Source organism: Strongylocentrotus purpuratus, unplaced genomic scaffold (genome assembly GCF_000002235.5).
Source record: "Strongylocentrotus purpuratus isolate Spur 01 unplaced genomic scaffold, Spur_5.0 spur5_scaffold_20, whole genome shotgun sequence".
Taxonomy (NCBI): domain Eukaryota; kingdom Metazoa; phylum Echinodermata; class Echinoidea; order Camarodonta; family Strongylocentrotidae; genus Strongylocentrotus; species Strongylocentrotus purpuratus.
Window position 1 is genome coordinate 32,139,376 of NW_022145606.1, and position 144,179 is coordinate 32,283,554.

The 144,179-nt window shown below is 37.7% G+C and overlaps 5 protein-coding genes and 2 long non-coding RNA genes across 7 annotated transcripts; 5 read left to right on the forward strand and 2 right to left on the reverse strand.

Annotated features, from left to right (window-relative positions):
- Positions 1 to 2,219: 2,219 nt before the first annotated feature.
- On the reverse strand, positions 2,220 to 10,620 carry LOC115927405. Its single transcript, XR_004065611.1, has 3 exons — positions 10,229 to 10,620; positions 3,331 to 3,450; positions 2,220 to 2,696 (listed from the first exon to the last, which is right to left on the reverse strand). It is a non-coding gene; the product is annotated as an uncharacterized LOC115927405 (long non-coding RNA).
- Positions 10,621 to 11,961: 1,341 nt separating this feature from the next.
- Positions 11,962 to 13,263, reverse strand: LOC115927110. Its single transcript, XR_004065417.1, has 3 exons — positions 13,152 to 13,263; positions 12,580 to 12,719; positions 11,962 to 12,024 (listed from the first exon to the last, which is right to left on the reverse strand). It is a non-coding gene; the product is annotated as an uncharacterized LOC115927110 (long non-coding RNA).
- A 3,075-nt stretch (positions 13,264 to 16,338) lies between these two features.
- LOC577767 (aromatic-L-amino-acid decarboxylase) lies at positions 16,339 to 49,584 on the forward strand. Its single transcript, XM_030993218.1, is given in 13 exon segments — positions 16,339 to 16,664; positions 36,406 to 36,685; positions 38,534 to 38,647; positions 39,286 to 39,405; positions 40,704 to 40,838; positions 42,095 to 42,110; positions 42,113 to 42,237; positions 43,561 to 43,627; positions 44,251 to 44,345; positions 44,770 to 44,928; positions 46,252 to 46,350; positions 47,770 to 47,871; positions 49,084 to 49,584. Coding segments are annotated over 12 exon segments (1,437 nt in total). The 5' UTR covers positions 16,339 to 16,664; positions 36,406 to 36,481; the 3' UTR covers positions 49,285 to 49,584.
- Positions 49,585 to 59,471: 9,887 nt separating this feature from the next.
- LOC577697 (dnaJ homolog subfamily C member 5) lies at positions 59,472 to 71,247 on the forward strand. Its single transcript, XM_030993219.1, has 6 exons — positions 59,472 to 60,032; positions 65,501 to 65,582; positions 67,617 to 67,673; positions 68,192 to 68,344; positions 69,377 to 69,517; positions 70,059 to 71,247. The coding sequence occupies exons 1-6, from the start codon at positions 59,896 to 59,898 to the stop codon at positions 70,152 to 70,154; spliced, it is 666 nt and encodes a 221-aa protein (XP_030849079.1). The 5' UTR covers positions 59,472 to 59,895; the 3' UTR covers positions 70,155 to 71,247.
- A 5,125-nt stretch (positions 71,248 to 76,372) lies between these two features.
- On the forward strand, positions 76,373 to 87,860 carry LOC105443008 (dnaJ homolog subfamily C member 5B-like). The gene is made up of 6 exons (XM_030993220.1): positions 76,373 to 76,731; positions 78,212 to 78,293; positions 79,661 to 79,717; positions 81,262 to 81,419; positions 82,001 to 82,148; positions 86,867 to 87,860. Coding segments are annotated over exons 1-5 (441 nt in total). The 5' UTR covers positions 76,373 to 76,588; the 3' UTR covers positions 82,002 to 82,148; positions 86,867 to 87,860.
- Positions 87,861 to 137,215: 49,355 nt separating this feature from the next.
- LOC589504 (probable histone-lysine N-methyltransferase PRDM7) lies at positions 137,216 to 139,419 on the forward strand (the record flags this gene model as incomplete). Its single annotated transcript, XM_030993860.1, has 4 exons — positions 137,216 to 137,368; positions 138,100 to 138,213; positions 138,621 to 138,886; positions 139,252 to 139,419. Coding segments are annotated over exons 1-4 (582 nt in total), but the record flags the coding sequence as incomplete, so codon positions are not given.
- Positions 139,420 to 139,956: 537 nt separating this feature from the next.
- LOC115927406 (zinc finger protein 724-like) lies at positions 139,957 to 142,169 on the forward strand. The gene has a single exon (XM_030993222.1). The coding sequence runs from the start codon at positions 140,100 to 140,102 to the stop codon at positions 141,165 to 141,167; it is 1,068 nt and encodes a 355-aa protein (XP_030849082.1). The 5' UTR covers positions 139,957 to 140,099; the 3' UTR covers positions 141,168 to 142,169.
- Positions 142,170 to 144,179: the final 2,010 nt, after the last annotated feature.

A 144,179-nucleotide genomic window follows, 5' to 3' on the forward strand; every position in this document is an offset into this window, starting at 1 on the left:
CCAGTGATTATAGGCGGTGAGCCGCTTCGCGGCTCACGGTTCGTAGTCTCGCCGTATCAGACGTTCTGCTTAAGGTTAGTCTAGCAGCAAAGAAAAAAGCTTGGCACTCCGCCTAGATTATAGGCTAGAGTCGGGGAGGTGGAGGGGGGGGGGGGGGGGGGGGTAATAAACTTTCAAATGGTTGTGACTTCACAAACTTCACTGTCACCAGGATCAGGATAGAAAGTACTTTGACAAAAATTAAGTTCAGTTAAAAAGCAAAAATAATGACCCCATTTCACCGTGATTACCTCAATTCATTTTTTACCTCTTTTTTGTGTGTTTTATTTTGTTCGTTTATTTACTTAAGTGATATTTTCATATTTCTAGTGTCCAAATAATGAATCATTCTCGCCTCGCCTTCAATGATCTTTCATATTGTGGCCCATCCCCAATGAAATTTCAATTTTGCCTCGTTCTTTTCATTCTTGCATTCGTCGCCACTGATTTTTTTAATAATTTGCCACCCCGGCCCCCCCCCCCCCCGACAGTAACATTTTCATTACAGGACCACTTCCAATATTGACATTTCACTAGGCTCTATTACCCTCCCTCCTCCATCCCCACCACAATTACCTATGCTGTCATTTTGGCATTGACTTATTCTTTATTTACCCCCCCCCCCACCCCATCTCTATTCTAAACCATTTTTTTATATTGCATTTATACTTAAGTCTTGCCCACTCTCTTGTTACATTTCCGCTTTTTCTCTCATTAGGAAAGATGGTTAAATCTATCTCACTGATGCCAGATCTATACAAAAAATCAAAAGGTCGAACACCATACTCAATTCTAAACAAGCCTGCATCAGCCCCCATCTCACCTCAGTCATACAGCATTATCATTACATAGTGCCTACATCATCATAATCACCAGCATCATCACATATATTTCACAAAATACTGACGTTTCCATAGGACCTACTACCCTCTCTCCTTCATACACCCCTCCCCCCCATCACCACCACCATGATCATACATGGTGTCATTTTGGAACTAAGTTATTATTCATTTAACTTCCCCCGCACCCTCCCCCCCTTCTCTATTGTAAACCATTTTTTTTATACTGCATTTATACTTTAACCTTGCCCACTCTCTTATTACATTCCCCCTTCTCTCTCATTAGAAAAGATGATTATAATCACTAGCATCATCACATAACTTCTAAAAAATAAGAAAATGAAAAGAAAAGAATTAAGCAGTATTAACTAATTTTATTAACATTTGTGAACATAATTTTTTTTATAATGATCTTTTAAAATACAACCTGAACTAAAGAAAGGTAACAAATGAACGGGGGAGGGGTGGCTGTCGTCTCTTGAACCTAAAATTGTTCAGATGTTTAATTCTACTATAGATTTAGAAAATTAGATATATTAAAATAAAATCCATATGATTTATTCAATTATCAACATGTAAAGCATGGGTATACATAGTCAAACCTGCTTTAGTGACCACCTGTCTACAAAGACCACATTTGTTTTGTTTCGTTTGAAAATGGTTTCTCATTGAAACATGTACTAAAGGAGCCTGTCTACATAGACCACTTTTTGTGTTTCCCTTGGGCGGTTGCTACGAGTACTTTTTCTTTTACATTGGACATTTTTGTTCATTGTCATCATTATTACTATCATTATTGTTATCCTCTAATTATTACTAATACTATTAGAGTACTACTATTGTACTATTCCTACATCATTTCATTTCCCCCACCTTGAATTTAGTATCCAGTTCAGCATCCCTAATAAATTGGTCAGAATTTGAATTCAGATTAAATATCAAAAAAGCTACCCGTATCTTACATGTACACACATTAAAAGAACAAAATACTTTTATGATCCTCGATATACCTCTTCTTCTTCTTCTTCTGGTAATATTCAAAGGGCTATACAGCTTATCACGAAGTGTTGGATACCGGAGTGTTGGCTCAGTCAGTAGAGCATCCGCCACACAACCGGGAGGTCGTGGGTTCGAAGCCCGGCCGCGTCATACCAAAAGACGTTAAAAGATGGGAGTTGTTGCTACCTTGTTTGGTGTTCAACAATAAGGGATAGAGCAACGTCGATCTGACGCTGCTCAGTGGCTGCCGGGCTCACGATCAATTGGGCAAAAAGAATTTCCGTTTCGGTTTAATAAAATTTGGAGTGGACTATTAGGCTATTATTATTATTATTATTATATTATTAGATGAACAAGTGAAGGGGTGTGAGGAAGACAGATGATATTTTTTTAATGGGATAAGGGCATTAGATGCCTCAGGAGTAGTCCCTTGCAGTTCGACCTGGCAGGACTGTCGGCATACATTTGCTGGAAGCCAGTTCCATTATTAAACTTTGGGACGGAGCGTTGGGCAAATACAAACGGATCTATGTCGCTTCTGGCTTGGTTCTCCCATGTTTGTGATATGTGAAGGAAAATAGGGCTTTCAAGGGAAAGGCAGAGAGACCATTGACTACCTTGTGCACAATTCCCAGTCTACATGCAGAGTGCCTTGTAGATAAGGTATGCCACTAAAATGTGCTGATCATCTCAGTCACACTGCTGGCTCTCTTGTATTTCCCATTGTGATGTAGCGTGCTGATGTAGAGATCTCAAGAGTTCTCAAGATGAGAGTGGATAGAAAGAAGCCTGGGTATCGAACCTTCTGCATGGGACAACCTGCATAATACAAACAAAAAGAGAGAAAGCAAATGAGATTAAAACTAGCTGCACCACATTAGATTTTTTTTTAATAGTTCCTTCCCACTTTTAGGTCTTACATTTTGGTTTTATTACAAAATGATAGACTTATGTTTATCTGATAGGGCCTTTTTTGAAGAATACAGTAAAGGTTTATATTCATTTCCAATTATTGAACAAGGAACTTTAAAATTGTTTTTCTTATATTATTATTATTATTTGTGAAACATTTGCTACATACAACAGGCAGTACATGTAGAGGTAGAAGTCTATTGAATAATTTTAAGTTGTTTATAAACATAGGAGTATCTACTGTTCAGTTGTCTGATTTTGTGAGAAATTTTTTGATACGGTATGTAATATTGAAGAAGAAAAAAAACCCTTTGAGTACGTATTGTAATATCATGCTGAGGGAATAAAGTGATTTGTTCATTAAGCAACACCGTAGTTTGTCACCTAAATAAAGCTAGAGAATAAATGAGAATTACAAGATATAATGCAACATTATAATTAAGATGGTAATTGGTGATTAGTCCAAGATGAGTGCGATGTTGGTATGGGCTTAGCCTTAGATTATACAGCCTGAATATTTTCGAACTTTATACAAACATACCTTGCCAGAGTTCAACTTAGGTGTCCTGTTCCTGAGATCTACACCATGACATATGATGATCAGGTACTGGTAGTGTCTGTTGCACATCTGTGGTCATTATCTGCTTTGGTTGCATAGGATCTACAATTAAAAGAAAACAGAAACTTAGTAAGGTTCGTGCAAGTAATAGTATCAAAATAAAATGCTTGCATTAGTTATCAGTTTATAACTTGGTTCATGACCTTTAGACTAGAGTTGGAAATACCCATGCCATACCAAATAAAAAGGGGGTAGCAAATAGTCCTGAAACTTTACTGTAAACAAGGTAAATATTTGGACATTACTAATACGTAAATAATATAAACCTATTTTCTCTCTAAACATGTAATTTTCCTCTAAATATTTCAAACAAGGCACAGTGCAATAACTTAGAAGTTAGAGCACAATCAAGAAAAAAGAGGGGTGGGGGTAAAATTAGGAAGCTAGGAAGGGACACCCTTTTTGTTTTGTTTTGTTGTTGTTGATATATCTAGCCTACATCCGAACTAAGCTGGACCTGGATACATAATGCCACACTAGCAATAGCATGACTAGATCTAGACTAGACCCTAGCCTAGGCCAGGGCCTTTGTCTTGCCCTTAGCCCGAATTTTCTGTCTCTTTCGTTCGTTAGCCTCTGATTTGGGTAGGGTTGGCTAAAGAGAGGAGCCGACTCTACCCAAATCAGAGGCTAACGAACGAAAGAGACAGAAAATTCAGGCTAGACTATGCTATGAATACTAGCCTAGGCTTTACAGTAACACTAAAGTGTAGCCTGTTAATATAGCCGCGCCAGCTCAGGAAACGCAGTCGCTTATTGGTGGAGTGTTACAGCCGGCTAGCACTGGCGAATTGAAATTCATAAACCGCTCCACGAAATCTCATCGGCTTGGACTAGCAATGGGTCATTTGCGCAGTCTACAAGTCTACATCTACTACCGATTACTATCGGTAATCAAGCTATGAACTGAACTTAAAATTATGAGATGTGCTGTAATGAAATAACCTACGGTAAACTCCTGATTGTTTCTAAAAATATTACCGTCGACGACTTAAATTAGATTTCATTTAATCAGTTAATATTCTTTGGTCAGAACAAAGAAAAAAAGATGGGGTAGGGGATTAACCGGGTAATACGTTGTGACAATGCGGAGAGCCCCTCACTGCAATGACGAACACATCACAATCATTTCAGATATCTTCACACAAAAATCCCGTGGGGGATGGGGGGGGGGGATATATCCCCCCAATATTTCAGGTGGGGGGGGGATGGCCTGTACAATCATTCCCCCCAATAATTCACCATCAAAACAAAACAAAAAATGAAGAGAAAAATTAAGGATAAGAGCCCGATGAGAGTAGTTAATGGTTATTACTCGCAAGATGACCATCAATATACACATTTTGCTATCTCATTTTCATAATACATACATATATACGAAGTAAATAAGACAACCGTATATAAGACAATAATAAATTGAATTCTCGCTCATACAGCTTCATCAGGAATTGATGAATTTATTCTATTTGTTCAATCAATAGCACCATAGAAATGCGGTGCCAGGTAAAATTGTGATCAATCAAATACAAATTGGCAACTCTGTGACTTATTATACGAGCTCTCCTTCATTTGCTTTGTGCATAATATTCCATAAAATCATGTTTTCTTCGTTATTGATGACGAAATATATATCTGTTCCTTGCAGGGGGAGTATAGAAACATATTTGCAATTATTATATTTAGGGTGCATGCATGGTTGAAATTTTTCTTGAGGGAAAATGAAAATTTTAGATTTTTTTAGTACTGAGCAAATGGAAGTTGAGCTCGCATGATACGTCATAGAGTTGCCAATTTGTGTTTGATTAATCACAACTTCAAAAATCCTAACTTCCTTATTTTTAATCGGAATTCGCTCAAACTTTCACTGACTTGTTTCTCTCATTTTTCTACTCCTATTAAAACTAACTTAATTTCAGGGTGGACTTCCCCTTTAAATCGGTACAAATACCCCTAAAATAAGACTTAACTAATAAAATACAATTGGAATTACTCATGAGTATTCTTATTGTATTGTATTCAGGTATTGTAGTCTTATTTTATTGTATAGCTCTTATTTTGTGCGTATTTGTACCAAGGTTGTAGAGGAATCATGTACTTTGACGAAAGCTATCAGTTGTCTGATGATCGCTTGCGAGGCGTGAAACTCGGAGTAGCAACCATGCATGTCCCATTAGTCTGCCTTATTCAATATTGATATACCGGTATATTATGCTTTTGTATAAGCAAATGGTACTGGTACACTGAGCAAACTTCTGGGGGAAAAGATTTCTAAAATCGAGAAGTTTGGCCATGTTTTATAGGCTGAGTTGTCGCTCCATGGTGTAATCATTAAATAAAAAGAAAAGTCAGTACAGCCCACAAAATAGGAACAGATATCTATGACCCCCCCCCCCACTTCTCCTTCACTTTTGAAGATTGTTGGACATTTCAACTGCGTGGCAATGACTACTATTATATGTAATTTCCAATAAATGCATATTTCCGACAATTCCACCTTCTTGTGGGCTTGGTATTTTGATACTCTGAAAGTAGGGTCCATGCTGAAACAAAGCAGAAAGCCATGTTATCAGTGCTAACCGCACCATCACATTCCCGAAGTGCTCACGTTGCAATAAAATATTGTCGATTACTATTGCGGTATAGAGTAGTCTGGGAAAAATCAATTAGCAGCTTTGTTACTCCGATACAAAGCAGCAAGCCGCCCATGTTACATCAATTAAAGAGAAGGTTGAGTTCTGGGGAAAGGTGAACAATAATGTGTGAGCGTTTGTTATCATTCTTATTATGCAAGTGTGGAAGAACATCAAAGAAAAAAGTTATTCCCTGAAAATCTATTTCATATGACTTCATATCCCAGATATGACAAGTAACAGCTTTAAAATGAGGCCCGATAATAATGTATGCCATATGTTTGTGTAGTCCCATATCAATATCTTTCTGTGTACCAAAGATTTTATCATTTTGATGACTCCAAAACCTTGCACTACACACCTATACTTACATGTTTATGGTAGATGATCAACCTTTTCTGATTGCTTCCACACCGTTTCTTTCACAATGCAATCGCAAGACCAGAACTCAACTTTATCTTTAAATGCCAACCGCACCATCACATTTTAGAGAAGCGCGCGCTTTGCAGAGGTTCGGTTTAAATTACATCGTTATTTATAATTGTCGGAGAGTTTAAAATGGGGATGAGCTTCTGAATCGAGACGGTCTTTTACTTTTTGGAGTGGGTTTTTAGTTTTCGGAGCGACTTTTTACTTTTCGGGCGACTTCTTGTTTTTTCTCATTCTTACTCCACTTCCTTTGCCGCCATGAGGTGCTAAAAGCTTTAGCAGAGTTCGGGGCGCCCAGCCCTTATATGTAACTTTTCGTGATTCCTCGTGATTATGTAACTATTTTGTACTAAATGCACTACTCACTTTAACACTTGACTTTTGTCGAGAATTTTCATTTCTTCGTTTGGTCTTTGTTCGTCTCTGGAATGTTACACGGGCTATGTTGCAGGCTGCCACCGGCCAAACCGGTCCGTTTCACAAACATTAACACATCAACCAATTCAAAATATCAAAAAATGTTAGACATTCATTATATGCAAGCCTGATCACAACAAAATAAATTTCAAAATCTATTTTCCACATTGTATTATCCTCGGGACATGTACGAAATACAACACACAGCCATTTATAAAATTTACATTATGGAAGAAAGGAATATAATAGACTAGCCCATGCAGTAGCAGTACGTCTCAACATTCTGTGTGATAAAAGTGTTGAGATATTATGACGGCACTCGTTTTTTTTGCTTGTACCTCTGACATTTTTACCTCTGACATTTTTATGCCTCCGCCACCGAAGGTGGTGCCGGAGGCATCATGTTTTCGGGTTGTCCGTCCGTACGTCCGTACGTCCGTCCGTACGTCCGTCCGTACGTCTGTACGTCCGTACGTCCGTCCCGTTTGACCGTTATCACAATATCTCAAGAACCATTTAAGATTTAAACTTAAGACTCGGGAATAGTATTTATCACCATAGGAAGACGGTCTGATTAGATTTTGGAGTACGTAGGTCAAAGGTCACAGGTCACAGAGGTCAACTTATGAAATTCCTTGTATTGAGTTTGTTAGCGCGATATCTCAAGAACCATTTGAGATTTAAACTTCAAACTTAAGGATAGTATGTATCACCATAGGAAGACGATCTGATTAGATTTTGGAGCACGTAGGTCAAAGGTCAAGGGTCACAGAGGTCAACTTATGAAATTCCATACATTGAGATTGTTATCATGATATCTCAAGAACCACTGGAGATTTAAACTTCAAACTTAGTGATAGTGTGTATCACTATAGGAAAACAATCTGATTACATTTTGGAGCACGTAGGTCAAAGGTCAAGGGTCATAGAGGTCAACTTATGAAATTCCATACATTGAGATTGTTATCATGATATCTCAAGAACCACTGGAGATGTAAAAACTTCAAACTTAAGGATAGTATGTATCACCATAGGAAGACGATCTGATTAGATTTTGGAGCACGTAGGTCAAAGGTCAAGGGTCACAGAGGTCAACTTATGAAATTCCATACATTGAGATTGTTATCATAATATCTCAAGAACCACTGGAGATTTAAACTTCAAACTTAATGATAGTGTGTATCACCATAGGAAGACAATCTGATTAGATTTCGGAGCACGTAGGTCAAAGGTCAAGGGTCACAGAGGTCAACTTATGAAATTCCATACATTGAGATCGTTATCGCGATATCTCAAGAACCACTGGAGAATTTTCACTTCAAACTTAATGATAGTATGTATCACCATATCATAATATCTCAAGAACCACTGGAGATTTAAACTTCAAACTTAATGATAGTGTGTATCACCATAGGAAGACAATCTGATTAGATTTTGGAGCACGTAGGTCAAAGGTCAAGGGTCACAGAGGTCAACTTATGAAATTCCATACATTGAGATTGTTATCATGATATCTCAAGAACCACTGGAGATTTAAACTCCAAACTTGTTTAAATTGCTCTATGGCGGAGGCATCATTTTCGACTGCGCGCAGTCAAAATTCCATCTAGTTACCTCTGACATTTTTACCTCTGACATTTTTTCCTCTGACATTTTTTCCTCTGACATTTTTTCCTCTGACATTTTTACCTCTGACATTTTTACCTCTGACATTTTTTCTTCTGACATTTTTACCTCTGACATTTTTTTCTCTGACATTTTTACCTCTGACATTTTTTCCTCTGACATTTTTACCTCTGACATTTTTACCTCTGACATTTTTACCTCTGACATTTTTACCTCTGACATTTTTTCCTCTGACATTTTTTCCTCTGACATTTTTTCCTCTGACATTTTTACACCGAGCCAGAAATGCAGTGCGCCAAATGCAAAGACGCCGCGTCAAAAAGCAACGAGCTAAATGTTAAGCGCGAAGCGCAAAAATAGCAATCTGCAATGCACATCAGACAATCCTGGACAGTGTAAACATAGATGAACTCTGTGACGATTTCGTGATGAGATCGGAGACAAGGAGAAAGATTTTCGGACATTAGTATGACTTATAAAATAGTTCTCTAGTTGTTATGTTGTTTCTATTCACCCTTTTTAAAATTCACGTCATTGTATCTTTATTTTTGTTTTTTTCACTCATTTTATTTCCTGATATTTCATAAAAGATTTTTCATTTTTGGAGAAAGATTATTATGTCACAACTTATTTGTAATACAAATTATATTCAGTGGGGAAACTGAATTCATACAAGGATTAATATAGAGAACAGTACAACGAATCGTCTTCTTTCTCTAATAATTCAGTGAGAAGGGCAAAGCTGTTAGGGGGCAACTGAATTCAGACGTGGATTAGGAGTAATAATCAAATGAAACGTCAAAGTACACGATACAACGAAGCGTCTTCTTTTACGAATAATTTAATGAAACGTAAAAGCTTCCGCGCTGAGCGCGGAATGGGCGAAAATGAATACAGACAAGGATTTAGATTAATAATTTATTGAAACGTTAAAGCTTCCGCGCTTCGCGCGGTAGGGGGAAACTGAGTTCATGAAGGACACGATACAACAAATCGTCTTCTTTCACTAATGTGAAAGCTTCCGCGCTTCGCGCAGGAATGGGCGAGAATGAATTCAGACAAGGATTAAGAGTCGAGAATGGTACATAGGATCGTCTTCTTTCTTTAATCACCTAATGAAACATCAGAGCTTTCGCGCTATGCGCGGGGCGCGGGGAAGGGGGTATTTGATTCAAACATTAAGGATTAAGAGTCGAGAATGGTACATCGAATCGTCTTCTTTCTTTAATAATCTGATGTAACGTCAGAGCTTCCGCGCTACGCGCGGAGGAAGGGGAACTTGATTCAAGCAAGGATTAAGAGTTGAGAATGGTACATCGAATCGTCTTCTGTCTTTAATAATTTAATGAAACGTCAGAGCTTCCGCGCTACGCGCGGAGGAAGGGGAACTTGATTTAAACAAGGATTGAGAGTCGAAAACGGTCCAACGAATCGTCTTCTTTCTCTCATAATTTAGTGAAACGTCAAAGCTTCCGTGCTTCGCCGGGGGGGGGGGGGGGACTCCCCCTCCCTGCACGCAACCCCCTAGGGACCGCGCTTTGCGTGCTCACTACCGCCCCTAAAATGAAATCATGGCTACGCGCTTGGGAGGGGTGCAACTTGCAACACGCTTCTACCTCTTGATTGCTTGATCCATTGCCGAAAATATTTTGGCACCTTTCATTCCCCCCCCCCCCCCCAACCACGGATACAAATCGACACCCTTGATCTTTACTTACTTTTTTGGTATCCGTATGGTATCACTTTGATGTCGATGTTCGCCTGAAGATTTTCTGCTCAACTGAGATGTATTTGACAAACTTCTATTATAATAGAAATTCACTTACAAGAAAAATGTTTCATTGTTCGTAATTGAAAAACTTCAAAGTCGCAGTTCATACAACCGCCATTTTTCGTCATTTTCTTGCTCAAATCGTAGGGAATTCTGGGAATGCAAAAAATGTTTTATGCATTACCTAATACATAAAACATTTTGTCGATGGCCAATCAACAAACAGTAGTTGGTGTATTTTTTACGTCATTGCTCATGAATATTCATTGACCCTCCAAAACCGTCGTTCAAACATCGAGGTTTGAGTTCGTTGCGTTCAAATCGGACAAAACCCCCATAATGCATCCAATGCAAAACCTATGAAATGTCAAAGGTCACGATTTTAGTTGGCCCTCTAGTCCTCCTACGGAGGACATACTGTGTATGATCGAATCTCTTTGATCAGCTGATTGGGTGCGCTACACGGAAACGGTTCAGAGGCTGGACCAGGCCCCCCAAGCTCCGCCATTTTGTCCGGATCCATTAGAAGCCAAAATAAGCCGCCATGCATAATTCATGAGTCTTATGAATTATGCATTCTGTAGGATGCTCCCCACGAAAAGTGTACTGGAATGATGTTCACTACATGGTAAAAGACAATACGCGTATCAGCGTAATTAGAGAGGTCAAATAATGTACTGTACGGAATTATGGGTAATTTATTCATCACGCTGCGCGCTAGCAACGCAAGTGATATAGCGAATCAGCGTGGATTATTCTGATGCGATCACCGTTAGGTGAAATGCGCGCTCGAACTTGAGGGTGAGTTAGTTAGGAGACCGATGTCCTTTATAATTTTATTTTTAAGAATAGTTTTCTCCTTTTGTATTAATTTTACATTGGTATACCGTTAATTTCACTGGGAAAACCACCCCCTGCCCTTACACATCAATACTGCTATTACTTCTAGCAACAGTAATTCTATAATTCAAAACGTTTTCATTTTCTAAATTCTTCTAATATAAACATATAACAAATATAATATTGTTTACACTTTTGCAACCTGTTACATGGTCCATGTAGAAACAGCACCAGGAAGAGGATAACAATTACCCCCCCCCCCCTGTTTTCTTAAGCTAGGAAGTATCAAAACATGATTCTATTAAAATTAGCAGTTTGGATACAAAAGGCAATGATGATTAGCAGTTTCCATATTAAGTGCATTTAGAGGGTTGTCTTTCAAACCTTCTTACATACAATACTTGAAGCAGCAATAATGTAATAATCTACACAACTTCAAATACAGAAGTCCATAGACTGAGGTAAATGAATTTCAACATGTATAATTATAATTAAAATATCATTGATTAATTCAATCTTTGATATAGACTGATAGATCTTTATCACTCAAATTTCAAGGAAATTTCTTTCTGCCCAGCCCTCAGTTTCATCCTATAAGATGGTAGTTGACATTGTTAAAATGTTAATGTTTATTCATTGATGATTAGTTATCTTTAATTATTTGAAAGTTGACAAGATGATAAATTCATTAGCTTTTTTTTAAATGTGGTACTCTACAAACATATAATACAAATAATAAATAAATAGTATGTAAATATTCAAGTTTAAACCCATCTCTACTGTCCTCTTTCATTATATGAGGGTGGCATCCTTAAGACGTAGTCCCATGTAGATGTCTTCTGCATTCATCAATGAAGTTGTAGGCTAGTTTTCAGAAGAAAGGGCTGTGATGATAACCCAAGTCTGTTGAACGGAAAAATGAAATAAGATACAGTGTATAAGAAAATAAACAACAACTAATAACATACACCCTGATACCTGCTCTGACAAAAAGAGGAAGGACTAATATTCACTTGGGATTCTAGTGGGCATGCAGCAACTATATTTCCTACAAGACTAGTTACTGACCACATGTTAGATTATTTCTAATGATCCCATTAAGACAATAGGCCTGATGGAGCTTAGATCAGAAAAGTATGAAATAAGTAATACCGGTACATGTACAATGTACTTGTAATGTAAACTCGTGGTCATAATTGAATAATACTCGGTTAAGAATGGGACATAAAATGACCAAACAACTTGGAACAGAGAATGTACTGGAAATAATGCTATTGAAACATACGTTATGTAGACTTATATTTCATGTATATCGACATTTTATTTTAAATCTAAATCACAATTTTGATATTCAGTCAAGTATTCTTTTACAAGTAACGGACAATGAAAAATATCTTTGTCAGATCTATAACTTTCTGCATGATATGTGTTCTACAATAGTTTATTGGGGGTACCTACATTGTATATTAGCACACTTGCTCGTATGAAGTGTAGTAGGCCCACATCTCTAGATATGATTCTGTCAATATCTGTTCTTTGTTCCTCTCCTGGGTTTGTAACCAGCATGCCTTCATCATCCACTGTAGAGAAGCATCATCCTACATAAGAGAAAACAATGTAGGTACTTCAATTAAAAAGTGATAATAATAGATACATAACAACCATAATACATCCTATAAACAGACTTTCATTAATCTTATTTTGTGTTCTTCTTCATCTTCATTGCTCAAGAAGTGAAAGGACCACTTACAAAAAAAAAGTAATGAGGGGTCCTGTGTATACCCTACATGTATGATTATTATTATTATTATTATGTAGTGCTTTTAATGTGCATTAGACATCCTTCTTCTACACACAGGACCTCCTGTAAATAAGGACAAATCCCTTTGTAAACAAAGAAAGGGAAGAACTAGAATAAAATATCCCCTCAGCTATATACACCTGCAACATAAACTTAGTTTCATTTTCTTTTGAGTGAATTAATAGGTGGTCGTTTAATATTTGTGTGCTAAATATCCAGAAAATTTTACCTGCATGGGACTTTCAGCTTCATCTTGCAAATATAAGAAATGTTGTAATGTCTACTCATCAGTTAACTCCTTCCAGCTCGATCTTCATCAGTTTCAATCTGTTGGAACAAAAGAAAACAAAATCAATATGACAATCAAGACGTCCCTTTCTCCTTAACAAAATAAAAATAGATCTAGCATAAAAGCTATTTTACATGTCATGGTTGGCCTTAATTTTAATATGGTGTGGAAATCTACATTCCAATTTAATGGACCACAGTACAAATTAAAATTAAATGGAAGATTTAACTTGTGCTTCAAAAAGTGCTTTATATGGCCTATACATATAAAGTAGTCTTAAGTAGAATTGGTTTATTAAGACAAGAAGAAGTGGACTACATAAGTAAACATAATTGTGGACTAGGGGTCTTCTCTTACACAAACAAATAGATTTATCAACATGAAATGCACAATTTGGAGAAGAAAAAAAATCTCTAATAAATTAAAAGAGTTAATAGGGGTCAGGCGCGTACGCAGGGGGGGGGGGGGGGTAACCCCCCCTTTTTGAGTGTTGATTTTTTTTTCTTCAAATTCTCAGTCGTTTTCTTTACTGGCTTCTTCACTTTCTTGGGGGCTTTTTTATTTTAAAAAATCCTAATGGATGACCTAAAAAAGATGACTCCCCCCCCCAAAAAAAAAGTCCTCTTACCCCCCCCCCCCGCTTATTCAGCGGCTGGCTGAGTCGTTGCGAAGTTTTTGTCCCGATTTCAAAATGTTAAACCCCCCCCCCCCCCCCTTGAAAAAATCCTGCGTACGCCAGAGATAGCTAGGGTCTAGATCTAGATCTAGTAGGCCTAGGTCTAGACTTTAGTATAATGACAACTTGACAAGCACGCTGGACCCACACGAAATCTAAATATTAAATAAACAAATCCTAGTGTTGATGTTTTTTAAAATATATTTTATTAATAAGTTTCAGGTTTACATCTAAATGAATAGGATTTGGAGTTGTTTGATTATCAATCATGGTCACAGATAATTTTGGTCTAGACTAAATAAAGTTGACACGCACCGCGGCCGCGTATGCAACTGAGCGAACGGATGGCACCGATATTGATAAGTAATATAGTAGCCCTGACCTACGGATCATAGGCTACTAAGTTACAATGCTTAGATGCTACAAAGGGACAAAGAACGGCACTTACCGGTATATAGCTCGGAGTATCTCTCAAGTTGTGTACCAGTCGGTGTATAGCAGTTCTCAATCTGGCGTCCCAGTGCAAGAAGACCAATGGCGCCCTCTTGTGGTAGGAGCTTGTAAGAACTTGTAAAAGCTTGTATGGGGGTGGGGGCAATTCCTACTACAGTAATTAGAGTCCACATCTAGGCCTACTAAGGATTTTAACAAGAATTAATCCACTTGGATTATCAAAACAAATCATGCTTCGTAGATTATTTTAAGGTGTAACGTTAAATCTAGATTTAAATTAAATCGGTGATTGGTGAATTAGATTCATGATGACGATCAAATTTGAAATAAAACTTGATTAGCATATTGCTCCGATTGTTTCATTTTCGCTCGCGTGAACATTGCCAGCACCGACCACTGACCTCTACCTCCTGTTCGGATCATCGCCCATTCCCATTCATTATACGTTACATACTAAAAGGCTGTATTGTCTGACCGTTCATGAATATTCATGTTTTTGCTTACCTCGGCTAAATGTTTGCTTTTACTAAATTGAAAAATTACGGTGGGGGGTTGGATGAAATGGACATACTGAAATAGGCAGAAGTGATCTATGATAATTCATGCTTTTTATGTTTCGTGTGCTCGACCTATAATCTTCAAATCGCTTGGCAAACTAAGTCAAAAGTTAGACTTGTTTCACATGTCTATTATAGGCAATGACGAGCTTGCAACCTATTTTGAAAAATTACGGTGGGTGAACTTTCAAAAGTCAATGAGACATGATGGCTCCAATGAAAGAGCTAGTGATAACGTACTTTGGGGTGGATGTGCTTTTCGTTTAAACAAAAAAATGAATTTTTAACGATTTAAAAAAAAAAAACGTCCATTGGCTAACATGTTAGGCTGCTGACCCTGACCATGCTCTGACGATAGGGGGCGTTGTGAAATGAGACTAAACGGAGCAATATGAAAGTTTGATCTTGATGCAAATGAGCACCGAAATTCCCCGGGGTGGGCCTGCCGGAAACCCGGGGCCCTTACTGGATTACTAGGGTGAAATGACGGCAAACCGCAGTCAAACTACTTCATGACGATGAAAATCAAAGTACAATTTCAAGAGCAATATTTTACTAGTCTTTTCCCCAAAAATCTGTTGAGAACTGTCTCCAAATGTAACGAAATTGCCGTACATCACGAAGACTATTGCAGCTTTTTCAAAATTGATGACTAAATTCACTTAAAGGTACTATGTCCCATTTGCAGGCCAAAAAATGAAAAAGTTAAATTCCAACTGCATTTGAAAGATAATACTAATTTAGAACTTCCCTAAAAAAGGTGGGGCTTGAAAATGTCTTCAAGTAGGAAAATAAATACTATTAGTTGTCGAATCGACTTTAGGGCTATAGAGCCCAAAAGTAATAGTCTTGATTTTCAGACAATTGTACCCAATGGTCATACGTTTTATGTTGCGCAAATATTCAATCAGTTTAATCTTGGCCATCACAAGAAGTGGGTTATTGATGTAGACAAATGCTCATGTACCCTTTACAACTCATTTTATGTATGTTATTACCAAAGAAGAAAAAAAAAGCCAGTCACTCACTCAATAGTGTCTGACAGTGAAGTCTAGCAAGTAAACAGGTTTCCTTGCATAATTTGAATATTAGGACACTGCTAAGGTTTAAATTTCACAGATAGGACATACATGACATATTCATAATTCCTGCAAAATTCTACAGAATTTGAAGTTGGCTGCAAAAGGGACAAAGTATCTTTAATCTACTCATATTTCAATCAATTACTCATCCATTCTTAATGAACTAACTCTTCTCAGTTTGTGCGAGTGTAGTAGCGTCGTGCATAAATCTGCATAATTAAAGTGACGCAATGAGGTCAAATATATTATCCGGTTTCTTTAACGATACTATCGATAAAATACATATTCATGAGGCACTTATCCAATCAAAAGCCGCCTCGGGTGCTTATTTTGTCTTCAAATGATCCAAAAGAGGCGGAGCCCAATCCCATTCGTCTGCATGGTTTCCGCGCGTGCTGCTTTCCGTCTAGTAATTATATTTAAACGTCTTTGGGCTGGACAAACTACTCACTCGTGTGGAAGGCCGAGTATACGGCATCTGCAAGAATCTTCAGTATTGAAGGAGGCAGATTATCTTGAAGAAGAAGGCAATACATAATAAGCAGCATATTATGTTCTGGCGTTCAACAGGTTGGTTGTCTATTCTGGTGTAGGGTACAGCGAAGCACGGGCTCGGATTTCTTATTTGTTTCCAAGATAAAGGCAGACAGAAGACACTGGAATCACCGGACTCATATTGCATAAGGTAACTTTATTCAGTTTCGTGATTTTATTTTGTTGGTGTTTATTATTTTCTCTCTCTCACTCTTTCTCCATCTTCATTTCTCCAATATCACTATCAGTATTTCTAAAGCATCTCTTTTCAGGACAAAAACTTGAATCTTTTATTTAAAAACGTATTATTTGTTCTACATGTATTCTAGGAGAGGGAAAGTCATCGAAGATTGGGATATTTTTTGAGCTGCGTGTAGTTATTTCAGACAGTTTTACCCCCCCAACCCCAACCCAAGAAGAAGAAAAAAAAAAGAGACTAGAAACTGATGATAACGAAAAATAATACTCCTTAATTGTATTATTGTTTCAGAGTTTTATCTCTTTATGAGTTGGAAATTAGTATTTCAAATGTGTGATCATATTGTTATCATATGAAATTATTTTATTGATTTCCGAAGGTTACATATCCTTTTATTCAAACTAATATGATGATGGTGAACAAAATGATGGTGATGGTGATGATGACGATGATGATAATGATGATGATGATGCTGATGATGATTATACTAATGATGATAATGATGATAACAATTATGATGAGATAATGATGATGAAAATGATAATAATGGTATGAATGAGAGGGATCGTGATGATGAAATACAGATGCATTGGATACTAAAGTATCGTAGTTAATTTTACCCTGGCTTAGTCGAGCTACCGTAATCTGTACGGTAGGCCTACACGAGTAATCATCCAGTGAGTCAAATTCCATCTTTATCAATGAAAGCTTGACACAACATCGTAACAAACTCTACTGGAAAGTCAAAAGAGGTCTGGAAAGTAAAGATTACAAACTCTGGACGGCAAAATTATTGTCACGAAACCGAACGGCGAAAAGGTGACTATTGTCAGAGAAAAAGACTTATCGAAACTAGGCAATAATTGTTGAAAAGCTGTGTTTCTTTGTCGAAATCTCATCTTATTTTGATTTAATGCATGTTCATTTCGTTCTCTGTGGTTTTTGGCTAGCAACGTTTATTTTCGTTATTCATTTTTTGTTTCGTTTACTATTCCATGTGAATTATTTACATGCCAATTAAGTATGCGTGTGCATGTTGCAAGAAACCAGTAAAATGCAATCAGAGAGCTCTTCTCTGTACAAACTGTAAAAATTGGGCCCATATTACGTGTGCCCGTGTATCTCTATCTCAATACAATGATAGAAAAGAACATTTTGAAAATTGGAGTTGTCCAACTTGTATCCTTCAAGACTTGCCCTTTTTTAATGAAGAGTTAGACGTAGATCGTGAACCCTGCGCCGGTAATGCGTCAAACTTAGAACGTTACACGAATCTTATTAAGAATGTAGATCAAAATTATAGTATTTATGATAAAGGATTGTCAATATCCCATCTTAATGTTAGAAGTTTACGAAATAAAAAAGAAGAAATTGAAATTTTTATAAGTAACAATTCAGTTGATTTATTCACAATGTCTGAGACCTGGATTGACGATTTTTTTTTACTTCGAACATGTTAGACATTCCAGGTTACATCTTCGAAAGAACAGATAAAGGTATTCGAGGTGGAGGAGTTGGGTGTTACATAAGAAATAATATAGGATATGTTACAAGACGTGATCTTGAAAAAGACGATTTGGAAATAATGTGGTTTGAATTGAGGGCTAGAAATCGATTACCATTTTTTGTAGGTGTCGTATATAGCAAACCTACATGTATATCCTTTTTTAAAAGCCTAGAATCAAACCTAGACCAAGTATTTTCTTTTACAAATAATGTTATAGTCCTCGGTGACTTTAACTCCAATATGCTGACTAAAAATACCCTTTCAAATAAGATGCATGAACTTTGTTCCACCTTTCAGTTAACTCAGCTTATCCGAGAACCAACAAGAATAACTCCTTTCAGCAGTACTTTAATTGACGTTATTTGTGTTTCTAGTTCAATGCTATCCAATATAAAGCAATCTGGAACAATTTCAAGTGGACTAAGTAACCACTCCCTAGTCTATTTGATCCTTGGACATAATACCCCAAAAGCTAAGCCGAAATCTTTTCATTTAGATCGTTTAGGCATTTTGTCCTTGAACATTTTTTCGAAGACCTATGTAAAATACAATGGAATGACCTATTATCGTCCGAAGAGGACGTAGAGTATTGCTGGGAGAAATTCAGTAAAGTATTCAAGGCATTAGCTGATAAACATGCTCCCCATGTTACAGTAAGAAAGAAACTGAATGGGTCTCCCTGGATTACAACTGAATACCTGGCTCTATCTAGGGGTCGTGACTTTTATAAAAGAAAGTTTGACAAACTTAACAAATCAGCAGAAGCAGGTCAGGAAATCAATGAACTTTGGAATGAATATAAATATCTCAGAAATAAAGTAAATATCTTAAATAAAAAGCTGAAAAGGGACTTTTTTCGCAACAAATTTCAACAATGTGCAAACAAATTGCAAGATTCGTGGAAAGTCCTGAACAAATTACTCTCGAAGAAAAAGGATTCAGTTAATCCGAATATTAACACAGGAACTCATATGACTTCAGATAAGGTAGAAATTGCAACGTCGTTCAATGGATTGTTTGTCAGTGTTGGAAAACGACATTCTCCTCTCAACCAACAAAGTTTAAATTCCTTGAATACATTATCAAAGGTTGGATCAACGTTTAAACTCCAAAGCATAGATTCGGAGTTTGTAAAAAGAGAACTTGGTGTTAACAAAGCTGTTGGTCTGGACGACTTACATCCAAGATTATTGAAAATCGCTGCCCCTTTTATTGCTGAACCACTTTCAATAGTCTTTAACAAATTTCTAAGCTCAGGATGCTTCCCAAGTGATTTCAAAAGAGCCAAGATTATTCCAGTACCACAAAGTAGTGAAACCAGTGACATTGGCAATTATAGGCCGATTTCTTTATTGTCCTGTCTGTCAAAGATTCTTGAAAAGGCAGTTCATGCCCAGCTTTATGAGTATCTCCAAGAATAGAAACTGCTATCTCAGCGCCAATTGGGTTTTCGCCCAAAGCATTCAACTGCAACTTGTCTAATTGAAATAACTGATTACTTGTTAAACAATATTGACTGTGGTTTGATAACAGGGGCGATATTCCTTGATCTCAAAAAGGCGTTTGATGTTATATCTCACGAAATATTGTTATTGAAAATGCCATATTATGGTATTAATTCTGTTGAATTAGACTGGTTCTCTTCATACCTAACGAATAGGCAACAATGCGTCTCATTTCAAGGTGTCCAAAGCAATTTTCTACTGCGTAAATGGTTTGAAATAAATAATATGGAAATAAATGCAAAGAAAACTAAAGTGATGGTCTTTGGAACGAAACATAAAACTAAGAACCGAATTTTGAAAATCTGTCATGGACGAGACTATCTTGAGAATGTTACCGAGATCAAATATTTAGGCGTAACCCTTGACCAAAGTCTAATTTGGACACCACACATATTGAATGTGACTTATAAGATTAATCGGGCTATTGCATGCACTAGAAGGATTAAGAGTTATTTGAACCAAAGCCTACTGAAACATCTTTATTACTCCCTCATTCTTTCACATATAGATTACTGTTCAGTTGTTTGGGGCTACTGCAAAAAGAAAGATTTACTCAAATTACAGAGGACGCAGAACAGATATGCAAGATTAGTCCTTAATGCAGACTATCTAACCCTAAAAGACATCCTTTTAAGCACTCGTCAATGGCAAAGTGTTGAACATACAATCAACTACCACTACTGCATTTTCGTCTACAAAATACTCAATAATCTAGCCCCTTATTATTTAGAACCGTTTGCTTGTAAACGTCCAGTTTACTATGTTACTCGTCATTCTACCTTAAATCCCTTATTTATCCCGAAACCCAAGACTGAATTAAAAAAACGATCTTTTTCTTTCATCGCTCCAAGCATCTATAACAATCTACTGACTCATATTCGCACGGCAAGTTCACTCCAAATGTTCAAAAAACAAATTAAATCACTCCCTCCACTTTAATGCATGCACTGGTACCTAATGTTATATCATGACTTATTACAGTTAGTTTTGTTTGTTTGTAGTTGTGTAGTCTGTAGTAGTTTTATTTCTTACCTTTTACCCTTTTAATTTTATGTCTGTTATTTATGGCATGTGTATTTGTATATGTATTTTGTTTTGTATCAATAATTTCTTTAATGTTTAATATTTCAGGCCTTATGTTAATTTTTCTTCTAGTGTATTCTTTTTTTTCTAAACCTTTGTATATACAGGGCTCTTTTGTAAAGCAGGCCTCTGGCACTGAAAAGACTACCCTATTAAAAAAAAAAAAAAACTGAATAAATAAATCAAGAATTTTTTTCCCGTCGGGTAATTATTTACCTCTCCTGGAATGGGAGAGGCAGATTGAGATGAATGCCCTGTTACTGGAATGGTAGTGCCGTGTGATCCTCTTACATACACACAATTGCCTATCATATCAGTATATGTAATTATATCATAATATTCATTGCAACAGTTTAGGCCTGAACGAACCCAATAGCTTGATCAAGACTTTGCAGTCATTGTAGTCTTACGTGATCAAATTCATGTTACCTTGGCCACATAATAGCTTGGCAAATGACCAAAGATTTAATTACTGAAAACGAGGAGACTGAATCAATACTATTTAGAATTGCCAGCGCATCGTTTATCATTTTACTTATTTGATTATCAGACATTTTGAAAACGTATAACGATGCAGAAGGAAAATATAACTTTGTTTATGCATATCACAGATATCAAGCCGACAGATAAAAAAGAAAAATGTTTTTCATATTTTCCTGAAGAAATCCATAATTATTCTGGTATCACCCCAGACCATTCATTCATTCCTCATTATGCCAATATTCCAAATATTTGAGCAATATTGTAGGCTATGACAGGCGCATATAGCTCCGTTTGGTCTCATTTGAGAACGTCTCCTATCGTCAGAATCCACCAGCCTATAAACATGTTATGGACTTATACCACAAACAAAAAAATCGTTAAGAATTCATTTTTGTTTAAACGAAAAGCACATCCACCCCGACGTTCGTTGACTAGCTCTTTCATTGGAACCCTCATGTCCCATTGACTTTTGAAAGTTCACCCACCGTAATTTAATCAAAATAGGTCGCAAGCTCGCCATTGCATATATAACGCAAGTAAAAAAACTTTGGACGCAATTTACCACGCGATTGTAAGATTATTGGTCAAGCACACGAAATATAAGAAGCATGAGTTATCATAGATCAGTTCTGCTTGGTTCATTATGTCCACTTCAGCCAACCCCCACCGTAATTGTTCCATTTAGTATATGCAAGCATTTTTCCGAGGTAAGCAAAAACATGAATATTCATGACACACCATGGACTATTCGATTATTAACAGAGGGGTGCAATTGTGCACCACATCAAACTCCCCTACTTTCAGTGAGGTATTTCATTGTATTATGTAGTTTGGTAGGTTTATTTTACTAACTGTTTAATTATCATATATCAATGATAGTTTAAAGATATGGAAAAGGTTCTTGTATTTTATATGGAAACGTCGAACCATGGATCTCGAGGATGGAAGTCAAGTGCGTTACCGATATACCCAAAAATTTCCCATAGCGATTACACGTAAACGGAAAATTGAATTCTCAAATCCTACTTTTCAAGTGAAATATGAGCATAATCCCGGCATCTGATCGAAAAATAAAAGGCACATTTGTGATAGCTTATTGTCTCAGCTAAAACATATTCGAAGCTCAGCGAAAACGAAGCTAAAACAACGGAGATTTTGCTCGCGAAAGACAGGAGTGTCGATTCCAGTTATGAGAAAAAGTCATGTCCCATAGAGAATACACGCAAAATGTGAAAAATTGACATGCCTCCTTTAATCGCAAAATACGCCATGATGCCTTTGTCAAAATGAAAAATTGAGAACATTATATTTGTAGAGAATTATCTCAGCTAAAACATTTCAAAATTTGAAAGAAAATCAATCAATTTTTACAAAGATACAATCAATTTTCCAAAAATATGCTGACGTCATAATATGCAAATTGAAATTTTTAGTTTGGAGGCCATTATGATGACGTCATGAGTTAATTATGGGTCAATTGAGACATGAAATCATATTTCCGACTCATAATCTATCTAAATATGAAAAAATATTGGGAGTTCTTATCTATTCTGAAGAGTTACAAAGAATTTTGTATATTCATGTTTTTGCTCATGTATTGTGGATAAAGATAACGCAGGTCCGCGCGCACCGTCAACTTTGACGGACGCTCATTGCGTTATTAAAAGATGAACAAGTTATCAAAATGCTTGGAAAAATGTGCCAAATATGATGATAGAGAAAGTACGGCGATTCTATGCTGCAAAATGCTAGTACGCACAAAAAACGCGCGCGCATGCGCGTGAGCGCAATTTTTTTGTCAAATGCTCCATATGGTCTGAAACGTATGCAAAAAAAAATTTGGGATGATTTAGAGCATTTTAATTTTTTTAGGCGCGCGTAAACGCGCGGACGAACGCGCACGCGCTCATTTGCGCACGTTTACTGATCTATTCCTATCTATTCTGAAGAGTTAGAATGAATTTTGTATAGGCATGTTTTTGCCCATGTATTGTGGATAAAGATAATGCAGGTCTGCGCGTGCTGTCAACTTTGACGGACGCTCATTGCGTTATTAAAAGGTGAACAAGTTATCAAAATGCTTGGAAAAATGTACCAAATATGATGACAAAAAAAATCGGCAATTCTATGTTGCGAAAACGCGCGCGCATCTGCGTGTGCGTGATTTTTTATCAAATGCTCCATATGGCCTGAAACGTATGCAATTTTTTTTTGGTATGATTTAGAACATTTTAAAATTTTGCGCGCGCATAAACGCGAAGACGAACGCGCACGCCCAAATTTGCGCACGTTTATTGACCTGAAATTGACCGGACGGATATTGATCTTAATCTTGATAATTATGAATGAGAAATACGTTTCCGTTATGAAGATATGGTCATAAGTTGATTTTCACAAAATGGCGCCTGGATGACACTAAAAAGTCACGCAGTTCTAAGTTAGACCAAGATCTATCATCAAGGCAAGTTTGATGATTAATGGCTTTATTCAGTCTTGAGATATCCTGCGAACAAATTTGAGGAAGAATAATAAATTTTAAAAAAATAGAAAAAAAATCTTGACGAAATCAATAGGTGATACGTAGACTTCGTACGTATCACCTAATAAATAATAAATAAATAAAAATCTTGACGAAATCAAGAGGTGATACGTAGACTTCGTACGTATCTCTAACACTCCCCCTGAAGTATCGGAAGTTATGGCACGCCACAGCCGTCATAATTGGTCGAGTTTACAAAAAAGCAGTCGACTTTACAAAAAAGCAATCGAGTTTACAAAAAAGCAATCGAGTTAACAAAAAAAGCAATCGAGTTTATAAAAAAAGCAAACGAGTTTACAAAAAAGCAGTCGAGTTTACAAAAAAGCAATCGAGTTTCCAAAAAAGCAGTCGAGAAAAAAAAAAAGCAGTCGAGAAAAAAAAAAAGCAGTCGAGAGAAAAAAAAAAGCAGTCGAGAAAAAAAAAAAAAAAGCAGTCGAGAAAAAAAAAAAAAGCAGTCGAGAAAAAAAAAAAAAGCAGTCGAGAAAAAAAAAAAAGCAGTCGAGAAAAAAAAAAAAAGCAGTCGAGAAAAAAAAAGCAGTCGAGAATAAAAAATAAAAAAAAGCCGTCGAGAATACGTGCCTTCACGGTTGTTTCATCGCAAAGCATGCCGGGACTGTCCTGTTGCAAACAACGGGATTCTTATCGAAGCAACATCTTAATCTTGTACATAATCCGCTATTCTGCAGTGATTTTCTTTCACTCCAGTATCATTTGTACGGTAAGAAGCCAAAGTTTGTGTTTATTCATTTTTATGACGAATAAAGCTGATAATACGACGTAATGAGAGTGGGCCGGGGTCCAACTTTAGTAAATGTAGGCCTAGATCTAGTCCCGTATGTTTAAATTTGTGTGTATTTTAAGTAGACTGATTGCCTTGTGTTTTAGGTAGAAGTAAACCAAATTTACAGTAAAATGAGACTTATGTCTCAGGAAATATGAATAGGTCTAGATCCTATAAACTATACATAATTGATATTGGAATAGGATCTACTAGAATGGCCGACAGTTAGATAGTGATGGCAATTAATAAATGTTAAAAAGTAAAAGAGACCATGAAAACGATAGATTTGTCGATCTTGATCTGAATATAATAGTCTATGTATTGATGAGCTCTACTTGAGGATCTACATGACGGGGGCGTATGAAGGATTTTTTCGAGGGGGGGGGGGGTTAACATTTGAAAATCGTGCCTAAAATTTCACATCGACTCAGCCAGCCGGTGAATGAGAGGGGGGGGGGGGGTCGGTTAGAGCACCTATTTTTTCCCGAAAATATGAACATTTGGCAGATCGATATTTCGTTCAGCTGATGGTAAGGTCACCTTTTTGGGGTCACCCTTTAGCACAAAAATGTTTCCCCATGATCTAGTGCGATAAGGGTTCTTTTGTTTTTCTTGAGGTTACAAACTTAAATTTGATTGTCTTTTTCCTTTTATTTATCAGTTGCAGCATCATCAAACACTATGGCCGATGAATCAGAAGGTGACGTAGATGCTACGAGAGAGCTCATTTCACAATGGACAACAGAAGTGATACGTGACTTTCTACAAGGAGGGGACTCAAGCTTGGAAATTGAGGAGTCATTATTTTATGGGTGTTCTCTGCCCTGACGCTGGGGGTACTGTTCAGCCATCCGAGGTAGAGAGGTAGAGAGGAACTGGATGATGGATGGGGGGGGGGGGGGGGGGAAGAAAGGCATGCAGAGATGGCCGTCTACTATGTATAGAGACATTTGTGTGCTACTGGATAAGGACCCTCCATCACTAGAGGGAAGAATAATGAGAGACTACAAAATAATAGGGGAAGGCATTTAGTTATTTTGCCAGTTTCTTGTTAGGGAGACATTTGTTTCATCTCCTGGGAGAAAGCTGTCTGAAATTCAAAATGTATTTGATACTTGAATAAATTTAGTTCATTTTCTAGACTGGTTCATGTCAAACCGTTGATTCTACTTTCTTGTGAGTATACACTGTAGTCAGAGAGATAGAGAAGTAACACGAGTAAAGAATGAAAAAGAAGCCAATATTTTAACGAGGAGGAGAAAATAGAGATTACGTTGTTGCCCATCATGTTGGAATAATTGTTCTTACCACTGTTTATTAAATGATTGTGACCATATGGTTTATTGTTTGTACATAATGGTCTTATATTATAAGAACTGTATTGATCAATCTCAGGAGTCTTATATATGTAGATTGATTAATACAGTTTTGAGATGATGATGATGATCGTGATGATGAACGAGAAGGAGAAGAGGAGGAATATATCAAGAGTTGATGAAGAAAAGATTGATAGAGGGGTTATCATTACAGAGAGAGAGAAAGAGAGATAGACTAACATAAGGAAGGGAGAGCAAGAACAAGGCTATGACATAGGGGAAGAGATAGAAATCAAAATTATATTTATACAACATTTACTAAATTAAAATAATAAATTAGAAAACAAGGCTAGAGGAAAGAATGTAAACTAAAATTAAGCAAAGACCATCACTATATCGTTCACATTATAATATAAATTAAGAAAAGGTACATGGAAACATGTACATTTGTAAAATTGAATCTCTCATTCTCTTGATCTTCCTCTTCACACCTAATTCTTGCTCTCCCTGTCTATCTCTCCCACCCCTCTCCATCTCTCTCTCTTTCTCTCCCCCTCTCTCTCTCTCTCTCCTTATTATCACTCTTTCTCTTTCATTAAGCGTCGACATCTCTCTCAATGCCTCTCTCTGTTTCTATGAATTTTCTCTTGTTAAATATTCTAAACATCAGGTCTGTCTGACCTTCCTCTCTTGAATAAATCATGAATAACTTCAACTCAGCGTCCTACATACAGTAATGATTGCTTAGTAGTCATCTACAACCCTCACTGTGTTGTTTGATTTTATTTATAAAATAAATATAACCATGAGATCAATATCAACAGGGAACGGAGGTACCGCATGCGTGTTCCCAAAATCTCTGGCTCGTAACAAAATAAAAAAAAAAATATAAAAAAACGCTACTTTTAAAGCGCTTACCACCAAAATCTCTAAGCGCTATAACAAACAAAAATAGACTGATAAACAATTACTTATTAAACAAAACAAAAAAGTGTGAATAAACCTACAAATTACAATACATATACCGTACATGTACATCAAAGTGAACAGAGCCTGGCAGCAGAGTTTTGGATTCTCTGGAGTTTTGCAAAGAAAAAGATCATGCTGCAATGATAATTTTAGGTCAGTCAAGAACTCAATGACTTTTACAATCCGATCGCCTGTCTGATTATCAAGATATTTACGATTGGAAATCGAAACCAAATTTTGTATTTGTCAAACGCTTTTCATAACACTACAAGTCTATTGGGGAAAACGAGTATGGTAAAAGAGGTCAATCAAAGATTTTTACTTTTTTGAGGCACTTCTTGATCATTTTGAAGCGCGATTTTGTTAGGGCTTCGGTATTAATACACCATATCGCAGACACTGGTAGCGCGTAGGGCCATACGTCAATCTCGAACTAAACATTGTTAAACCCCGGCCCCCCCCCCCCCCCACTCAGTGTTATTTAGGGTACGCATATGCTTGTTCCCTCTTTTTGAAGCACCCCCTATCTGAGGACTGCCAACATTTCCGAACTCCCCTTTCGCGGGCTTTTCCTGCCTTGGAGACTCCCCTAAATCATGAAAAATGCTCAATGTACCCCCCTAAATTCAGAATAATTTCTCAGGAGTCCAAAGAGATAAGAGAAAAAAAGAAAAAATACCCCCTTTTTAAAGAAATCTCCGGGTGAAAAGTTAATACACCCCTTTTTGTACAATTCTCGGGCCGGACTTTGTCACACGAAAAGTACCCCTTTACCGGACATTTTGGTAACACGCATGGGGTCCGTCTGTTCTCGGAGTGGGGGGGGGGGGGGGGCTGGTGTTAAACAATGCCTTTTACAATACCTTTACAACATACACTGTTACATGGTTTGGAAATCACATTACAGATAATAATTCTACAATTGTGAGGTTTCACCTGTCATCATTGGATACCCGAAGGAACGCTTTTTTAGGGGCTAAATCTAATTTTTTTCACAAGGCAAAATAACTATATGCCTTCCCCTCTTTGAAGTCTCTCATTATTTTTCACTCTAGTGATGGAGGGTCCTTATCCAGTATGTACATACATAGTAGGCCAGTTCTGCATTCCTACCCCCCCCCCCCGTCCTCCCCTATCCATCCATTGTCCAGTTCCTCTCAGTCTTAACCTCGGATGGCTGAAAAGCTACCCCCAGCGTCAAGGCAGCCGGCAGAGAACACCCATAAAATAATGACTCCTCGGTTTACAAGCTTGAGTCTCCTCCTTGTAGAAAGTCACGTAGCACTTCTGTTGTCCATTGTGAAATGAGCTCTCTAGTAACATCTACGTCATCTTCTGATTCATTAGTCATCATGTTCGATGATGCTGCAACTGATAAATAAAAGGAGAAAGGCAATCACATTTAAGTTTGTGACCACAAGAATAATTGTAACAAAAGAATCCTTATCACTTCTTTAACACAAGTTCATGTAGACCCATGATGCTAGTTGAGGTCATCGATATCAGACTATTATATCCAGATCCAGATCGACAAATCTATCGTTTTCATGGCCTCTTTTTTACTTTTTTTTACATTTAGGGCCTAGACTAATTCATTTGCCATCACCACAGCGTAAATATTCATAATTGAATGACAGACGCCCTTAAAACTAAAAAAAAAAAAAAAAAAAAACCATCACTATCTAACTGTCATGTCGGCCATTCTAGTAGACCCTAGATCCTATTCCAATATCAATTATGTATAGTTTATAGGATCTAGACCTATTCATATTTCCTGTGACATAAGTCTCATTTTACTGTAAATTTGGTTAACTTCTACCTAAAACACAAGGCAATCAGTCTTCTTAAAATGCACACACATTTAAACATACGGGACTAGATCTAGGCCTACATTTACTAAAGTTGGACCCCGGCCCACTCTCGTTACCTCGTATTATCAGCTTTATTCGTCATAAAAATGGATAAACACAAACTTTGGTTTCTTACCGTACAAATGATACTGGAGTGAAAGAAAATCACTGCAGAATAGCGGATTTTGTACAAGATTAAGATGTTGCTTCGATAAGAATCCCGTTGTTTGCAACGGGACAGTCCCGGCATGCTTTGCGATGAAACAACCTTGAAGGCACGTATTCTCGACGGCTTTTTTTTAATTTTTTATTCTCGACTGCTTTTTTTTTTTTCTCGACTGCTTTTTTTTTTTTTTTTCTCGACTGCTTTTTTTTTTTTCTCGACTGCTTTTTTTTTTTTTCTCGACTGCTTTTTTTTTTTTCTCGACTGCTTTTTTTTTTTTCTCGACTGCTTTTTTTTTTTTCTCGACTGCTTTTTTTTTTTTCTCGACTGCTTTTTTTTTTTCTCGACTGCTTTTTTTTTTTCTCGACTGCTTTTTTTTTTTCTCGACTCCTTTTTTTTTTTTCTCGACTGCTTTTTTTTTTCTCGACTGCTTTTTTGTAAACTCGACTGCTTTTTTGTAAACTCGTTTGCTTTTTTGTAAACTCGATTGCCTTTTTTGTTAACTCGATTGCTTTTTTGTAAACTCGATTGCTTTTTTGTAAAGTCGACTGCTTTTTTGTAAACTCGACCAATTATGACGGCTGTGGCGTGCCATAGGAAGTATCGGATTCCCTTTGGCTGCCCTCAACTTTACCAAATCCGGGTAACGAAACATTTTCTGTCTACCAGCACAAATACACATACACACTAGACTTTAATTCGTCACCTTGACGAATTAGGTGTGTTCTCTAACACTCCCCCTGAAGTATCGGAAGTATCGGATTCCCTTTGGCTGCCCTCAACTTTACCAATTCCGGGTAACGAAACATTTTCTGTCTACCAGCACAAATACACATACACACTAGACTTTAATTCGTCACCTTGACAAATAAGGTGATACGTAATTATGCTCATGTGTAGCATAAAAAAGAACGCATTTTCACGATTTCATCTTTCGTTAAAAAATACTTCTCCCATTTATGGTCTATTCATAAGTCAAGTTTCAACTGTGTAGGGCAGAGGGAGACAGAGCAATAGAATAAGAGGGAGGCAAGGCAAGAGAGAGAGAGAGGCGGAGGGTGAAAGAGTAGAGAGAGAGAGAGGGGGGAGAGGGTGAAAGAGTAGAGAGAGTGATATAGATAGATGCAGAGACAGACCCAAAAAAGGGAGAGGGGCAGATCATGAAACTAAGTAACACATCAATCCATTGCATATTAAGAAAATGAAACATCTTTAAATTGTTTTCCACCTCATTCCATATTCTGGACCCTTCAGAACATTCAAAGAAGATAGGACGATAGGTTTCTACCTCTTTTCTACAAAAAGGAACAAACATTTGACTGTGTTAATCCAAAAAGATACAGTTTATCATTACAAAATATGATGTTATGTAACAGTTTATACTGAAATTCACTGGTGACCATGGTTAAGAGTGGTATAGCGCCCCCTTCAGGTATTTGATAGAGATTTGTAGAATCAGGATTTCAGAAAAAGTCGCCTAACACGCCAACTAAGAAAATTCTGACATGTCGCCTTTAATTGAATTTTTCACTATGATGATGTCATCAAAATGATAAATAATGTACGTCATTCTTGTAGATAATTTTCTTAGCTACACCGTATCAAAATTTGGGAGAACATAAAGCACAAATGAGCTAGATAGTGCTCAAAGATCAATGTCATGTAGATTCATGATGTGAACGAAATTCACCTTACATAGGCATAACACGCAAATTGAAAAAATTCTGACATGTGGCCTTTAATTGAATTTTGTACTATGATGACATCAATGAAATAAAAAGCAATGTGTATTTATCTTGTAGGCAATTGCCTTAGCTACAAGATACCGCAATTTGGAAGAAAATCAGTCAATATTATGAGAAATACACTAAATTGTCCGTAAATATAATGACGTAATAATAAGCAATTTTGTATTTTGACTTCCAAGGCGATTATGATGACTTCAAGATGCATTTAATGGCCAAATGAGAAATGAAATCATATCTCCGATTCATACTCTATCTAAATATATTTTTATAGGCATGTTTTTGCCCATATATGCTATGTAATACAAGAGCTAGCGCGCACGGATATTTATCTTGAACGGAGGCTCATTCCGTTATTAGTAGTGATAAAGAGATTAACATGGTGTCAAAATGTTTGGAAAAATGTGTCAAACATGATGACAGAAAAATTTTGGCGATTATATGTTGCAAAATGCCAGAACGCGCAAAAAGCGCGCGCGCATGCGCGTTTGAGTGATTTTTTGTCAAATGCTCCATATGGCTTGAAACGTATGCAACAAAAATTTGGGATGATTTAGAGCATTTTAAATTTTTACGCGCACCTAAACGCGCGGACGAACGTGTACGCGCGCATTTGCGCACGTTTTTTGACCTGAAATTGACCGGACGGATATTGATCTTAATCATGATAAATATGAATGAACAATTTCTTTCCGTTATGAAGATATGATCATAAGTTGATTTTCACAAAATGGCGCCTGGATGACGTCACGATAATTCTGAGTCTTTGAAATTCACGCAGTTCTAAGTTAGACTAAGATCTATCATCATTGAAAGTTTCATGACAATGGCTTTATTCAGTCTTGAGATATCCTGCGAACAAATTCGCGGAAGAATAATAATAATAAGAAGAAAAATCTTGACGAAATCAATAGGTGATACATAGACTTCTTACGTATCACCTAATAATAATAAAAATCTTGACGAAATCAATAGGTGATACGTAGACTTCGTACGTATCACCTAATAATAATAATAAAAATCTTAACGAAATCAATAGGTGATACGTAGACTTCGTTACGTATCACCTAAATAGTGTCACAACTGGGTAAACTCAGGTGACTTTAATTCGTGATCTAGTAGTTAAAACTCTCTAATCATCTCACAGGAATATTAACACAATAAACAAAGAAATCAAATTCTGTTAAGTGTATCAAAGAATATCATCTTCTTCTTATCTTTATTACTTTACTTCTTATCACAATAGAAATACATATAAAGATATAAAGAATATATTGAACCCAACCCTGAGGTTGTAGTCTTAGCTGTCACAAAATAACGCATGGGTACAGAGTATTGACACTAAAAATGGTCGTAGGTTTATCGTACGTCTGGAGATATAAATAAAATAACCCACTTTAGTGATGCAATCAATCTCAAGATGTGATATTTAAATATTGTTCATGGGAATAAAGAAACCATAGCTGTTACTGTTGCTGGAACTTGTCCACCGTAACGAAGGGGTTCCTCTAGCTGTAATGGCACCTTCATCTCTCCTTAGTCGTTACAGGTAGAGATCCACCCATTGTGGCATGAAACTTGGATACAGGACTTGCTCTGTAAGTCCTAGCCGGAACACCATATAAAAATTAACATTAACCCAGGCTATTAATAGACTACGGAATAATACTAAATTATTCATCATCTACTTAATATCTTTTAACGAGACTATAATCATCATCAGGCAATGCAATAAAACACATTACAGAAAAGGCTTCTATCATAATGATTTACATTGCATTACACATATCCTTTCAACATTCGAAAGAGCCTTAATTACTGAGTGCAAATCCTGCGAACATGTACTTTCATTTATTATTCAGAAATGAACAAAATAATGTATAAAGAGTTACATTATTACGTAAGAGAAATGATTTGCAGTCTTCATTACTATCCCTAATTCAAAGGTTCACTTGTGACCTTGACTGTCTCAATGACAAATGAACACGCCCAATGTATCATTATAAAAAGGAATACAAATATGGATTAAACTTGGATTAAACTTACAGTTTGACTGGTTGACTGAAATGCAGAAAATCGGGGCAGGCCTCAATGTCGGTTCTGGTGATCTTGACCCTCCATGGAAATTGCAGCGCAAAATGCTATGAAACAACTTTCATTCACCACCAACCCATAGGTCCTCCTGTATGACTTGTGTGCAGATAGTGACACTACACTGCTAGGTAAGGCAACCCACCCACTATAGCTATGCATCACCTGTTGGAGCTACAATGTATGTAGAGTGCAGTGGAGCCTAACTACCCAATGCATTCAACCCACCCACTATAGCTATGCACCACCTGTTGGAGCTATGTAGAGTGCAGTGGAGCCTAACTACCCAATGCATTCAACCCAATTCTGTAATCTACATAACAAATATAAAGCGGGTAGCATTGAGGGGAAAGGTTGAATCCTAACAAATAGAAATTGCTCGGAATACATTTCTGACAATGAATGACTTATTCACAGATTGAAAAGTCAAATTTGCGCTTCGGTTGAGACTAGTAAGCTGTTATGTATGGTATGTCCTATTGTATGGAGCAGAAACATTAACAATAAGCAAGGCCATGGAAAATAGAATAACATCTTTTGAAATTTGGATTTACAGAAGAATGATGAAAATATCCTGGAAACGAATGAAAACCAACAAAAAGAGATATTGCACATGGCAGGGCGTGAACCAATTGCACTGGTAGGATTATTTAAGGAACAAGTCGAATACTTTGATCAAGTTAAAAGGCACCAAAGCCTCTTAAAGGAATGTATGGGAGGGAAAAGTGGAAGGAACTAGACCGAGAGGGAGACCCAAAATCAACTGGGAAGAGAATGTCAAGAACTGGAGTCGACTAAAACTGCAAGAGTGAACCAGAATGGCAGAAGATATTGCAATCAACCTCCGAACCGGGAGAAGATACTTCGATAGATAGATAGATCAAAATATGCTCATCTGACTGCAATTTCATGACTGAAACCCCTGAGCTTCCAGGGGCTCTGCCCCCTGGACCTAACCAAGGGCCCTTAGGCAAGTCCCTGGATGCTCATCTGACCGCAATTTAATTCCTAAAACCCCTGAGTTTCCTGGGGCTCAGGCCAATAGTGACCTGCCAGTGTTATCAATAAGGTATCAAAATATGCTCATCTGACCGTAATGCCCATACCCCTGAACTTCCGGGGGCTCTGCCCCTGGACCCAAACGCCAATGTGTGCTATATATACGCTCTACCTGATCGTAAATACTTTAGCCTCCACCATCCACTTTGAAAAACGTTCAGCGGAGAGCACTTTTTTTTTTTTTTTTTTTTTACCCGGCAATTTGAAAATTGCGCCGGCCGATATTTCGCTAAACACCACCCCCCCCCCCCCTTGAGCAAAAAAACAAAAACTAATTCTGGTCACAATTTTTTTGGGGCCCGTCTTTATTTTTTTCTGGCCAGGGGGGGGGGGGGAGGCCCGCTCAGTCCCCCCCCCCCCCCACACCTTTGGATCTGCGCCTGCATGGAAATATTAATGAGCAGCCATGCATGGATTGTCGCTAAAATTCAACATTCGTTGCATACAATTAGACATCAAGCTACATAATTATAAAGAACTATGATCAACAAACATGATGTTGTCTTGAAAACAGTCAGAAAACATTAAAACTAGAATGAATAAGAGATAATGCGATTATGTAAACAAGTGCATTTTTCCATGTACCAAATACCCGAGTCAAACTCGAGCCAGATGCAAATAAAGGTACCCTAAAAGATTATTGATGACATATTGTCTACATTGTCATGATTGTATTCTCTACTTATTTCTTTTTCCTATTATAGTTTTGTTTTGATACATATTCTAATGCTCCCTTGTATTGATTAGGTTCATTTATTTTTATTTTTTGGAGGGGCGTGGTTGAAAAATAAAAACTTCTTTAACATTCCGTTTCTATGGTAATGATCTTATTTTGGTACTTGAAATGACTCAAACTTTAATCATAATCAAACAGACATCTGACGCTTTTAGAAGAATACTATTTGCTTCATGTTGTAGAAAAAATAAATCTTGATATTCCCTAACAAAATCCAATATTTCTTGATTCTTTTTCGTGATAATAGCCCACCGATCACGTTCATCACCTACCTAATGGCAACCAGACAGATCATTATACCCGATGGTCATAGAAGACAGAAAGTAATCATTTGAAATTATGCAAACTTTGTGTAAATTCATCAAATTTAAAAATAAATGTAAACAAGTAACCAAAGAGGAGAACCTCCTAGAAATCCAAGGCTCATCATAAATATATGCTGGAAAAAGTCACAGTTTTTAATTGATATCTTTGCAAAAAGTATACACCGAATCGCACAAATTGAGTGTGAAAAATTCGTGCGATTCGGTGTATACTTTTTCTTCAGCTTCGGAGGGGGCACATCCCCTCAGACGCCCCCTGTCTGCTTATGCGCGGAACGCGCCATTAAATATTTTCTCACAAATTGACCCCACCCCTCGCCGCCAGCCGGATCCGCCCCTGGGCTATTGTTTTCCCCCATGCATATGCATATGCATAAAGAGTGACATATTGCTCCGATTGTCTCATTTTCGCTCGCGTGAACATTGCCAGCACAAACCACTGACCTCTACCTCCTGAACGGATCATCGCCCATTCCCATTCACTATACGTTACGTACTAAAAGGCTGTATTGTCTGACCGTTCATGAATATTCATGTTTTTGCTAAACTCGATAAAATGTTTGCTTTTACTAAATGGAAAAATTACGGTGGGGGGGGGGTGGATGAAATGGACATAATGAAATAGGCAGAAGTGATCTATGATACTTCATGCTTTTTATGTTTCGTGTGCTCGACCTATAATCTTCAAATCGCTTGTAAACTGAGTCCAAAGTTAGACTTGTTTCACATGTGTATTATAGGCAATGACGAGCTTGCAACCTATTTTGAAAAATTACGTCAATGAGACATGAGGGCTCCAATGAAAGAGCTAGTGATAACGTACGTCGGGGTGGATGTGCTTTTCGTTTAAACAAAAAATGAATTTTTAACGATTAAAAAAAAAAACGTCCATAGGCTAACATGTTAGGCTGCTGGCTCTGATCATGCTTTGACTATAGGGGGCGTTGTGAAATGAGACTAAACGGAGCCATATGCTATATCTATACGTATATTTTTGTGTATGTTATACAGCGTGTCGCTTTCTTGATGGCATTACGTAATATTGTTAATTAAGTCCAAGATACGAAAGCGACGATCTTGTTTGATCAACCTAACTATAGATGTTAAGATGTACTTTATTCAGGATGTTAGTAAGAATAGACGTACGGGCGCATATTTTCCAGGGAGCTGATATGCCACTTTAGTAATATACGACATTATGTTGATATATTATGAAGGTTTACATGAAAATTAAATTTGATCATCTCGCTGCCCAAGTTTGAACATATTTATTCAGAGACGATGATCGTGCTCCCACTCCATAAATTTCTGTATACGCCAGTTAACGCCATGCCATTGTAGCAAAACTCTTGGTGTAATTATAAATCAGAGTAATAATGATAAAAAGGACAATGGGAAGTGCGTGAAGAGCAGTGCAAAGTTTGCGTTAAAAATCAGAATCCAGTAATTTGAAATTTAAGACATAAGTAATGATGATGATGATGATGATGAATCATTATCATTATCATTATCATTCTTACTTTCAATTTAGTACTATTATCAGTTCTCTAATAGGCCTACTTTGTTTTTCGTTCCTGCAGAAAGAAAAATAAGCAAAATCCTCTCATACGACCGTTGTCATGACAAACTCCGATGATTTCCGTGTCTGGGGCAAGGAGATGGTGGACTATATCTCGCGTTACCAGGACGGTATCGAGGACCGCCCAGCCCTTGCCCAAGTGGCCCCGGGCTACCTGCTCGATCAGATGCCCGCAGATGCCCCGCAGAAGCCCGATGAGTGGAATGACGTGCTGGCTGATGTGGAGAGGCTAATTATGCCAGGGGTAAGGATAAGGCTTTTTACAAAGTTTTGACCCCTCCCCCCCCCCCCCCAGAAAAAAAGAAGACCCAGACCGAAGTGATTAGTGAGTTGTTGGGAGAATGCGTGAGCTGTTGTGAAAAGGCTTATTTTGTAGGGGTAAGGAATATCGTTTTGCGATATTTTTCCGCCCTTCATAGGAAAGAATAAGGACCCGCCTCAATCCACCTCCCGCCCCCCTTACTATTCAAAAGTGTTTAAAAAGATGTCTTAGAAGATTAGGAATTCCAAAGGCAAGGAACTCTCGTTTCCACGTTTTAACCCCCCCCCCCCCCAAAAAAAAAGTAGAAATTATTAGATACAGAAATAAATGAACTAAGGCCCGTATCCAATCAACTTTTATTATAACCTTTTTATACATTTTGCTATTTTCACATCTCTGCTTTAAAATAAGATGAGAAAAGACATAGCCCCCAAAATACTTATAAATTTAAAACTAAATTTTTTTGAAAGTTGCATATTCCTACTTTAGATAAATAAATAGATAAATGAATAGATCAATAAATAAATAGATACATACACAAATAAATAAATAATTTATTCATAGAACCGCCCCCAATCTTTTTTTAATAAATAAATTTCTCCTATATCATGAACCGACAGAAATCAGGGTATGTGGGGCACACTTAGACGACCACTCGAGTATTGTGTCCAGCCATGCACAAAGAAGACGAAAGACGACTTGATGCATGGCTGATCGTCAACGAAACAGAGTCAAGTCTTTTGTCAACTCTGTTTGTTGCTACGACAGGCACCCAGTGAACAAGAATTCGTTTATTCTAAATATAAAAATGCAAGCATTACATTAAAGGGATAGTTGAGTTCTGTTGCAAAGGGCGCTACAATTTATTTGTTTTTTTGGTGAGTGAATGAAAAACTGAGTGTCAAATTTGAAAGAGCATATAATTTAAATGACAAAATCATCTTTGTTTGATCAAAATCGGTTCAGAGACGGCTGAAATATCCATAAATATAACGATTTCTAATATTTTGTGTACCACCAATGCTATTATGTAAGAATGTGTAGAACAGATGTCACATGTATTTTCACCTGTTCTACTAATTTTTACATATTAGCAGTGAAGGGATGTTCCTTTGTCTACCACAGCAATTGTTGAGGGTAATATGAGGAACTGTATATTTTGTCCTATTTCTTTGTCCGTCATATTCACAGGCACGTAGCCAGAGTTCGATGTTTGGGGAGGCACATACATGTAATCGATCGAGGTCAAAAAGGGGTCTAAAAAAGTTCAACCGATCTTGGAAATGTTTAGGGGGCACGTGCCCCCCGTGCCCCCCCCCCCCGTGGCTAAGTGCCTGCATGTTCATAGTGCATGTTCATAATTTGTATGGACAAATCGAGGGCGCCGTGCATTAATAATCATAAAGGAATCAGTAGATGTGATGTATGATAGCAAACGTGTGATAATCGTCGACTCATCGTTCCAAATGTATAATTCTATCTACAATTTAATATCCTTTTGTAATTGACGATTTTTCACAATTTCGGTTTCTTATCTTAAATTCTTTCTGGTTGCATTGTTAGGGCCCTGGAATTTAAAGAGTTATAGAGGAGTTTATTGGTATGATTCACATTACAAGAGCGTGCAATTCGGTGAGGATAATCATAATCTATAAACATATTGAGATATAATATTGTCGTGAAGGATATTAATTACAACTGTTGACTTAACAAATTATAATAAATTGTAACCATCAATATGAAATTTCATTCCGTATGTATTTGTATTAATGATATCTCTGTCATCATCATCACCATCATCATCATCATCATCATCACTCTCGTTGCTAGGTAACGCACTGGAATCATCCCGACTTCCACGCCTACTACCCGCTCGCAAACTCCTTCGCTTCTTTACTAGGTGACATGCTATCAGGTGGTATCTCATGTGTCGGGTTTTCTTGGGTGAGTACCCTTTATATCTACACAATCGCAAAGATTTGGACGAAATCAACTCAAGGGCAATTTCCAGAAAATCAATTATTGGATAACGCAATACACCACTGTAATAGCTACAAATTTCAATAGGGGATGGACAAGGCTATCGAAAATTCCGAAGTTTAATTTTTTTCGAAATCTTCTGCGATCGGGTTTCAACTTAATATAATATCATGTTATAACATTTGGGGGGAAATGGACTCGAAAAACGTATTTTTAATTGTTCTGATATTGTTCCCACATTTTTCATATGTGCTATTTTCATCCAAATATATATTATAGCTCAAATAAGACTATCATGTTTTTTTAGTTTCCTGTGTAGTCCAAATAATTATATGGAAAGAAAAAAGAAAAGCGGGTGCATTTTTATTTAGTAGTTCGGGGGGGGGGGGGGGGGAAGGGAAGGCACATACCCACGTGACCCAGTCCCAATCCACCATTGCATATCGAAATTGCTATTCACTTTGTTGGGGGGGGGGAGGGGGGGGGGGGGGGGGGAGTGGGTAACAGGACATCTAGAAAGCAATAATGCTGATAGGACATGTGCTGTTTAATCTACATGAATGAGATAAAAGTCATTTTCTCGTTTTTTTTTTCTCCTTTAGATTGCCAGTCCAGCATGTACAGAGCTCGAGATGACGATGATGAATTGGTTAGGAAGGATGTTGAATCTTCCTGAATCCTTCTTATTCAATGAAACAAGGCAGGGAGGAGGAGTCATTCAGGTAGGAAGTCTAATACCCTTTTCTAACTGCACTGATTTTCATCGGATGCATCCGGACGCATCCGATGAAACGGCCAGTTAGAAAGCAACAGAGGAGAAAAAGGCGATTAGATGGCCGATGAAAAGAAGAGAAATAGGCGATTAAATTCTCCTGCTCAAGAGCAGGAGAAATTCTCATTCTATCGGTGTGACACCGATGAAACGGCCAGTTAGAAAACGTTCGGGAGAAAAAGGCGATTAAAACAACGATTAAAATGGTCATAGGTCGCAGTATACGCGCGCTTTATCGTAACCAGCTGTGTTTGTTGACTTATGGTTGAACATGCTGCATGCTAGCTAGATGGAGCGCGGGCTTAATAATTACGCAATAATTCTTCACTTCCGGCAAGGGCTCGCCACAGCGAATGAATTTCACCGGCAGTTAAAAAGCGACAGGGGGAAAACTGCGGTTTCACCTTTGTTTACATAAGGAAATTCAATCGGTATTTTCATCGGTGTGACTTCAATAGAAGCCAGTTAGAAAGCAGTATGAGAATGAAAGTACAATGGAGAACAATGAGGTGGTGAAGATAATTGTGTATAGATTGAAAATAAAGTTCATTTTATTAGTTAAAGTAAAAGAAGGAGAAAAGAGGTAAGGAAGGAAGAAATCAAGAAGTTAATGAAGCTGAATCAGAAGAAGAAGGACGAACAAATAAATAAAGAAGTAATACTAATAGAAGATGAGGTGCGATCGCTCAGTGGTAGAGCAGTGGTCTCGTAACCGGTAGGTCATGGGTTCGAAACCAAGTCGATGCGCTAGTTCCCTTTGGTGAGACATTAATCCTCATTATCAAGTACCTCGGAGAGGACTTAATGCCGTCGGTCAACGAGTTGCTTAGTTTATACACGCATACATTATGCTTTCTTAGCAGCCACGTAAAACAAACAATCAATCGATAAAGATAAGATATAGAAACATGTCGAAATTAAAAACGTAGAAGAAACAGTACGAAGTAGAAAAGAGAAGTAGAATGGAGAAAAAGATAAGAAGAAGATGGAGAAGGGGCAACGGAGAGAAAGAGAGAGAGAGAGAGGATGTATATGTATAAAGAAAAGTCTCCTTGTAAAAAGATTAGGTAGAGTTTTAGTAAACGGAGACATATCAAACAACAGCAGCAACAACACCAACAACAACAACTACAGAATGAAAGGGATAGAAAGTATATAGGCATTGAGGCAGAAAACAATATTCGTAGCATTATCCATATCGTTTGAGATACATGTAAACTCATATTAATATTGTTTTTTTTTAAACAGGGTACAGCAAGTGAATCAACTCTAGTAGCCTTGCTGGCAGCTAAGATGAAGGCAATAAGACAGGAGATAGAAAAGGATCCGAGTCTTGATCAGTATGACGTCATGTCCAAACTAGTCGTTTACACATCAGACCAGGTAAATCTCCATCCAAGTATAGTTTCCTGAGCGAGTGAGCTGCTAAAGAGATTACTCCATCAAGTATCCAGATATTTAGTCTGTTTTAAAGGAAAGGTCTATGCCAAAACTAACTGACTTTCAATGGAAGCAGAAAAATCAGACAAACCAATCAAAAAAAGTTTGAGCAAAATCTGATAACTAATAAGAAAGTTATACATTTTTAATGAAATGAAAAACTTTGAAAATCACTATACAAATTGGCAACTCACTCATCAGTCTGTGACGTCATGTCCTCACTATCTACTAATTAATTTCTTTATATTGATAATATTAATTTCCTATTTTCCCCCTAAGAATCCTAGAGTTATATTGATAGCAATATGTTTTTGTGTGGATGCACTATAGAAAGTAATTTCGTTCACGTAAAATCATGAAAAATGTGATTTTTTTATAAACTATTTATATAAAAATCAATAATTATGAATATCCAATATTCAGAAAATAGTATCAATTCTTCAAATTCATAAAAGATTTTGTGAAATATCATGCACGCAATATGATACAAATTATATAACCTGGGCAAAGTATGAGGAAATAAAAGGGGAAATTAATGAGTTTAAACTATATAAAGCAATTGAGAAATAGTGAGGAAATGATGTCACAAACTGATAACCAAATTGGCAATTCGTGTAGTGATTTTCATTGTTCTAAGGTTTTACATACTTTGAAGAAAATTCATAACTTTCTTATTAGTTATCTGATTTTGCTCAAACCTTTTTTTGATAGGTTTGTCTGAATATTTTGCTTCTATTGTTATTTTTGGAGTTGACTTGTACCTGAAGCATGTCGATGTTCTGGGTGCCGATGTTGGGGTGTCGCAATAGAGGGGTGAAGTGTGACGTCATCAAAAATCTATTTTTAGAATTTCTCAATTTTTTCTTCATATTCCGAAAGAACATCAAAAATAATGTCCAAATGTCGAAAACCAATTGAATATGTTAAGTATTGGCTGAGATATGACCATCTGAATGAATATATGTCCTATGGGAACTCAGTGTTATATGCTCTGGCTCCTAACCATTAGGAGCCAGAGCATATATAAAGTTGAAAAGGAGTAAAGGAATCCACTATTTAAATTAATCCATTCACAATGATTATGATCATGATGATCTTGAATTGAGTTTCATATTTTAATCACTTTTTCCACCCTTCACCCCTCCCATTCCTTCTCTCTCTCTCTCTCTTTTTCTCTCTTTCTCTCTTTCTCTCCAAAGAGTCATTCATCAGTCGAAAAGCAGCTATGATTGCTAGTCTTCGCATCAGACAGCTAGCCACCGATGACAAAGGTTCTCTGAGAGGGGATGTACTCCAGAAAGCCATAGAAGAAGACAAAGCCAAAGGGAAAATCCCTGTTTACGTAAGATACGATTTTACCTTGCGGTGATTCAGAAATTGCCAAGGAAAATGGATTTGGAATACTGTCAAATACCTCATTTCAACAACAAAAAAACGCGATGTTTCGCGCGCCCGTTTACAGTTGTGCGGAAACATCACCGAGCGTGTTTTGGTTGGTAATGCGTGGCACCCCGATTAAAAAAAAAACTTCTTCGATCAGCTGTTTTGATGCTGTGGCAGTCCGCGTCTTATTTTTTCGTACCACGGCGAGCCCAGGGGGTGTTTCATGAAACAATTAGTCGGTGGTTTTCACCGACTAATATCATGTTCACCGACAATTTAGTCAGCGCTGACTAAATTTGACCAATCACAGGCCTGGAAAACAGTCGGTGACAAAAGAATTGTCGGTGAACATCATATTAGTCGGTGAAAACCACAGACTAATTGTTGCATGAAATGCCCCCCCCCCCCCAGATCGAGCTCGCGAGGGAAACCTGAGCATGCGCACTCGCGATGGAACCAGCGCATGCGCACATGGAATCCGGTAGGGTGGTCAATAGGGTGATAGTAATTATACAAATCAGGGCATGTGAGTTCGTTAGCTCAATCGGCAAGGACAGCGTGTAACTAATAACACTTTGTACCTATTCTTTATCATTTTTTATTTCTGTTTTTTCCATATGTTATTCTTTGTTTCTTCCTTCTTTTACCTTCTTTTATGTTATGCTTTGTTTTTTCTTTCTATCACCTTCTCTTGTTATTATGGCCCTACCGTGAATAAATCAGTCTAGGAATGTTTGAACAAACAGATACACGACATACAAACAGATACACGACATACAAACAGACACACGACATACAAACAGACACACAATCAAACGAAGGAAGAAGAAGAAGAAGAAGAAGAAGAAGAAGAAGAAGAAGAAGAAGGAGAAGAAGGAGAAGAAGAAGAATAAGATGAAGAAGAAGATGAATAAGTAAAAGAATCAGAAGAAGAGGATGATGGAGAAGAAGAAAAAGATGATGAAGAAGATGAAGAAGAAGAAAAAAAAGATGATGAAGAAGAACAAGAAGAACAAAAAAAGGAACAAGAATCATGATACGATTCCTAATTTATGACGGATAAGGAAAGCAATTTGTGTAAAATTTACCCCCCAAAACAGCGGTAGAAACTTAAACTTGACGGGATTCTGTGCAATTTTGCGACCAACGAATCTTGTGAAAGAAAACAGGTAGTTTTTTCTTTCTTTCTTTGTAACTTGATAGTATCATATCATATCTTGCAAGTTAGTTTTTCCCGGCTTTCTTTGTTCTTTTCTATTTATCGTTTTCACTTCTTGTTCAGCTCTGTGCTACACTCGGGACAACCACGTCATGTGCGTTCGATAATCTCAAGGAGCTGGGTCCAATATGTGAGTATCACTGAGGCAGGTGGGGGGGGGGGGGGATCCAGAACGGGGCACACGCGCCATCAACCCCCTTTATATTTCATTACGCTATTGGCAAGCATGCTAGACATGTTAATATAAACATGAACAAGGGTTAAAATTACGCCAATCTTAATGTTAAAACTATTATTTAAAATAGAAAAAAATAAAAAAAGATCGGCTATAAGGATAATTATAAGGAGTAGCGAGGATCCATCCACTGAATAGACATGGCAGGGGGACATGTCCTACTAAATTAAAAACATGCTTAAATGCAATCGTTTAGCCAGAGTGTACAGTAGGGAACCTATCATTAAACTCGGAATAATTTTCTCTGCCCCCTTAACATCCCCCTGCCTTTCACTACTCGATTAGGGAAAGGGGGGGGGGGGGGTCTGCCCTCCCCGGTAGCTAAGTAAGTGGTCAGCATAGTTTTTAATTTTTCTTCAGCTTATGATCAATGGATTTGTTTAACATCCTTAACAGAGCCTTAATACTGTCCAAATCTTACAATAAATGCGAATTAGGGCAGATTATTTGAACGAGAAGTAGGCCCAAGTTAAGCCAACTACGCCTTTTCATATTTGTTTTTCTTTCTCCATGGGCAGGTAGAGATGAGGGCTTGTGGTTTCACATTGATGCTGCATATGCCGGTAATGCATTTATATGCCCAGAATACAGACAGTTTTTAGAAGGTGTCGAGGTAAGTTCTAGTGGTCATCCCCTTATACAACGATGCTTTCTAAAAACTAAACCGTTGAATTCAAAAGAAAGAAACAGGGAGTGACAGAGTTTTGAAAACGTTAGATCTAGAATTTGTTTAATGTTCAATCCATAAATATACACAAGTCATGCAGACATGACAAACACCGTCACGTCTCGGCAGTCTTAAACTTGTTATGAACAGTTAAGTTTGCAGACTGTGATGTAGACGATCAATATGTTGAGATATGTTTAATTGTTGGCCCTTTTAAAGGGGTTGATGTGGGCCTACAAGTTCAAAATTGGTATTATTTTCACTGGCATGTTTCAATAATATCGATCCATAGTCGATAGGAATAATGTGAAAAGCCTTATATCAATCTTTTGTTGCGATGCCGTTTACGTTTATCTTTTTTCATCTTTAGCTTGCAGATTCATTCAACTTGAACCCTCACAAGGTTCTTCGAGTGACCTTTGACTGCTCTGCCCTGTGGGTCAAAGACAGGTCAGCGTTAGAGGGCGCATTCCATGTTGATCCAGCCTACCTCCAGCACCAGCATCAAGACACAGTCATCGACTACAGGGTAATGTAATTTGTCAAAAATTATATAAATCTCTTTTGCGTTTTTTTTTTTTTTAACCCCAGCATCCTCCTCAAATGTATCTGACATTTATTTTGGCTCTCCCTCCCCCTCCCCCTCCCCCTCCCCCCGTACCATATTTCTCCCACTCTTTCCTTTCGTCTCATACTCCTTTTTACAACGTTTTATCCCGTAATTATATTTAAACGTCTTTGCTCTCTCCCCTCTTATGTGCGCGCACAACGCAGCGCGCAGACAGTGATATCATCATAATTCATTTTTCTTAATTTACGCATTAATACATGACCTCTAGGTCATTGGCTTTGTTTGAAATGGCGCACACAACCGTAAACTGGTGTATTGGCCCAGATCCCCAGTAATTCAATGGAGATTTTGAACTGCTGATTCTGAATTTACTTTGTGAAACATGTCACTTTCATACAGGGGCGTACGCAGGGGGGGGGGGGGGGGTTTGGGGATGTCGTTTAACACACATTTCTGCAGGGATTTTCAAAATATATACATTTTAAGGCCAAAATTTGATGAACGAATACAAACTTTTAGTTTTCTGTTATACGCAGAAAACCCAGATATTGTCTTGTATTCTTCCGTTAATATTCGTCTTCAGAAACATTTATTTAAAAAATCCTTGCAGATGGGTGTGTTAAATGACATCCTCTTTCACATCATTATATAATTTAAGTGAAAATTTGCCATCAAAATTTTTAGGCTCCAAACACTTTAGAAGACAAAGACAACATATTTTTTATACTGGCGAAGTATTTAATTGATCAATACAGTCATTGTAGGAGCAGTTATAGATCAATTACTTAAAGGGGCATGTTCCCCGTATTCCAGAGGGCGTTCAAAATACGTACCCGCTGGCGGACGGTGCTAGCTGCCTATTGACGCCAACAGAATACGGCTCTTACGCAGATGGCATGTTCCGAATGCCCGCACAATGCCGATTATCGCATACATGTGCCGAAGTAATACCAATCGCAGTTCGGCTCTAAGATTCGGCTGACGTTTCCGCCCACTTTTGTGACGTCAGGATCGGCAGCGATCAGCTGGCTTGACGAAGGCAGGCCAGGCCGCGCGTACTTTGATTGACAGCTGTATGCAAATTAGAAGTCGATCTTCGGAACCAAGATGGCGATGACTAGAGCAGCGATAACTACAATGGCGGGAACGTGCCCCTTTAAGTTGTGTTTAACATCACAACTAAATAATGTTCTAGCAGGCGTCACTTCATATTCCAATTGACAGATCATTATCATACTTCATTCGTATCTTATGTTTTCCTCAATCTTCCATTTTCGACAGCACTGGCAAATCCCATTAAGTCGTCGGTTCAGATCTCTCAAACTTTGGTTCGTGTTTCGACTGTTTGGAGTTGAGAAACTTCAAGAATACATCAGAAAGGTAAAAGGGAAATGACTCTTCAAACACTATCATTGTGCCTCCGTTACGAAGTAGCCGGAGGCATTATGTTTTCGGGTTGTCCGTCCGTCCGTACGTACGTCCGTACGTCCCGTTCTCGTGATCGCGTTATCTGAAGAACCGATTGATGGATTCCTGCCAAACTTATATCATGTATGTATCTTACAGAGCTTATGAACTGATTAGATTTTTGGGTCACGAGGTCAAAGGTCAAAGGTCACAGGGCTCATTATGTATGCAAAAATAGCTTGTGATCACATTATCATTAGAACAGATGGGCAGATTAGCATGAAACTCAGGACATGTATGTATCTTACTGAGGCAATGAACTGATTAGATTTTGGGGTCATGAGGTCAAGGTCAAAGGTCATGGGGCTCATTATGTATGCAAAAATAGCTTGTGATCGCATTATCATTAGAACCGACGGATGGATTACCAACAAACTCAAGACATGTACATGTATGTATCTTGCAGAGCCAATGAACTGAGTAGATTTTGGGGTCATGATCATGAGGTCAAATATCAAAGGGTCATACATATATATGAGAAATAGCTTGTAATCACGATATTCCGAGAACCTGTTAATGGATTACAATCAAACTTGAATTTGAAAAATTTCTTCTGTTTTGGTTTGTAAAATTGCTCTATGACGGAGGCATCATTTTCGACTGCGCGCAGTCGAAGTTCCATCTAGTTTCTGATGCTTTAGAATATGAAGAACTCTGTCAATAGAAGACTGCACTGAAGAAAAGAAAAAGATGTACTAAAGCTGTCATTTTGCGACTTTTCATCATAGTGAACCACAAGAGTAAACAGAAAACCGTAATTCGCACAATGTAAAGTCTTTTAATTGTAGACTATTTTGATATGTTTTCTAGAGCAATTATAATGTTTTGCCTCATCTTTTTGCTTACTTTTCCCGTTTTTGCTTTTGATATCACCATGGTAACATGTGACACGTAACTGACGTACAGAAATACAAAACAAGAATTAAAACCAATTATTACCTCTTATATATTCATAGGTTTCATGATATGTGTTCTAAAAGTTGACTTTCTCTACTTTCTATATAAGTTTTCCAATAAATCTGTTGTGAAGCAAATTATAATCACAAACAGTTAAAATAGAATTAAATGGATATAATTGTTGTGTATGAGGCGAGATACATTTTAAAACTATGCTTTTTTATGCAATATGCTTCTGAAACAGAAGAAAAACATCTTCTAGACATCTTCTAACGAAATAATTCAATACATTTTGGTACTTAACAATTAAAAATCAGTAGTCAAAGGATCAAGAGTGGAACATATTTCTAATGAAAGAACGATGAATATGATTAGGTATTTATATCCTTTCCTTAAAAATATGGTTTATTTATTTGTTATTTCATCTTCTTACAGTCGGTGTCTCTTGCAAAGGAATTCGAAGCCCTCGTGGTCGATGACAACCGATTCGAAATCGTTGCCGAGGTTGTGCTAGCTCTGGTATGCTTTAGATTGAAGGTAGGGCAATCATATACAAGTTTTACCATTAATTTTGATCGTACCCTTTTCTGAAAGAGAGAGAGAGAAAAACAAAATTGATATTTTATGTTTACAATCGTTTTGGTGTCCCGAAATATCCAACATAATGTACAGCTAAAATTTGAAATGTTTTTCTTGGTTCTAGGACAATTACTCCCTGGGCAATCACCCCCCCCCCCGGCCAATTACCGGCGGGACAATTACCCCCCCCCCCCTCCCGGAAAAATTACCCCCCGAGGATAACTATGCACCCCCAAGGACAATTATCCTCTGTAGACAATTCCCCCCCCCCCCCGAGGACAATTACCCCCCGAAAAAAATCTTCTTATATTAAAACCAACTTATTATCAGGGGGGGGGGGGTAATTTTCCTCGGGGTAGTTGTCCTTGTTTGTCCGGGGGTTGTCCTTGGGGGTAATTTTCCGGGGGGTGATCTTCCAGGGGTAACTGTCCTGATACGGGTTTTCTGATTGAATTCCTCAACACTGCTTTGTGGATTTCTCTATTCCTTCACCTATTGCCATTTGCCATTTCAATTCAAGGCGATTAAGTGATTCACCAGGGTTATCTCAGGACGATTTTGTGTGATCATGCCTGTAGTTAGGATATGATCTGGGGGGTGTTTCACAAAGATTCTTAGTAAAAATTAACACTAAGTTGGACTTAAAAATTATGGACAGCCATTGGAGCCTTAAATTAAATATATTCAAAAGCAGAAATTCAAGTATTTTAGACTTTTTTTATAAATTCCACATCAAGAACATGAAATCTCCTTGGTGATAGAAAATATGAATGATTTGAATCTACATTTTATGCCTTTCAAAATAACTTTTACAAAATATTTTTTAAAGATGCTAACGGCTTTCCATAATTTTTAAGTCCAACTTAGAGATAAGTTCAACTTAGAATCTTTGTAAAACACCCCCCTGAAGTCACAAACTTGTTTCCATCTCATTTCTGCCCATGATATCCCATAGCTATTATTTTCTTTACAGAGTTACACAAAACACTTTCATGAAGATAAAGAATCAAGCATATTTTATAAGAAAAATAATATACAATGAAAAATAAATCAACAAATGAAAAATGTAGAATGCTTCAACATTGTTTGGTGATAGGTCGTACACATTCCCCCGCCTTATAATATTTGTTGACGGTTCCTAGAATCATATTCTATCCTTTTCTTATTCAGGGATCAGACGTTTTGAATAGAACTTTGTTGGATCGCATCAACGCCAATGGTAAGATACACATGATCGGTTCGGTGCTAAAAGGTCGTTACATCCTTAGAATGGTCGTGTGCAATCCGAAAACCGAGTCGAGTCACATGACACATGCCTGGGAGGTCATCTCAGAACTCACCACTAAACTCCTAGCCGATGAGACTAACTAATAGACATGCTGCAGACTTGGCTAAACTCTAGTTCAAGATCAATTTCATTTATCCTTCTTTGAACATGAATGTATACAATTTAACAAATTTATAACATGTAGAGTATATAAAAGGAACAATAAGGAACAAGTTCATATAACGCATTTAAGTGAAAAGGAAAGGCGAGGAGACCTTAAGAAAAGCTTAGCTTGTAGAGGTCATGGCCCCGTCTTACAAAGACTTGATATATCAATCGCAACTATGTACGACACGGCACTAATATCCTTTGGCAAGATATTTACCTGCACTTGCTACTCTCCACCCAGGTGTTAAATGGGTACCCGGTAGGATGCGAACGTTCATGTGGTTGAACGAGCAAGTGTGCGCCTGTAAAATGGCGACTGGCTGGAATGCTCCCCAGGGAGTGGAAAATGTGCACACATTGTGTGCGGGTAAGCCTGAATCCGATGACCGGGGTAATAATATATCTGTAAAGCGCTTAGGTACATCGTTGGATCGGTGTATTGAGCGCTATATAAAAAACCGGATTATTATTATTATTATTATTATGTAGGTCTACATAAGATATAGGAGACTGCAAACTTGCGATTGATTGAAGGACTTGCGATTGATTTGGACCAATCACAACTCTTTGTAAGACGGGGCCCTCGGGGTGTTTCACAAAGATCCTAAGTTGAACTTATCTCTAAGTTGGACTTAAAAATTATGGAGGGCCATTTGTAGCCTTAAATTTAAATATTTCCAAAAGCAAAGATTTAAGTATTTTTAGACTTTTTATTAAAGTCCACATCAAGAACATGAATTCTTTTTGATAAAGAAAACATGAATGATTTGATCAACATTTTATGCCTTTTAAAATAAATTTTACAATATATTTTCAAAGATGCTAATGGCACCCCTGACCTCGTAAAGTGGGATAATTTACAGAACAAAATTGTATGATCTACTGTATATCAAATACATACATACACTCTAAAAACTTAAACTGTAAATCACCATTTAAAAGGGCCGAGGAGTGACCACTCTTTCAAAATGGTAGATTAACACTTTGAACATGGTGGATCCAACACTATAAAGGTTGAATCCAGCATGTTAAAAGAAACAATCTGACATTTTGAAAGAGTGGTCACTCCTCGGCCCTTTTAAATGGTGATTTAACATTTCAGTTTTTAGAGTGTACATACATATTGATATGATGCCCAAAGCGCTTTACATTAGTTAATAAAACAGAATAATTAATTTGCTCTCCAAGTGCATGAACTGTAAAATTTGTTGAGTAAAGCTGTGTAAGGTCATTCAAAAAGCTGTGCACCACAGAACCAAGCCTGGTTCATACAGTACACAACCTCGTTCACATCTCACACAACTCCACACAACGCCTTATCAAAAATTAATCACAAAGAAAACAAGTAAGTCTTGAGATTTCTCTTGCATGATTCGACTAAGGTGCAGGAACGAATGTTTCATGGGAGACTATAGTGGGACCAGAAAAGGTTATATTTTGTTGACCCTTCTTCAAATAGATGCGGAGAATTCGCAGAAGAAGAGGATCTGACCTTGAGCGTAATGAATATCTTGATTGCTGGATGGGACAAAACAGACTAGAAATATAGGATGGGATAAGGTTATACATGGATTTGTAAACAAATAGTTAAACTTATACATTAAACATTTTGCCTTGGAGTAATCCAAGAATATACCAAGTATGTGCATGTGGTTGTCCATAGTATTATAAACTTTATTGATAAAGTGCAGTGTAGCATGGGTGGTGGTATGTTTCTCACGGAAGCCAACTTGAACGTTGGAAACAAATTTACTTGTATTGAGAAACTTTACAGTTGTCACGTAGATAACTTTTTCAAGAATTTTAAAGAAAGATGTTAATAGGGAAATGGGTCGGTAGTTCGTCAATAGTTTTGGGTCACCCTTCTTAAAAGTTGGGACAATCTTTGCAAGTTTAATATTCCTGGGCACAATGCCATTTTGTCATTGACTAGTGGCTGTACAATTCCTGCTGCTTTGACTAGCTACATAACACTAATCTGAGATTTCTTAGTTTCAAATTTCAATGTCTTTGGTATTTTCTAAACATATCTTTAGAATGCTATACTTATTGTTGGAGCAAGATATTTTCAGAAATCTTGCAGTTTCACTTGAAATCATATATTTCCTAAGCTAAAGGCAGGACATTAATATATTTTTATAATTGAAGCAAGATATCATAATACAAATTACTTGTTAATGTGTGAATTATTTCAAAGTGCTATAATGTGGTTCTTCTTTATCATGATTTGTTATTCTTGTTGTCATTGTTTGTGTTCATATTAATGTCAACAGTGCAATCTTTGTGTTTTGATTTACTACATAAAGTAATATTACATTATTTGTTGTTTATGAGATAAAGTTTTATTATAATGGTGATTAGTTTCATTTGTTTCAATGATCATGTATTTTTTGCCATTTCCTTTCAAAATATCACTATTTATGTTGAGTTTTTATCATTTCACTAATACATAACTAAAACGATAAGATTCTTGGCGTAAACAGAATTATATTGAATCATGATAAAGAGAATTTTAAATTTTCATTACTTTTAGTAAAATAAAACAAATGTATATTTACATAATGTTGTGTTAAGGTGGAAATTCAAAGAAAATCACAAATATGTCAACTAATGTATCACTACAAACTGGTAAGCTAACAATTGGCCATCGTACAAGTTTTAGGTAAACTATATATCTGGTGATTTATAAAAATACAAATACAACCACCTCCATAGCATCTGGGATATACGAGAGATTCGCCAGAAAAATAACGATGTTTTAATGACGTCACATAATGGACCAATACTGCCCAAGCAGACGACATCCCATAACATATGAACATATTAATTGCAAAGCTATTATCTTTCAAATTTAGTTTAGTGTATATAAATGTGATGGCATTTTTCAAGCTGCGCCTTGAGCATTTGACTGTCAAGTGGATTTGGCGCCTTATAAATCATATGTATTATTATTATTATTATTATTATTAAACCATTCAAAAGGGGATATGAAACTGATTCTGATAACTAAAATCTTTTGTTTGTAAATACACAGGATAGAGGTTAATTCACAATCAAACATTTTTACCTCTGACATTTTTACCACTGACATTTTTACCTCTGACATTTTTTCCTCTGACATTTTTACCTCTGACATTTTTACCTCTGACATTTTTACCTCTGACATTTTTACCTTTGACATTTTTACCTCTGACATTTTTTCCTCTGACATTTTTACCTCTGACATTTTTACCTCTGACATTTTTACCTCTGACATTTTTACCTCTGACATTTTTAACTCTGACATTTTTAACTCTGACATTTTTTCCTCTGACATTTTTACCTCTGACAGATTATACAATGGCGTCTCATTTTGTTTACAAGCGACAGATTCCTTTATATTATTGTATCGCTGAATTTGTCATCAAAATAAAACCATGCGCGGGGTTTAGAGTGAGGCAATAGATTTTACATTTAGCCTGGCGGTAGTGAAGTAAGAGAAAGAACTCCAGAGAAAATGAAAAATCAGGCACTGAAAATGTGTGAGATGTCATGGGACATCGTCTGCTTGTGCAAATCATGTCCATCCTGTGATCTCACACATCTCAGCAGCGTTCAGAGAGCTCTTCAGGTGCTATGCCGGGGCTGTATTTAAGCGTTTTGTAACTAATCATTACTTCGAATGTTTCCAAGCATTGCATTTTGACAACCTTGTCGAATCAAAGTTGCAACTTTGCAATAATGAAAATAAAGGTATAGTTTTTAAAATCAATGAATATCTACTTTAAGTATTTTTCTTATGACTCTTGTATTTTTTTAATAATTATTTTGAAAATACTGTTATTATCATTATTTATTCGACTCTTCATATAAAAAGCACAATCCAATACAGCATGGCAAGAGACAAGTACATAATAAGAATGAACAAACTCATGTAAAGAGATAAGGGAGCTGCAAGTGTGCCAGGGTGCACAAAAGTGAAGTTCATCACTATACGCCCCTTCAGAGAGGGCATTATGTACAAAACTAAAAACCCATACAAATGACTGCTGGATACGTGTTCATGAAAGTTATGTAATCATTGATTTATGCACCATTTCCCAGTGGTACGTTATAATACACAGGTGGAAGAATACCTTTTTTCAATAGTGCAAGCAAAATGTATTTACGAAGCACCTCCATTTAATATCTGGCAGTGATTAATTAAAAATGCACAACGTGGGACGTCTCCATGTTTATAAGGATCTGTGGATATTTGGGGGTCGTTTGTACAACTGCTATCTCCGTAGTGGCTTATTGTTGAGTGACACTGAGTCGGGTGATATGGAAGGCGTGCCGAAAATGGGGGTAGATAATTATTATGAAAGAGAGGGAGATAAATGGGGAAAGGAGGGCTAAGGATGGAAAGAAAGTGAAGGATAAAACAGAATGAGATAAAGAATGGGTATAACTATATAAAGAGAGAAGTCGGGGTGAGGGGTAGAGAGAGAAATGACCCTTATAATAAGCATGAGAGTGAGAGAGAGAGAGAGAGAACGAAAGCAGAGATAATTTATAGTAGAAAGAAGATAACTACAACCATCTAAAATTCGTTACAATATATTGGACGAGATGCATATTCTGTCACGTTATTCATGGCGAAATTCGCGACAAAATATGCGATTTTGTCGCATATTACATCACGAATTTCACAACAGAGTTTGTGATTCGCGATGTCCCTTCAGGGCCACCATATGGTTGGTGTGTGTTACGCTACCAATCAAACACGGTTAGCGTGTGCTCCTCAACTTTTACTAAGTGGAGTAACTAAGTGTACTGAGCGCGCATGCTCTCTTAGGCATGCTTAAACCGTGTGTTAAATCGTGGGTTAGATTTAGACCATGGCAGTGTCGGATCCAGGGGGAGGGGGGCGAAACGGCCGCGGCCCCCCTATTGGCGGCGCAAAAAAAGGAAGAAAAAAAAAGAGGCAGAAAAGAAGAGAAAAAAAGAAAGGAGAAGGGGAGGAGAAAAAAAGAGAAGAGAAAAGAAAGGAGAAGAGGAAGGAAAAAAGAAGAGAAAAGAAAAGAGAAGAGAAAAGATAAAGAAACCCCCACCCCCCCCCTCCCCTCCCTCCCACTCTGGGTCGGAGGGACTGAATTTGTGTTCCCAAAATTTCCGATAAAGAGTTACTTTTCACGCAACAAAGTCCGGCCCGTACTGACTTTATACACCGGAGATAAATTGGTGCTTTCAAAGAGAGGGTACATACATGTGCGTACCCTAGATAACACTGAGTGGGCGGGGGGGGGGGGGGGGGTGGGGAAAAGAAAAGTCGGGTGAGAGAGGGTAAAAGACAAGGAAATGGCGCTAAGTGACAGTAACGACGAACAAGGGAAAACTGTAATCGGGAGATTTGGGTTCATTCCAGAAGGCTTGGCAAACGTTATTGAATAGAGGGGGGCCGGGCCGGCTGCATAAAATCTCGAGCCGCGGATTCAAAGTTAAACGTTAAGAACAGCCCCTCCGGTCATCACTCTTTAGTGAGAAATTTGAAAAGGGCACAATATCTTGGATGTCTTTTAAATAGAAGTTACATACTCAACAGTCACATTTTAAATCAACGGTAGGGCCGCTTCACAACTCTTATTTTGCCCTTCATTTGGATTCAGCTCATACCAACTCGCTTGTGCTTGTATTTGAACTCATGTTGGTAGTAATCATGGACAGAGGCGGAAATCCTGGGCCCGATAGGGGGACACTTCCCCCAGGAAATTTAGAAATACAGCTAGAAAGAAATATAGCGGAAAGAACGTACATATTGGGCTTAGGGATTTTCTAGAATGCATAATTTCAGCATTCAACATTGCAAAATCTCGCTTGGTCGCTACGCCCCGGCCCTCGCCCGATAACACAAAACTATGACGCTCCCGGCCGTGATTTATTCATGGTTGGTGTAATAGTTCTTTTTCCCCTTTCATTCCTACTAACCTAATTGTGTGCTATCACAATCACGATTGTGTCATTTTCCCTTTAAAGCAGGCGCGTAGCCAGGGGTGCTAGGGGCAGTAAGAGGACATAGGACGAAAAAGGAGCAGACAAGGAAACATTTTTGAAAGTTCTGACTAGTCGAGAACAGTACAACGAATTGTCTTCTTTCTCTAATAATTTAATGAAATGTCAAAGCTTCCGCGCATCGCTCGGGAGGGGGGCAACTGAATTCAGAATGGAACAACGAATCATCATCTTTCTCTAATAATTTCATAAAACTATAAAAGGCCAAAGCTTCCGTGCTTCGCCCGGGAGGGGGGGGGGGCTGAATTCAGTCAAGTAATAAGAATCGAGAATGGTACAACAAATCTTCGACAGCGAGCTGCCCGAATATGAGTTTTTTAAAATCTTTTTCTCGTTAATTTTGGTGATAAATAACACTTTCACAAAATACATAATTGTTGCTCGCTCGCTTCGCTCACTAGCCGAATTGTGAAACCAGAAAATTACTTTTTCGGGCAAGAGGCTATACCCCCCCCCCCCCCCCCGATGAAAATGTCAAAAATTGTACCGGTATGGTGCTTCTAATATGACCTTCAAAAAGCGGTGTGCGCAATTTTCAAATTTCCGCCCCCCCCCCTGGAAAATTGGAAAATCCTGGATCCACGCCTGGGTCAGGAGGCCGGTTTTGTTGCCATTACAAACCCATCCATGTCGATTTGGATACCGTGCTTCTGTTCTCATTTCCTTCTTCCTCACAACCCGATCCCCCCCCCCCCCCCCACTCCGGGGTCGGAATGACCGCATGCGTATTACCAACATGTCCGGTAAAGGGGTACTTTTCACGCACCAAAGTCCGGCTCGTACACACACAAAATTGACTTTACACACGGACTTAGGGGGTGTTTTCAAAGGAGGGAACACGCATATGCGTACCCTAAATGACACTGAGTGGGGGGGGGGGGGCTCACAACTGCTTCTGTGTCCTTTTCTTTGGCGCTTCTGTCTGTCCTTCCTTGTCCTTGCCATCTTCTCCATTCGCTCAGTTTATTATCTATAGAAACTATATTACAGAATGTTTTGGAAGTGAAAAGCACAGGATACATGCTGTATCTTTGATAAAAGAATTAAAGGTGGAAATTCGCACCTATCTCAATATGAAATGTAATCGAAAGAAATTCGATACAAAAGAAGTTACAAAAGTTACAAAAATGTTTTCATTATTTAGTTAGTGATTATGTCACATTAGTTTCATGTTCTGTACTATGCATAATATGTTACAACTGCATGAATTCTGTATTTAAACACTGTTGTAAATAGCTGTTATTTTATGATATGACAAATAAAGTCCCTCGAAAGAGGATAAATAGAGAAAAAATAATCTTCTCCCTCCTTCGGCTCCGTCGATGTCGATGTCGATGTCGATTCAGCTTCCTCCACTCTCTTGTCCCATCCATTTACCCTTGTAACTTACCCATCTTCACACTATGAATATGACGGACAAAGAAAGAGGACAAAATATACAGTTCCTCAGGTAGACAAAGGAATTTCCCTTCACTGCTATTATGTAAAATTGAGTAAAACAGGTGAATATGCATGTGACACCTGTTTTACACATTTTTACATAATAGCAGTGAAGGGATGTTCCTTTGTCTACCTGAGGAACTGTATATTTTGTCCGTTTTCTTTGTCCGTCATGCTCATAGTGTCACTTGCCTTCTTCCTCTGTGGTATTTTAGTCCATAGCCTTTTCAGTTCTATTGGCACACGTCCATTTGATTTTTGGTGCATAGCACCTGACGACTTGTTTGCTTAGTTCTCTTCAGAACAACTCTATCCCCTCTCCAGTCAAATGTATACCATCCCAATTAATTTGACTGCTTATTTAGATTATTTAGCCATTATATTAGATTCCAACTCCGCAACTATTCGCACATCCGAAGATTCCTGACACGTAAGGCTACTGAAACCATGGTTCATTCCCTCATATTTTTTTCGCTTAGACTTGTGCAATTCTCTTCTGGTATATCTTCCTGACTACCAGCTGCAACGCTTCCAACAACTCCAGAACTTATAGCGGCCAGACTTGTAACGCTCACTATATAATCTCTACACAACTGCGACAGGAGTGTCATTTTCAACAGACATGGCGCATTGTAAATGTTCACTATTATTATTATTATTATTATTATTTCTGAACAATTGAATACTTTTTCAAAAACTAAATTTTTTTGGTACAAGACAAGGTTACATGTTGCTTTTCACATGGTAAAAGTGCCCATCTTGTTGGTGCCTTTACTTTTAAAGACACTCCACTGCCCCTATATACCACTGCATATATCCGCAGCAAGGGCATGCAAGAAATGTTGGATAGATAAAAAAAAAAAGATATGGGGGGAACATATATACAATAATTATAGAATAATTAGTAAATCTATTATGTAAAGGGGTTTCTAGGAAAACTTTACGTATCGTCTACGAATACAAGCTATTTATATCTTTCCCCAGTAAGAAAAGTACATTAGTCTATATGGACTAATCTAGGACATAGTTCCAAGTTATATTTATCAATAGGGACTTTTAGATTTGCGTGGACTGATACGTGTGACGTCCATTCAAGGCAGTGCATTAAAATGACGTCGATCGTAGCAATCCACGTTGTCGTTGTGCAAATCTAAAAGTCCCTATTACAAGTCAAAAGCTACCTCCACACTATTTTTCTTTCATCGCAACAATTCATATACTTTTCGAGATTATAAACGCACCCCCCCCCCCCCAGATAAGGTGGTTTAGTGAAATTATCGTTACCTACCGGACAAAAGCACCATTTTTGGTACAGGGATCCCTTAGGACCTACTAAACGATATTAGGCTAGGAGCCCCCGGCAAAAAAATCAATTTAAGGGTGTGGGGGCAGGGGCGTCTTTTAGAGCCCCCAAATAATTATATAACATCGATTTGTTATTGTACAAATGCCATTTTGGTACAGGGCATCCTTAGGACCTACTGAACGATATTAGGGTAGGAGCCCCCGACAAAAATATCATATAAGGGCGTGGGGCGAGTGTGTAGCTTCGTAGCCCCCAAATAATTTAGAAGGTAATAAAACATTGATTTGTTGTTGTACAAACGCCATTTTTGGTACAGGGCTTCGTTCGGACCTGCTGAATGATGGTAAGGTAGGAGCCCCCGGCATACATATTCATATACGGGTGATTGGGGGCCCATGGCGTTTGTACAACAACTAATCAATGTTATATAACCTCACACATTATGTGTGGACTACGAGGCGACGCCCCTGTCCCACACCCTTATATGATATTCTCAGCTTGCCGGGGGCTCCTACCCTAATATCGTTCAGTAGGTCCTAAGGAAGCCCTGTACCAAAAGTGGCAATTGTAACAACAACAAATAAATGTTATATTACCTTCTAAATTATTTGGGGGGCTACGAAGCGATGCCCCCGCCCCATACCCATATATGATATTCTTACCGGGGGCTCCTACCCTAATATCGTTCCGTAGGTCCTAAGGAAGCTCTGTACCAAATTGGCATTTGTACAACAACAAATAAATGTTATATTACCTTCTAAATTATTTGGGGGCTACGAGGTCACGCCCCCGCCCCACACCCTTATATGATATTTTTGCTGGGGGCTCCCACCCCAATATCGTTTAGTAGGTCCTAAGGAAGCCCTGTACCAAAAATGGCATTTGTACAACAACAAATCAATGTTATATAGTTATTTGGGGCTCCACAAAGACGCCCCCGCCCCTCACACCCTTAAGTTAATTTTGTTGCCGTAGGCTCCTAGCCTAATATCGTTAAGTAAGTCCTAATTAGGAAGCCCTGTACCAAAAATTGTGCTTTTATCCGGCAAGTAACGATAATCGAGAAATTTGACGCTTAGCCACCTGACTAAGATGTTAATGCAGACTTGTTATCAGCGATAGCCCTATTTACAGACGTATTGATTGAATTTACCTTTATTTCTACGGGTATATAGATTCTATTGCTCCCTGTTGACGAGCAAGGGTGGTTCCCCGCTTTCCTTAGAACGTGTGCACTCAGTCATATCGCTTTACAACTGAACGCTTTACAACTTTACAACAGCAACACTATGCATACACAGTGGTATATACATTTTACGTGTATATGTGTATAGTAATATATACATGTAGTTCACTACGCATAAGTACAAAGTACAGACTGTGATAAGTTAATGCGCCCAACGTTGTACGATCAGCAGTACAAGCGACGGAGGCGTAGATATATTATATAATCGTTGCATGTATTGCCACATTTACTTACTAGATTACTATACTGCATACCGGAGGGGACACACCTACATTCCAACTATATCTTCACGTGGAGATTTCAGAGAGAACATTTCGACAGAATGGTTTGATTTTGGCAACAACTATTAACACTGGGCATGATTTGTATGGTTTATTCACCATTTTAACCACAACAAGGGATTCTGCAATTACAAGTAAATCGCAATCTATTGGACCATCCGATGTCCGAAACTGAGACAAGTATAGGACACGATTTATACATTGGAGTAACGTGAAAGTAGGATATATATAACGCTACGGAGATATGGGGCTTGGTGGAGACGGCAATAACCCTGCGGGTCCGCCCGAGGAAACGGCGGGAAATACGACAGAAAATGACACAGGTGACCCGACGTCGGGGAAAGAAAAGACGACAGCGGGTTCGGACACCCGATCAATGAGGTATTGTATTGTTGTTATTTTCTTTTTGGCAAGTCGATCTTGATTGAAGAATATGCTGTCATCATCTGTTACTCAATATATATATATTTACATATATACACATAATATAAACATACATGCATACAATATGTACACACACAAATATATCTATATTACCGGTCAAACATAATATTTAAAGCACATACCTGCTAAATGGCCAAATTACACTTTATCTTTGTTATCCATATTTATTCGATATAATTATATCCACAACAAGCTTATTGAGTATTAGATGTGGAGCTTCCCGGTTATTGTCATTTCCATATTAAGTAAACTTCGGTCAATATTTTTACAACCCAGCAGAAGATTTCATGTATCTATCCTCCATTATATCAATTGTATTCATTCAATTCATATTCATTTCATTTCCAACAGAAAGATTTTAAAAAATGTATTACATATATTATTACAGAAAGTATAACAAAAGTGTATGTACATAATTCATTTTTTCTTGGTAACCATACAAAAACACTTAACACATAATACAATTGTTACAAGAAATTCTTAATTTCTGAGAAAATGGGGGGGGGGGGGGGAATCCACTAAAAAGCAGTGCTAGTAGTTTGTGGATCCCCCAGAAAAGAATAATTTTGTTTTTTCAATTGTTGTGCCTACGAGGACTTGAAAAACACAAGACAATATAACAAAACAACAAACAACCACAACATGACAAGTAGAAGGAAAACAGATAAAAGAAGAAGGAAAAGGGGGAAGAAGTAAGGGGGAAGAAGTAAGGAGGAAGAAGGAAGAAGGAAGAAGAAGATATCAGTGTATACTGAATTCTTTCAACACTTCAGCTATTTGAATATTAAGGTCTATTATTTGCCATCAGGTACCATTACGTTTCTTTATCCGTTACATTTGTTTTACCTTATTAGGTAAGTGATATCTTATTAGGTAAATATATTTTGGCTAGTCAGAATCTCGAATGATTCAGTTTCGTAGCAAGTCTGATTTTTTTGTAGACACCTTCCTCTACTTGGGGTACAAAATACCATTATATTTATTGCCATGTTACCAATAATAAAATAATTCAACAGGTAATTGCCTGATAATAATAATAAGGACAATAATCCCAAACAAGATACCAGCCAATATTTTCTACAATACCCAGCATAAATTTAAGGAGATATCTTGCATTCATTATGTCAGTTTACCGATTTATTTTAACATTTGAATTCTTCCAGCAAATTTTGAGGTCTATTACCATCATGAAAATTGAATACCATTACGTTTCTTTATCTGTCACAAGTTTGTTTTACTTTATTAGGCAGAAGTATTTAGGCACTTCAAAAACTCGAATGATTCCGAATTTAGTTTTGGTTCATACCAAATCTCTTTTATTTAATTGCCGTCACTTCCTTCATCTATCCCTGAACTTGGAGTACATTATACATGAACTAATACTAATAGCAAATACCCACACGTCTCGGTTTTGCTATTAAAGGGTAATTCAACCCTTACTATAATACTGTACGTTTATTTGCATGAAAGCAGAACAATAAGAGAAACTGAAAGGCGAAAGTTTGAAATATATTGAAACAATATTAAAGAGAGTGATGATATGAGATTTTGAGTTTTGTCAGTGGATTGTGACGTAGTCGTGGACAACTCTCCCGTTTGTTGTGTACAAGAGCAACATTAATTTTGGGTTTTTCCCCGATTGCCTTCTCCCTTTAAGAACTACTCAAAACATGTTATGGATAATATATTACCATAGGTCCTCTAAAAATAGAAGCCCCTCCTGAGTGATAGATTTTGAGAAAAGTGACGTTAAAGGTACTATGTCCCTTTTGCAGCCAACCTCAAATGCTGTAGAACTTTGCAGGAACTATGAATATGTCATGTATGTCCTATCTGTAAAATTTAAACGTTAGCAGTGTCCTCATATTCAAATTATGCAAGGAAACCCGTTTACTTGCTAGACTTCACTGTCAGACACTATTGAGTGACTGACTGGCTTTTTTTCTTCTTTGATAATAACATACATTGAAAAGAGTTGTAAAGGGTACATGAGCATTTGTCTACATCAATAACCCACTTCTTGTGATGGCCAAGATTGAACTGATTGAATCTTTGCGCAGCATAAAACGTATGACCATTCGGTACAATTGTCTGAAAATTAAGACTATTACTTTTGGGCTCTATAGCCCTAAAGTCGATTTGACAACTAACAGTCGTTATTTTCTCACTTGGAGACCTTTTTTAGCCCCACCTTTTTTAGGGAATTTCTAAATTGGTATTATCTTTCAAATGCAGTTGGAATTTAACTTTTTCATTTTTTGGCGTGCAAATGGGACATAGTACCTTTAAATAATTTTCTGTGTTGGAAAAAATGACAAGTTATACGGTATTACTTCACAGTGACATTACCGATTCAGCCAATTCGAAGTTAACATACGTACAGTATAGTGATTTGCAAAAATTTGCATAGATGTCAAAAATTGACCACCGGTCTACATCTTATAATATGCTTTCGTTAAGAGCCGTTTGCTAAATAAGGATGGATTTGCCTTTAATAAAGAATTGCATATTATGTCAACATACAATGTACACGTTAAGAGACAATGAACTGTGCCAATAATTGAATGAACCCGACACAAACTCCAAAGTCCAACTATTTATCAGATCGACTTCGGTATTTAATCAATTGATAAATAGTAAATACATAAATATTTTGCTAGGCTGACAGATCACGTCATTGTAATGTATAAAACGGTAGGTATTTTCACGGGCATGACCTAGACGACCGGCGTAATTCCATAACAGGGGGGGGGGGGGGGGGGGGGGGGCGGGGGGGGGGAGGTATACATACATCCCTACATTTTTGAAGGTGGAGGTGGCCTATGCAACTATATCCCAATTTTTGAAGGGGAAAACAGTTTTTAAAAGATGATAAAAATTGCGACTAAATCAATATTAATGACTTTTAAAATAGTGTCACTTTTACATACAAATAACAGAAAATTGTTTGAAACATCTTGAAATTAATTATCTTTTTTAATAAAATTTGTTAAGTGTGTGTGTGCGTTTGCTCGGAACGTCTCGTGCCTCATTGCGACCATCCGTTGAATGGAATTGCTCCTCTCTACATTATTAACATGTAGAAAATGTTTGATATTATTTAATTAGTCATTGATTGAATAATTGAATAATTTATTGCTTAATTTATCTATTATTTCATCATATTTTGTATCCATCAATTAATAATTAATGAATTAATATTCATGTATACTTGAACTTTAACTACATGCACTAATAGCAAATACCCACATGTCTCGTTTTTGCTATTAAAGGTAAAGACCAGTTATTGTCATGCGATTGCATTGTGAAAGAAACGTTGTGGAATCGATCAGAAAAGGTTGATCATTTAGCATCTAGCATCTAGCATCTGCAAGGTTCTGGAATCATCAAAATGATAAGAAATTTAGCCCATTCTTCGTAAAGTTACAAGCACTATACACAGAAAGATGTATATGGGACTACCCTATATCTCTCACAGACCATGAGAGAAACAAATTTACCAAATATATGAATTAGTAGGCGGTTTCCCGGCAAATTTGTTATCATCATGTATTAGTCAAAACATATTCTTTAACATGATTGGTAATGAGAGCTTCCATTTCATTTTTTGAAATTGGGGCGTTTCCAATACTGGTCTTTACCTTTAAAGGGCAATCCAACCCTTATAATAACTTCATTTGCATGAAAGCAGAACAATAAGAGAAACTGAAAGGCGAAAGTTTGAAATAAATTGAAACAATAATAATACAGTGATGATATGAGATTGTTATACCTGTGTGTTGTTAGTGGATTGTGACTTAGTCGTGGACAACTCTCCCGTTTGTTGTGTACAAGAGCAACATTATTTTGTTTTTTCCCCGATTGCCTTTACCCTTTAGGAACTACTCAAAACATGTTATGGATAATATATTACCATAGGTCCTCTTAAAATAGAAGCCCCTCCTGAGTGATAGATTTTGAGACAAGTGACTTAAGTCATTTTATGTGTTGGAAAAATGAAAAGTTATCCGTCATTATACTTCACAGTGATTAATGATTCAACAAATTTGAAATTCATATTGATTACATAGATTTCAGAAATTGACCACCAGTCTACATTTATAATATGATTTCTTTAAAGGCCCACTGCACTACTTGTAGCTACCTGCGCCCTCTATATAACAAACAATGCGTAATCGGTGACCATTGGTCCCCCATGATCCTCTTTTTCTTATGTTAACTGAGAGCTGAGTTGATGAGATAGCCACCTGTCCAGTGATCTTGCAGGGCGCTCTAATCCCTCATGTAAACTATGGCAGATAAGCTTTAAGAGCCGTTTGCTAATGAAGATGGATTTTCCTTTAATAAAGAACTGCATATATACATGTACCAACATACACGTTAAGAGGTGCTTAACTGTGTCAATAATTGAATGAACCCGACACGAACTCCAAAGTCCAACTATTTATCAGATTGACTTCGGTATTTAATCAACTGATAGTAGTAAATACATGGATATTTTGCTAGGCTGACAGATCACGTCATTGTAGTGTCGAAAACGGTTGGTATGTTCACGGGACCGGCGTAATTCCATAACGGGGGGGGGGGGGGGGGGGGGAGGGGAGAAGGGGGAGGGTGGAGGGGGCGGTATACATACATCCCTACACCCTTGGAGGTGAAGGTGGCCTATGCAACTTCAACCCCCCTTTTGAAGGAAATACAACGTTTCTAAAAGATGTTGAAAATATCGACTATATCAATTTTAGTGACTCTTAAAATAGTTTCACTTTCTCATACAAATAACAGACAAATGTTTAAAACATCCTGAAATTAATTATCTTTTTGAATACAATTTGTTAAGTGTGTGCGTGTGTGTGCGTTTGCTCGGAACGTCTCGTGCTTCCTTGCGACCATCCGTTGAATGGAATTGCTCCTCCCCACATTATTAACATGTAGAAAATGTTTGATATTATGTAATTAGTCATTGATTGAATAATTGAATAATTTATTGATTAATGTATCTATTATTATTTTAATCATAATTTGTATCCATCAAATAATTAATGAATTAATATATTATCTTAACAGTTTTTAACACGCCATTCCCTTATAACAAAAATTAGATTTATACTAAATCTATTTCCATTTGATTAATATAACCGTAAATGTTAACTATGTCATATACATTTTCTCATTGAACTATATATCATAATATTTGTACATTGGTATGTTACATGTTTTATATTTCATGCCCTGTTTTGGCAAATCCATTGTCCTGGGCTATGTATGCTATATTGTGATATATTTCTGAATAATTACGGTCTATTTGTACCGTTGTCTATTTTGATTATGAAATAAACGCATTATCGAATTATTCATTTACCTATTTATTCATCAATTTGTCTATTTCTAAATGTCATTTTCAGTGTATCTGGGGAGTCGCTTTATGCTCTGCTCAACTTGAATAGGGGAGCTTCGGAGGAAGAAATAAAGAAAGCATACAGAAAGGTAAGAAAGAAAAAAAAAGACAGAAGTAGGTAGTAGGAAGAGAAGAAGAAGCAAGAAAAGGAGATAGAAAGATAGAGAGACAGAGAGAGAAGGGGTGGAGAGAGAGAGAGAGAGAGAGAGAGAGAGAGGAAAGAGAGAAGAGAGAGCGAGATCGAGAGAGAATAGGGAGGGTCGGAGGAAGAAATAAAGAAAGCATACAGAAAGGTGAGAGAAAGACAGAAATATGGAAGTAGGGGGACGAAGAAAATGAGAGAGATAGATAGGTAGAAAGAGAGAGATAGAGAGAGAGAGAGAGAGATAGAAGGGGGGAGGAAGGCAGGGAGGGATAGAGGGTACATGGATAGAATATAGCCTGTCAGTATTGGCTAGGAACGGCGGCTAAGTTTTATTTGTAATGTTCTTTACCTCCTATGAATCTGTATTTATGTGGTGATTCGTCTGACATGCATGCAACGAACAAACACTGTACGCAAAAAGGTGTACATGACCTATAAAGGAAGTCTAGGCTAAAAAAAAACAGAGATAAAAACTGATAAGAAAAAGAACTCCGGAAAAATCATAATGTCAAAACTGCACTTACATAACTCAGCTTGACAATTTGGTTGCTTGATAAAGTGCAAATTTTCAACATCATTTTTGGCGGCATTTAATTTGGTAATTTGTTACACTGTTCTGAGAGTTGAACGTATTTGGCTTCACCGGTTTTGAAACATTTGAAATTGCGTTTACTCCGCAATGAAATTATTTGATTTTAAGAGGATACGAGTGTGACAAGGCTATGTCTTCCCTGCCACGCCCATGCATACTAGTAAGGACTTTTCGATTTGCACGTCGACATAGTGGACTGCTTTAAGGCATTGCCAGTTTTGGGAAATTTGGAAAATGGCCGGATGGCGATTCTTTAGAATGTTGATATATTTGGATGCCATTGAGGATAAGCATATAGATTAGCCCATAAAACACTTCTGCTTTCGTGAAAAATTGAATATAAAAGTTTACCGGTGCTCCCGGGTAAATTTCGATAAATTTCAAATATCTTATACGGCCATCCAATGGTAGCTGCGACCACGAAAATATCAGGATATGCAGTTCTGATAAATAATTTCCAAACGGGAATAGCAAATCGGTCGATTTAAGTCAAGAAACATTGTTTTAAAGCTAAATTAATATCTTGACCTTGAGAGGGAGCTATACAACATAAATACTTTATTATTTTTAATATCATAACTTAAGACTCGATTTCAACCGCGACAACGATCACTGAATATTATAGGATCGTATGCTTCCAATATGTTCATTTGAACTAAAGTAATGACCCCATACCAAAACTTTGTATTACCTTTAAAAGGACGTCACACGTAGCAGTCCACTATGTCGACGTGCAAATCGAAAAGTCCACATTGCTTCTCTGCGCGATACTCTCTATCGTGCTCGTCAATCCTAAACACCTGTAACACTTTATGTCCTGTTATGTGATAAAAAGTGGGAAGCTAACAAACTATATTTTCTAGCGACGATGTATCGCATAGAAAATACAGTTGCTGTCAAACAAATTACAACGATATCACAAACAAAAAAGAAAGAGACACGTATGCAAAAAGTGGATGACAGAGAGAGAGAGAGAGAGAGGGGGGGGGGGGTGATGGGGACACGATCATAAGAAATTAAAAGGATGAAGAAAGGTGGAATAAAGTAGTATACCTAATCCTAACCTAAAATTTAAACCTAATCTCAAACCAAATATAACGGTTTACTAACATATTCAAATTGTTATGATATTCAATTTCTCAAAAGCTAAATCTTCTAGTGCTTATAATACATCCACAGGGGCATCCAAATATATCCAAATTTTAAAGAACCACTATCCAGCCTATTTTCAAATTTCTCAAAACTTTGCATTACCTTTCAGTTGGGAAAAGGAAATGCCAAAATTTGGTGAGTTACAATCATGATTAACCTCGTGCTGTGCAAAATGTTTTACTCAATGTTTATAAGAATGTAACTATATCTTTTTTTCTCTTTCTTCTCACACAGCAAGCATTGAGGTATCATCCAGATAAAAATAGGGACGACCCTACAGCAGAAGATAAGGTACGTAGCCAGACAAAGGAGTAGTGTGGGTGCAGCCAGAAGGGGAGGGGCTGGGGAGGGAGGGGAGGGGCAGAGACGGATGAAATGCAAATTAAAATGGCTACCGAAAGGAAGAGGAGTGAGAGGATTTAGAGAGATAGTTATGATCATCCTCTTTTCAGGTTCCGTTCTCTCCTCTCTCCATCTCAATTGTTTCTCTTTCTTTTGCCATTCGATAAGGGGGAGATCTAAAAGTTCTGTAAAGGATGGAGGTGTACAAAATCTGGACCGTCCTCATTTTTGTTTTATTTCAACCTTTCCTTATTTCTTTAAAAATCAAATTTGTTTGACGATGTTTTTCTGCGAAGCAAGTAAATTATTCATACTCCCTGTAATTTGTGTTTGTTTTTTGTTTGTTGTTGCTTGTATGTTTCGTTAGTCAAAGATAAAGGGTGCACTAGTTGAAACACAGTACCTTATTATAATAAGTATTGGTACAATATTTTATTGTTTTTTTGTTTTCGCCATCTTTCGTTCAGTTTAAAGAGATCAACCGTGCACATAAAGTATTGACAGACGAGAAGAAGAGACAGATCTATGACGAGTACGGATCACTGGGTCTCTACATAGCCGACACCGTAGGGGATGACTACGTAGGACTCTACTTCATGTTCAACAGCAAATGCTTCAAGGTAACTATCGGTAGTGGGTGATGTATATGCGTGTGTGTGAGGAGAAAGATATATATATATATATACATATATAGAGAGAGAACGTGAGAGAAAGAGAGAGAAAGAGAAACGGAAGTTAGAGAAAAGAGAGAGAGAGAGAGAGAGGGAGAAAGAGAGAGAGAGAAAGAGACAAAGAGACAAAGAGACAAATGCAAGAGAGAGAGAGAGAGAAAGAGAGAAAGAGACAAGTGAAAAGAGAGAGAGAGAGAGAAAGAGGGAGAGAGCGAGAGAGAGAGAGAAAGAGAGAGAGGAGGGGGGGGGGAGCGAGAAAGAGAAAAATGAATTAATATATTTTTTCAAATTATCAACAAGGGTACATGGTTGTGTTCTCAGAATTGCTCAGAAGTTCATCCAATAATATATGTAAAACCAGAGCGAATACATTATTTCAAATTATCAACAAGTTATACATGATTGTGTTCTCAGATTTGCTTAGAAGTTTATTGAATAATATATGTAAAACAAAAAAGAGCGATAACAAAAATGCGTATGGAAAATTACGGGTTCCATCTTTTTTTTAATGATAAATGGGTGCCATCTATAAAACCCTCTGTAGGTGAAGAAGTATGTGGGAGAATATAATCTATGGTGTAGCATAGAGAGAGAGAGAGTGTGTGTGTGTGTGTGTGTGAGAGATAGAGAGATAGAGAGAGAGAGAAAGAGAGAGAGAGAAAGAGAGATAGAGAGAGAGAGAGAGAGAGAGAGAGAGAAAGAGACAGTGGTTGGATGGGAATTGAATTTCAGGGATAAAACAAAATTGAAGGTTCTGAAGAAAGAAGTTAAATTAAGATATATATTAAAAATATTATTGCATTCGTAAGTAAAGATAAAACAAAACAGAGTTCTGGAGCAAAAAGGTGACAAACAAGTATCGGGGGGGGGGGCGCACAAACTGAGGATTGTAGAAAATGGCAGTCCCCTGTGATTTTGAATAAATCTTTATAATTTAACAAAAATCATATAACAATTTCTCCTCGTTTCTCTCCTACACAGATCACATCAATAATATGCTTCATTGCGACGGGTTGTTGTTGCTGTTGTTGTTGTTTCTGTTGTTTCTGTGGATGCTGCGGGCTGTGCAGTAAATCAAAATCAGATGAGGAAGATGGTGATCTCTCCGACATAGAAAGTGGAGTAAGTTTCATTTACTTATTTTTTTTTTATTAATTTGTTGCTTTATCTGTTAAATAAACAATTTATTTATCAATTCATTCATTAATTAATTTATTAATTTATTAAGTCATTCATATTTTTTTACTTGCTTTTTTACATATTCATTTATTTGTTATTCATTTGTCCATTTTTCATTTTTATAATTATTTATTTGACAATTAATTCACCTATTTATTAAGTTTTAAGTACTTATTTTTGATTTATTTGATTCGTTTTATCTTGTAATTAATTAATTAGTTAATTATTTATTCTTTTACTTACTAACGTTCTCATTCATTTGTTTACATTTTGGTGGAAAATGTTATTTATTATTTATTTGTATGAATATCCGAAATAAAAATAAATAGACAGAGAGAGAGAGGCGGGGAAGGGGGGAGGGGTCTTTACCCCCGTACCTCCATGATGGGCATGTTAACTAATTAAAACACTCCATTTTCTCTCTTCTTCTGCTTTTTCTTTTTCTTTCTTTTTCTTTTTTCTTCTTTTTCTTCTTCTTCCTTAGAGTACTGATGGAGGAGATACCAAGGAGCCAGTGAGGAACCAACCCGAAGCCTCGGGTGGAGTGAACAACGAAGTCTTTGCAATGCCCAAACCATAACTAGTATATGGACATGTAAGCAGCCGACCAACAGCCCGTGAGACCGACACCCTCCGAGGCCGACGATATCCGTCTAGTGAACCCGATGGAAGGTTGACAGCAGGCCATTGTTGGTCTCATGAGCTGTAGCTAGTTTTAAAGACAATATGATATCAAAGATTCTCAAGAAACAACATTTTGAATAATTTCAATATCCAGTAGTATGATTGAAATGATGTCCGGATAGTTAATATGCCATATCTGCAATATTCAGACCCCTTACAGCCGGGGTATTTTACCGACATCGCTACAGCTACTTTATGTTTTTTAAATTCCGCCATCTTTCGGTGATCGCGATCACATTAATAGAAATTAATACAATTTATTGATGTTAACCCTGTTATATATAGTAACTACCAACCATGTCAACATCTCTCAAAAGCTAATCGAATCGGGTTTTTTCAATGGAAGTTGCCATTAATGGCAAAGCTACCATCAATTGTATTTTTATGCAACGGGCCCGGGACGCGACGCGTCTTATTTTTTTCGTACCATAGCGAGCCCAGATTGAGCTCGCAAAGGGAACCTGCGCATGCGCACATGGAATCCGGTAGGGTTATTAACCGGGTGATATTAATTATACAAATCAACCTTTCATTTAACCATCGTTAGCTCAAACGGTTAAGACAATGTCGTACCAATATACTTTGGAGTTGACTTGAGGGTTCTATTATCGGTTTTTATTCAGTTTTGTTTTGCCTTTATAAATAGTGAGGCAAAGCAATAAATAATAAAAAATCCAATTGTTTGTGACCTCTTTGCAAGCTTTCGTAGCTTGTTATGTATGGAAATGAGTTCATACTAGAATCTGGGCTCGCTGTGGTACGAAAAAATAAAATGCGCCCGGGACATTTTGAGCAGCAGATAGCAGTAGAGAAATTGATGTAGACCTAATGTATATTTTTTTCCTCACTGACTGAGCTTCCATTTTTGATTAAACTTTTCAATTAGAGAGAATGAAAGGGTGTATAAGAATGATGTAGCAAGATGATAGGGCAAAACAAAGAAACGAGAACATATATAATATATAGACACGAGAGAGAGAGAGAGAAAGAGAGAAAAAACGAAAGAGAGAGAGAGAGAGAGAGATGGATTTGGGGGGGGGGGGAGGAGGGGGGGGGGGGGGTTGGAGAGGGAGGAGGGGGATAAATCGCTCGCGTTACACAAGCACAACTTAGAGTTAACAAGTATTTTGTGATGTACATGTAGTCCAAAATAACTTGCACTTTATATGACTACGTTTGTAAAGAAATCAAATTCATTTATTTTAACTTGTTTGCCTAAGAATATTACACAGCTATTATGATGTATATACGCATAGATTATCTTAGCAGTTTGTATGGATTTCTGCTCACTTTGATTTGGGGTGAGGTATCAGTGCTGATTTCCAAGGTGGATATACTGAATTATATGCAAATTTACATTGCTATACCATGTAGTTCTGTCAAAAGTTTGTTTCTCTTTTTCAAGTTTTAAATTTGTTCTGATGAAATTATTAATTATCGTATTCAGCAGTAATAAATCATTTTATATTATTCTTAAGAAATAAACATGAATGCAATAATATAGTTTGTCATTACCTGTTCTTTGTACTTGTAGCGCAATTCTTCCTACTTTGTACAGATATGCATAAATGAATCAGGGCGGTTTATTTCAAATACATGATTAGGCTAAGTGAGTAAAGCCTGCCACACACTCTACGATAATCCTGCGGCCAGATTTTTAATGAAATTCAAATATTTATTATAAACGGAAATCTAAACAAACAACATATTCTTGATTTAGGTTCTAACTAATGATACGCATACAAACATCCGGAATTTTTCTCTGCCACGCTTTGCAGCAGATCATCTAATTAAAGAAAAGGAAACTATAGGATTGGGGAGGGAATAACAAAAATAATAATTATAACAGTGAGCAGCATGGACCCGACGGTGTAGCCGTATGCCGCAATTGTGTTCATCAATACGAATTTTTCTTGGAAGAAGTCATTAAGTGCAAGCATTGTGGGCATGTAGGTCATAGATAAACCAACACCTGCGGGAAATACAACCAACCAATAATGATAATAACAACAATACTTTTAATGGTAATTAGTTTCAGTTTATTACTTCATATTTCCATATGTTTATTATTTTACAATGAATGGTACAAAAAATGTGATTACTATTAACCCAGACAAAAGCAGAAAGTGAGCACTTCATGTCAATTTGTTTGAATGTATGAAATTAAGTGGGAACTGGTTGTCGAGGGGAAATTTTCCTGGCCGTAGTTGTCCTAGGGGGTAGTTGTCTGGGTGGTAGTTGTCAGAGGTTAGTTGTACTAGGGGGTAGTTCTCCTAGGGGGTAGTTGTCCGGGGGTAGTTGCCCTAGAGGATGGTTTTCATAAGGGGTAGTTGTCCAGGGGGTAGTTGTCCGGGTGGTAGTTTTCAGGGGTTAGTTGTCCTAGGGGTAGTTCTCCTAGGGGGTAGTGTCCTAGGGGGTAGTTGTCCTGGTGGTAGTTGCCTTGGGTCAGTTGTCCCAGGGGGTAGTTGTCCTAGGGGGTAGCGTCCTAGGGGACATGGAAATGGAAAAATTACAGTGGGGGTTGGCTGAAATGGACATAATGAAACTATAAGAACTGATCTATGATAATTCATGCTTGTTATCCTTCGTGTGCTTGACCTATAATTTTACAATCGCGTGGTAAATTGCGTCCACAGTTCGACTTGTTACACGTGCGTTATATAGGCAATGGCAAGCTGGCGACCCACTTTGATCAAATTACGGTGGGTGAACTTTCAAAAGTCAATGGGACATGAGGGTTTCAATGAAAGAGCTAGTGTCAACGTATGTCGGGGTGGATGTGCTTTTCGTTTAAACAAAAAATGAATTGTTAACGATTTGGGGGTTAAAAGTCCATAGTCTAAAATGTTAGGCTGCTGGACTCTGACGATAGGGGTCGTTGTCAAATGAGACTAATCGGAGCTATATGTTTAGTTCCTAAAAGGGCACTAGAAATGTCAAAGAAACTATCCCTTTTGATAACGTCCTATGGCAAGATATCAATTTACATTTGCCACTCTCCTCCAAAGAAAATGTAGTGGGTACCTGATAGTTAGCAAATTATACCAATATATAATTCGTCATGTCTTTTATTACGTGAAGTACAAATTTGAAGTCATTTTCATAGACCTACTGTTAATATAGGCCTACAAAGAGAGCAGCAGTAGCAACAACAACAACTGCAAAAACTAGTTTGATGCTGCGGTTGATGTTGACCAATGATGATGATTATTATCATTATTAGTGTTATTATTATTACCATTGTTGTTGATGTTTTACATCTTTATATACAAGTTTCTTAGCAGTCAGGTAAAACAAACAAACAAACTACTACTAGCTACCATTACTTTAACTCCTACCAGAAAATGTGTGTATATCACAATGTTACTTACATAAGAGGAACATAAGTGTTGCAGGCAGGCTACATATTAATCCGACAGTAGCGTAATCTGACTCAAGACGCTCAACCATTGTAGGAATAAGAACACCAAAAGATTTAGCGATCCCAGAATCAATGTACCATGAACTTGCTAAGAACAAGCACGTAGCCCCAAGACCACACGTTAGAGCTTGAGATTGCCATTTTAATTTAGTAGATCAACAATAGTGATGCTATTTAGTAACTCTTTGGATTCATTACCCTCTGACATTATTTTTGACAATACCCCTTTGAAACATGTTCCTCTTACCAAATTCTTGGGTATAACAGTCGATGATAAACTTTCTTGGAAACCACACATTGATAATATTTGTAAAATCATTTCGCGCAATATTGGTGTTATTAATAGACTAAAATTGTACTTACCACAATCATCATTATTTATGCTGTATTCTTCATTGATCTTGCCATATTTGAATTACGGTCTTCTAGTTTGGGGCAATACACATCATACATTGTTGGAAAGAGTTCTATTGCTGCAAAAGAGAGTTATTCGTATTATCTGCAATGCCCCCATACGCTCCCATACGGATCCTCTGTTTTTTGAAAATAACATCTGAAAAATTAAGGATTTGTACTTATTTCAGCTCGGTCAATTATGTTTAATTACAATAAAGGTATACTGCCCTCTGTGTTTAATGATATGTTTTTTAAAAACCATGCTGTTCATAGATATCCCACTCGACAATCCGATGAGTTTCACTTACCTCTTTTGAGAACATGTTCTGCACAGAACACGCTCATTTTTGAAGGCCCTAAATTTTGGAATACTTTGCACAACGATTTGAAAACTTCCCCTTCACTAATTGCTTTTAAAAAAAGTTAAAATTTTCCTTATTACGATCTTACAATATTTAGAAATGTATTGTGATAGAACAACTCCTTCCCAATTTTGTTTTCTTTCCCTCCTTTCTTCAGCCCATCTCAAAACAAAAAACTACTTGCCATCATGTTCTTGCTCTTTTTGTTTCAGCTATCTCAAGGATTTTGTGCGCTCCCTATTTCGTGCTCGATCTCTACAACTTTCTTTTTCTCTCACTCTCCTTCCCTCCAAACGCAGCCCGCATTTTTTCCTTCCCCCCCTTTTTTTCCTTCTTTTTTTCTGTTCTTTCTCCGTCATGTAATTTGTTACGTCTTCCTGTTTACAGTAATTACGTGTTTTAATAAATGTTCTCTGTTGGCCACTATTCTTTTTTCATTGATTATGTATTCAATATTTTGTTCACACTCATTATTATCTGAGGGGTCCACAATTTACAAGCTTTGCTTTTCAGTGGACCTCTCCATTTCCTCAAAATATAAATGCAATTAAATTTTAAAATTCATTTTTTTGTCTTCCTAAAATGTATAAATTATTATTAAGATTTGTTTATTACCAATGTAATTATGTTTTGTATACATTTAACATTGTATTCGTTATTATGTATTGTATTTTGTTGGAAATGAAAAAAATAAAAATGAAAATGAATGAATGATAGTGCTTATGAATCCAATCCAATTTGATTGAAAAGGTAGGCCTATTCGATTTACGACTAGCACCCTCATGTCTGATAGACGCCGATCGACTAAAAAAGAGACTAATCTCGAAAACCCAAGTGAACGGCAGAGCGAGTGGCCCAGCCAAGTAGGTTTTAGTAATCTGGTTTGGTTTTCTTATGTGAACCCTTGTTTTCGACTGGAATTCTCTACCGAAATGGTATCGTCCAATCACCGAACGTATCCTCGCATGACGTCAGCATATAGTATCCATCACACACACACACACACACACACACACACACATACACACAGAGTAAACTCTACGTAGTACGAACATGGACCTACATGGACCTACTGGAATGGGTTGATGAGCATTATTTTTTTACCCCCCCCCCCCCTTTTGAGCAAAAAAAAAATGGTTCAAAGGGAAATGAGCTAGATATGACTCCATCACTTAAAACTTCTTTGTCCAGCCAGGCACAAATAACTTGTCCACTTTTATGTAGATGCGGTTCAGAACCAACTAAAAGACAACCGTTTGCTCGGTTTGGTAACTAGAATAATAAATCTGGGGTTAAAGCTAATCTTGAGACCTTCTATGGGAATCGTATGTCGATAAAACATGGCTATAATTCATTCTGGATTATTTATCGTGCAGTAGATTGATTATTTAAATTTGAATTTCTATTTCATTTAAAGGGCAATGAGGAAGAGCGTCATTGCAAATATGAATAGGAAAAAGATGATCGAAAACAGGGCAATGAGGAAGAGCGTCATTGCAAATATGAATAGGAAAAAGATGATCGAAAACAGGGCAATGAGGAAGAGCGTCATTGCAAATATGAATAGGAAAAAGATGATCGAAAACAGGGCAATGAGGAAGAGCGTCATTGCAAATATGAATAGGAAAAAGATGATCGAAAACAGGGCAATGAGGAAGAGCGTCATAACAAATATGAATAGGAAAAAGGTGATCGAAAACAGGGCAATGAGGAAGAGCGTCATAACAAATATGAATAGGAAAGAATGTGAACGAAAACAGGGCAATGAGAAAGAGCGTCATAGCAAATATGAATAGCGTCATAACAAATATGAATAGAAAAGAATGTGAACGAAAACAGGGCAATGAGGAAGAGCGTCATTGCAAATATGAATAGGAAAGAAGGTGAACGAAAATAAAGCAATGACGAAGAGCGTCAATGCAATAATGGCTTCACGTGGAGAAGGGAGAAATTTCGACAGAACGGATTGATTTTTGCAACAATTATTAACACTGGGTATGATAGACATAATATGATTTGACCACAACGCGGGATTCTGCAGATACATGTTAAATGCATTCTGTTGGACCGTCCGATGTGCGAAACAGTCATAATAAGTCAGGATTCTTCTTTGGAATAACGTTAAACTAGGAATTATAACGCCACGGAGGTATGGGGCTCGGTGGGGACGGCAACAATACTGCGGGTCCGCCCGAAGAAACGGAGAAAAATGCGACAGAAAATGACACAGGTGACCCGTCCTCGACGTCGGGGAAAGAAAAGACGACACTGGGTTGGGACATCCGATCGATGAGGTATTGTTTTTGTTTTATTCTCTATTTGGTGAGTCAATCTCGATCCACAACTTCTACTTATTTGGTTTCGCAATATAATGTGAAACCGCCTGGTTATTGCTTTGTTTATATTTAGTAAACTTAACTTACTTGGATTTGTTTGCCAATACAATCACGTTGCTTTATCAGTAACATTTTGTTTTCACTTTATTAGGAAAACATACCTTGGCACTCCACAAACCCGAATGAGCCAGATGAATACCAAATTTTTTTATTTTTAATTATAGACATTTTCTGATTCTACTTAAAGTACATGCATTAATAGGCAATTTCCACATATCCCGTTGTTACCCTTAAATGGCAATACAACCCTAATAATAAGTTCATTGAAACAATAATAACAGAGTAATGAATATTTGAAAATATGAGATTATCATATGCGTATCCCAAACTGGCAGTTTCGTTAGTGAATCGTGACGTAGTCATGAGCAACTCTCCCGTTGGTCGTGTACAAAAATATAATTTATTTTTTATTTTTCTCCAAATTGCCTTCTCCCTTTAGGAACTAATGAAAACATGTTATGGATAATATTTTTCCAAAAAGGAGCCCCTCCTGAGTCGTACATTTTGAAAAAAGTGACATTATAGTAATGTACACGCACGTTAATTAAGACTAGAGGTAACTGACGGTGCCACTACATGATGAACTCGATACAAACCCCCAAATCAAACTATTTATCAGATTAACTTTGGTATTTTATCACATGGATATTGAGATGACCGGCGTAATTCCATAAAGGGAGGGGGGCACTATACAGCCCGACTCTTTTTTTAGATGGAGGTGGCCTGCACAACTACAATTCTATTAAAAGAAATAGTGACACTTTCTCTTTGAAATGGTATACAAATTTTATTTTTAGAACATTCTAAAATTCATCCTTTTAAAAAAAACAAAAATCAGTTTGGTATTTGAATGTCTATGTAGTATTCGTGTGTGTGGGTGTGTTTGCTCGAAAAAATTTGTGCCCATTGCGATCATCCGTTGAAAGGAGTTGCTTCTCTACAAATCATTTACATGTAGAAAATGTCTAATCTTATGTAGTTAGTAATATATAATAATTGATTAATTTATGTATAAATGTATATATAATTTGATTATTCTTTGTAAATTAATGAATCAATATATTTACTTAACAGCTATTTCTAACACATCATTCTCTTATAGTCATAAAAACGATACTATGTTTTTCTCCATTTTGATTAATATATTCCTTAATGTTAATTATCTCATATAGTACGCTGGTGTGTTTGATGTATATATTTATGCCCTGTTTTGGCAAATCCATTGTCCTGGGCCAAGTATGCAATATTGTGATATATTTCTGAATAATTACAATTTATTTGTACCAGTGTCTATTTTGATTATGAAATAAATGCATAATTGAATTATTCAATTACCTATTTATTGATTGATTTACCTAGATCTAAATGTCATTTTCAGTGTATCTGGGGAGTCGCTTTATGCTAAGCTCAACTTGAATAAGGGAGCATCAGAGGAAGAAATAAAGAAAGCATACAGAAAGGTGAGAGAAAGACAAACATATGAAAGTAGGGGGGGGGGGGAGGAAGAGAGATAAGAAAAAACAGAAAAATATATATAGGTGGGGGGGGGGGGGTCCAGAGCACACTCTTTTTTTCTTTTGGTCCCGGAAAATTACATCGTCAGAGATTTCAATCAGTGGCTTGGCGGAGGGGGGGGGGGGGGGGGGGGAACACTTTATTTTTTGCCTCCTTCAGCACCAAAAAATATCATAATAAGTTTCAATTTAAAAAAAAAAATTGAGGGGGGGGGGTGTTAACCCCCCACCCCTTCCTTCGTACGCGCCTGGTGTATCCACCCTTTGCGCCTTAGTTTTGTTTAACCCGACTCAGTTGATATGTCGCCCAGTTTGAAGTTATTATCCCCTCGCCGACGAAGTCGGAGGGGAAATAGAAACGCTGCCGTTCGTCCGTCCTTCCTTCTGTGCGTGCGTGCGTCCGTCCGTAACAAATTTGGTTTCCGATCGATAACTTCAGTAATGTTTGACGGATTTTAATGATATTTGATATAGAGGTAACATGGTATCAAAATACAGGCTAAGTTCGCTTTTGGAGTACGTAGGTCAAAGGTCAAAGGTCATAGCTCATTAAATATGCGACAAAAAATACTCATATGGTTTCCGATCGATAACTTTAGTATTGTTTGACGGATTCGAATGAAATTTGATATGAGGGTACATGGTATCAAAACACAGCCTAAGTTCATTTTCCGAGTATGTAGGTCAAAGGCCATAGCTCATTAAATACGCGAATCTGGTTTCCGATCCATAACTTTAGTGTTGTTTGACGGATTTTAATGAAAATTTGATATGAAGGTTCATGGTATCAAAACAAAGCCCGAGTTCGATTTCGGAGTATGAAGGTCAAAGGTCATAGCTCATTAAATATGCGAATCTGGTTTCCATTCGATAACTTGAGTAACTTTTTATGAATTTTAATAAAATTTAATATGAAGGTACATGGTATCAAAATACATGTACAGCTTTAGTTCGATTTCTGAGTATGTAGGTTAAAGGTGAAAGGTCATAGCTCATTACATATGCCAAAACACCTAATTATATATGTGAAAAGGTGGTTAACTTCCTTGCCTCGTCATATAATAGTACAGTCCAATGAAGGTAACTTGTTCTGATGTTTATAGACCACTTGTACCCTGCGAGGGGATGCTACGCTGTGCGTTGACTTGTTATTCTATAATTTAACCCTAATCGGACAATATAAAATATCTTAGGTTGGGGGGGGGGGTATCTCAAATGTTGGATGGATACACTCATAATTAACTTCGTGCTGGGCAATTTTTTACTCAATATTTATAGGAGTGTATGTCTTTCTTCTCTTTTTTTACACACAGGAAGCTTTGAGGCATCATCCAGATAAAAACAGGGACGACCCCTCAGCAGGAGATAGAGTACGTTGCCAGGCAATGGTGTGGTGTGGGTGCATTAAGTAGGGGGTTGGGAGGGAGGGAAGGGTGGAGACGGATGTAGTAAAAATGAAAATGGATACCGAAAGGAACAGGAGTGAGAAGGTAGTTATCATCTTTTATTTCCAGGTTCCTTTTTCTCCTTTCCCTTCCGTTCTGAAAGTTCTGAAATGGATGGAGGTGCGAAATCAATGTTTGAAAACCATGAAAGCCTGCGATATGCTATTCCCATGACGAGCGCTACATATATACAGCGTCAACGATTCCCCCTCTTTAATTGTAGGTGCGCGGAGGGGGGGGGGGGGTGGGTGGGCATGGTTCTCATTTTTCCTGATTGAGGTGTCAAGTGAAAAGGCAGAAACTCAACTTTCTAGAAATGTGATTTTCTCTTTGAAATTCAGATATCGTCCGCCAAATGACCTTTCGTTTTCCTCTCTCCAAATTGATTTTAATCACTCAGGCGTGAAATATGCATCATATTGAGTTGCATCAAATGAATGAGGAGGATCTTCGCTTTCCAAATATGTGTCATTTATTAAAAGTTAAATGTGATTAACTTATGATTAAACATCGATAATTCTCGGTTTTGTTTTTTCTGGGACGCACTATATATGAAACACAGTACAGGGGGGGGGGGGGGGGTTCTCTTCAGACTGCTGATAGTAATTCCTTCACGAACATCACCTTGAATTGTGATGAATCCTTACCCCTCTTGGTTAAATGGAGTAATCCATATCCATCACTCATATATATTTCATGATACATGTCCTAGACCATTCAATTATCTGAATAGGGGGAGGGGTTCTCTCTTTTCAGACATGCTGATAGTAACTCCATCACGAACATCACCTTGTATTGTGATGAATCCTTACCCCTCTAGGTTAAATGGAGTCAGGCGCGTACGCAGGATTTTTTCAAGGGGTGGGGGGGGGGGGGGGGTTTAACATTTATAAATCGGGCCGAATTTTTTTTTCGCAACGACTCAGCCCAGCCAGCCGCTGAATAAGGGGGGGGGGGGGGGGGGGGGGGGGGGGGGGGGGTAAGAGGAAACTTTTTTGTGTGTTTTTGGTCTCAAAATTTGGAAATTTGATATTTTGCTCCGTTGGGGGGGGGGGGCAAGGTCAGCTTTTTTAGGTCAACCATGGGAATATATATATATATATATATTTTTTTTAATAAAACAAAAATAAAATAAATAAATAAAAAGGGGGGAGGGGGGGGGGGGTTTTAGAGAAATTTAGGGGGGGGGGGGGTTTACACACAAAAAATTACCAAAAAAACGGGGGGGGGGTTAACCCCCCAAACCCCCCCCCCCCCCCCCCCCCCCCCCCCTGTGTACGCGCCTGAATGGAGTAATCCATATCCATCACTGATATATATTTCATACATGTCCTAGACCATTCCATTCATCTGTATAGGGGGGGGGGGGGGGGGGGGTTCTCTCTTTTCAGACATGCTGATAGTAACTCCATCACGAACATTATTGATACGATATTTGATTGCTTTCATTTTCGCCATCTTTGGTTTAGTTTAAAGAGATCAACCGTGCACATAGGATCTTGACGGACGAGAATAAGAGACAGGTATATGATAAGTACGGAACACTAGGCCTCTACCTAGTCGACAACTTCGGGGGGATGCTGACGACGAAGAAAATGACTCCTGTATCGACAGCAAATGCTTCATGGTAAACCAAAGAGATGGAAAGAGGGAGGGAGCGATAGATAGAAAGAGAGAGAGAGAAAGAGAGAGAGAGAGAGAGATAGAAAGAGTAAAAACAAATATTATTTCAAACTTTATTTTAATCGATAGTCATGTCATGATCTCAATTGCTCAGAAATTTCTTTAAAAGTATTATCCAAGATTGATAGTAGAACTGCGTATAAAATATTACGTGTTTCATATTTTAAAGTGATATGTGAGTGTCACTATAGATTTCGAAATAACTTGCATGAATTAAAATGTAGCTGAGAGAGAGAGAGAGAGAGAGGGAGAGACGGTGGTGGGTGGGGAAGGGATATTGTGGAAATTGAAGAAGTTAAATTATACAATCAATATCAACAACATTTAATCAATGTAAACAATGCAATTAAAAAAGCAAAACAAAGATCAAGAGCCTTATGGTGAGAAGTAAAATATCGTAGAAGGGGGGGGGGCACATACACAATTTGGGGATTGTTGATAATGGCAGTCCCTGTAATCAAGAGGTAATTCTCATGTTTAAAACCCTTTTTTAAAATCGTTTTCTCTAATTTACATCCTACCCAGATCACGGCAATAATATGCTTCGTTGCGACAGGTTGTTGTTGTTGTTTGCTGTTGTTTCTTTTGTTTCTGGGGATGTTGCGGGCGGTTCAGGCAATGTGTGCCGGATTTAGATGATGAAGATGGTGATCTCACCAACATAGATGGCGGAGTAAGTTTCATTTACTTAACCTTTTATTCATTTATTCATTTCTTTCTCTGTTTTCCTTTCATTCTTTCTTTTTAAAATTCATTTATTCCTTTATTTATTTGTATTCGTTTTGTTATTAGGTTATTTTATCTATTTTTTTCAATAATTTTGTATGTGTATGAATGTTTTCATTTGTTAATCTATGTTTTAAAATATTCATTTACTTGTAAATGAATAGTAGCCTTGTACGTCCCTAAGAAATATGCAAACATTACAATGACGTATTCCGTATTCCGAACTTGGAATATGTAGGAGGTAAATATAAAAGGGTAGTCAAACTGCCCTTGATTTAATCTTTCGAAAGTACTTGCGCTCGGGTTTTATTTCGTAATTTATTTATATGGGGGAGAGGGTGTCCTATTAGCTTATGTCTTGTGTTTCCTCCTCTCCTTTTTTCTACATTTTCTCATCTTCATTTGTCATTATTTTTTCTCTTCCACAATCTAAATGGAGGGGTCCGCCCTCCTACCTCCGTACCCGCGTAGCTGCGGTTTCTCTTCTCCTCCTTCTTCTTCTTCTTCTTTTCTTCTTCTTTTCTTCTTCTTCTTCTTCTTCTTCTGCTTCTTCTTTCTTCTGCTTCTTCTCTTCCTCTGCCTGCTCTCTTCCTCTTCCTCTTCCTTTCTTCTTCTTCTCTTCTTCTTCTTCTTCCTCTTCCTCTTCTTATTCTTCTTCTTCTTCCTCTTCCTCTTCTTATTCTTCTTCTTCTTCTTCTTCTTCTTCCTCTTCCTCTTCTTATTCTTCTTATTCTTCTTCTTCCTCTTCCTCTTCCTCTTCTTCTGTTTTTTCTTCTTCTTCTTCTCCTTCTGCTTCTTCCTCTTCCTCTTCATCTTCCTCTTCTTCTTTTTCTTCCTCTTCCTCTTCCTCCGCCTCTTCCTCTTCTTCTTCTCCTTCTTCTTCTTCCTCTTCCTCTTTATAGGGAAGAAGAAGAAGAAGAAGAAGAAGAAAAAGAAAAAGAAGAGAAGAAGAAGAAAGAAAAAGAAGAAGAAGAAGGAGGAGAAGAAGAAAACGAACGGAAACAAGGCATTGACGAAATTCGTCAATGCAAAAATGGAGTGTTGTAATTAGTCACTGCAGCTACGTAAATAGCGCGCTCTAAGTTTCTATAAATAGCTTTCTTTCTGTTGCAGTCCAAGATGATTTTCCTGCATGCAAGCTTGCGAAGCTTTCAGGAGCACAGTGTAAATGTATTCCAAGTTTGGAGGCCTTGAGGATATTTCCTGCAAGCTTGCAGGCTAATAGTTTGGCCAAATTTTCACCCAACCATATGAACATTTTATATTTGATCATGAAGTGCCTCAAAAAAGTAAAAATCCTTGAGTGACCGGTTTTACCATGCTCATTTCCCCAATAGACTGTAGTGTTATGAAAACAGTTAGGAAAACGCAAAATGACATTTCGATTTTCAATCATAAGTATCTTGATAATCAGACAGGCGATCGGATTGTAAAAGTCATGATTCCTGAATGGCCTAAAGGTTTATATTTATGATTGCAGCGTGAGCTAAATCAAGGATTTTGTTTAACTCATAGCCTGCCATAAGGCTGCATGCACGCTATTGTTACATGCGAGCAAGCTACTGCTCCTCTGCTTTTTGCTTGTTTGCACGCATTCGTAATAGCAGTTATTGTTCATGCCCATTAAAATTGTGCCTAGTGCAAGCAATTCTGCCATTATGTTTGTGCAGCCTATTGGTCTAATTATAATAGTTATTTTATTAGTTATATTTGGCATTGGCCTATTAAAAACGACCAAGTTATGAGTTAATGGTCCCCAAATTAACACACTTTCTTATTCCCTACATAATTTATTCGGTTACTATTATTCTCCACGTGAGCTAAATAAGAGAAAATCCGCTTGGGTTCGGGTATGTCACATTGCTCACATAATTTCGGTTTTGATGTCTTAGTGTATAACCTATGGTGAATAATTGTTAAAATGGATAAATATAACCTGTTATCTTCTCCATTGGGTTCTGAGAGCGTGAATATCACCTTTTCTAAAAATCAAAAGTGTCATTGACTGTAGACTAGTTATTGGAATCATTTTTTCAATACTGTTATGTTAGGTTTGTCAGATTCTTTTTGTTCACAGTTCCCTTTTTCCAGCCATGTTTGCATCGAAGCAAAACGAAGAAACATGCCCAAATTTAGACATACAAGGATTTTTAACTCCCTCAGTTCCATTGTATTTGTACTCCTTTACAATCTGTTCCGCTTACGCTGTTGAGGGCCGCTCACCCACGCTCTCCAGATTTGTTTTGTGTAAGCTTGGTGTGTGTGGCCAACATAACAAACAATTGCCATCAATGTATTTTTTTCTTTTTCTTTCGAAATGTCGACAATCTTTTTAGTGAAGATTGTAATGCCTTTTGCTCCGAGAAGCTTAGCAGTATTATACAGTGCGTATCGAAAAAAATGATACCTATATCTTTAGTAGCTCATCATTGTCAAAATGAATGTGACCTATAAATCTATTTCATGGTAGAGGTTTTTTTTTTAATGATATAATTTATCTTATTCATATTTGTTCTGCCTCGGATAAATTAGCCCAAGCGTTTTTAAAAAGTGCCATAAAACTCTGTGGCCCGAATTCACAAAGAAGGTTTATAGACAAACCTAGGCTTATTGTGCATGACGCGTTTTGATGCGTATCAGACCAAGTGTATGCCAGAGCCTAAATCAATTTCATAAAAAGTGAATTGATAGGTAAACATATCTGTAATATTTTGTACCAGGGACGGAGGAGTCTAATGTGATCATTAAAAGTGTCAACAACTGTATTTAAATACGGACTCGCGTGTATTTCACCATAATTATACTTGATGCCCATATAGGATCTGATATTCTTTTACTAATGTAGAACGCTGCAACAACAAAAAATCTGTAAATTTCAGGTTTTCTCAATTTATTCAACATCAGCTGAATGGTTTAAAAGCCCTCTTAGGGTCAAGTTTTGCATATCATAGCTAAAAGCATAAGTGTTTACGTTTTAGGGTTTCCACTTTTCTCCTGAATTATACTTATGATACATATTGTCTAAAATCTGGTTAAGATGGTGAACCTGAATATCAGGTAAAGTGTCAAAAACAGAAACCATAATATTTTTCCATTTTTTTCTTCACTTTAGTATGTCTGTCTGAGTTTTCTCGTATACTATTCCGGATACTATTGTAGCGAGGAATTTCTGTATCAAAGCGGTACGAAGTAAGACCCAAATTCGAACATGCTTATCCTCCAAATAGTTTTCCATTGAAATTTTGTTCTAAAGAATCTATTCGACGAACATGTTTTTGAGCTACAAAGCACCCACGCTCCCTAGGCTACTATCAGTAATGATCATAATATTGACTTATTTTTTTATGTAAAACCTAGCAGCGTGAACATCATTACAAATGATTTAAATCAAGGTACGTGTCTTTTCAGAATGTTTCTTTCAAACGTGTTTTTCTTTCCTTTTTTTTTACCCTTGTTACAAAAGCCCAGCCGTGTGGAATTTTCATCTACCACACTGTGACATTATAGAAAAGTGTGCCAGTCCGTATCATGGTACGACTAATAGCGATCGAACGTGGATTTGTGTGGTTTCCAGGCAAAGTCACTCCTTTTCTCTTTTCTCTCTCTCTTTTTTTTTGTTAAAAAATCTAGGGTCCATGAGTAAACCAATATCGTTTACATAATACAAACTAAAAAGAAGAAGAAAAAAAAACACACCAAAGAAAAAGAACATACATAATCAGTTCCATAACACAATGTTTTCAATTTAGAGCAGAAAGCTGCGAGCGAGGTTACTAGAATCGTCAAATGTCGGGTTATGATTTTGTCTTCGACTTAACACTGGCGTAGCCGGGGGCACAGGGGGGGGGGGGTAAGCACTATATTTGTTTTGCTCAACAGGGGGGGGATTCTTTTTTCTCCCCTCAATTTCTTAGATTTAGATTATAAGAAATAAACACACGTATTACAATTCAATTCGAACGTAAACATTCAAAAAATAATCAAATAGTGACTGGGAAACCAGAGCCTGGCATACCCTGAACCCCCCCCCCCCCCCCCCCCCCCCCCCCCCCCCCCCGCATAAGAAAAAATGTTTACATTTCAAACACAAATTTTGTAATTGTCTAGATGTGTAGTAGATTTAAATGATTGAATTGTGGGAAAAGGCCTCAGATGCAATGGAAGTTGATATAATATATTGAAGTCACCTCTCCCCCCTCCCACCCCCGCCACCCCCGCTTTCCCAATCGTCACTTAAAGTAGTTTCTTTCTGTCTGAGAACAGACTAAGGTTTCCACTTGTTGAGCGGAATGCCCATGCCACATTATCACATGATATCTTTTGCATCACAATGTCCATCTTTCGGCCTACCTATCTCCACTATCCTAGATGCTACAGACTTCTAAAAAATGCTGTGGATAGCCCGGGATGCGTTTTTTTTTCTTCTGTGGTACAGATTAGGGTTAGGTGCGTGATGTGCCTATGGGAAAGTTTAGGGTTAGGGTTGGGGTTAGGGTTAAATCAAGACCTCTTAAAAAAAAAAAAAAAAAAAAAAAAAAAAAAAAAATCTGTGCCGCAGAAAAAAATGACGCGCCCGGGATGCTCTTTCATGTCTCACGTAGAAACACGAGCGTCAATGCGTTCTAATACGATTACAATTATATTTTTCTTCTTCTTCTTCTTCAGAGTACTGATGGAGGAGATACCGATGAGCCGGTGATGAACCAACCCGAAGCCTCGGGCGGAGTGAACAACGATGTCTTTACAATGCCCGATCCAGCAGACCAATAGCCTTAAGACCGACAATATCCGTCTATAAAATAAACCCCCTGAAAGGATGTCAGCCCGTCATTGTCTGTGTCGTGAGCTGTAGCCAGTGTTGTAAAGAATGATATTAACGTCTAGAATTCCAATTTCCTACGCACAAAAAAAAAGAACCTGCGCGCCTGCTTCCACCGTATCTATGTTTCAATTTCAATGAATCTATGGGTTTCGTAAGAATACAAATTTAAAAGGAGAAAGTGGAGAGACAAAGAGAGAAAAGAGCGAGAACTCATGTATGGCTGACATATAAAAAAGAGACGTATGATAAGCTTTTTATACAAATAAATGACATGCAGATAGGGACTACAATGTCATTAACAAATAAACAATACAAAATATTGTCTTTTTTTTGCAAAATTTAACAAGGGTATATTTTTTCGGGCAAAATTTCAATGATAGAAAGAAATTATTAACTTTTTTAAAGTTTCAATATAAAGTTCGGCTTCTGATGAAACTATGTTCCTTTTTGGAATGTTTACATAATAAAGCCCATCACAAGAGGGCAGTTAATATCATGCGCGAACTTAGGTCACACTTTTTGACAGACGTCGGTAGTGGTATTAAAGCCTTCCGATATTCTCGTCTTATCATTGGTTTGAAGTAAATACAGCCTTGGAATGTTATATAATCTGATTATATGATAAATTACGATAATTCTTATGGCGTATGGAACATGATTTATGTTGATCTGGATATTTTGAAATGTGCAAGAAAAGACAAATATTCGCGAACTTTGGTCACCCCTTCATAATACTACATGTCTTTGAATTATGGGCGAATCCAGGGGGGGTGACGGGTCCGCCCTACCCCGCCCTGGCTTTTGTCGTTCAAAGGCGGGAGGGGGGTGGATGTTGAAAATGCCAAAAAAGGTGGGGGGAGCATTTTTTTTGTTTTTTGTTTGCCCCGGAAATTGGAAGATTACGTCGTCAGATATTTCGTTCAGTGGCTGGGGGGGGGGGGGGGGGGGAGGAGGAACACTTTTTGTTTGCCTCCTTGAGCATAAAACAATATATATAATGGGGGGGGGGGGGTTACTGCGTAAGCGCCTGGTAGAAAGTTATTGTTGCAAAAATGAAAATTATTTTGGGGAAAACATGCATCCTTTATGTAAGACAATCTTTGAGCGTTTAAGATCAAATCAAACCCAACCTAAAATTAAACACAATACTGTGTTATTAAGAGATATAAAACGGGGTCCATGTCGCGCAATTAGGGGCCTATACACATCGTGAAAGACACAGCCGCTGTATGGTGGAAATGGGTATGAATTATTGTGAAGCGCCTTGCCTTGGAATTATCCTAAAATGGCGAAAAGGAGAAGGTGGGGAGTGTTCCTTCCCCCCGGCCGATCATTCAGGTGCATTGAATGTATTTCCTCATTAACTGTGCTTCCAATTTTGCTATATTTTGGGGGGCACTTATAGAGAGAGAATGAGAGGATGAATGAGATGTAACAGTGTGATAGGGAAAGAAAAGAAATGGATTCGATATGGACACAAGAGAGAGAGAGAGAGAGAAAGAGAGAGAGAGAGAGATAGGAAGAGAAATAGAGATAGATGAACAGATATATATAAGGAGAGGGAGAGATAGAAAGATAGATGGAGGGAAGCATGGGCGTAAATCTGTAATGGGTACCTATTGTTCGGGGGGGGGATGATCTATTCACTCATCCCCCCTTGAATAGGTATTACGTAAGGATTGACGCCCATGGAGGGAGGGAGGAGGGAGTATAGCGGGTTGCATAAGCACAGTATAGAATGTGTACGTATCTTATAATGTACAGTTCAAATACTTAATGCTATATTTGATAGTTATGACTGGGTTATGGGTATTATGTGAAGAAGAAAAAAAAAAGGTTTTATTCGTTTGCTCCAGAATATTGCACAGCTTTATTATTATTTTTATTATTATGGTGTATTATGGTGTATATACACACAGATTATCTTTCCATAATTATGTATTGACTTACGTTCAATTTATTTTGGGTGGAGGTACTGTATATATCAGCGCTGAGGTATTGAATTATAACAAAACTTTTCAGCGTTATAAAACATGTAATTCTTTCAAAAGTTGCTTCTCTTTTTTAAGTTTAAAAAAGTTGTCTGATGAAATGTAATAATTATCGTATTCAGAAGTAATAAATCATTTTATATTATTCTTAATAACTAAACATTGTACGCAATAATATTGTTTGTACTGCATTTATTCCTACTTTGTCGTTTTAATGCAGAACGGTAATTTCAGTTGGGGGGGGGGAGGGGGGTAGTGAGCACATTTTTTTTTTGAGGGGAGTCCTCGGGAATTAAAAAAATTGCACCCCCCCCCCCACCCCTGGCGGTCAAGGGGGGGGGGGGGGGGCAACCTCCAAAAAAGGTAAAAATCCCGTGTTTTTACATGAATTTTTTCTTAAGGTGGGGGGGGGGGGTGCGCAGTTGAGGTATACTAGGGGAGGGGAGCGTTGATGCATGGGCAATGATGATTTTTGTCGAGCCAAACTTGCTGCAATACAGTAGTTGAGGCTGAATCCCTGAATCATGAGTTTTTGCCGCGATATCGATGAAACAGTTACACTATTCTAAATTCTGCGAGCTAGTGAGCGAATTGAGCAAGAAAAATAGGAAATAACCTATTTTAATTTAGAAATAAATTGCATCATCCAAGTATACTAGATAAGATCTGGCTTTAGAATAAGGTGGTGATTTTGCACCGTGCAATGAGACTTTAAAACATACTCGCTCAGGAGAGGGTTTCCTGCTCACGCGCTCCTCTTTGGCTGTACCAGTGTCGGCAGTGTGGGGGAGTGAAAGAGAGAGAGAGAGAGAGAGAGAGTGAGAGGGGTGGAACTCGTCAAAATATACTGAGCACTAAAAAATAAAATCCCTTTTTTCTTATTTTCTACTCAACACCCCCCTCTTCCCCCTTAAGCAAAAAAAAAAGGGTAAAATTGTGATTACCATCGGGGTTTTTTTTTGCCAGGGGCTCAGACATTAAAGAACCAGACGACACATCTGCATTCATGTAGTTATCGATCCAGCTCGTCGAAGAGTTATCGATATCTTTCTAAGATGTTGAAGTAGTGTTGTGGATCCGGACTCGGATGCTTTGGAGTTTCTTCTGTCAAAATTTCGTTCTATTATCTAAGAATCAGTAGCGTAAGTATATATATTCATATCTGTGAAACATATAGCCTCGTAAGAGATAACCCAAATAGAATGAGATGATGTTTAACGTTCAATTTTGTTCCATAAAAGTGCCCTGAGCTGCGCTAGCCTAGCGCGCTGTCCAACTACGATGATGACTCCTAGCCTGCGCCTTGCATTGGCCTATAAAATACATTGCCAGTGCAGTGCTAGCCTAGCTAGCGCACACCGTTAATCTAGATCTAATCAAACTGTGTTCGGAGGTCATATGTATTACAATTTTAGAAAGGTTTATCCACCAGCATGTTGTTGAACACTATTTTCAATTTCAGTCGGTTATGAGCATAATGGTCATGGCAGGTTTAGTACTTTTACAGCCTCTACACACTCTTGCAAATGCAGCAGCAGTAAAACTACAAACTTTATTTTATAACGACTATGCCCCCACGGACATTCCTTTCACATTTTAGGAACCTCCTTAGATACGAGAAGTCGACATAGCAAAATACAAAGAAATCTTATAACCTTTGCTTTTGGCTAATCCTTTTTCGCTACCAATATGCCCTCCCCGGCCTCTCCGTTAGGTTAACAGAAAAACAAAGGTAAAGAGATAAACCCTACTGTCCTAGAAGTCGCCCTAGTATTTCTTCCATGCATGATTCCGGTCTCATGTTGAGGTTTCGGAATAAACATTAAGTACTCTATCCCGGCTAAGTCCAACAGTAATTCCAGCCAAATCCCAGTTACGTACCTGAAATTTCAGTATAAAACAATACAATTTTGACCTGTTACACATGTATCAAATATACAGTTGTTATAAGCTATTACTTTCATATATTGTATTGACGAGGTTAGAAGTAAAGGCTAATTGTATTAAGTTTCATGTAATATAATTTTACACTATCTTGTAAGTTGTAACTTAATTATGCAATTAATGTTTTCGATTTTGTTTGTTGAGGGAAAAAGTATTTAAAAAAAATAATTTTCAAATCAATCATAACATCAACAAAATCACCCCCCCCCCCCCCAATAAAAAAAAACACACAGCCACTGTGGAATGGATAACTCTCTTTGCAGGCACAGCGTGTGTGTATGTGGAGGGGGAAGGGGGTGAGTGCGTAGGAAAACGCCAGCAATCACGGACCACTCCATAGAAAACTACCTCAAACCGCAGACGTACCTGCGATGGGGGACCGTCCACGGTTGCGATACCGGTTCCGCCGTATTAAATTTACGACGTAAGGGGCGTTTGAATATTAGATGTCACAGCGTGTAGGCAACATCGACTGGATCAGTCCGATGTGTATTGCGAAATGTCACAGCGCCCCCTTTCGACTGCGCGGGAGAGGCGCTCGCTACGTGTATCATCCCATAGGAGGTACGTCCGCGGTTTGATGTAGTTTTCTATGGAGTGGTCCGCGGTTGCTGGTGATTACCTACGCACACACACACAAGTACTAAAAATGGTCCACGGTTGACAACATTTCCCTGTAGTGGTGGGAGGGGAATTGTGTGTATTTTGGACAAAGGTGTGAATTGATAATTGGTTTCCGATTTATTTCTTTATAGTTTACATTCTTAGTTTTTCATTTCTTGATGAAGGATATAAATCAAATGTACCATCCAATTTATAGTGTTCGAGGCACCTGTAAAATTATGGATCTTCAGTGATAGGTCCCTCAAAAACTAGTGCTAAGCTCGTCACAGAGAATTTATGATTTCAACTGAAGCCTCTCACGGCATAGTGCATTAATTTTTGTTCAAATTTCATTTTTTCCCTCTCCATATTTGATCATCATGGTGTTTTTGGCACTTGAGCTATCGTTGGATTGATGGATGCGGTTAACAGCGTTGGTGTATTATGTGGATTTATCATATTTAGATTCTGAGTATTGGCAGCGAATTATATCATATTGAAAAAAATGCAATTCATAGTTGTACACAATAATTGTCATTATCATATTCTCTATTTCTCCACCTCTCTCTCTCTCCGGCATGAAGAAAATATGAAAATTATATAGGGCTTTGATAAAGACAACTTGAACATTTTATCAGTATTGAACAGGGGAAAAGAAATGTGTACGAAAATAATCAAAACGAACATCTAAGATACCTACTAAATGTTCATTCGTGATGGAAACGAACGCAGGTTTGTTAAAATGTGAAATAATTATTTATAGAGGGATGATGAATCAATTATTTGACGTTGATTGATTCGTTGAATATTACACGAATATGGTGACGTGTCGGTTACGAACGGCGGGCTTCGACATCTACTCAATCCATCAAAAAATAAGAAATCTAGCTGTAATAAATGCACAGACAAGAAAGTTTAAAAAAAGAAAGAAGATAGATGCCAGAATGATGACATTGACGAGGATTCAAATTTTGATTAAAAAATAATCAAAGTGTGTTTGGAGGTCATATGTATTACAATTTTAGAAAGGTTTATCCACTAGCATGTTGTTGAACACTATTTTCAATTTCAGTCGGTTATGAGCATATGGTCATGGCAGGTTTCGTCCTTGTAGAACCTTTACACACTCTTGCAAATGCAGCAGCAATTAAAACTACAAGCTATATTTCATAACGACCACTCCAACGAAAAAATCTTTTTACATCTTACGAACCTCCTAAGATACAAGAATTTGACATAGCAAAAAAAGAAGAAATCTTATAACCTTTGCTTTTGGCTAATCCCTTTTCGCTACCAATGTGCCATCCCCGGCCTCTCCGTGAGGTTAACAGAAAAAGAAAGGTAGAGAGATAAACCCTACTGTTCCTAGAAGTCGCCCCAGTATTTCTTCCATGCATGATTCCGGTCTCATGTTGAGGTTTCGGAATAAATATTAAATATTCTATCCCGGCTAAGTCCAACAGTAATTCTAGCCAAATCCCAGTTACGTACCTGAAATTTCAGTATAAAACAATACAATTTTGACCTGTTACACATGTATCAAATATACAGTTGTTATAAGCTATTACTTTCATATATTGTATTGACGAGGTTAGAAGTAAAGGCTAATTGTATTAAGTTTCATGTAATATAATGTTGCACTATCTTGTAAGTTGTATCTTAATTATGCAATTAATGTTTTCGATTTTGTTTGTTGAGGGAAAAGTATTAAAAAAAAAAAAACATTTCAAATCAATCATAACATCAACAAAATAACCCCCCCCCCCAATAAAAAAAAACACACAGCCACTGTGGAATGGATAACTCTCTTTGCAGGCACAGCGTGTGTGTATGTGGAGAGGGGGGGAGGGGGTGGGTGGGAGGGGAATTGTGTGTATTTTGGACAAAGGTGTGAATTGATAATTGGTTTCCGATTTATTTCGTTATAGTTTACATTCTTAGTTTTTCATTTCTTGATGAAGGATATAAATCAAATGTACCATGCAATCATAGTGTTCGAGGCACCTGTAAAATTATGGATCTTCAGTGATAGGTCCATCAGAAACCTTTGCTAAGCTCGTCACAGAGAATTTATGATTTCAACTAAAGGCTATCACGGCATAGTGCATTAATTTTTGTTCAAATTTCATTTTTTCCCTCTCCATATTTGATCATCAAGGTGTTTTTGGCACTTGAGCTATCGTTGGATTGATGGATGCGGTTAACAGCGTTGGTGTATTATGTGGATTTATCATATTTAGATTCTGAGTATTGGCAGCGAATTATATCATATTGAAAAAAATGCAATTCATAGTTGTACACAATAATTGTCATTATTATATTCTCTATTTCTCCACCTCTCTCTCTCTCTCTCCGGCATGAAGAAAATATGAAAATTATATAGGGCTTTGATAAAGACAACTTGAACATTTTATCAGTATTGAACAGGGGAAAGAAATGTGTACGAAAATAATCAAAACGAACATCTAAGATACCTACTAAATGTTCATTCGTGATGGAAACGAACGCAGGTATGTTAAAATGTGAAATAATTATTTATAGAGGGATGATGAATCAATTATTTGACGTTGATTGATTCGTTGAATATTACACTTATAATGGTGACGTGTCGGTTACGAACGGCAGGCTTCGACATCTACTCAATCCATCAAAAAATAAGAAATCTAGCTGTAATAAATGCACAGACAAGAAAGTTAAAAAAAAAAGAAGATAGATGCCAGAATGATGACATTGACGAGGATTCAAATTTTGATTAAAAAATAATCAAACTGTGTTTGGAAGTCATATGTATTACAATTTTAGAAAGGTTTATCCACTAGCATGTTGTTGAACACTATTTTCAATTTCAGTCGGTTATGAGCATATGGTCATGGCAGGTTTCGTCCTTGTAGAACCTTTACACACTCTTGCAAATGCAGCAGCAATTAAAACTACAAGCTATATTTCATAACGACCACCCCACCGAAAAAATCTTTTCACATCTTAGGAACCTCCTAAGATACAAGAATTTGACATAGCAAAATACAAAGAAATCTTATAACCTTTGCTTTTGGCTAATCCCTTTTCGCTACCAATGTGCCCTCCTCGGCCTCTCCGTGAGGTTAACAGAAAAAAAAAAGGTAGAGAGATAAACCCAACAGTTCCTAGAAGTCACCCCAGTATTTCTTCCATGCATGATTCCGGTCTCATGTTGAGGTTTCGGAATAAATATTAAATATTCTATCCCGGCTAAGTCCATCAGTAATTCTAGCCAAATCCCAGTTACGTACCTGAAATTTCAGTATAAAACAATACAATTTTGACCTGTTACACATGTATCAAATATACAGTTGTTATAAGCTATTACTTTCATATATTGTATTGACGAGGTTAGAAGTAAAGGCTAATTGTATTAAGTTTCATGTAATATAATGTTGCACTATCTTGTAAGTTGTATCTTAATTATGCAATTAATGTTTTCGATTTTGTTTGTTGAGGGAAAAGTATTAAAAAAAAAAAAACATTTCAAATCAATCATAATATCAACAAAATAACCCCCCCCCCCAATAAAAAAAACACACACAGCCACTGTGGAATGGATAACTCTCTTTGCAGGCACAGCGTGTGTGTATGTGGAGAGGGGGGAGGGGGTGGGTGGGAGGGGAATTGTGTGTATTTTGGACAAAGGTGTGAATTGATAATTGGTTTCCGATTTATTTCGTTATAGTTTACATTCTTAGTTTTTCATTTCTTGATGAAGGATATAAATCAAATGTACCATGCAATCATAGTGTTCGAGGCACCTGTAAAATTATGGATCTTCAGTTATAGGTCCATCAGAAACCTTTGCTAAGCTCGTCACAGAGAATTTATGATTTCAACTAAAGGCTATCACGGCATAGTGCATTAATTTTTGTTCAAATTTCATTTTTTCCCTCTCCATATTTGATCATCATGGTGTTTTTGGCACTTGAGCTATCGTTGGATTGATCGATGCGGTTAACAGCGTTGGTGTATTATGTGGATTTATCATATTTAGATTCTGAGTATTGGCAGCGATTTATATCATATTGAAAAGAATGCAATTCATAGTTGTACACAATAATTGTCTGTTATTATATTCTCTTTTTTTCCACCTCTTTCTCTCTCTCTCTCGGGCATAAAGAAAATATGAATATAATATAGGGCTTTGATTAAGACAACTTGAACATTTTATCAGTATTGAACAGGGGGAAAGAAATGGGTACGAAAATAATCAAAACGAACATCTAAGATACCTACTAAATGTTCATTCGTGATGGAAACGAACGCAGGTATGTTAAAATGTGAAATAATTTTTTAAAGAGGGATGATGAATCAATTATTTGACGTTGATTGATTCGTTGAATATTACACTTATAATGGTGACGTGTCGGTTACGAACGGCAGGCTTCGACATCTACTCAATCCATCAAAAAATAAGTAATCTAGCTGTAATAAATGCACAGACAAGAAAGTTTTTAAAAAAAGAAGATAGAATGATGACATTGACGAGAATTCAAATTTTGATTTAAAAAAAATCAAACTGTGTTCGGAGGTCATATGTATTACAATTTTAGAAAGGTTTATCCACTAGCATGTTGTTGAACACTATTTTCAATTTCAGTCGGTTATGAGCATATGGTCATGGCAGTTTTCGTCCTTGTAGAACCTTTACACACTCTTGCAAATGCAGCAGCAATTAAAACTACAAGCTATATTTCATAACGACCACCCCATCGAAAAAATCTTTTCACATCTTAGGAACCTCCTAAGATACAAGAATTTGACATAGCAAAATACATAGAAATCTTATAACCTTTGCTTTTGGCTAATCCCTTTTCGCTACCAATGTGCCCTCCTCGGCCTCTCCGTGAAGTTAACAGAAAAAAAAAGGTAGAGAGATAAACCCAACAGTTCCTAGAAGTCGCCCCAGTATTTCTTCCATGCATGATTCCGGTCTCATGTTGAGGTTTCGGAATAAATATTAAATATTCTATCCTGGCTAAGTCCAACAGTAATTCTAGCCAAATCCCAGTTACGTACCTGAAATTTCAGTATAAAACAATACAATTTTGACCTGTTACACATGTATCAAATATACAGTTGTTATAAGCTATTACTTTCATATATTGTATTGACGAGGTTAGAAGTAAAGGCTAATTGTATTAAGTTTCATTTAATATAATGTTGCACTATCTTGTAAGTTGTATCTTAATTATGCAATTAATGTTTTCGAATTTGTTTGTTGAGAGAAAAGTATTAAAAAAAAAAACACATTTCAAATCAATCATAACATCAACAAAATAACCCCCCTCCCCAATAAAAAAAACACACACAGCCACTGTGGAATGGATAACTCTCTTTGCAGGCACAGCGTGTGTGTATGTGGAGAGGGGGGAGGGGGTGGGTGGGAGGGGAATTGTGTGTATTTTGGACAAAGGTGTGAATTGATAATTGGTTTCCGATTTATTTCGTTATAGTTTACATTCTTAGTTTTTCATTTCTTGATGAAGGATATAAATCAAATGTACCATGCAATCATAGTGTTCGAGGCACCTGTAAAATTATGGATTTTCAGTTATAGGTCCATCAGAAACCTTTGCTAAGCTCGTCACAGAGAATTTATGATTTCAACTAAAGGCTATCACGGCATAGTGCATTAATTTTTGTTCAAATTTCATTTTTTCCCTCTCCATATTTGATCATCATGGTGTTTTTGGCACTTGAGCTATCGTTGGATTGATGGATGCGGTTAACAGCGTTGGTGTATTATGTGGATTTATCATATTTAGATTCTGAGTATTGGCAGCGATTTATATCATATTGAAAAGAATGCAATTCATAGTTGTACACAATAATTGTCTGTTATTATATTCTCTTTTTTTCCACCTCTTTCTCTCTCTCTCTCGGGCATAAAGAAAATATGAATATAATATAGGGCTTTGATTAAGACAACTTGAACATTTTATCAGTATTGAACAGGGGAAAGAAATGGGTACAAAAATAATCAAAACGAACATCTAAGATACCTACAAAATGTTCATTCGTGATGGAAACGAACGCAGGTATGTTAAAATGTGAAATAATTATTTATAGAGGGATGATGAATCAATTATTTGACGTTGATTGATTCGTTGAATATTACACTTATAATGGTGACGTGTCGGTTACGAACGGCAGGCTTCGACATCTACTCAATCCATCAAAAAATAAGAAATCTAGCTGTAATAAATGCACAGACAAGAAAGTTTTTAAAAAAAAGAAGATAGATGCCAGAATGATGACATTGACGAGGATTCAAATTTTGATTAAAAAATAATCAAACTGTGTTCGGAGGTCATATGTATTACAATTTTAGAAAGGTTTATCCACTAGCATGTTGTTGAACACTATTTTCAATTTCAGTCGGTTATGAGCATATGGTCATGGCAGGTTTCGTCCTTGTAAGACCTTTACACACTCTTGCAAATGCAGCAGCAATTAAAACTACAAGCTATATTTCATAACGACCACCCCACCGAAAAAATCTTTTCACATCTTAGGAACCTCCTAAGATACAAGAATTTGACATAGCAAAATACAAAGAAATCTTATAACCTTTGCTTTTGGCTAATCCCTTTTCGCTACCAATGTGCCCTCCTCGGCCTCTCCGTGAAGTTAACAGAAAAAAAAGGTAGAGAGATAAACCCAACAGTTCCTAGAAGTCGCCCCAGTATTTCTTCCATGCATGATTCCGGTCTCATGTTGAGGTTTCGGAATAAATATTAAATATTCTATCCCGGCTAAGTCCAACAGTAATTCTAGCCAAATCCCAGTTACGTACCTGAAATTTTAGTATAAAACAATACAATTTTGACCTGTTACACATGTATCAAATATACAGTTGTTATAAGCTATTACTTTCATATATTGTATTGACGAGGTTAGAAGTAAAGGCTAATTGTATTAAGTTTCATGTAGTATAATGTTGCACTATCTTGTAAGTTGTATCTTAATTATGCAATTAATGTTTTCGATTTTGTTTGTTGAGGGAAAAGTATAAAAAAACACATTTCAAATCAATCATAACATCAACAAAATAACCCCCCCCCCCCCAATAAAAAAAAACACACACAGCCACTGTAGAATGGATAACTCTCTTTGCAGGCACAGCGTGTGTGTATGTGGAGAGGGGGGAGGGGGTGGGTGGGAGGGGAATTGTGTGTATTTTGGACAAAGGTGTGAATTGATAATTGGTTTCCGATTTATTTCGTTATAGTTTACATTCTTAGTTTTTCATTTCTTGATGAAGGATATAAATCAAATGTACCATGCAATCATAGTGTTCGAGGCACCTGTAAAATTATGGATCTTCAGTGATAGGTCCATCAGAAACCTTTGCTAAGCTCGTCACAGAGAATTTATGATTTCAACTGAAGCCTCTCACGGCATAGTGCATTAATTTTTGTTCAAATTTCATTTTTTCCCTCTCCATATTTGATCATCATGGTGTTTTTGGCACTTGAGCTATCGTTGGATTGATCGATGCGGTTAACAGCGTTGGTGTATTATGTGGATTTATCATATTTAGATTCTGAGTATTGGCAGCGATTTATATCATATTGAAAAGAATGCAATTCATAGTTGTACACAATAATTGTCTGTTATTATATTCTCTATTTCTCCACCTCTCTCTCTCTCTCTCGGGCATGAAGAAAATATGAATATAATATAGGGCTTTGATTAAGACAACTTGAACATTTTATCAGTATTGAACAGGGGAAAGAAATGGGTACGAAAATAATCAAAACGAACATCTAAGATACCTACTAAATGTTCATTCGTGATGGAAACGAACGCAGGTATGTTAAAATGTGAAATAATTATTTATAGAGGGATGATGAATCAATTATTTGACGTTGATTGATTCGTTGAATATTACACTTATAATGGTGACGTGTCGGTTACGAACGGCAGGCTTCGACATCTACTCAATCCATCAAAAAATAAGAAATCTAGCTGTAATAAATGCACAGACAAGAAATTAAAAAAAAAAAAAGAAGATAGATGCCAGAATGATGACATTGACGAGGATTCAAATTTTGATTAAAAAATAATCAAACTGTGTTCGGAGGTCATATGTATTACAATTTTAGAAAGGTTTATCCACTAGCATGTTGTTGAACACTATTTTCAATTTCAGTCGGTTATGAGCATATGGTCATGGCAGGTTTCGTCCTTGTAGAACCTTTACACACTCTTGCAAATGCAGCAGCAATTAAAACTACAAGCTATATTTCATAACGACCACCCCACCGAAAAAATATTTTCACATCTTAGGAACCTCCTAAGATACAAGAATTTGACAAAGCAAAATACAAAGAAATCTTATAACCTTTGCTTTTGGCTAATCCCTTTTCGCTACCAATGTGCCCTCCTCGGCCTCTCCGTGAGGTTAACAGAAAAAAGGTAGAGAGATAAACCCAACAGTTCCTAGAAGTCGCCCCAGTATTTCTTCCATGCATGATTCCGGTCTCATGTTGAGGTTTCGGAATAAATATTAAATATTCTATCCCGGCTAAGTCCAACAGTAATTCTAGCCAAATCCCAGTTACGTACCTGAAATTTCAGTATAAAACAATACAATTTTGACCTGTTACACATGTATCAAATATACAATTGTTATAAGCTATTACTTTCATATATTGTATTGACGAGGTTAGAAGTAAAGGCTAATTGTATTAAGTTTCATGTAATATAATGTTGCACTATCTTGTAAGTTGTATCTTAATTATGCAATTAATGTTTTCGATTTTGTTTGTTGAGGGAAAAAGTATTTTAAAAAAATCACATTTCAAATCAATCATAACATCAAAAAAATACCCCCCCCATAAAAAAACACACAACCACTGTGGAATGGATAACTCTCTTTGCAGGCACAGCGTGTGTGTATGTGGAGGGGGGTGGGTGGGAGAGGAATTGTGTGTATTTTGGACAAAAGTGTGAATTGATTATTGGTTTCCGATTTATTTCTTTATAGTTTACATTCTTAGTTTTTCATTTCTTGATGAAGGATATAAATCAAATGTACCATGCAATCGTAGTTTTCGAGGCACCTGTAAAATTATGGATCTTCAGTGATAGGTCCCTCAGAAACTAGTATTAAGCTCGTCACAGAGAATTTTCGATTTCAACTGAAGCCTCTCAGTGCATAGTGCATTAATTTTTGTTCAAATTTCATTTTTTCCCTCTCCATATTTGATCATCATGGTGTTTTTGGCACTTGAGCTATCGTTGGATTGATGGATGCGGTTAACAGCGTTGGTGTATTATGTGGATTTATCATATTTAGATTCTGAGTATTGGCAGCGAATGATATCATATTGAAAAGAATGCAATTCATAGTTGTACACAATAATTGTCAGTTATTATATTCTCTATTTCTCCATCTCTCTCTCTCTCTCTCTCTCCTCCTCTCTTTCTCTCTCTCTCTCTCTCTCTCCCCCTATCTCTCTCTCTCTCGCTCTCGTGCATATAGAAAATATGAATATAATATTCGGCTTTGATTATTAAGGACAAATTGAACATTTTATCAGTATTAAACAGAGAGAAAGAAATGGGAAGGAAATGAATCAAAACGAACATTTAAGATACATGAACATGGTGACTTGTCGGTTACTAACGGCAGGTTTTGACATCTACTCAATCCATCAACAAATAAGAAATCTAGCTGTAGTACATACACAGACAAGAATGTTTTTAAAAAGAGAGATGCCAGAATGATGACATTGACGATGATTAAAATTTTGAATAAAAAATAATCAAACTGCGTTCCGAGGTCATATTTAATAACATTTTAGAAAGTTTTATCCACCAGCATGTTTATTTATTTATTTATTTATTTCATTTCCAGGCAAGATGATAACATACAAAACATCACAAGGTTAACAAATGATAGAACATACTGGTTGAGCACTATTCGCAATTTAATTTGAATGCGGTGACTTGTCGGTTACGAGCAGAAGGTCATTGCAGGCTTCGATTTTCTATAATACTAGAAGCTATCTAGACAGTACTTCAACAGAAAGCTGGATAGAGACACTTCGTCACATCAAGCTACGAGAGAGTATATCATCATCTCACCGAATTCTACTCAAACACCGCATCGAAATCAGGTAGGCCCAAATGCCCTTACGTTATTCCTGATGCACATGAGACGTCTTTCTGACTGCGTCAGTTTGTAATTGTATTGATAATGATATCGATTATTTTGTAGCGCTAAAACAAATAGATGCTGCTTATAAGTATCGGCTTGCATGGTGATGTAGATATACAGCAGGCTTAAACACTCAAGAAAGAAAGATTACCGACAGTCTTTTTCAGAACTCCCCAGTCCTCCCCTTCTCACATGGTGCAACCGTAAGCCTACTTTATACAAAGTAACAGAATGAGAAGAGAAAAAACATAACACTCTTAAATAGGTAAATTATACTTTATTATTAAGGGAAGAAGTACATTTTAAAGGTATTATGTCCGTTTGGCAGCCAACCTCAAATTCTGTAGAACTTTGCAGGAATTATGAATATGTCATGTATGTCCTATCTGTGAAAGTTGAACGTTAGCTGTGTTCTAATATTCAAATTATGCAAGAAAACCTGTTTACTTGCTAGACTTCACTGTCAGACACTACTGAGTGACTGACTGGCTTTCTTCTTCTTTGGTAATATAATAACATACATACAATGAGCTGTAAAGGGTACATGAGCATTTTGTCTCCATCAATAACCCACTTCTTGTGATGGCCAAAATTAAACTGATTGAATCTTTGCGCAGCATAAAACGTATGGCAACTCTGAGGGTGCGATGACCCAGTGATCTCGTAATCGGGAGGTCCCGAGTTCGTATCACTAAAGAGCGCTACTGTCCTTTAATTTTAGGGGTATCTCACTGAGCGGCGAATGCTTACAAACGTTGCGAATTTTGGCAGTTGGCGACTAGTATTAGCGACTATAAGAAAATATTAGCAATAGTATTAGCGAAGTTTAGCAACTATTTGGCAAGTACACAGTTAAACAATCCATCGTTTCATAAAGTGTAATTAGTTGAGTCTCCATAGACTGATGTAATATTATACTTTGCCACTATTTGTGAATGTTTTGGACCTTTTACGAACCATGGCGAAATCCCAAATTCGCTACATTCGTGGCAAGCATTCACCGCTCAGATGATGCCTCAGTCATACCTTTGCGTATTTGGCTTGCGTATTGCTGCGTATTTATGGCAAGCCGTTTTAACATTTATTCCTTTTTCTTGATATAAATAAATCGATCAAGAATTTGATTTCTTGATATCAAGAAATAGGAATAACTGTTAAAACGGCTTGCCATAAATACGCAGCAACACGCAAGCCAAATACGCAAAGGTATGGCCCAGTCAAGGGTGTCGATTTGTATCCGTGGTTGGGGGGATGATAGGTGCCAAAATATTTTCGGCAATGGATCAAAGCAACCAAGAGGTAGAAGCGTGTGGCAGGTTGCACCCCCTCCCTTCCAGGTTATTAACTTTTTGAAGTCACCCTCAATAAATATAACATTTCAGAGAATATAGTAAGAGTGGAAATAATATTAAAAACATGCTAAATGTTAGTCCTGACTCTTGCCTGCAGTGTAGGCCTACCAGACTGGTATCATCTATTTTTATACGAAATTTAGACAATACCAAAACAAAAATCCAATAGTTAGGGATATCAACATGTGAAAGTATTATGGTACCAGTGGGCAAATGCATTAATAAGCAACCAGGAAAGGTTTATGTAGACAGAAAATTGTTTATTTCCTGGTGATAGAAACATACATTTTATGAATATTGATGTCTCCAAACAACATTAATCGTGAAAAACCCATTCCAATATTCTGTGTAAGGAGATCTCAAAAAGACATAGTTCTCATTAGTAAATGAAAAACATATTGCTTTTGGTTCTTCATTTGACTCTCTTCCTTCTTTAATTAAACCAACTGAATCCTCTCTGCGGGAAACTCAATTCAATAAAACAGAATATCACTGATGCAAAATTTGGTTCTCAAAATGACAGAAATTTTCCTCTTTAGATCTCATACAATCTGTCTGTTTCTTAAAAACATAATATAAAACTTACGTTCCAACTACCAAACAACAAACTTCTATTATCTCCTTCTTCACCCAGACATACTTATCGTAACAGATTCGCTCTAAAATATAGGCATAATATTCCCCTAAGGCCCTGACCAGAACACTATTTTTTCTTCAAAAACTATAACCTGTCTTAAGCTGCATTATTATTGGAAGGGTGCTATAAACAAAACTTCAAACTTAATAACATTCTAACCTTTAAAGACACCTTAACTGTTTTATCCCTTCACGTTTGACTACAATAAATAGGCTTACATGAGCTTTTTTCAATAAAACAAAAATAAGTTGTGACATAATAATCTTTCTCCAAAATATCGAACTGGAGTATTCTGTTGTATTGCTTGTTTATGTACATACAAAGAGCTTATTTTCAAGAGGCACTAAATCCATGTGTGTAACTCAGGGTAGGCCGAGCGACTTTCAACGTGGGGGGGGGGCACCAAGAAAAAGTGGCACTTTCTGGGGGAAAAGGGCACCTACAAAGGGAAATATCAAAGCGAAAAGTACAATTTTTTAGATATTTGTATATACCCCTACATTGTGATTACAACTATCAGGGATGATTTCAATATTTGTTTCACTTTATACATTATAGAAGATATTGCTTAAGCACCATGCTTTGCAGTTGGGTTTGATTGTTGACAACATTGTTTGCGAACGAGCGAGCGAACGAGCGAGCGAAGCGAGCGAGGAAAAAATTTAAGATGTGTGAGGTCGCAGTGCGAAAAATTACATCTTTTAAAGAGAAAAACCCAATTCTAATGGGGTTATAAGCACATTGGCATAACGGAAGACTGACAAGACCTTTGATAAGTAACGTAAGTAAATCATCTTTAGATGCGTGCGAGCGTAGCGAGCGAACTTTAGGGGAAATTGCTCTTATCGTACCTGAAAAGGGTCAATTACCAAAGACGGGGCACTTATGATAAGGGGAAGGGGCTCTTTTTTAATGGGGAGCTTATCATTAGGAAAAGGGACAATTATCAGAGGTGAAGGGGGCACTTATCAAAAGTGAAAAGAGGCACTTCTCGTACCTAACTAGGGGCACTTACTAGAGATTAAAAAGGGCACTTATGAGAATGGAAAATGGACACTTGTTGCAAATGAAAATGGGAACTTGTCGAAGGAAAAGGAGCACGTGTCCAAATAAAAGGGGCGCTTATTAGAGTTGAAAGGGGGAAGGGGCACTTTTACAAATTAATAGGGGCACTTGTCAAAGTAAAAGGGGCACTTCTTAAAAAGTTAAAGGGGCACTTTTCCTATGTAAAACGGGGCACTTTCAGGTGCTTTAAAAACAATACCCCCCTTGCCCCCCGGGAGGGCCACCTCTGGTGCAACGTAAGAAAGAACTCTTTGTTTACCTGATTTTGTTCAGGTGTCTATGGAAAATTGTTATTAAAAGGTGCATGTGTTCATAATTTCTCTCGTAATTTAGGTTAATAATTTTGTTCAAGGTAAATAGAGGAAATTGTATATCATTATCTCCATTTGCTATCAAAAGATTTTCTCCTTTCGAAAAATAGCTCTTCAAATGTTTTACATGCAGAGATATAAATACAAAGAAATGGATGAAATCAATAAAACGAAATAGATACTGAATATGAATCAGGGAACAAACTGAAAGTTTCGTCTTCTACATGCTGCCATACGGACAAATCCGTCTTTCTCTTCAATGATACAACATTTTATTATTTTACTTGCTTAGTAAAAAGCGCATCATCAACCCCACATAGCTTTAAAAATCACTTCAGATTGAACTGGCCAAAAGTCATGTGATATTCTTGCTCAGATGCTTTCCTTTACCTTTAAGAGTTCTTTATATTGAGGAATTGGTTGATATTTCTTTTTCTTGGCAATAATTCCCAAATTTAAAGAGTTAAACATATACACGACTGTAACTTTTAGCGCGTTTTGAAAAATGTTTTAGGAAATATCAGGAAATAAAATGAGTGAAAAAACAAACAAATAAAGATACAATAACGTGAATTTTTAAAAGGGTGAAAGAAAACAACATAACAACTAGTGAACTTTCTTATGAGTCATACTAATGTCCGAAAATCTTTCTCCTTGTCTCCAATCTCATCACGAAATCGTCACAGAGTCCATATTGGCTCTCATCATTAATTTTTCTCTTCATTTTTTTTTTTTTTTTTTTTGATGGTGAATTATTATTATTTGTTTGTATTTATTTATTTATTTATTTTTATTTTTTATTTATTTATTTTTTATTTATTTTTTTTTTTTTTTTTTTTGGGGGGGGGGGATGATTGTACAGGCCACCCCCACCTGAAATATTGGGGGGATATATCCCCCACCCCCCCCCCGGATCGACACCCATGGGCCCAGTAATCTCGTAATCGGGAGGTCCCGAGTTCGTATCACTAAAGAGCGCTAGTCTTCTCACTGAGCGGCGAATGCTTGCGAACGTTGCGAATTTGGATTCGCCAACTTTTCTGACAAATGTTGGCGAAAATCAGGGTTCACCTCTTTGAATGTCCAAAATTTCTTTCCGATAAGAAAAACTGTTTGCGCACTTTCTTGCAACCTTTTACAAATCTTTGCAACCTTTTAAGAACCCTGGCGAAACCCCAAATTCGCTACGTTCGCAAGCATTCGTCGCTCAGTGAGATAGGGCCTTTACTCACACTGACTTACACCTGTAAGGTGATTCATTCAATTCAATTTCTTAATATTGTCCTTGCCATGATATCAATTTAAAAGCATTACAATCTCCTGCTTCTTTGCTGTGAGAATGAAACTATGCATTGTACATGCACACATTTTACTTGCGAGTGGTGACACAGTACAAAATAAAGATATTTTGATACAATATTGAATATTACTCAGGACTTGATTTTGACAAAAAGGAAACATTGCAAGTTCTACTGTTCTGCTTTGCTTCATATGGTGGATAGGTCACGTGACGTTTAAGATGGCGCCAATCACACGGAGAGTGTATGCTACATACTTGATGCTGGCCATGCTGTGCGTACTAGCTACATACCAGGGTGCATCAGGAGGTGCCAACGATGACGAGGTGAAATACGCAATAAGATTATAGTGCTCTACAGTACGTAACGAAAAAGGTTCAGACTTTGAAAATATCCTCCAAAATGATCATTGAAGGATATCTGCATGATTTTTAATTACAAAATAATGGATGACGGTCGATTCAATAGGATGGCACAAAAAGTATAACAATGTGTTACGCTTGAGTGAGCATTCGCTTATTTACTCGCAATCGTGTAATAGAAATCATGCAGATATAGTGAAAGTATCATTTTAGAGCATATTTTCAAAGTGTGGACTTTTTTTTATACGCATTGTATACATGTACTGGAATCGTTTGAAATGGAAATCCACGCGAAAAATTGTGATTCAAAAGAGTTATTCGATCACTTCTTTAGAGTTGATTCAGCTCCAAAGAAAGTGATCCCTAATATGACACCTTTGAAAATGGATTTCCACTCCTCTCCATTAATATAATAGTTTTGTTTTAAAATAAGTGTAATATAAGCCTTCTAATAAAGATAAGAACATATGGGAATGAAAGGTGATAAATAATTTATATACCCGCGTTATATTATTATTGCAACTAACCTTTTTGTTATAAGTCCATTCACCCCTCACTCATCCATTAATTCCTTCATTTATTTCTTCATTCATTCATTAAATAGACCTTGTATCGTTACAGTCTAAGTTTCGTCAAATGTGTCTTGATAAGATCATCGCCTCCTCCTTACATTTATGTATATGTCAAATAAATGGAAATGCGTACTTTTGAAAGTGAATCATATTTAACAAGTAGAACTGTTACATTCTCATGTTTTTATTTTGTATCCAGGATTTATTTTTAATGCCATAATCTTCCTTTATCTGTTCTGTACCTGTTGTCCATGAAAGAAATTGTTATTCTCATATGACTGCTTATACAGTAGAAAATAGGACGAGATCAACATCACTAAATAGGGCAAGAATGAAATTTTGAAACATTATCAATTCGTGTCGGTGTTGTTCCTAACTTTCTGCAATAATCTCACTTTTTATATTCCTTGATTACGCATGAAGTCTAATATCTTGCTTACAAACAAATTTAATTGTTGCTCATTGATTGTTATATCAATGTTTCACTATTTTGTATTCACAGTCCTGTACATCACGAGGAGGAACGTGTGTCCCACAGGAGAGTCCGATGCGGGACATGTGTTGTTTTTCGGAATCGAGTACCTGTGATCCCCCCGGGGATAAGAAGTGTGAATGACAATGCAGCTTTGTGCAAGGTTGATCGTCGTTCAAGATGTACTTGTGGCACGATGGGTTATATATAAGTTCTTTGGAGACAGCATGCTGAGGCCTTCATCCTGCAGTGGATCGATAATGGCTGAAAAAGAAAGAAAGGTTATCCGGCGAGATTCCTGCAATAAATTAATGACAGATCATGATGATTAAAAGTGCTCAAAGCTAAGCCTTATATCAATTCATATTTAGATATGTTGATGTTGATATAATTATTAGGCCTATACTGCAGCTCCCCTATACGTATACTACTGTAATTATGGACATGAATTTTGGTGATTGGTGAGATATTTATTTTTAGATGAGATAATTTGAACGTAATATTTATTAGTTTGCCGACGCCCCACCTTGTCAACCACATCACGTGATACAGGGTCTGAGCTATACTGAACTTACACCAAACTTTCATAGACAATGTAATATTTACAATACTTATTTATAATCTGTTATTTAGAAATTCATATGTCCATCATTGTCCATACGAAGAAGGAATATTGTATCATGCATTTATATTGAACCATTATTGCCTCCATCCCTCCATCACATCGATTCAATATTATATTTTGAACTTATGCATTATGAATTCAATATGCCTTGCAAGCTAGAAAAAAAAATGATAATACTTTAACCTCCCCCCCCCCCCCCTCCCCCCTCATTATCATCATCAAGTGCCGGGTGTGTTACAAACATCGGCCGTCATGGCCCTCCATTTCTGCCTATGTTTCGAGTATTCTTAAAGAGCTGGTATTGCTAATTACATTTTTGGTTGCCCATTTAAGGGTTAAGGCTTCTTAATATTTTTTCTTCTAGATAATCCTATCTGTATAATTATGTCACAAATTACATTTGCATCTTTCTTATTGTGTTGATGAGTGATGGTTTTACTCTTGCTTTCATCTTATTAAATATATCCTTGCCGTTGCAATTCTTTTCTTTATCTCATGAATACTTTTCACATCTGTTTTCTTTTTGTTTAAAGGAAATAAATTAATAAAATGAGAAGGAAATACATTTGTTTAAATGTTGAATCTTCTTTTAGCGTCATACATACCAATAATTATGCTCATATATTCGAGGAGTAATGTTAAGCAATGTATTTTGAATGACGACATAATATTGATAGCAGTGATTATATTTAAAGGCGGGAATACATGTACCTTTCTTTGGATGTGATATCATCAGTAAAATGGAACCAGTTTGATGAACAAGATATTGTTTGGTATAATAGAGAAGACGAGGTGTGAGTATAGTTCATTATATACCTCACTTAAGAAATCCAGCCATCTGATTGGTCGAAATTGCAGTCTTGATTTTAGCCATTCCCGTAAAGAAACGAAAAATGCCAAAACCATTTAATAGTCCAAGAGTAAAATCCCGGCAAAATTCCGTAATGTTTTAACCAATCTTTACTCGATAAGGCCATTAAAAAAATATACATGTTTAGCGTCCCCGCCCGCTTCCTTTTCGGGGGCCGCCTCCTATTTTGTTATTATTATTTTTTTAGCAATTTTTTTAATTTAAAAAAAAAAAAAAAATTTAAATTAAAAAAAATAAAACATGAAAAACACTGTTAAAATGGATTTATTTCTTATTAAAAAATAAATTAAAAAAAAATTGTCTGCGGCCAATTTGAAAAATAGCCCGACTGTCAGGGGAAATGTACCGAGCGGCCATTTTGAGCAGCCATTTTGAAAGAAAAAAAAAACGGCCTCCTCCTTCCTATTTTTCAAAAAAGCAGGACGCTAAACATGTTTGTTTTTTGGTTCATAAAGGATAAGGTTAGAATTATTGTTAGATTTTTGTTTGAATTCGCCATATTAAAGGGATATCGACTGCTTTAATACTCGAGGACTGGCTGTTTCTATACTGGCTCTCGGGAAATTTGCCTCCGCTGCTATCACCCCAAGGCGCGCCTGGGTGGGTGGCGCGCCTCGGAGTGATAGCAGGGGAGGTAAATTTCCCTTGAGCGTATAAAAACAGCCAGTCCTGTCGTAGTAGTCGATATCTTTATACTATTACTAGTACTATTCATTTCAATACATGGGCCAGGTGTTCGTTATAGAACATTAATCCTGTCAATTGTTTTTCTTGAAATAACTATTTCACTCATCTTTGTACAGGGTGTCTAAAACACAAATAGTACTAGTAATGGTGGTGACTGTTGTCGGTGTGGTGGTGACTGTTGTCGGTGTGGTGGTGATTGTTGTCGGTGTGGTGGTGGTGGTGGTGGTGGTGACGACGGTGGCGATATTGGTGGTGATGGAGGTGATGGTCGTGGTTTTCGTCGTGTTAGTGGCTGTGGATGTAGTAGTGGTAGGATTTCAGAACTTGACTGATTTTAGATTTTATTGTATGAGCATCTACTAACTTTGCGACCTCTACTTCCCTGTCCTGAGCTGAAGATGGCGCTATCCTGGTTTTTTATTTGAGTACAATTGAGAAGGAAAAGGGCGGTCGTAGAGCTACGGAATTCCTGTTCGAAGAACAATATAGAGCATTGATGCACAGATTCAATAAAATGCTTTGTATCTCCCACCAACAATAACTCCTGCAAATCAAACGCTTGTCCTAAGACTAACCAACATGTATTGAAACAACCATTCAACTGAATGGATTCAGTTGTCACACTCAAACTTACAAATGAGTACTTATATTATGTAAAATCTAAAATCGTACTTTCTATGATAGCATAGTTATTGATCATTATTCATTTATCACTGATTCGGTCCTTTTCTCTCATTTTCCCCTTTTCGTCAGGTTATTAATATAAGCTTTCCCTTTCCTTCTCCCTTCTTGTACTTTTGTATTGTTCTTTGACCATGTCAGCTCCTTCCCTCCAATTAAGTTAATTAAGTTTATTTCAAGGGGGGTTCCTCCAAAACACACACTTAAAGAAATTGAGGGGGGTAACCGCCCACCCCCCTTCCGTACCCCCCCCCCCTTTCCGTACCCCCCCCCCCCCTTGCGTACGCGCCTGATATTGACACACAACATACACATTGAAGAAACCCACTACAGGTTAGCGAGTTAGTGGTCAGGGAAATCATTAAAGCTCTTACCAGGTAGATGAACATCTCGAGATATTGAGGGTCACAAATCAGAGCAGCGACCGACCGATCAGTAGCCTGCTCGTTCGCTGCTGGAATTTAGGCATCGCCCAGCGATTAGGTCGGTGCTAGTCCAGCCTCTGTACCGTTTTCGTTTAGCGCACCCAATCAGCTGATAAAATAACACACCCTCAACGTTGAAAGTAGACCTAGCCATTCCTCTAAATCTGGACCTCGAATGCTGTTCAACTTATAGATGTATACAAATTCAGACTAATAACCGTACAAAATGATCAACTTAACCAAACTCCTCTATTGCTATAGCGCCCCCTTAGGTCAAGGTTTTGCCCAAATCAGCGTACCACTATAACAGCGTATATCTCCATTTATGGCTGGACTCCCAAACTTCTATTTTTCCCTTTCTTCAACTATTCATACAGGATACCCTTTTATAACCCGGGTAGAGAGAAGCAATAGAAGCAACAATGCCGGCGAACCCGGCACGTTATATATCGATTATTTATGGTAGATTGTAGATCTACAGTAATTTCGAACTATTTTGTATCTTAATTGTGCAATTAATGTATTCGATTTTTTGTTGTTGAGAGAAAAAGAATAAAATAACATTCCAAAACAACAAAATCAATCCCCCCAATACAAAAACACACCAGCCACTGTGGAATGGACAACTCCCATGTACCCTGCACCATAGGCGCCGGAAGTGGGGGGGCAGGGGGGGCAGTTGCCCCCCCAGTCATAAAAGTGGGGGGGCCCCACCAAGGGACCTAAGGCGGGCCCTTGGATGCTCATCTGACCGTAATTAAATACCTAAAACCCCCGAGCTTCCAGGGGCTCTGCCCCCTGGACCCCAACAAGGGCTCTAAGGCGGGCCCCTGGATGCTCATCTGACCGTAATTAAATACCTAAAACCCCTGAGCTTCCGGAAGCTCTGCCCCCTGGAACCCCACCAAGAACCCTAGGGCGGGCCCCTGGATGCCCATCTGACCGTTATTAAATACCTCAAACCCCTGAGCTTCCGGAAGCTCTGCCCCCTGGAACCCCACCAAGAACCCTAGGGCGGGCCCCTGGATGCCCATCTGACCGTTATTAAATACCTCAAACCCCTGAGCTTCCGGGGCTTTGCCCCTGGACCTCACCAAGGGCCCTAAGGCGGCCCCCTGGATGCTCATCTGACCTTAATTAAATACCTAAAACCCCTGAGCTTCAGGGGGCTCTGCCCCCTGGACCCCACCAAGGGCCCTAAGGCGGGCCCCTGGATGCTCATGTGACCGTTATTAAATACCTCAAACCCCTGAGCTTCCCGGGCTTTGCCCCCTGGGCCCCACCAGGGGCCCTAAGGCGGCCCCTGGATGCTCATCTGACCTTAATTAAATACCTAAAACCCCTGAGCTTCCGGGGGCTCTGCCCCCTGGACCCCACCAAGGGCCCTAAGGCGGGCCCCTGGATGCTCATCTGACCGTAATTAAATACCTAAAACCCCTGAGCTTCCGGGGGCTCTGCCCCCTGGACCACACCAAGGGCCCTAAGACGGCCCCTGGATGCTCATCTGACCGTAGTTAAATATTAAACCTCTGAGCTTCTGGGGGCTCCCCCCCCCCCTTGGAACACGTCAATTGCCTTACAGAGGGCCCCTGGATGCTCATCTAACCGTAATTAAATACCTAAAACCCCTGAGCTTCCGGGGGCTCAGCCCCTTGACCCCCTGCCGAGGCTCATGCCCTGGACCCCACGCCAATTTACGATCTACCTGATCCACTTTGAAAAACGTTCCGCGGGACCTGCATGTAACGTGTAAGACTGGTGGTGATGCAGATTTTTCGTCTCCCCCCCCCCTTCCGAACAATTTTTCTCATTACGTCACTGCCCCTGGAATGTGAGCCCCCTGGAATGTTTGCCCCCCCCCCCCCCCCCCAATCCCAAACTGCTTCCGGCGCGCCTGCCCTGCACTCTGTTCGAGGTACCTGTAAAATTATGGATCTTCAGTGATAGGTCCCTCAGAAACTAGTGCTAAGCCCGTCACAGAGAATTTATGATTTCAACTGGAGCCTCTCAGTGCATAGTGCATTGATTTTTTATTCAAATTTCATTTTAACTCTCCATATTTGATCATCATGGTGTTTTTGGCATTTGAGCTATCGTTGGATTGATGGATGCGGTTAAAAGTGTTGGTGTATTATGTAGATTTATCATATTTAGATTTTGAGTATTGGCAGCGAATGATATCATATTGAAAAGGATGCAATTCATAGTTGTACACAATAATTGTCAGTTAATATATTCTCTATTTCTCCACCTCTCTCTCTCTCTCTCGGGCATAAAGAAAATATGAATATAATATAGGGCTTTGATAAAGACAACTTGAACATTTTATCAGTATTGAACAGGGGGAAAGAAATGGGTACGAAAATAATCAAAACGACATCTAAGATACATGTATTCCAATACACGAATCGGGTATTTTTTACGTTTATCTCCGTTTTAGCTTTTAAAATGATTAAATTGTATTATTAAAATAGGCCTATAGCATACCTAGGAAGAAGAAATTTGTTTCAATTTGCGATAAGAATTTAAAAAAAATCTGTTTGTACCACGGCAAAAAGAAACGTAAAATCATAGATCTCATAATAATTATAACGATGATTGTAGCAGTAACACAAATTTTGCTACGATGATAAGCCTATTAATCTTGTTTATTTTCCCTTTGCGATAGGGTATTTTATTTCAAAAGGATTCTCTGAAAAATATAATTGAACATAATAGAATAATCGATGTTACCAGAAAATTGTTATACTTTGAACATAACATATACAGAATGGACTATCACCAGATATCGGAGTATAAGAAAGGTACGTGAATCAGAATAGCAATACTGTATAGATCTTGGCCACCACCGCCTTTACGGCGGTAAATAATTTTCAAATGCTAGATTTTGCCTTTAAGTAGTGTAGAGGAACCCCGACATAGCATCAATGAATAAACAGTAATTATATATGCACTAGCTTTATCTATTGATGGGAGTTGGCCCATGTTTTTTTGTATGAGACTCATTTCTGTCTGAAGTAAAGTTCCAAAGAAAAAAAGGAAATTCCTGACATAGCAACAATGATTGACTTTAAAGGTATTGACCCTACCCTGCCACTCTGACAAACAATCCAATACACTAATACGTGAAGCTGGAACTGTAGCGTAAAATCTGATGAGAAACACAAACTCAACAAAGTCTAATACCGTCCAGAGGATTTTTTATGTTGGGGACCGGGGTAAAATGCAATAAATTATTGAAAATTTATTGCATTTTTTTTTTTTTTTTAATTTATGGAAACTATCCCCTACCCTAGCCCCTGCTGCGTACAGTCATGGTTCAATGACAAAACAATGGCCTCGTAACTGTGAGGCCCCATGATCAAAACCGTGTCGATGTGCTATATTAGTGCCCTTTTGTGGGGTATTAATCCTCATTACTGTCATTTATGACTTGAGGGCGTAGGTCCCTTAGTTAATAAGCAAAGTAGCATACACATGCTTTAGCAGTCCCGCAAAACACACATTGGCAAATTATTATTCAATAAAATCCGAAAATGTATACTATTATCTGGATCTATTATTTTCAAATAATTTTTTTAATGATTCCATAAATTGGGGTAAAACTAAAATATTCCACCTTTATGAGCGACAGTGTATTACCTTTGCTTCAGAGGACTAATTTGGAATAATTATTCAGTACATGCAGTTTTTCAGTTTATACCCACACGTTGACTTTCTTTATAATTATATTATATATTTTGATATTTGGATGTAGAGTTAACTTGATTGATCATTGCAGCTTTTTTCACTTCTTCACTTTCTTTTCTTTTCCCTCTCTTGCTCCCTGTTCTTGTCTATTCAAGTTTATGTTGTTTCCCCCTTTTTCTTGTAATGATTTATTTGTAATATGATATACCTGAATGATTTGTAATGTTTTTTTTTATTTTTTTTTATTTTAATTTTTTTATTATTATTAATGATCTACATTGTATTTCTATTCATAAATTATCAATTTCATTGTACTGAATTTAATAATGTTCATAATCATGTTGAAAATGTATACAATCCAATCCTTTGGTTGCTATGAATGAATAAAATAAATAAAAAATAAAAAATAAAAAATAATGAAGTATTTTGCCTATCCTTATATCATATCATATCATATTGTGTTACAGCATCTGAGGAACTAACACTTTAACAAGCTCTGCTTCAAGTTAGTTCCTCTTTTCTCGAACTATTTCCATTATATCTATCGTTTCATTGCATATTTGTTGTGATATAATTGTTTTTGTATTATGTTTTGCATGAGGTATAAAATCATTGAACTATATTTAGCATATGAGTTAAAGAGGGCGCTCTTCAAATCTCAGATATTGACAAGTGTATCCTATCTCTGCTCCTCCTCCTCTCTCTCCCCCCCCCCTTTCTCTCTCTCTCTCTCTCTCTTGTCCTGGTTTTTTGTTTTTGTTTGGGGGGATTAAGGGCTGAAGTGGCCTTATTCGGGGGGGGGGGGGGTGGGGGGGGGGGGGGAGGCGCCCTTAGAGCCTAGTCCTGAGAGACAGCGGGATTCCTGAAGGCAAACTATCCTAGAAAAAACCAATTAATTTTCAACTTACATAATTAATGATATGTCAAACAAATAAGACATGCTTCAGTTGATTAACTTTGTCTTAATTCATACTGTAAATCATAAATTATGCTGTTTTCTATGAAATATTTTTCAATTTGAACATAAACCGCATTTTCAACAAATTGCTGTTACTGTACGCTCAATGGGCCCATAACTGTCCAACATTGGTTATGTCATTCTTTTTATTCAGTGGTATCACTTTACCTACTTTCATATCGTCTTATAAAAACTTGTAAGAGGACCCTTTTTTGGGGGGTGGGGGGGTCTCGATTTTGGAAATTTGACATTTTCCTTCGTTTGGGGGGGGGGGGGGTAAGGTCACCTTTTTTAGGTCAGCCATTCGCATAATTTTTTTTTTTTTTTTTTAATAAAAAAAATAAAAAAATAAAAAAAAATCAAAAGGGGGGGGGGGGGGGGGCGGTTTACGGAAATTTAGGGGGGGGGGGGGGGGTTTACACACACAAAAAATGCCAAAGGGGGGGGGGGGTTAACCCCCCAAGGACAATATCTTTTGAAAAGTTATAGCAACCCTAATTTGACTTGACTTCCACAAAAACAATATATTTGCTTATATATATATATATCTATGTATTAGTGTATTGAGGACGTGTTTGGTGTACATGTTTTGATTTGAATCACCAGGGGCGTGGTATGATGCGCACGTGTTTGTTTGTTGTTTTAAAAAAAAACATTCGGATTGCGCATTAATGGTAAGTACAAAATAGCACGGTTATTCATACAAATAAATCCCTTGAATCCGAATTTCCAGACCAGATTAAAGAATAATCAGTAGGAAAAGAAAAAAAAGAAAAATGTGATTTTCGAATAATTTTTGTCAAATGCTAGGATATAATATTTATCAACCTTTTGAGTTGACGTTCTGTCAACCCCTCCCACCCCCTCCCTCCTCCCCCTCTCCTCCCTCCTCCCCCTCTCCTTCCTCCCCCCCCCCCCCCCCCCTCTCCTCCCCTCTCTCTGTCTCTCTATCAATCGATGCCGGTGCAATTAATTTGTACAATTGACTTCCACTGAGTACACCTGTCATTTCTGGTAGAAAAGAAAGATACTTGTATTGTAAGGAAAAAATCTTGTGCAGACTGGCCGTGAGGAGTTTGGGGATTTCCCACACGAGCCCACAATGAGTTTTGTTTCAAAGACAGGAGGTACCAATAACGTAGCTTGCCAAACCATATGTACATGTGTTGATGATCGATACGTGAAATAAAGAGCAAAGCAATTCTCGTAAATTTGCTGTATTCCGAGTGTGATTTACAGTAATTAATTGATTTTGAGTCATATTTGCATCTACATGCATGTAGGTAAAGAATGAAGTGGAGTATGTGGAAATAAGGAGAAGACAAGTGGGAGCTCAGTCGGAAGAAAGTGACGAGGGATATTAAAGGAAGAGAGACTGAAAAAGGATGAAAGCGAGAAGTCATTCAGTAAGAGAGATGACTCCCGAGATAGCCTTGGATATAACTTAGGAGTCATAGAAAGTAAATGAGGAAAATCAGAAATAGAATAAATGAGAAAGTTAGGATTGTTTGAAAATAATAAAACAATTCATGTAATTAGATCGGGGATCTCGATCCAACTGACATTTATGTAAGATATGTCACACCTAACCCACATTTGTTTGGATCAAATTACTCAGAGTTTCGATATTTTCTGGATTTTTTAATAATGAAACATATATTTATTCATGGGGTCGACATACTAGTTAAAGTATAAAGAACATATTAAATGCCATCAGAAATGAGAAAATGGCATTCTTTTATTTTTTGTAAAGCCTACGCGTTACACATCAGGACCTAATTGACAAGGAGAGAATTATTTATCTCGGTTATCAATTTTTGTGACTTTCAATTCTTTGTTCGATTTATATTATCTACTCCCACCATGTTTGTTCTGCTTATAATTATAACACGGAGACATTAGACAAGAGAAAAAAATGTCATTTCCTGAACTAAAGGGAATTGTGCTAATTATGTAGATCTAGAGAAGGAAACATTGAAACATATAAAAAGGAAAAAAAGAAAATTAACAAAATAGAAATTAATTAGATGATGCACATATTATAAGCCTTGACGAAAAAGACAAGGTGGAAATAATTCAAGACCAGTCGACTAGATGCATGAATATGTTTAGAAGATAAAGAAAATGTCTTATGCAATAGAGACAGCTAGACAAAATTAGTTCGGATATAAACGGAATGTAGTAGTAGTAGCTGTCTGTCGCGAAGCGACAATGACCGCCTTCATTTTCACTTTACAGCTGTTCTCCATACAGCTCGCTGGCCTGCAGCAGTTGTCCAAGTCTTGGTTTCAATTTGCCTCCGCTTAAGGTTCCTCTTGATCGTGTCCTTGTAAAGCCGTGGACGACCAATCCCTCTTTCGCCAGCGGGTAGTTGCGAGAATAGTACTTGCTTTGGTAACCTCTCAGAGGGCATCCTGATGACATGGCCTGTCCATCGTAGGTTCTTCCTGATGAGCAGGTCCTCCATAGAAGGAAGGTTTGCTCGCTCTAGTACAGTACGGAATGTACAGTACTACATACTACAGTAGTTGTATTCCCTGGTTGTAAAGCTTTGATACGACCGACTTCTACTCGATCGTGGAGTCGGAAGACTGAAATGTCCTATGTATTTTAACACACTACAAGATTCTGAACAGTTTCGAGAAAGTATTATCACATGTTTATCAAGGCTAGTATTGTTCAGTGTATGTTGGTAAATATGTATGAACTAGCTCTCATACTGGCCGAGAAGGGGTCGATAGAGTCCTTACAATCTTACAACTCTTAAAATCAATTATCTGTAAAAATATTTATATTGATATTTATAACTTTGTGCATGACTTGTAGTTGAGAATATGAGAGCAATTTATGTGCGACACCATGGTACAGCGAGCGTTAACATAACCACGGCCACGTACCGACAACACATTACGTTGATAACACATTATTCAGCACATCATCATTGTACACGAATATGTTTGAAATATAGACTAGACTCTCCGCGAGCGGTTTCATTGGAATTAATCGAGCTTTACCCCTCGCTGCCGTGTAAATAAAAAAATACGCCCCTGGAACATTGTGAGCAGCAGAGGGCAGTACATAAAATAATTTAGACCAAATATATATTTTTCACTCACTGAATGTGCTTCCATTTTGTTTAAAATTTTCAATGAGAGAGAATAAAAGGGTGAAAAAGAATCGTGTAGCAAGATGATAGAGCAAAATAAAGAAGAGAGGAAATTATATAGACACGAGAAAGAGAATGAGAGAGAGAGAGAGAGAGAGAGAAAGAGAACACAACTAAGCACAACTGTGAATTTACACGTATTTTATGATGTATAATGTAGTCCAAATATTTCATGCTATCACTTGCATTTTATGAAATAAAAAAATTTGATTTCTTTTACAAACCTAGTCATTCATTATAGGGTTTTTATATTTAAAAAAAAGAAAAAGAAAAAGAAAAAAAAAAAAGAAAAAAAAAAAAAAAAAAATCATTTTTTTTAAATTGTTTTTTATTTGTATATTCCAGAATATTGCACAGCTACTATATGATGTATATACACATATATTATATAAGTATTTATACAGATTTCCGCTCACTTTGTTTTGGGATGAGGTATCAGCGCTCATTTTCATGATGGCGATACTTATTGTATGCAAACTTTACATTGTTATACCATGTAGTTCTGTCAAAAGTTTGTTCTCTTTTTCAAGTTATACAATTTTTCTAATGAAATTAGTAATTATCGTATTCAGCAGTAATAAATCATTTTATATTATTCTTAAGAAATAAACATGAATGCAATAATATTGTTTGTCAATACCTATTCTTTGTAATGCATTTTCTTCCTACTTTGTCCGGATATGCAGAAATAAATCAGGGTGGTTTATTTCAAGTTTATGATAACGCAAAGTCGCAAAGTCGCAAAGTGTGAAAAGCCTATCACGATATTCCTGGATGCGACCTGATTTTTTATCAAATGTAAAAAAAAAAAAAAAACATATATGGAAATCTAAACAAACAACATCTTCTTGACTTAAGTTCTAACTAATCAACTAACTGATACGAATACAAAAAACCGGAATTTTAGTGAATTGAACTCTTCAAGTCAGAATAATCGGTTTTAATCATAAACAATCGTGTGACGTCACTAAAATTCTGAACCGTTTAGTTTTGTGCTTTCTATAAGGAGGTTGAAGTTCCTTGCAATTCACATCCTCGATCACTTAGATTTTAGAAGTTTGAATGTTCATATTTCATGCTATTGCAAATTCATCCAAAATTGGATCAAAGTCAGATCGTATATTGTGCGATGGGCTTCAAGCCCGCCCGCCCCCCCCCCTCCCTCCCACTCAATGTTATTTAGGGTACGCATATGCGTGTTCCCTCCTTTTGAAAACACCCCCTAAGTCCGGTGTGTAAAGTCAATTTTGCGTACTACGAGCCGGACTTTGGTGCGTGAAAAGTACCCCTTTACCGGACATTTTGGTAACGCGCATGCGGTCATTCCGTTATGTTCTTTTGGGTTAAAAATACAAACCATCTTTACTCCTTTACTGCTTTTCTTCTTGTTTATAAAGGGGGGGGGGCGGTTACTGAGGCTGAACCATGAGTTTTTGCCGCGATAAAATACATCAAAGATCTAAAATGCAGTATTCTAAGTTTGCGAGCGAGCAAATTGAGCAAGGAAATTAGGAGGTAGCCTAGCTATTTTCATTTAAAAGTATATAACATAATCATCCAAATATACTATAGATAAGACATTTAAAAAATGTAAAAACAAATGAAGATATTTGGATACCTGACGAAAAACATTAAGGTGATGATTTTGCCCGGTTCAATGAAACTCAAATACTCGCTCAGGAGGGGGTTTCCTGCTCCAGCGCTCCTCTTTGGCTGTGCCTGTGGGAAGTGAAATAGAGTGAAAAGGTGAGAGGGGAGGGGGTCGTCAAATTATGCTGAGCACTTAATAAAAATTCTTTTTTTTTTTTTACTCGACACCCCCCTCTTCTTTTGGTTAATTTGTTTTTTTGGGGGGGCCAAGAATGGGGGCCCCCGCCCCAGCCCCCGCTCTCAATTTTTTTTTTTTTACTCAACATCCCCCTCTTCCCCCTTAACCCCCACCCCAAAGGGTAACATTGTGGTTACCATCGGGTTTTGGAGGGCCAGGAATGGGGTCCCCGCCCCAGCCCCCGCTCTTCAATATTTTTTTTGGTTGTTTTTACTCAACACCCCCCTCTTCCCCCTTAACCAAAAAAAGGGTAAAATTGTGGTTAACATCGGGGTTTTTTTGCCAGGAATGGGGGTCCCCGCCCCAGTCCCGCTCTCAAATCCATTCTTCTTTTTTTTTTTTACTCAACACCCCCCTCTTCCCCCTTAACCCCCAAAAAGGGTACCAAAAAATCGGGCCAAAAAGATAACATTGAACAACAAGCGGTCTGACTGGCATCCAGGCCAGACGACAAGTTATGTAGTTAATTATCGATCCAGCTCGTCAAAGAGTTATCGATATCTTTCGAAGATGTTGAAGTACTCGTAGCGCTAGTGCTGTGTGGATCCGGACTCGGATGCTTTGGAGTTTCTTCTGTCGAAATTTCGTTCTATTATCCAAGAATCAGTAGGCCTAGCGTAAGTATATCTATTCATATCTGTGAAACATATAGCTTCATAAGAGATAGAGGTCTAACCCAAATAGAATGATATAATGTTTAACATTCAATTTTGATCCATAAAAACTGCCCTGAGCTGCGCTAGCTAGCCTAGCGCTGTCCAACTCGTACTCGTAGTACCGGTACCGGTACGTACGATGACGCCTTGGCCTACAAAATACAGTGCCAGTGCAGTGCCAGTGCTTAGTGCATGTGCATGCATGCATAAGTCTAGTTGACCTAGATCTAGATCTAGTCTAGATCTACAACCTAAGTTATACACAGCATTGTGGTGTGACCATAGTTCGCGCGTGACTTAGACCAAGTCCGCTATCTAAAAAATCGGTAAGATTTCGAAAATATGATAGAGTCTATCACCATTGGAAATTAGAACATTATTCAGACATAACTTAACAGGTCTAGACTAGACCTAGATCTAACGTTAGAGTCTAGATCTAGATCTAGAGTCTACAATTAGATCTAGGTCTAGGTCTAGGCCTATCCAGAGACGGAATTTTCTTTAGAATTGGCGGTGGAAATTATGAAAATAGATCTAGATCTAGGGCCTATTGACAAAAGATTGGCAAATTTTGCAGTCGTTTGCGTCCGTTCCGAAAAAATAACTAACACTCAGTTTAAAGTTAGATCTAACAGTTAGCTAGACCTAGATCTAGGCCTAACTTAGATCTAGAATCTAGACGATCTAACCGAAAAGGGTCCCAAAATCTTCATTTTGTATTTTTGAGAGCAGATATCCTCAAAATTGTAAGTAGAATCTAGGCCTAGATTCTAGACGTATTACCAACTCAACTGAGTCTAGACCCTGTAATAGGGGCAGGGAATAATTTTCCTGGTATCGCATCGCAATTTGCTGTGCATTTTTGCATGACTGCTAGACTAGACTAGTCTAGACCCTAGGCCCTATACAAAATATCTTTTGTGTAGCAGTTTTCTTCCATAGAAATGTACAGAATTTCATTTGAAATATTTATCCATCGGCTGAAATTGCTAATCAAAAAATTTGAGGAAAATTATTCCCTGAGGGGTCTAGAGTCTAGTCTATATTGCCTCGCAATTTATGAAATGACCTTATTTTTGATGGATCGCATTTTTTGATAAATCAGCTGTGAGTGTGAGTGTGAACCCCCGTGCGCGAAGTAAGGTTAGGGACGGTGTCTGATCGCGCACTCAGTTTTGTGTGCTAACATTGCACACATGTATTCGGTCCATGTCATGATGTGCATTGCAAAACTGGTCAATGTTTTTATGACCAAAATGAGATTCAAACCAATAGTACTGCTTGTGATGCTGAACTTCTGAAGATGATACTCAATAATAAATAGGCCTAGGGTCTAAGTGGCGCTTGTTCAGAAATCTATCCAAAATTTGACCTGTAACTCCAGTGTGGAGATACCCCCTAGAGGATCTACTACTATTCAAAAAAAAAAGATTTAGATCCCTCTAGATCTAGTCTAGACTAGATCTAGTCTACCCAAACTTCGCCAAAGCCAAAATGAAGTAAATATTCATCAGATGTCCAAATAAAGGTCATGATTTAAAAGTCGATATGTTTGTTAGGTCTACCTGTTTAGTGTCAATTTTCTTATCTTGTTCGGAATATCTTTCCTAAAAACGAAGACTTATAATATGAAATTTCTCACAGGATTCACAGCAAACTGCAGCACAATACAATTGCATACCATACCGACGGTGGGGTGCGGGCGCGCATGTGTGTTCCGTTAGTGACTGTAAGCATTTGTTTGCCTCTGTTTACCTCCAGCTCTAGAATTCGTACATGTAGACCTGTCACCTACTCCTAGGCCTTTACGAATGTACAACTACATGTAATATATTCTAGCTGGCATTTTCACCTCTGGCATTTTCCTTTCTTTCCCACAGGTAACACCCTATTGCCATCATGCCGTTACCAGCAACTGATGATTATTCAGCCGTCCAGGCTTACTTTACAGCCAAGGAATGGGCAGAGATCAGTGACTATGAGAAACTGCGTCTCAAGAATATCAAAGAAAATTATGAGATGATGATTGAAGTTGGTGAGTAACATTAATTATGTTACCTACAAATCTTGCTTAATTGTAAAACACTTATAATGTATGATGGGTAGCCTGTAGGGATTTCTACCTTTGCTAAGTTTGTACATCACTACAGTACATACTACATGTTCAACTCTAAGACTTGTTCTCATACATAGTTTAAACTTTAAACCTTTTGTTTTTAGATATTTGGCTTTATTTTTGTATGCAATTGCAAAGGTATGGTGGATATAGTGTTTAATGGCAAAAGAAAACTTGTTATTTTCTTCCGAAAATTTTACATGGATTCATGAATGGCAAGTTAAATAAAGTAGTCTTTTTGTATAACAGGTTTCGTATCGAGAAAGAAAAGGCACAAAAAAAGAAAACAACTAGAGATGTGCAATTCAAATATGTAATGTACAGTTTGTGCAAAGAAAGTCAAGAAAGTCTAAATGCTGCATTTTAACTGACATTGATTTCCACCTCCAATACCCCCCCCCCCCCCAATACCCCCCTCCCTCCCCCTAACAATAGGAGATAAAAATTTAATTTGCATATTAACAGTGGTGTCATTTTATTCGATTTTCATTGTGTACACAGGACTAAAGGTTAGTCCCCCAGATTTCATGCGACCTCGTCGTGGAAGAAAGAAGCAGCTTGTAGAGGAGATTGATAGTGAGGATGAGGAGTGGAAGCCAAAGAGGGCCAAGAAAAAGTCTAGAGGTTTGTACCGATTTATCTGGTTTGAATTATTCTCAAACAAACTCTGCACATTGTGAAATTGCACCTGAATTTTGTAAGATTGTAGAGGAGTAATATTAAAAATTATGAAGTGTAAGCCTCAAAAAGCCAAGGTATCTATTGATGAACAAATATTTCAACAGATTTTTGCCTGAAGTCTATAACATTGTGAGAAAGGAATAATGCTTGAATCTAACATTTTCATTCTATAGAACTGTTTAAGCCTAATAATTCAACATTAATTCATCTGTTACTCACTTTACACTGATTAATAATTAACAAGTTCTTACATGAAATGAAGCAGAATGTTAGGGCCAGAAGATCAATCTCAGATCGCTTACTGGCTCATGTTATCTACTGATGATGTAGAACTACTAATGAAACAGCTAAAAAAAATATTAGATCTCCACTCCAGGGCTTAAATTAATCCAAGGCCACCAAGGCCATGGCATTGGATGCCCCTTTGCTTGGCCTCCATGCCTCTCTCATTGGCCTTGGAGATTCTCTGTGCCCTTTCCAATTCTTCCTATTTGTGCTGTAATATAGGAATGTGCCCTACAGAAAAGTGGCCTTGCCCTAAAAATATTGAAATTTAAGGCCTGCCACTCTCCAAACAGGATCTTTTCACAACCTGCATTCATTACTTTAACAGCTCTTTAACCCCCCCCCCCCCAAAAAAAAAAAAAAAAATATATATATATATTGTCACGAAATTGGTTTCATTTCGTAGTAGTTATTTCGGCGTAGATGGCGTAATTCAAGTAAAATATACGACGCTATATAGTCACGTGTTAATTTTAAGAATGTTCGATTGTGCATGTTTTTGACAGTTTTAGTGTAATTACTTGTCTACCATTAATAATTACTTGTTCTCTTTTGTTTAGTTTTATAGAATAAAACTAATGCTTTCATTTGATATATGGTTTGTTTCAATCTGATATTGTAAAGTGGAGTTATATCAATGTTTATGTAATTTTGGAAACCTAACCAGAATAATAAATGTATAAGAAATGTGTATATAAATCAATTGTCTCACGTGTCTGAGAGCTTCCTGTCATAGTCTACATAATTGCCGTCGCCCACTGGGCACACTTACATTGTAAGGCAATTAGATTATGTTTGGATATTTGCCCAATAAAGTATTGCGTGCAACGAAATGATTGAGATGATCGTTTGCATGTCTTTCCATGGGGGAACCTAAAGTTGAAGTCTGATTTTAGGTGACGACCATGGTTAGAATCTAGGTTGTGTTTGTTGGGTCTTTTACGTTCTAGTATCAGACAATACCAGGGGTTGCTCATTCGGTGGTCCAGTGATCGTGGTCTGGAGTAGACGGCTGGTAGGGACTACTGTGTAGCAGAGCCGTGGCATGGTCGAGTAAGCTGACTGTACGAAGTCAGACGTCTGGTTGTTTGGAGGTGCATGAAGCAAACTGGTGCGGCCAATTGGAGTTGCATGCACAAGCAGACTGGTATAGACGTCTGAGAGGTGCATCAGCGGACTGGCCTAGTCGGCTGGTGGTATACGACGGTACAACGGTTGGTAGAAGACGGTTGGTAGAAGACGGTTTGGTAGTGTCGACTGGACGGTGGTCGAGAGGTGGTGCGGAGCAATATATCAGACTGGTGTCAACGTCAACGGGGCAGTATATCTCTGCCAAACGGATCCACGGTGAAATTGGTACCGGACTAGGAAAACCTACCAGCAGAAGGCATCCTGACAAGAGAAGCTGCTGGGAAGAACATCGACAGGAACCGGTTTCGTTACATGTGGTGTCAGAAGTGGGATCCAGTGACAATGGCACAAGGAAGAAATAGGCAGAATCGACCAACGCCAGGAGAAATGATGAAGCACTTAGAAAGGAGTATGACAGAAGTTGATCAAATGATGGAGCAACTACGTGCTTCGATGAGTCAGGTACCAGTTGCAGACCCAGAACCAGGCCGCCAGGAAGCATTTCCCCCAACTCCGAGTGGACAAACTGCATCAGGACCAACTGCAGATTCACAGATGTCAGCGGCACAGCGGGTTAGATTTAGTTCAACGCCCCGAGAACAAAGTAGACGGCTGCCCAGTGCAGGAACTGGAGTTCATATTACACCACCGCTTTTCTCTCCACCTATGCATGATGTGGGGAGGGCAAATGATGCATTAATCGGCAGACGGCCCCATATGGTACCAGACAGATTTGACGGCCACACTCCTGTCGAGGATTACTTGCACCATTTTGAGGCATGTGCTGGAGTAAACAGATGGACCAAAGTAGAAGCAGTGCAGTTTCTTGCTGCAAGTTTGAGAGGATCGTCTGTGAAGTTGTTAACCCAACAGCCTGGAGTGGATTTGACGTACGACGAGTTGGTATACAGACTCAGGAACCGGTTTGGTCTTGGAGGTAAAGCTGAGGTATACCTAGCAGAGTTGAGACAGCGTCGTCGGCAACCAAAGGAAAGTCTCCAGGAATTAGGACAAACGATACGGGAGCTGTGTGCATTGTCCTACCCCGAGTTCGATGAAAAAGGACAAGACCGACTAGCCCGTGGGCATTTTCTGGATGCCGTAGTAACACCAGAAATAAGAGAAGGATTGTTCCGTGCTCAACCTCGCACGCTTGATGATGCCGTGGAAGCAGCTTTAAATACAGAGGCCTTCCTGAGGATGGAGGGTCAGAGAAACGAAGTGAAGCGTTCAACCACGTACAGTCGAGCACTGGAAGAGTGTGAGGTTTCAGCCATCCGAGAACAGCAACCAAGGAATCCTACTATCGATGAGATAGTAAAGAAGGTATTAGATGCCTTAGGCATGAGAAATGGGAGGAATACGATTAAACCAGATGTACCAGATAGGAGACCGGAACAAACCATGCCAACTAAAGTCTCGGAACGGGAAGATAACCGGTGTTTCAACTGTAATGAATTGGGACACTGGAGGAACCAATGTCCTTATCCAAGGAAAGTTAGGGGAGGAACAGCACCACCAGCAGCAGAGAAAGCAAATACAAACTTGCAGTGGGCAACTGCAAATGGGATGACAGATGAAGAGGAGCAGACCAGAGTTGGCTCGTCTCAGGATTTTAACAGGAAAGGACTTTTTCTGGAAGGGAAAATCAATGGACAGCCCTTGAAATTACTGATCGACACTGGAGCCACCAACACTTTGATTTCAGATAAGGTGTTTGACCGGATAGAGGATAATAGAAGACCTGAGTTATTACCAGTGACCAGCGTGGTACTACAAGCAGATGGGACCCCGTTGAGGACCAGAGGTAAATCAAGGCTGGAAGTGCAGATCGGAGATTCACTTGTCACTACAATGGTTACTGTGGCCAGCATCAAGAACGAAGGCATTCTTGGGCTAGATTTCCTAGTTCAAATTAATGCTGTACTTGACTGCCAGAAGATGGAATTGAGGACCGAGTGGGGCATAATTCCATGCCTAGATAGTGAAGGAGAATCATTCTGCAGAAGGATAGTAGCAGGGGAGGAATACTCAATTCCTCCAGGACACGAAATGGTGCTAGCAGACAGAGTAACAGGTGAAAAGATAGCACTGTGTGAAGGACTGGTAGAATCTCCTGTGAACCCAACCGAGTTATGGAAAAAGGGACCCATCGTTGCCAGATCTGTCGTAAAGGCAGGTGAAGATGTGTTGCTTCTCAGGGTGTTCAATTCAACAAGGAAACAGGGGATCACAAAGGCAAGCACTGCCATTGCCTCATTGTCAGCGCTGGAAAAAGTGGGCACAGAAATGTGCAACCAGACGATGCCCACTGAAACCAGTACCAGCAGAAACATGTCATCCGACAAGCAGAGAAACAAGGACGTTGATGCCCGACGTACGACTACCCACTTCTTTCAATGTGACTCTTGTACTAAAAGTTACGAGAAGAAAGACTCTTTGCAAAGACACAAGCGGGAAGTGCATATCCGGAAGTATCATTGCGGTCAATGCAATTATCGCACGGGTAGGAAGACTGAGATGGAGCGGCATCAGGGAGCCCACGATGTAGCTGTGGTTCCCGTGAGAAAACACAGCTTAACGCATGTTTCTTCGCCAAGATGCAAACCCACTTCCACGCCAATAACAGGGACCTCTGAAAAGGCTGATGCATCGTGGCGTCATGTAAGAATGGACTGGCGGTCGCCACCACGTGATGATCCAAGATTGGACCGACCTCGAGGGAGGTCACCACGTCGTTACCGCTCATCGCGACGAAAATCCAAATCGCACCAAAGAGACCTGACGAAATCGTCATGTCAAAAGACCCCGGAGTCTCCACAGCATGATGGATCGGAAGCTTCCCCTCGACATAGCCGACAATCTACGCCCGAACCAGGAGAAGAGTTGGATAACGACGAAAGGTCCCCTTCACCACTTGACTTGCGATATTCATCTGGGAAAATGGCGTCGGAGACTACATATGGGCTAGTGAGGGGACTGAAATTGCTAGTAAAAATGCTGAAACTCAAACTGACACTGATAGTTTTCGTTAAATAATTCAGTCAGTACTGCATGAACTTAGAACCGCTGGTTCCGGTGGGAAGGATACCTAGATGCCCATGGACGTTATTTTCTGTAAATGTGTTATATGCAGTTTGTAAATTGTTGTTAGATATCGCTCGGGGACCGAGCTAATAGTGCGGTATGGTATGTAATCCCGTAGGATTTTTTTGCCAAAATTGAATTTTTGGCTGTTTTGGCTTCAAAAGGGTCCCAATTGGCCAAAAATGATGGGGTTCAAATTTTGAGACCCCTCCTTCACTTCCTGGGGGGGTCCATTTGGGGCGCCAAAATTGCATATATAAAGCGCAATAGGGAAATTTGGTGTCTTCCACCCTAATTCATATATTTTTTCGCCAATTTCACTGTGAACTTGCCTGAGGTATATACGGATTCATTTTTAATGATATTGCGTCATTAAACTTTTTCACTTTGACCTTATGGGGGCGCAATTTGCGAAAAATTGTGAAAAACTGGGAAATATTTCCTTAAAAATGTGCCCTTCTTCTTTCTTTTGGGCTAGAATTTTGAAATAATAAGTGGAAATGGCATTATTGTGTGTTGTGTGTTATTATACAGTGGAATAATTGTGAAACCTATCACATGTCATTAACACTTGTTATTTTAGGCTGTTAATATAAAAATCAACCCTATTTTAGTATTCTATCAAATGAATAACTTACTTAAACACCAGATGGCGCCTTCAGATGATAATATAACAAAATTCTCAAATATCAACTTCTAGGCACTGTAATTGCATCAGTCAATCAGAAAGTTGACAAATTATATATGTAATATTTTTTTCAAATGCAAAATAATCCGAAAATGTGCATTTTGTTTTGTTGATACGGTCCCCCCCCCCCCCCCCGCCCCGGAGAAAAAAACAAAACAACAGAAACAAGTTGAGCTATTTTGTTCCGAAATACTTGTACATGTACATATGGCACAATCTTGATCTAAATCAAAGAATTATTTGGAAACATTTTCCAGTTAAAAACAAAACATAAAATAAAATCAGGAAAGGGGTAACCACCTACTTCGTGGTTACCATGACAACAGGAAAGTTCATCAGACTTCCAGTAAAAGTCAATCGCTGTCACTATCTGGAGCATCCTCCCTTGTCCGGTTTTCACAGTCTCCACTATAGCGTTTACAGAAAGGAGTGCAGGGCAAATCGTTGTTGGAGCAGCTACATCGTCCCTTGCATCCTGATTTGCAGCCACATTTAATGAGCTCAAGTACTGCCCGTGGTGCAGGGAGCGCAAGACACTTGACTGGAAGACATCCTCGATTATCTGAATACCATCCATTCTCTTCGATAGGAGGAAGCACTGGGTAGTTAGTCTTGTATGATTTATCTCTCATCGTGATGTAATTGGCACGGAGGATGTGAGATAGTAATGCGACACGAGTTGGAGGTAACATCTCACCTTCCAGGTTCTTTGATCGGAACAGTTCCCATCTGAGCGATGGTAGGGTTGTTGTACCTGATGAACAGTAAACACGACATATGAAATGCTCTAGTGCCTTCACCTGTGTTGGAAGCTCTCCACTGCTAAGCTCAGTTGGAATGGAACCCTCACTCAGTTCTTTGAAGCAGATAATGGCAGGATCATCATCATCAAGCTTTAAGTAGGCATTGATCCATGTATTCTTGGATATCCCAACAAACTTTCCTCCCCAGTCAGCACCAGAAAAATTATGAAGTCCAAGGAGGCCTTGTCCAATGTCCAATGACTTGAACCCGCTCCAGCACATCTATTTCTCGTTTCTTTGTACACTTGCCTGTAGAAAATTGTAGAGAAGTGGGCACTGCATTGTTTCCACAAGATGCTAGATGAATTAAGAGAAGGAGGACATCAGTGTCAGAGGACCAGACAGTAATTTCTTGCAAGACACCACTAGCAGTAGAGGCAAGGACTTGATTAGGAATCAGGGTATCAGCCTCTTCATGTGTGTGCGCCTCCTGAAAATCATGTCCCTTGATGAAGGTATCATACACAACCACTAGCTTGAAAGGGCTGTCCGTGTTCTGTGAAAAGTTATCAAGCAGCCCCTGACCTAACAGGCACGTCAGCTTTTTCTTGGTTGACGATGAAGATAGAAGCTCCTTGATGGACATTGTGAGCTTCATTTCTGGGTGTATCTCGTATTCTACTGATGTAGTTGCTCTCTTTTGTCGAGTCTTGTTCTTTAATGACTCTTCCATAATTTTATCGATCAAACACAACTCGACCTTCATCATAGCTAGCCATCATCCCTTCGATGCGCCTGTTGAATGCATTCTGCAGGTCTGACATCTTTTGCATGGCAGGTGTCTTTTTCATGCCTTGAAGTACACCCATGACGTCAATTATCAGCACCTTGACAGGAAGATCATGCAAGAGGTTAGGTTGTTGGGCTGCTCCAGAAGGAACCTGCGTTATCTCATGTTCTACGGTAACCGGAACCTCTTCCTGCATCATTTCAACCTGTGGGGAAGTTGAATGATTATCCTCCACGACATCAGGCTGTTTTACAGCATCGGGAGGTTCTGCCTTTGCATCTTCAACTGCATGCATCAGACTTGCTTTGTCTGTTGGGATGTACAAAGAACCATCGACAGCACATAGTGAACGGGGAACCACTGACATTTCATATTCACCTATTGTTTAGGAACTAAGCTTAGGTGGCTGCCTTGGATGATAAGGAATCTTCCCAGCAAGTTCCTCCCGCAACTTGATGACCTTGTCTCCAACACGCACTTTCCTTTTCTCCATCCAGTTGGAAAAGGATTTCAGCTTCAGTTTCTTCATTTTGTCCCACACCGAGAGGGTTGATGATGAAAGCAAATGATCAGATACAAACTCCTCAAAGCGCTTCTGGCCCTTTTCTGCAAAGTGGAGAATGTCACTTTTCGCCTCATTTGACACAAGTGCCGATGAAACCAGACTCTTCAATTGTGTCTTCTCCTTGAAAGGATTGACTCCGCAGTGCAGCTCGATTAGGTGGCGTAGTTTCAGAGCATTCTTCTTTGACCTCACTGCAATGTCTCCTGAGAGCTGATGATGCTCCTTCCTCACTGAAGCTCCAGTAGCTTTTGGGAAGTCATTGAGGTAATGATTTACCAGAGCAGCAAGTTGAGGTGTGGTGGTGACTAGTCGGTCCAGAACGGCATCATTTCTTGTGAGTCCAACCATCCCACCATTCCCCTTTGGTTTCTTGATTTCTTGCTCTAGAGTCTGATCAGTGAAGAGAAGAGAAAAGGGTATCTCTGACTTTGCCACCACAAAGTCTCCAGACTTGAGGGCATTCCATGTTTCTGGATCATCCTCTTCTAGGACATTCATTTGAGCGAGATGGACTGGCATCAGGCGAGCATAGTTCAGGAGATCACGAGCAAAGAAGTACTTGGTGAGGTCTTCTAGTGATGACAAGTAGCCCTCCCAGTCCCCTGATCGACATGAACTAATGAGATGTAGAAGACTCTCCACCTGGTTACGATACTGAGTCAAGAACTGGGCAAACTCGCCAAGGTCTTCAGCTTCTTCAAGCGGTTTGACATTGCTTGAGTACCAGGATTGGATTTCTTCATAGATCTCCACCATCTCTGGGTCACGTCCATGAAGTTTTTCTTTGAGAGAATTGCACTGGATGCGAATTGGACCCTTGGGAAGATCCGATAGTATGGCATCAAAACGCAACATCATGATTGCAAGGCTTGCAGTAATGTGGAATTCAAGGCCACGCTTATAAGCTTTACCACCACAGATCCTGCGAAGAGATGCTGAGGTGTACGCACCACATTCGATAGCACACGTGTCAAGACCGCTACCATCGATGGTTTTGCCAAGAGCATGTAAGGCAGCGAAAGCAATGTGGAGAGCTCCAGCTCTTAAGATCCAGTTGGCGTTTCCCACCGACTGCTGAATCTTCAACGCTCGGGAGTAAAGATCGAGATCTAGCGTTATCAATGTCTTTCTGTGAGGGCCAACAACAGTCGCAGATATTCCCTGGGATAACCGAAGAACAGTATAGAGGGTCCCATAATCAGTTGGCGATGTCTTGAATAATGGGGCAACCACCGCTGTGTTTGTAGGCGTGCTAGCGGGAGAGGATTGAGACAACAATAAGGACCTAGTTGCAGCCCATGTTGGAAGAACATCATTCTTTGCTAGTTTATCTGATTTCTTCACCTGCCTTTTGATGATCACGACAGAGTCTGTTTCCTCTCTGTCCTTTGAAGGCCCAGCTTTCCCCTTGTTGCTAGAAGGCTCAGTTTCCTCATCATTTGTAGACTCTGCATCACTTGGCATCTCTCCACTGCGCTGGGCTTCTTCATCTTGCAGCTGAGGTTCAGTTTGGATGATTTCTCTGTTGTCATCTGTTGTAAGGTAGTTCACAAGAGCCCAGGTATGAGTGAATTCTTGAGAAATGAGATTTTGTTTCCTCTTCTTGTAGGCCTGAAATCTCAGTGGGCTAGTTCTGATGACTGGCTCTGGAAGCACATTCATCTCAAATGCTAGAAGGTCTTGCGAAGAAAGTTTCTCGGGTATGACAAGTGGTTGATTCACTGGCTCTCCATCTACAGCCTGTTGGTTGATTACAACCACTGTCCCGTGAAAGGTTCCTTGCCCTGTGGGTGTGTCTTCCAAGAGATCAATTTTGTCAATGGCAAACCAGATGTTCACACCCTTCTTGACAAAATCAGGAAGACAAAAACCCCCAGCATCCTTCATTCGTTGAAGAACTGACTACTCAACTCTCTTTTCTAGATCAAGTATCTTGTGATAGTCACTTCCAATGTAGACTTCTGAAAGGTTTTGAACAAGGTTCTTGTCACGAACTCGAGGGTGGATAGCAAGAGGCAGTCCAATTGACAAGGGTGATAGGAAGTTTTGACTAAAACTGTGATCTCTCTTTGGTTGAGCAAAGCTTGAGCAGTCGTATTGTTAAAACAGCTGAATGTTCTCATTAAGATGCACATAATCAGAAGGCGGCGGATCTCATTGGATCAAAGAAAGAATAACGTTGAATGTCCTTCTGTAATAGGTCCATGATCTTATATATATATATATCAATGCATAAAATGTTTACCAATTTGTCAATTTAACCATCTAAATTGATTGATTGATCAAGAGTAATAAAGTTCTCTCTTGTTTTTGCAATTTATTTTCTTCTTCTCTAACCGATAATGAAGACCCACATCACAAATTTTAAAATCTAGATTTGCCATTGGCTATATGTTTATGCTTACCTTGGAAAATCAGGCAATATACTGCAAAATAGGGGTCTTTATTCTGTCAAACTTGCGAAGACCAAGGAACAAAATAACTTTTACCAGAGCTGGAAACAATGATCACAGAGCAGCATAATTATGTAGGAATGTGTGCGTGCTGTGTGCGCGCGAGCGCACTTGCCTGTAAATGTTTGGGTGTGTGTGAGTATGTGCGTGTGGGAGGAAGGGTGTGTGTGTGCATGAACGTGCGTGTGTGTGTGTGTGTGTGGGGGGGGGGTAGATGTGTATACATGAAGGTTTGTGTAAGTTTGTTTCTGTCTCTTTGTGTTTGGAAATGGGCTAGTAAATATATATGATAATGGTAATAAAAGTGCTACACCTTAAAACAGCTGGCCGAACAATGACAAAGGTACGCAATTTGGGCTGACGGGGGTGGGGTAGGGATGGGGATGGGTTGGTTAGAGGGTTTATCCAACTGAAAGTCTTCAAATTACCTTTCTCGCTGTTGAGGGATAATCACAGTTCTAGAAAACAACTCAAGTTTTGTGAAACCAGTCATTAGATGAATGACACACCCAATTTTAGGGGGTCTCATGATAGGAAACTACCCCCCCCCCCCCCCAGAGAGGGGTTGAGGGTCGGGAAAATTTGAACCCCATCAATTTCTGATAGCTTGGACCCCAATCAATCCAAAAATGCCAAAAAATCAATTTTGGCACAAAAGTCCTACGGGAGCTGTTTCAGTGACATACCGTACCACACTATAAGGAAAATAAGGGAGTTGTGTCACGAAATTGGTTTCATTTCGTAGTAGTTATTTCGGCGTAGATGGCGTAATTCAAGTAAAATATACGACGCTATATAGTCACGTGTTAATTTTAAGAATGTTCGATTGTGCATGTTTTTGACAGTTTTAGTGTAATTACTTGTCTACCATTAATAATTACTTGTTCTCTTTTGTTTAGTTTTATAGAATAAAACTAATGCTTTCATTTGATATATGGTTTGTTTCAATCTGATATTGTAAAGTGGAGTTATATCAATGTTTATGTAATTTTGGAAACCTAACCAGAATAATAAATGTATAAGAAATGTGTATATAAATCAATTGTCTCACGTGTCTGAGAGCTTCCTGTCATAGTCTACATAATTGCCGTCGCCCACTGGGCACACTTACATTGTAAGGCAATTAGATTATGTTTGGATATTTGCCCAATAAAGTATTGCGTGCAACGAAATGATTGAGATGATCGTTTGCATGTCTTTCCATGGGGGAACCTAAAGTTGAAGTCTGATTTTAGGTGACGACCATGGTTAGAATCTAGGTTGTGTTTGTTGGGTCTTTTACGTTCTAGTATCAGACAATACAGGGGTTGCTCATTCGGTGGTCCAGTGATCGTGGTCTGGAGTAGACGGCTGGTAGGGACTACTGTGTAGCAGAGCCGTGGCATGGTCGAGTAAGCTGACTGTACGAAGTCAGACGTCTGGTTGTTTGGAGGTGCATGAAGCAAACTGGTGCGGCCAATTGGAGTTGCATGCACAAGCAGACTGGTATAGACGTCTGAGAGGTGCAGCAGCGGACTGGCCTAGTCGGCTGGTGGTATACGACGGTACAACGGTTGGTAGAAGACGGTTGGTAGAAGACGGTTTGGTAGTGTCGACTGGACGGTGGTCGAGAGGTGGTGCGGAGCAATATATCAGACTGGTGTCAACGTCAACGGGGCAGTATATCTCTGCCAAACGGATCCACGGTGAAATTGGTACCGGACTAGGAAAACCTACCAGCAGAAGGCATCCTGACAAGAGAAGCTGCTGGGAAGAACATCGACAGGAACCGGTTTCGTTACAATATATATATATATATATATATATATATATATAAAAATAAAGGTTTGAATGCTGAGGTTTTAAATAGAGAATAGTTGGTAGTGAAGACAAAACTTTCATTTCTACTTTGCCGAAAATTAAAATAAATGTTAACAACATGTAAATGTACATGTTAATGTAGAATCCTTCTTAAACCACCTTGAACAAATATTCATTTAGTAACTTAAATGTTGTGATATTGTGCTTTTTCCTAAAGGTATAAACATGATATATTCTGTTTTATCAGTTTACCTGAATTTATGCACCTTTGCCATTAAAATAAAATTATATTGAAACATGTTTTTGGTGTTTGTGCTGTCAAAATTATGAAGGTATATTTAATAGTATATGCATTGATAAAATAAAGTTTATTTTCTTCACTTAACACTATATTGATATTATCTTTAGTTCTTTACACATCAAATGAGATATTTTAATGTCATTTAAAAACTTGTTTGATAGCTATAGCCTTTTCCAAATATGTTTATGTTTGTACTATCTAATGAAGGTGTATAATTTGAGCCTACTGATGACACAATGTTTTTTTTTTTTTTTTTTTTTTTTTTTTTTTTACTATTGATTGAATTAGTTTTGTTTTCCTGCTTCATACTGTACAATGTATATTGAAACAGGAACGCTTCATATACTTTATAATCCAAACGTTTACCTTTCTTGTGTGTATTATGCTTAGCTATCCAATGAAGATATGTAACTAGTAATGAAACAGTGATCTTTTATTTTATTCTCTGTACTTTCTGTACTTAGTCTATCTTTACTGCTCAAATATAATATTGCATTTTTTTCTCTCCACTTTCCCCAAATTAATATTATCTTTACTATTCAAACAGGGTCTTTTAGCGCACCTTTCAAGGCCCCTGCAGTCAAATCAAACAAACCAGTAATCACAAAGAAACAGCCGGAACCTAAACCAGTAAGTGTGCACAGGTTCTTGTACATGTAAATATTATCTAATCAATCAGATGTTTATTCATGATGATCACTACACACATTTAAAAATCACTATTTGCTTATGTACATGTATGTAATCAAGATATTCCTCATTTAAAGAGTCCTGTCACATGAAGATACATGTACATGTACATGTATATGTACCATACCAAAAAAGTGAATAAACCCTTTTTCCCAAATACTTCCCCCAGGGAAGAAGAAAACCATCTTATCAATTGCATTACATTGTAGGAAATAGGTAATAAAACAAAGTTTGAAAGAGAGAGAGAGAGAGAGAGATGATAAGTGTGACTGCCAGAGGAGCACATGAACACATTCATATTCTGTTTCTTCTTTCTCATTTAGCACACTGTAACAGGGACTGTGTATGATGATGACGGAAATCCACTCAACGATGCTCATCATATAGGGGGAGAGCGAATCATTGATCTCCTTGAATGGAAGGACTATGACGATTCCACCCAACCACAAACCAATCCAACAGCTTCATCAGATGATCAGGGAAATCATTTGGTGATCCCAACACTCAGTCAGGTGACCAGAAGACTGAGCAAACATTGACAGGAGTAGCTACAGGAGGCGACCAGACTCCCAAGCAATCCCGATCATTCTGTATGAAAGTTGGTGGAAAGGCAAAGTCTCTCTCTGGTAAGAAAATATTGACTTCTTCTTCCAGATTTGATTTTCATTTTCTTGTGCATTAAATTAATGTTTCTTTTCCATTTGAATGAAAGCTAAATAGGGTGATTCAATATGATGATATTAATATTTTTCATCCATGAATGAAGAATTTTTGTTGAAAAACTTTAGCACGATCACAGGTGTATAAAAAATACATGTAGTAGCGATACCAGAAAGCATCATTATTTAACAGTAAGATCAAGATATTGTTTATTACTTGATTAAATATGTGGGGGAAAAGGACATGGGACACAATGCATGAAATTACCTTATACTGAAGCTTCCTTTCTTGCACCCATCATAATAAAATGTTGTTGTCTCTAACTATATTTATTTTTTCCCATTTAATTGCTTGTGGTCTAAATAGCTATATTTAGTTTTTTCCTTAGTAAAATGCTGTCGTCTCTGACTATAATTAGCTTTTCCAGTCAAATGCTGTTGTCTCAACTACATTTATTGCCCCCCCCCCTCTTAATTCTCTGTGTTAGATCAAATAACAAAGGTATGTATTTACACATGGAAAGCACCATCAGTTTGATGGCTGTGCAGATTCAGGGAACTGGATAAATTGAGGGAAACATTGTAAAAATACATTTACATGAAATTTATACCAAGTCTGGCAGGTAAAAAAGTATCAACCTAAAATCATCAACAAGCTGGGAATAAATTAAATCAATTTGTCCATATTTCCATTTCAGACAGGAGAAAGGAGAAACCCGAACCATCCCAAAGGCAGTCAAGATACCCGAGGAGAGCAGTGAGCCGCAAGTCCTACAAAGAAGATGATGTTCCTGACGATGATCACTACATCTGTAAGTTAACACAAAATAGAATTTGGTTTTTATTCTATTTGTTTGTTTTTATTTGTTTTTTGTTGGTCATGTATATTTTTGGATATTTTTATGCAATTATTCAAATTCTGATTATTGTGAATCTCCATGTATGAAGTGGCTGCATATGAATATGAAGATGGTTACATTTTGAGAAAATTTTCCCTCTATATGGACTATACTTTATTGTATTGCATCAACATTGAAATAAACAACTGAATTCATTTTACACAATAAACACAATTATATTATATATAATCAAATTGAATCATCTAATGAACAAAATTCTTTCAATGCAGCCTTGAAAACACAACAGGTTGTAAGAAACAAACACGATTGACAATGATGTTCAATAGTTAATCATTTCTATTATAATTTTTCCCCTTCAGATTGTGAGGACTGTCATGAGGTCTTTGAAGGTCAGTGCTCCAAGCATCCCCTTACCATCATCAAGGACAACCCTGTCCCTAAAGGCTCTAAAGACAGAGCAAGGAAGACTCTACCAGATGGTCTGATGGTCAAGCAGTCATTAATACCAGGAGCTGGTCATGGGACCTTTGCTACCAAGTTCATCCCTAAAGGATACCGGTTTGGTCCGTACGATGGAGACATTGTAGACTTGGAGACTGGATATGATAGCGGATATGCTTGGGAGGTATGAATCATTTTGGGGAGCCTTCCTTGTATAGAAATGCTAATTATGTCAAGTCTGATTCAAAGTCTTAGCACTCAGAGATGTTTACATTTTTCTCAATATTTACATAAAATGTCTATTTAAAAAATGTGCACATTTTTACTCCTAAAAGATATCTGAATTTTTAAGGTTCACTTATATGAGATTATAATGTTTAAAACATTATTGTGTTAAAAAGTTAACACTTATACAGAAAGGAGAGAAATAAAAAAAAATAATGCTAATGATGATGCTTATGTGCACAAAAAATAATGTATGGTTGTGGTAGTTCCAATTCCGATTTCAAATCTAAAATATTTTTCTCCTCTTCCTTTGTTTTCATATAGATCTGTACAGAAGGCAAACCTCACCACTATGTTGACAGCAACAGTGAGCAGACAGGCAACTGGATGCGCTACATCAACTGTGCACGCAATGAGGGTGAACAGAACCTTGTAGCATTCCAGTATCTTGGTGATATCTACTACCGTACCTTCAAACCGATCTGTCCAGGAAGGAGCTACTGGTCTACTATGGGGAGCAGTATGCAAAGGATCTTGGTATCACATCGCAGCTCAATAAACTCAACATTGAAACAGGTACTTGATTAGGAAACTTTTGGTGTGAAATAACAGGAGAAATTGCCTTGCTTATCAATAGGCAGTTAGATATGTTCATGAACTTTAATTATTCCATGCCCCCCAAATGAAAGCAGAAACAACAAACAAACAAACTAATCAAAAGACCCAACAACAATCACTTACTAGCTTTAATTGTGATTTGATTTTTTTGTTTTGTTCGCTTATTTATGTTGTATCATTATCATACCTTGTTATATACTTTATCTTATTTTAGATTCTGGCCTCTATAGATGCGAGTACTGTGGATCACTCTACGCAATTCCTCTCATCTTAGCAAGGCATCTCAAGTGGAAACATGGACACTATGGTATCGTCCCACAGGCAGGTGCATCAAAGGAAGAAATTCTACAGTTCATCAAAGGAGAAATACAAAAACCTATTCAATCTATTAATAGAGTGATGAAAATTAACTTTGGCTGTGATTCAAAGAATAAAGCCAGCAATGATTTGTCAAATGAAAAAAATAAGAAAAACAAATCAAACCTGCTTGTAGAGATGAAACATTTATTAATCAAATTAATCCTAATAAACTTGAAAGCACCAAAGTCGATAATATGCCATATGTTTGTGGTAAATATGGTAATGCATTTAACAATAATCTTGTCAAAGATAAAGAGAATTATGTAGCAAAAAAATCATGTGTATGTGATCAATGTGGTAAAGCGTTCAGTAATGCACATTGTCTTACAACACATAAACGCATCCATACAGGTGAGAAGCCCTATGTATGTGATCAATGTGGTAAGGCATTTAATCAAGTGAATGCTCTCACAAGACATGAACGCATCCATACAAGTGAGAAGCCCTATGTATGTGATCAATGTGGTAAGGCATTTAATAAAGCTGGTGATGTCAAAAAACATAAACGAATCCACACAGGTGAGAAGCCCTATGTATGTGATCAATGTGGTAAGGCATTTAATCGTGAAGGTAATCTCATAGCACATAAACGCATCCATACAGGTGAGAAGCCCTATATATGTGATCAGTGTGGTAAGGCATTTAATAATGGGAGTGATCTCACAAAACATAAACGAATCCATACAGGTGAGAAGCCCTATGTATGTGATCAATGTGGTAAGGCATTTAATAATGAACATAATCTCACAACCCATAAACGAATCCATACAGGTGAGAAGCCATATGTATGTGATCAATGTGGTAAGGCATTTAATCAAGCTGGTGATCTCAAAAAACATAAACGAATCCACACAGGTGAGAAGCCCTATGTGTGTGATCAATGTGGTAATGCATTTAGTTGTGAACATCATCTCACAACACATAAACGCATCCATACAGGTGAGAAGCCCTATGTATGTGATCAATGTGGTAAGGCATTTAGTTGTGAACATCATCTCACAACACATAAACGCATCCATACAGGTGAGAAGCCCTATGTATGTGATCAATGTGATAAGGCAGTTAATCAGGTGGGTGATCTCACAAGACATAAACTTATCCATACAGGTGAGAAGCCCTATGTATGTGATCAATGTGGTAAGGCATGGAGTCGCCTTTTCTCTCTCAGGTACCATAAGCCAAAATGTCAAGGTGCAAACACACAGTGCAATAAGAAACTTGTGCAGTCTCAAGTGAGCAGTATCAACACCAATGAACTGTAAGTCTTAGTCTATAATATTTAATTAATTTTTTGCATCGATTAATTATCTTAATGATGGGAATATCTACAAATATTGTATTGATGAACTTATTGATTTTCAATATCATCTTTATTCTTAAATGACATCGAAATAGGTCTTTGTGTATTTTTGTCTATCAATATTTTTAATAGAAAGGAAGGTTTGTTTTTGCATGACTTCAGTTACTATAAATTATAAACTGCAGTGGTAGGCTTATTGTTAATGGGACCAAGGATTTTTTTCCTTCTCATTCTTTCATAAAGATTATTAGGTTAATGCCCATGTAATTTATTAGTATTGGAACTTGTATTGGATGCTTACAGTTATGAATGGCGGATTGTTAAAATGAAGAAGTTAAGAATGGAAACCACAAATTAATTTCATGATCAATCCTCCAATATGCAGATATGTTTATAGGTTTAGTGAACAATACATTCCACAAGAGTAGTTAATAGGGAGCTTTGGAATTTCTCCAGTTCATAGTTAAGTGCACATACCTTGAAAGTTACATTTGTACATTTCAAGTAAGTTTCAACATGACTGATATGTAGATTTCCTATGATCTATTCTATGCATATATGAAACAAATACCTTGTCTGTGAGAGTGTATGATTATACAGGTACAATTGTTATACCTAGGACATGTAGGATATGGAGACATATAAAATTAAAATGGGATGTTATTTATCTACTTTAAGTGCTTAAAGTAAAAGTTATGAATTTATTTATTCATTTTAAAGTCATTCATGAGAATTCAGTAACAATTTAAATTAAAGTTACCTAAATGTATTTAAATTATTTAATGTATATAGAACCAAATTGGATAAAAGGGGGAAAAAGAAAAAAGGGAAGCATGCTTTTTAAATTTGTTAATCAAACAAGCATACATGTCAATGAGTTGAAATATTAAAAATGATTTGAGTTGATATAACTTGAATTTGATTTGAATTGATCTATATTTTGGTTCAGTTGGTTCCAATATTTTTGTTTAATCGTCAGGAATCACACTGATGTTGAGACTAGTGTTCAATCGGTTGTTTAGCGCCATCAAGTGTTGAAACGCTATATAGACTTGTGCTAAGAAAACTATTCCCCTCATGAATTGAAAAAAATATAAGTAGTGCATTTGTTAAGTTTGTAATGTAGGTTTATGCAAAACTGTTATTATTGTTTTGAACCTAATCAAAAACAAAATGCAAAAGATGGAGAAAAAATGTATATACACTCTGTAAGAAATAATTTAGGAATATAATTGGCCTTTTCTCTTTGTCCAAAAATTGTTATCTAAAAATAATTTGATTCATATTTTGAAAGATGTTTTTACATTGTATTGTAGATAATTCCTGTAATATTAGCTTGCAAATTTGTAGCAATTCAGAAATTATTCAAGTTCAATATATTTATTGCGTTATTACATCTGAAATTGTATTTGAATTCATAGAATGTTGCGTTCCTTGCACATGTTCATGAATATTTGCCATTGCATTTTGCAAAGTTTCTACAAACGTGTTGAAAAATACCATTAAATTTTATTTGGTGTGAATTTTGACAATTAACCGCGGTATCTTTTTGAGTGTTAGGGAGTTGAAGAGTCTGCAGGGAAGAGAGGTAGGAACTTATTAAAAACTAGAGAAAGTGAGAGAAAAGGGAGAGATACAGACATGGACAGAGAGAGAGAGAGAGAGAGAGAGAGTGGGACAGATTAAGGGAAAGGGGGGGGGGAGACGGACAGAAAGGAGGGGGGGCTGTATACGATAATTAATACCAAGGTGAAATTAAGGCAAGTAAACGGAGAAAGAAATCGGTGGGACGGGCTAATTAACGGGATTGCAAGATGGAATACAGTAAGCTCTCCATACGAGGAAGGAAATACTTTTTTTTTTTTTTAAAGAGAAATGAGTATTTGTGTGTGGAGGGGGGGGGGGGGGGAGCGACAATGCATTTTATGCATCGTTCTTGTATTCATCTAAATATTCGTGTTGTATTTCATGTGAATAAATGCTAAGCTACATTTTCAAATTATTATCAAGTTTGTGTTACAATCCCATTTAACTGACTCTACACTTATCTGCTTATAAAAGTTAAATGTGTAGTATATCCGATTTCATTACGACCGCTAAATTATTATTTTTTTAAATTTGATTACAGACCTAGATCTTTTAATCTCTCCGTTTGACTGTCTGCGATTCCTTTTTGTCTGTTTTTTTAATTTCTTATTAAAGTGCACAGTAGTCCTTCACTGAGTTTGTGTTCGAGTTTACTGTTTCCACTGAAAATGATATTAAAATTAAATTGTGAGCGTACCTCACCAAAACAATAATTAATTAAATAAACCGCAAAACGCTTTATCAAACAGCAATGGTTATTAAAAGAAAAAAAAAACGATTATTCTTTGAATTTTGCAAAAAGTATGCCCGCTGCACACGAGACGTCATATCGATAGCTTCATTACTGCGCTAAAAGGTTGAGAACAGTGTTATCTTTTATGTTACTAAAATGATATTAATTTGTATAATAAATAAACGTTATTACTAGTCATTGGTTATTATCTACCAAAATCTACATGTATTATCGTTATTTACATAATCATGATAATGGGGATTCATCTTGTTTTTACATGCAAGTGGAAAACATATCGTTATAAAACTTAAAGATAAAATAGTATATGAAAATGAATAAAATAATATATACACCATCAAGTCAACGCATTCTGTGCCTTTTAGATTAAGCAAATTATGCTCATGTACCACTGAATCATTCTTTTGTGAATGAGTATCTAGGAAAATCAACGTAACTTGTACAAAAGCAAGCAATATATAGTTTCCCCAGTAAGAAAAGGGTTTATGTAATCCAGTGCCCCGTATTACAAAGAGTCAATATCAATCGCAACTATGTACATAAAAAATAGGACACTGCAAACTTGCGATTGATTGGAGAACTTACGATTGATTTGGATCCAGGCGCGTACACAGGGGGGGGGGGGGGGGGGTTGTT

Coding starts and splice junctions, on each gene's coding strand:
- LOC115927406 (XM_030993222.1), top strand. CDS start 140,100: ATGCCATATGTTTGTGGTAAATATGGTAATGCATTTAACAATAATCTT.
- LOC105443008 (XM_030993220.1), top strand. CDS start 76,589: ATGGGGCTCGGTGGGGACGGCAACAATACTGCGGGTCCGCCCGAAGAA. Junction 78,294..79,660: donor TAAAGAAAGCATACAGAAAG/GTGAGAGAAAGA, acceptor TTTTACACACAG/GAAGCTTTGAGGCATCATCC. Junction 79,718..81,261: donor ACCCCTCAGCAGGAGATAGA/GTACGTTGCCAG, acceptor TCTTTGGTTTAG/TTTAAAGAGATCAACCGTGC.
- LOC577697 (XM_030993219.1), top strand. CDS start 59,896: ATGGGGCTTGGTGGAGACGGCAATAACCCTGCGGGTCCGCCCGAGGAA. Junction 60,033..65,500: donor TCGGACACCCGATCAATGAG/GTATTGTATTGT, acceptor TGTCATTTTCAG/TGTATCTGGGGAGTCGCTTT. Junction 68,345..69,376: donor TCAACAGCAAATGCTTCAAG/GTAACTATCGGT, acceptor TCTCCTACACAG/ATCACATCAATAATATGCTT.